The following is a 144179-nucleotide window of genomic DNA, read 5'->3' as shown; positions in this document are numbered from 1 at the left end:
TGATGAGGGTGTTTGCAGACTACCTATATTTTGGTACAGTTATGTCAGAACAGAGTTTTATTTTTGCAGGAGAGTTTGGAACTCCTAGTTAGGGGTTTAAAACTCTTATGCTAGAATATCAAAGGTCACAATTGGGTGGCAACTAGAGTAAGTGACTCAGTTACCCTAGCATGAGCTAGAATTATATTAAGAGTTGCCATAAGATTCAAGGTTTCAAGTATAGTTGCAAAGTAAAGGTAGCATTCATAGAGTGTGTCTATTTGGTCTTAGGTATGGAATCTTAGTTTTATCATTACAGTGTACTTTTTGCCTAGAGTTTGATAAAGATATTACTCTTTGTGTGACAGTGAAATGTAGAGTGCAGTTCTGCTTCCTAAAGTAGATCGAAGGTTACGAATAATATTATAGCCTATGAAAAGATGTTTTAAAAAAGTTGGTAGTATGATAAGAGAGCTGATAGCCTAACGTAATTGTGGCAATATAGTAGATATGGTACCTCTTTTAATGTCAGTTGTGTTGTAGAGTATGGTAATGTTCTTCAAGAGAGACAGTAGATTGCTACCAGTGTTAGTGACCTACCAAATGGCAGCCTAGGTGGGACTATAATATGTGATAGAGAGTTGTTGGCTCAAGTGTCCTAGAGGGGCATGAGTTTCACTATAGGAAACACAAATGATCAAATCATGATGGACGTAAAGTGTTTGAATTTAATGATGGGTTTAGGTACCTAGTATCTCAAGGATGGATAGATGATTAGGGTAGTTAGATCAAGTTAGTTACAAGGGCTTGTAGCCCTTTTGAACTATAAGCTAGAAGGAGTGCCATCTGTGGATGAGATTCGATGGATGAAACTTTTGCTAATGGGTAGATTTGAGGCTGAGGTCTAGAAAGCTGCAGGCAATAGATGTGGCTACATCAAGAAAAATGAATACATAAAGTATCTTGTCTAGGATTATGGTACAACACACATTTCTCACTGCTATGACAGTTTAGGTGAAACTTATAGGTTCAAGGATACCAATCCAACCATGAACGGCAATTCCTTACAAAGGATAATAGGGGCGACAATGTTTTGATGATCATGTTAGGAAGGGGGAACAGGAAGAATCATCTATGGTGAATGGCCTTTGTTTCATAAAATGACTAGTAGGTTAGTACTATAGCATGATATTATATGATGGATGTGCTGGTAAAAACTAATTGCAGAGTTAAGATTAAAAAATAATAAAAAGGTGTATTTTCATATTCCTGGAGTGGCAGAGTTTAGCTTTGATGGTGACAAGAGAGTAGCTCTATACAACTTAGTGTCAGCCATTAAAGCCAAAAAGATATTGAGGTGTAGATGTCAAGGATATTTAGCACTAGTGAGGGACACATCTTCTAGAGATACTTATGCAAAAAATGTACCCATTGTCAAAGAATTTGTAAATGTGTTTCCTGAGGAGCTTCCGGGATTGCTATCGGATAGGGAGATAGAGTTCTACATAAATATTGTGCTAGGTACAAATCCCATTTCTATGCCACCTTACAGGATGGTACCAGCAAAGCTAAAGGAACTGAAGGAGCAACTACAAGAGCTGCTAGATAAGGGTTTCATCCGGCTAAGCACTTCACCTTGGGGTACTCCTATTCTGTTTGTGAGGAAGAAGGATGGAACTCTGAGGTTGTGTATTAATTATAGATAGTTGAACAAAGTGAGTGTATTAAATATAGATAGTTAAACAAAGTGACTGTTAAAAACAAATATCTACTTTCTCGGATTGATGACCTGTTTGATCAGCTACAAAGAGCAAAGTACTTTTCAAAAATAGACTTGTGATAAGGTTATCACCAGCTAAGGATCAAAAGTGAGGATGTGCTAAAGATAACATTTAGGATTAAGTATGGTCATTACGAGTTCCTAGTGATATCTTTTGGACTCAGTAATGCACTAGCAGCCTTTATGGACTTAATGAATAAGGTGTTTAGACCGTTCCTGGATCACTTTGTCATTGTATTCGTAGATGACATTTTGGTGTATTCTCGAACAGAAGAAGAGCATGTGTGGCATCTAAGGATGGTGTTACAGACATTGAGGGAGCATCAGCTACATACAAAATTTTCGAAGTGTAAGTTTTAGCTAGAGAGCATTTTATTTTTGGGACATGTGGTCTCTAGTGAAGGTATTCGAGTAGACCTTAAGAAAATTAAAATAGTAATTGGTTGGCTTAGGCCTACTGCAGTCACTGAGGTGCGAAGTTTTATAGGCCTAGCAAGTTACTACAAGCGTTTTGTGCATAATTTCTCCAGAATAGCAGCTCCTCTAACACAGTTGACTCAAAAGAATGTCATGTTCTTCTAGTAAGATGAATGTGAGAAAGCTTCCAAAAGCTTAAGGACTATTTAACTACATCTTCTGTGTTAACTTTAGTGGTGGGTAGAGAAGGATATAAGTGTATTGTGATGCTTCTAGAGTTGGGTTGGGGTGTGTTTTGATGCAGCATGGTAAAGCAGTGGCTTATGCTTCAAGGCAATTAAAGAAGCACGAGCAAAACTACTCTGCTCATGATATGGAAATGGCGGCTATAGCCTTTGCACTAAAAATTTAGTGGCATTACCTATATGGTGAAATGTGAGAAATATACACTAACCATAAAAAGCTTAAAGTATATTTTTCAACAGAAGAAATTAAATTTGAGGCAGAAGAGATGGATGGAGTTTTACGTAGGTAGTTACAAAAGACAGGCAGGAGTTGGTACAATGATGTCATGACAAAAAGTAGACTAGAAGCTCATAATATCACGAAAATAAGAGGTATAAGTACTCTTATCACAGAGAAAAGTCTTGCTAACGCTTCAATGGCCAAATAGGATCAGAAATGATTTTTGATAAGGTGCATGCAAAGGTAGTTATTTCAGAAGGATGCTTCATGAGACATTATATGGCAAGAAGTGTAGATTCCATCTATGTTGGATAGAAGTTAGAGAGGCGAGAGTACATGATTTAGATCTGGTGTAGTATACTTCGGAGATGGTTTCTTTGATTTGAGAATGTTTAAAGGCAGCTTTCAGCAAGCAAAAGAATTATGCAGATCCAAGGCAGAAAGATGTAAAATTTGCAATAGGTGACTATGTGTTCTTGAATATTTCTCCTATGAAAGAGGTTATAAAATTTGAAAAGAAAGGCAAGTTGACACCCCGTTACATAGGACCTTTTGAGATCAGGGACATAGTAGGAGCAATTGCCTATCAGTTGGAATTGCCACCAAACCTTTCTCATGTCCACCCAGTATTTCACATTTCTATATTCAGAAAGTATGTTCCCGATCATTCTCATGTGCTGCAACCAGACACAGTGGAGTTAAATCAGAATTTGACCTTTAAGGAGCAACCAGTAGCCATAGTAGACTATCAGATGAGATAACTTTAGTCAAGGCAGATCCCTATAGTTAAAGTCCTGTAGAGGAGTCAATCTGTGGAGGAATGCACTTAGGAGTCAGAGCGGGATATGCACAACAAGTACTCATATTTATTTGATATGTAACTCTATATCATTGTTCTGCCTTATGTAAAAATTCGATGATAAATTTTTTATAAGGAGGAAAGAATGTAATACCCTGAATTTTTAAATAATTATTTTATATATAATTATATAATTTTTAACTGGTTTGGCAGGCCTAGGAGAGGTAATATGATATTGTTGTGATGTGGGCCTAAAGCCATTGGATGTAGAAGTATTGTTTGAGTTGCCTTACAAGTTGGTTAGTTCCTAGGTACAGGGGAAATTTTGCCAATTTTTCTATATAAATTTAGGATGTCTTTGACTCGTTAACTTTCATGTTTTGTTTTAATATTAATAAATTCATGTATATAATTAGTTAGGTAATCTAAGTTAACTCTTCTCCTCCTCCCAATTGTCTTAATGATTTCTAGTTAATATGTGAGTAGATATTGATTTTATTTATAATTTTAATATCATACATACAAGGTATGCTCATGCATTCACTTATAATTATATGTACATAACTATTACAGGCACGCTTTGTGTTGCATTATTATTTTATGAAATTGATGCGGGTGTCACCTTAGGGTAATTTGGAGCTGTGTGCGTGCGTCGGCGTGTGTGAGGTATGGTACTGGATATGGGTAGGACAAGTAAATCTCGCTTGGGGCCCGATCCTTTTTGTGATAAGTCAGGGTAATTACAACTTTAAGTTAATCTCGTTGACCCCTGTATTTAGATTATTAAGAGAAAGTCTGGCTCGAGTTAATCTCGTTGGCAAAGGTTGGAATTAAAAGAGTTCTGTAGAGATCAGCTCCTATATATATATATATTTGATTGATATGACACACGGGTGTGTGAGTGCTCCAAATTATTCTTTGTGTGAATATTGTTTGAATTTGGTTGAATATGTTGGTATTTGTCGTATTTCATCCTTAGGGATGTATTAGTCTTAGGTAGTTATAGAAATTATATTTAAAATCAATATATTCCTCTATAAGTCAAACACTTACTCCTGTTCACCATGTTTTTCCAGGTTGCAGGAGGATTTCCTTCTTATGATTAACCTGTTTCCTTCCTCGCAGGTCTCTTAGCAGCAATATCAGTATTTCATAGTACTAATTAAAAATCTAGAGCTCCACATGCTCTAGAAGTATTTTATTTAGCTTGAGACTGTAATAGTTTATTTATTTTAAAATTATAAACTTATTATTTATGTATGTGTGGATATACGAGATAAATATGTATCTTGGATGAGGGAGCTGAGTTCCCATTTGATTAAATTGCTATGTTAAGGATTGTGAGGGCAAATTGAGCTCCCCAAATTGATATATTTTGTGATTACAAATTGGGTGAGCTAAAAACTTCCCATTGGATAATCCAATTTATGATTGGACTCTGTTTGTTTGTCTTCTTGAAATTGGACTACAGTGATGGGTCTTAGGTTTGGACTTGGAATAGTTGGGCTTACTATGGGCTTTAGGGGCTTTATACTAACCCAAGTCCTAATGTCGGTCTGACCCATAATTTGAGTCATGACAAACAGTTAACTACTAATAAGGGCTAACAATTAGTTAAACAATTAACAACTACTAAAACAACTAATAGCTATTAGAACAACTAATATTATCAAATGAAACTTTAAGTGTATGAGTAATTTGACTTCTATAGAAATTTAAGCAATCTTTTCTCTTAAACTAATTTTTGAAGGTGAATTAGATCCGATCTAAACTTTGCAAGGTAAGATATGAGTTTCTACATAATTAACCATTACGTTAATATTAGTGAAATATATTTTTAATCCTTTGAGAATATATATATATATATATATATATATATATATATATATATATATATATATATATATATATATATATATATATATATATATATATATATATATATATATATATATATATATCGTTAATAAACTTTTAGAGTATCATTTTAAGACTTAATTATAAATTTTGATTTTTTTTATTTTTAAAAAAAACCTACCCAAAACTGGGAAAGCACAATAAAAATTCAAAATTAGCTAACAAAAGTAATTTACTTATTTTTTTTTTCATCTTTAAGAAAAGAGAAAGTTAAGTTTAAATTTTAAAAGTTCAATTTAATTAATTTGGTTTTTTTTAAATAGTAGAATTGAATCAAACTGAATAGTTTATTTATTTTAATTAATTATTATTAAGTCTCAAATTATAGTTAAAAATAGAAAATATGTATAAAATTAAATTTGAAATGACTCCAAAAAAATTCAAGATGAGGCTTAAATTAAATAAAATCAAACAAAACTGATTTATTTTTTTTATAATTCAATTTGGTTCGTTTCAATTTGTTAAAAATTTAATTTTTTTATTTTTTTTATTTTTTAAATTAAACCGAATCAACCGGTACCTCACTGTTACAAGTAGTGAGAAGTTTTTAAATTTAAGTGTTTCCAATTATGAGATTTATCACTTTTAAAATAAAATTAATTGAAAAAATTACCTCATATTATATTCATTCATTATTATTTATTACACTAAACTTCCATTGAAAAAAAAAATGTCTACCAAAGTAAAAGAGAAAGAGGCATGTTTGTATTCAACACCAAAACCTCATGAGTAAGCCAAACTAAAGCCCAATAAAAATAAGGCCACATTGAAGATGAGAGGGTGTTGATCATAAAAAGCAATTTCAGGGTTTCTATTCGGATATCGGCACTCCTTCGATAGATTGACCTGGAAAGTTGTGGGCAATAATGGCCCATCAAAAGCAGAAGCAGGATCAATCAGGTTTAGCTTATGGTTGCCCTGAGGAGGAAAAATTACAATAGGAATAACCAAAAAAATAATAATAATAATTTTATAATAACATCAATTTTACTGTTATAAAATTAAGATACAACAACAGTAATAATTTATACATTCTTGTTGGTAGCATTTACCACTGCTTTATACATACTCGTAAGTTTCTCTATTTCACTGTACTCGTAAGAATTTTCTTCTAGATTTTAATTAAATTGGTAGATTTTTGTGAAACCAAAATTCTAGTTAGCTGTAATAAAGCAAAAAAAAAAATATTTTTGTAAAATCATTAGTAAAAAATTCTTATCTAAACTTAATTTATAATGAATTGAGACTTGTATTTATATCTTAAATTTATAATCAGTAAGTTTTAAATATAAATTTTTCACATATACAGTTTTCACTTAAATTTCATACTTCGGTAGTTTATGTATATAGTCGAAGGTTGACAATATTTAGTCTTGTTTGTGTTATGTCTCCAGTGGTTTACGGATTGATGCTGTTGATTTTAGTTCATAAGACTGGATTCTTGGCGATATTGCTAATAAAAGTGGGCATAGCAGGTCGAGGCCCTACACTAAAAGCATTTCTCAATTAATCAAGCCTAAAAAGGCAAACGTTGTCAATGCTGCTGATGAGGACCAAGTTGAGGCCCGCAGAATTTTGTGGTGGCGTGTTGCATGGTTCCTAGGCGCTGCCACATCTGTGATAAGTTTATCACTTTCAGATGTAAAAGATAAAGTAATTTTAATAGTCTAAGCAACGATTTTGGGAGTTGCTCATATATTTTTTTGGTCTGGCATTTGCTTTTACCACCCATATGTACAGGATTTTTTTTGGAAAAAGAGTGTGAATAAAAAAATTTACGGTAATAGGATGACATGAACAAAAGGCGTTAGTTAAAATAGCGTATTGAAACGAAACGCTAATTAAAGTGACGTATAGAAAAAAAAATATATTTTTATATAAAAATAAAATAAAATAATATTTTTACACTAAAACGCTATTGATAATAGCGTTTTAGTTGTGGGTGCGCTGTACAGCACCGAAATGCCATTTTGAATGGCGTGCTCAAATTGAGATTTTTTTTAAAATTAAATTTCTTTAACATTAATGCTTTATGGGGCATATGGGAATTTTTTTTATTTTATTTTTTAAAAGATGTTAATTTTGTATTTTTATAGGTATATTAGTTTTATAGATTAAAAACATTAATAATAAACTCATTTATTAATGAAAATATATAATGTAATTTTTTTAAAAAATGTGTTAGTTTTATAAATTTAAAAGAATTAAAATTTAAAAATTTAGCCGTATTTATTAATGAAAATTAATATTGTAATTATTTTAAAAAAAGATATTAATTTTATATTTTCAAAAGTATTTAATTTTACATTAATTTATTTTTTAAAAGATGTTAATTTTTGTATTTTTAAAGGTATATTAGTTTTATAGATTAAAAAATTAAAGTATAAAATTTTAACCGTATCTATTAACAAAAATATATAATGTAATTTTTCTAAAAATATGTTAGTTTTATAAATTAAAAAAAAATTAAAATTTAAAAATTTAGCTGTATTTATTAATGAAAATTAATATTGTAATTATTTTAAACAAAGATATTAATTTATATTTTTAAAAGTATTTAATTTTATATTAATTTATTTTTTAAAAGATGTTAATTTTGTATTTTTAAAGGTATATTAGTTTTATAGATTAAAAAAATTAAAATATAAAATTTTAACCGTATCTATTAACGAAAATATATAATGTATTTTTTAAAAAAATATGTTAGTTTTATAAATTTAAAAAAAATTAAAGTTTGAAAATTTAACCGTATTTATTAATAAAAATTAATATTGTAATTATTTTAGTCACGACCCAACCTATGGGCCGGACCGGCACTAGGACCTGGGCCAGCCTAAAGCCCCCGAGGCCTGTAGTAAGCCTAACTGTTCATTAACCCAACTCTAAGGCCCATTTGGGCCCAATTTCAAGAAAACAAACGGACAGAGTCCGGCCATAAAATAGACTTACCAACGGAGAGTTTTCGACTCACCCGACCTGTAAACACAATATATAGTCAATTGGGGAGCTCAGCTCACCCTCCACATACTCATCAACATAATAATAAATGGGAGCTCAGCTCCCTCATCCAATTCATCAAACATGCATAGCATATTAAGTTTACAGGTCCCAAAATAATAATTTAGTTTACAGACCCAAATCAAATAAACATTTCTAACACAGGCGGAAATTCTAAGATTTAACAAGTTTATACAAACAATAATAATTGACCTGCGAGGGAGAAAGCAGGTTAACCTCAAAAAATATCCTCCTGTGGCCTGTAAAAATTTTTGAACAGGAGTGAGCGTTCGACTCAGAGAGTAAAATATCAATTTTAACCATAATCCTTATAACTATCTAAAACTAATGCACCCTGTAGAGTGAAATGCAACATCAACAACATTTTCACATCATAACATCAAAAAGGTAATTTGGAGCACTCACACACCCTGTAGTATCAATCATAACATATGGGAGCTGATCCCTATCTGACTCTCTTAAATCCAACCCGTGCCGAATTACTCAAGCTCGGACTTCCACTTAATAACCAAATCGAGGGTCCCAGCGAATTACTCAAGCCGTGACTACCCCTCGAAGGATAGGGTCCCAGCGAATTACTCAAGCCGTGACTACCCCGTCCTATCCATAGTCCACACCACATCACACGCACGCACGCTGCTCCAAATTACCACAACAACATCCATGGCACATCAACAGTTATGAATGCAACATAAATCGTGCCTAGAGTTTAACTACATAAATATATGCATATAAGTGATGCATGGGCATGCTTGAACATATAATAATATCGAAATTACAATTAAAATTAATATTCTACTCACAGACTTGACGACAATCACTGTGGTGGCTGGGCGGAGGAAGAAGGCTGTCCCGGCTCACCTTATAATTTTATTACAATCATTTAATAAATTTGACTCAATACAAACAAAGAAAAAGACTAATACATCCTAAGTCGTGCCGAAAATCCGGCAGAGTCTCCCCTATACCTAGGACCTACCCAACCTGCAAAAGGGCTCAAAATACACTTCTATACTCACAATCCATATATCCACAACTCAATCACATCACACAGCCCCTCCTGGGCCCATCAAATCAATCATCCATCACAATATGTAAAATTTTAATTTAGTCCCTATAATTGACCATTTTTGCAAAAACTGCCCAAATCAGCTCTAAGAATTCTAAAACTTTGCCCCGCGGTCCTTAGCAATATTACTAAGCTATTGCAAAAAGAATCATAATTTTCTAAGCTACCACGAATATTTTACGGATTTTTAATCCTATTTAAGCACTAGAAAATTACGTAAAAATAAGGTTCGGGTTTACCTTTGCCGATTCCGACTTCGGGAACGCGCTCGGGACGTCTGACAATGGGGGGCTAGCCAAAATCTCGGTCCAATTCGGAGACTTTTCCGATGCAGTGCATGCATTTGAAATTCGCAGACCCGGTCAACTGTCGAATTTCCGCGAATCGAGGATACCTACACGAAGCCCATAACACGGGGGTTAGTACATAAATTTTTCAGAATTTTCTAAGCTCATTTAATGCTTGGAAAAACACTGCGAAGTTCTGTGGGACCCACCGAAAAACGGTGTCGGAAAAATTCGAAATTTATGTCGTTGCGAAGCTCTCGACGAGTGGAGCGTGCTTGTAGTCTCGGTTTTCTCGTGGGATTCACGATTTTCGAGAAATCTAGCTCAAAAATCGAAATGGGCTAAAAACTTCCCGAGCAAAAATTGGACAAACCGCTCGATGGATTTCGGCGTTCTTGGTGTCTATGGAAAGCTCTCGCCGAGTAGATGATTTTAGACACAAGACCCGGTCCAATCGGTGGCCGGATCGGCCGGATTTGGCTGGGGAAGCCGAAACGCCGCGCACGCGAGAGAGGGAGATCGTGGGCGTTTTCCGGCCGTTACGCGGCCGTGGGAGATAGGCGGAGGCGGCGCCGGCGAGGGGACGCAAGGAGGCGGTGGCAGGGGAGGAGGAGAGAAAAGAGAGAGAAAAGGGAGAGGGAACGACGCGCGCGGGGAAGAAAAAGGGAAGAAGGAAAAGGCCGGTCCGATTCGACCGGTCCGATCCGGTCCGGTTCGATTCGGCCGGTTCGATTCAGAATACAAAATTTTGAATTTTTACTCTGCCTCGGGACCGAAAACGAGGTCCAAAAATTCCGAAAAAATTTCAGAAAACTCAGAAAAATACATAGACTCCAAATATATTTTTAGTTTTGTCACGTGGTCTTTAAATTAATTTTTAAAAATCATTAAAGTTTATATTTTCGGAAAATCGAACCCGATTTTTAAAATCCGAAAAATCTCAAAAAAATTCCTAAAATTTAAATAAAATTAAAATACCAAAAATGCTCATAAAATTTAAAATTTTGGGGTGTTACAATTTTAAAAAAAATATTAATTTTATATTATTAAAAGTATTAAATATTTTTAATATACTTTTAAAAATATAAAATTAATATAGTCATTTGCTGAGCGATTGCTTTGGGATTCCTATCTAGTTTTCTTTGTTCTTTACCAAGCAATCATTTGCTGTTCTTTTGTGTTTCATGGCCATGGTTGATGCTATATCTTTTTGTTTTTCTGTTATTTGTATATTTAAAGAAGAGGGAATATCTTTAATATTTGCAAAATGTCTTTAATTGGCATTGGGCTTCATAATTGTAACGAGCCCAACCTGCCTGATTAATAGTTAAACATTTCCATTTTTGTATGTTTTATTTTATTAGGCCCAACTTATTAAAAATAAAATTAGTTTTTACTTTGGAACATTATCATATTGGTCCACCCTTTTGGCTTTTTGACAGTGTCAGAGTCCACATTGAACGAGAAAATAAATTAAAGGGTTTATAAGGGTGAGGTCAATTAATTAATTGTTTAGTTTTAACTTTTCAGTAATAGCAATAGTTAGTCCTAATTTGAGTAAATCAATCTCACTTTTCATTACAAATGCATGCTGATAAGATAAATTTATATTTAATTATTACAAAATAAATGGATTAATTTAAGGTGCAATGAATTAATTCTAAATAGTTGAGGAAGGAGTTTATATAAGCATTTAATTAAGGTCTATATATAAAATAAAATTCAATCCAATGCATTCATATCTATAAATCCTAATCTTCTCTTTGAAGCAATTGACTTCTGAAATTACAATATTAGTCTATAGATCATAAAATGAAAAGTAGTAAAAGGGATGGATGAAAGTAGATGGCAAAGTATCTTTTTAGAAAGAAAGTGAGTGGCAAAGTATACTTTTACAAAGAGAGTGGAACAAAACCAAGAGTGTCACTTCTCTTTCCACAATAAATCAAATTAATAAGAAATAAAATACATTTATATATAAATTAACTTTTTAAGGAATAATTTGTTTTTAAATTATAAAAGAAAATAATAATTATAATATATAAAGTCTAATAAATAAAAGGATAAAATGATAAATTATATTACACTTAGTGCAACTTATCACATAGGTAAATTACTTCCGAGGAAAGTACCTTGTATGGGGAAAGTAGAATAGCGCACTTCTTGAGAACTTAATAATAATTTATCATAATCAAGCTATAAATGCCTTGTGGGTTCTGATATGTAGTGAACTAAAATGGCATATTTGACGAACTTGGTATACATTGTGAAGCACAATGGTTTGGTTTGGTGATTAATGACCTAGAAACCTTAAAGTTTGTGCTCATCCATTCCCAAATGATTTCTCCATAGGTACATTGTCTTTCTTATATAAAAAGATAAAAGCCCATGCAACGAACTGTCTGGCCAAAGAACAGATATGGAGGATAGAACTCTGCATCCTGATCCTTCTAGCCATAGTGTACGAGTACTTGGTAATGCTTCTCATTCTCATTCACTCTTCTGACTATATATTTTCTAAGACGAGTTAGTAATATCATATTTCTTTTTGTTCAGAAATTTCAAGATCAAAGAGAGATGCTCCTCCTGCTCACTATACGTTGAAGATTGAGTCATTCTCCCAGTTGTGCAGGATACTTAGAGATAATGACCTTGAGAAATATGAATCTGATGATTTTGAAGCTGGGGGCTACAAATGGTTTGTAATTTATCATTTCACTTTGTATTTCTACTGGCATGAGACTGGCTGTAATTCTTGGCATTGGAATATAGGAAAATGGTGCTTTATCCTCATGGAAATTGGAATAGAGGTGCGAATGGTCACATTTCTCTCTATTTAGCCATTGCAGAGGCAAAAGCTATTCCTCCTGGATCACAAGTTGATGTGACCCTCAAATTCTTTGTTTATGATCACATTCGAGACACGTACTTAACGATCCAAGGTGTCTTTCCATTTGACCTTTATTCTGTCTCGAAGTTTTCAAATTCTCACTATGGAAATATTTCTTGCAAGTAATTATTACACCATTTTCTGAATTATCCCATTTTGACAGGTCCAAAGAATTATTATTACCTTTGACTGTTAATGCAGATGATGAAATGAGGCGTTACCATTATTTGAAGACTGAAAATGGTTTTGACCAGCTAATCTCACTCAAGATGAAGATTGAGAGATTCTCAAAATTACAAAAAGGTCGCAATTTTTCAAAGGAATTTTCTGTTGCAAAACATAATTGGTACGCTGCTAGCCCAGGATTCTGGTTTTTCTTGTTTTAGTGCTTTAATAAATGACCTTTTTATTGATTTTCTAATGATTGACAGTAATGATGATTTCAGGCGGTTGATGTTATATCCCAAAGGAGATCCAATGGCAGGAGGCAATAGTCTGTCACTCTTTTTACAATTACTTAACAACAGTGCTCATATCCTCAACTAAGAGTGTATGCAGAATATAAGCTGACGGTAAAAGATCAGGTCCAGGAAAGCCATCATGAGATTACAGGTAAACTAATTTAGATTATGTATTAGCACAAGTATGTAATTTCTCTGTGTCTGCAGTTGTCACGACCCAACCTATGGGCCGGACTGACACTAGGACCTGGGCCAGACTAAAGCCCCCGAAGCCCGTAGTAAGCCTAACTATTCCTCAACCCAACTCTAAGGCCCATTTGGGCCAAATTTCAAGAATTCAACCGGATATAGTCCGGCTATAAAATGGACCATTTAACGGGGAGTTTTTAACTCGCCCGACCTGTAAACACAATATATAATCATCTGGGGAGCTCAGCTCACCTTCCATATAATCATGATGCCATAAAAATAAATGGGAGCTCGGCTCTCTCATCCAATCCAATATACATGCTTTTAATAAGTTTACAGGTCCAACATGACAATAATATTACAGATCTAAATCAAATAAATATTTCTAACACATGCGGAATTCTAAGAATTAACATAATTATACCAACATTACAGACATTAATAGACGACCTGCGAGGGAGAAAGGCAGGTTAGAACTCAACAAGAAATCTCCTGTAGCCTGGAAAAATAAATAAACAGGAGTGAGCGTTTGACTCAGAGAGTAAAATATCAATTTTAACCATAATCTTTATAACTATCTAAAGCTAATGCACCCTGTGAAGTGAAATGCAACATCGTCATAAATTTCATACAAATCACATCAAAAATGCAATTTGGAGCATGCACACACCCGATAATGTCAAACAATACATATATGGGAGCTGATCCCCTATACTACCCTCTTAATCCAACCTCTGCCAATGAAGATCTCAAGCCGAACTTTCGCTTAATAAACCAAATACGAGGTCCCAGCGAAGAACTCAAGCGGTGTCTACCCCGAAGAATCTGGTCCCAGCGAAGATCTCAAGCCGTGTCTACCCGTCCTGTCCATATCCAACACCATACCACACGCACGCCAACGCACGCACACTGTTCCAAATTACCACAAACAACATTCATGGCACTTTAACAGTTGTGAATGCAACATAAAACGTAACTATATAGATATATACATATAAGTGATGCATGGGCATGTTTGAACATATAATAATATCGAAATTACAATTAAAATTAATATTTTACTCACTGACTTTATCGCAGTCACTGTGGCGGCTGGGCGGAGGAGGAAGGCTGTCCTGGCTCATCTGACAATTTTATTACAATTATTTAATACATTTTACTCAATTCAAACTGAGAGAAAGACCAAAAATATCATAAGTCGTGCCAAAAATCAGACAGAGTCTTCCCTATACCTAGGACTTACCCAACCTGTAAAAAGGCTTAAAAACGCACTTCTATATCCACAAGCCATACACCCACAACTCAATCACATCACACAGCCCCTCTTGGGCCCATCCAAACAGTCATCAATTATAATATGTAAAATTACAGTTTAGTCCTTATAATTGACCCTTTTTGCAAAAACTAGCCAAATAAGCTCTAAAAATTCTAAAACTTTGCGCCGCGGTCCTTAGCAATATTACTAAGCTAATGCAAAAAGAATCATAATTTTCTGAGCTACCACAAATATTTTATAGATTTTTAATCCAATTCAAGCACTAGACAATTAAGAAAAAGCAAGGTTCAGGTTTACCTATGCCGATTCCGACCCCGGGGATGCACTCGGGACGTCTGACAATAGTGGGATAGCTAAAATCTTGATCCAATTCCAAGACGTTTTTGGTAGCCTGTCTGTTTGGCCGGAAATCTACAGACTCGGACAACTATTGAATTTCCGCGAATTGAATGTACCTACACGAAGCCCACAACACGGGGGTTAGTAAAAAATTTTTACGGAATTTTCTAAGCTCATTTAGTACTTGGAAAAATACTATGAAGTTTCGTGGGACCCACCGAAAAACGTTGTCAAAAAATTTTGAAATTTATATTGCCGCGAAGCTCTTGACGAGTAGAGCGCTCTGATACTCTTAGTTTTCTCATGGGCTTCACGGTTTGCTAGAAATCTAGTTCAAAAGTTGAAATTGACTAAAAATTCCCGGACAAAAATTGGGCAAATCGCTAGATGGATTTTGGTGTTCTTGGTGTCTATAGAAAGCTCTCGAGGTGTAGATGAGTTTAGACACAAGACCCGGCCCAAACGGTGGTCGAATCGGCCGGATTTTGGCCAGGAATTCGAAACAGCGCATGCACGCAGGTGGGTCTTCGCTCTGGTTTTCCGGCCCCTGGAGAGTCGGCCGACCGTGGGGATGCACTGAGGCGGCGCGCCAGCGAGGTAGGGAGGCTGCGGTGGCGATGACCCGGCGTGGGGAGGAGGGAGGAGAGAGAAAATGGGAGAGAGAGGAAGAGGGACGAGAATGCGTAGGGAAGAAAGAAAAGAAGAAGAAGGCCGGTCCGATTCGATCGGTTCGATCCGGTCCAGTTCGATTCTGCTGGTCCGATTCATGATACAAAATTTTAAATTTTTACTCTGCCTTGGGACCGGAAACGAGGCTCAAAAATTTCCAAAAAATTCTAGAAAACTCAGAAAAATTCATAGTGTCCAAATATATTTTTAGTTTTGCTTCGTGGTCTTTAAATTAATTTTTAAAAATCATCAAAGTTTTATATTTTTGAAAAATCGAACGCGATTTCTAAAATCCGAAAAATTTCAAATAATTTCCTAAAATTTAAATAAAATAAAGTATTAATATTTACTTACAAAATAATAAATTTAAAAATTAGGGGTATTATAGCAGTGTAGTTTCAAAACAAAATTCTGATGCAAGTTTCTCAATACCCATGACAGGAAGTGATTGGTTTATCAGCAAATCAAGCGTTGATTGCTGCTGGGGATGTTCTGACTTCATGCCGCTTGATGATATCTATGATGCATCAAAGGGATTTCTAGTGGATGATACATTGATTGTTGAAGCACAAATTTCCCTCCTCGCAGATGTTGAAGCTCTCTCCTAAAAAGTCAATGCTTTAAATATGGATAGTAATGTAGAATTGTGCGCATGGAGAGTGGTGTTTTCGTGCTATTCTTTGCTATAAGCTAGTGGCCCTAACTAAGATGATAATGGTGATGTTCAGCTTGAGGAATTTAGCAAACCAATTATGTTACAGGCATAAAGTTTATTAATGTTATATATGAATATGAATTTATAAAATATCCTCAGTTGGAAACTTGGAAAAAAAAAAATTGTTTGTTTTATTTATTTATTTAGGCTTATGTGAAAATCATTCTTGGATTTATGTGGACCAAAGTGTAGGTAATATTGATATTTAAATTTTCTTATTACTAGAATGCATGTTATTATTCCTGCCAATTTTTTATTTATCAATTCTTCAAATCCCAGAATTCTACGTTTGCATGCAAGATAATCAACTTCATTGCAAAGACTCTTTTTATTTGGGTTTGATCCATGAGGATCATGAAATGGTGGCAACTTTGCTTCAATTGATTGAATCTGTTTTGATTTTGTTGTTATAACAATTCAAAATTGTAAACATTTGCAAGAAATTTGTTCATAAATTGAAATTTTTGTTCTGATATATCCATGGGTTCAATTCTTATTGTTAGTTTTGGATAACTTGAGGGAGAGATGGACAAAAATGGAGTAAGCTGCATTTGAAATAAATCATTTACAAGAAAAAAATAAATAAATTCTCATAAAATTATATTTAATTATTATTTTTTATAAAATAAAAATTTTTTTAAATTAAAAAAATTAAATTCTTTAATTACAAACATAAAAATTAATAAAAACAATAAATTGAATTGAATTTTATAAAATTCATATTTCAAACATGAAAAAGAGAAAGAGGGAAAGAGATAAGGGAGTGTTAATAGAGACCGAGAAGGACATAATTAAAAATTTAAAAACGAGTTAAGAGATAAATTTTTTTGTAGTTTATTATACATTAAATTAAAATCAATAAAATTTTGTATTAAAAATTGAAATTTAAATATCACACAGTTATATATTATGGACCACAAGTGTAATTTATCCAGAATAAGTTGTGATAAAAATTCAGAATTAATAAATAATTCTAAATAATTTATGAGTGCTTTTATACATTTAGTGTAAGTAAATAGAATAAAAGGGAAAAGTAAATTTAATCCAATACATTTATGCCCTTATTGAAATCCGAACCTTCTCTCTGAAGAAATTGAGTTTCAGACATACAGATCAAAAGAATAACAAGTACTGAGAGATGACTGAAAGTAGGTTACCAAGCTTTCCGAAAAAAAAAAGAAAGTAGGCTACCAAGCCCAAGTGAACGGTGAAGTATCTTTTTGAAAGTGAGAGAAAAATAAAAGGAGAACTAAAATTGATGTCAAAAGGGCATATCTGAAATTTAAAAAAAAATCATATTTATTAAATTAGGATCAAATTGGCCAATGAGCTGCCGATTGAGCTAATGAGCTGATGAATTAGTTCGGATTTATAATTGAACCAGATAAGAAAGTAATTTGGCATGACTTAATCGACTCAGCGATTGAACAAGTAAATCAGTGTAACTCGATTGACCCAGCTAGTTCAATTATTCAATAGAATCTCTCTTTTTTATTTTTTTTTAATTTTTAATATATAGAATTGAACTCAAAATATCATTAAAAGTCTTTAAAATCAAAACCACTTAAGCTAACTTGATAATATACACTTAATATTTTATAAATATTAAAAAGAGAATTACACATTTATAAAATTTTTTATATATTATATTACTTAAATACTTTATATAAAATTTAAAAATATAATTAAAATTTATTAAAAATAACTTAATAAATATTAAAATTTTATTTTAAATAATTAAAATTTAATTAATTATATTTATTTATATTAATATATATTATATTTAATTAATTTTTAATAATTCACTGGTTAAACTATTAATCCACTAATTAAACCATTGACTTATTCGGTTGATTCCTTTGCCGGATCAACTTCCGAACGAAGTTTAATATAACTGAAACAAACTTGAGAAAAATAGGAAGTCAAGAAAATTGATTAGTCTTATCAATGGAGAGTTGTAATAATGGTTTTATTATCTATAAAACAAAAGATGCAAGCTATAATGGATCCAAAGAGGATTGGGAGGGTCAGCCTCTTCCAAAAATTTTAATTTGTAATTAGAAGTATGTTCAATATGGATACAATCTCATATTTTATAATAAAAGATTTCGATTAAAAATTTAAAATGTTAATATTTTTTATTGAATCAATTAAATAAAAAATTTATAAATGAACTCATATTTTAAAACTTAAAAGGATTTTTTTATTAATTTCTTAAATTAAAAACTTAATAGCTTATATTTTTTAAAATAATTTTTAAAATATTCAAATTATAAATGAAGTATACCGAATGACACTTAAATTTATATGTTATGCTTGTCATTAGTTCCTAAATTTAAATATAAAACAATTAAATTTAAATGTTGCGTCTATCTTTATTCTTATCATCTTCCTCTTCTCTGGCATTCTCATGGCTTCGACTCCAACCACTAGGATACTTTGTCACACCTTATCCTTTTATAAGGCATAATATGATCCTGTAGAATACCTAATGAACTATCGAACTTCACCTACCGATAACTCATTAAGTACCCTACAAGGGATTTTAAAATAATTTTCTTATTTTTGATAAGTGGTGGGCATTTCTAATAAGTATTTAAAACATGTAATTAAGTGGAAGGCTAGTTGGAAATTTTGGCCCATTTTATTTTTCCGCAAATTTTATAAAAATTTTGACAGAGTTCTGTCTATATTTTGAGAAATCAGTTCTTCAAATACCGGTAAAAAGCACTTCTAAAAATTTTTCTCAACAACTGCTTCAATTTCATACTCAATCTCAATCAATTTCTCAACACATTTATCAACTTTCAAATTTCAAATCCACTATCCAATGATCATCAAAATACTAACAATCCATTTCATTCAATTTAAATAAAATAGTTTCATTCATATTTCATTAGAGACAAAACAATTTAGACACATTATTACAAAATTTACATTAAGAGAATTTTAAACTACTATATATATTACAACTTTATACAAATTTTATACAAACTGCTTAAGACCCATTTTTACATGTCCATACATTTATGTGCAATATATACATCAAAAGAATTATTTACAGTTAGGGTATAAATTATACCCGAAGACTTTAAGCTGATAGCTCCTCACACCTCAGCAGCTCAATCTGCTGCTCCTCTAGTCTCTGTATCTGCGACAACAATAGAAGCTTTCACTGAGTACTAGGACTCAGTGGTGCACAACATACTAAAATAATCTTTATGCAAATTATAAATCATATTTATTCAAAAATTTAACTAAACATGAGCATTAAACACAAAACATGAATTATGAGGTTTTAATGCAAACCAAGTTCATTTCGAATTATCAAAACACATTTCATAAAACCCACAGTTAGATCATGCCATTCGAAACAATAGAATCTCAATAGCCAGAGGCTAAAGAGAAATCACATCACAAGGCTAGCTAGCTCAAATATATGAATATCCATTCACATCCTCTTCTACTGGCACACCTCAACACTTCTCCAGAGAAGCAATCAAAATTCGAAACTAATTACCCCCACTAGTCGTGCTAGTGAGGTGTTCAAATATATGGTCATGACACTGTGGTTTCAAAACTTATCTTAACAATTTGCTAAACATTGTCATTTCAATATACATAATAACTTTCAACAATTTAAATCAAAACATCATAAGAATGCCATAATTCAATATTTCACATTATTCAAAATAGTATGCAAAAGATGATTATAAAAAGTATACGTTGTGCACAAATCTCAAACGAGTCACCTGTTGGCCTTGACTCGACTCCTCGGGTTCTGTCCCTATATTCTTTTCCACTGAAACACACAATTTCACAGTGTTTCAGTACCATAACTTAGCATAAATCCAATAATAAATTTAACTTCACTTTTACCTAGCTCTAACGTGCTAAATTCGACGTTCTTGAAATTTTGTGTTTCGGGTTACTATTCATTGTACTATTCAAGTCAAATTATTGACTTTCTAAGGCTTAATAGGTATGGGAATTCCAACTTTACCCACATACCACATTTTGGTCACTAAACTTGTTAGTTTTGGTCATTTTCTCAAAACTTAGGTCTTTTAGGCAAAATTGCTAAATTTTCAATTTTGGTGTCCCTAATTGTACTGTTTCATTGGTCAATTTACTGTTGGAATTTGGCAAAACTTTCTTCATAGAAAATGTTCCTTATTGTCTTAAGTTTATTCTCCTTTTTGAATCACCCCAATTGGAGTTTTGTAGCTCAAGTTATAAGCAAATTATTTTTACTGTTCATGTTGCAGAATTTTATTCTGGCAGATTATTGATTCCAACTTCATTCAGTAATTTGATCAAGTTAAGTCCATAATTTGGTCTAATTTTCTTCATATGAAATGTTCTACTATGTATTAGGTTTCTATCGGTTCAAGAATCGCCTAAATCAGAGTTTTCTCGAGAGAGTTATAGCCATTAGAACTTTACTGTTCAAATAGAAATCTGCAGTTCTGCAGATTCAGGTCACCAACTTTGCTCAGTAATTTGAGTGGGTTAATGGCATAATTTGGATTTGTGTTCTTCATGAAAGTTTTATGTCTATATCTCATCTAACCACTGGTAAAATTTCATGTCATTTTGACCTGCCTAGCTCGAGTTATGACCAAATGAATAAATACTGTTCATTTAGTCAGTTTGTGCAGAGGCAGCCTGCGATTTTCCGACTTCGGCCACTTTGTTCACTAGGTTTTAGTCACTTTTTGGGCAGGCTTCCTAAATGAAAATTGTGTCATTTAGTGCCTATTTTTATCCCCAATTGGTCCCATATCCATTGAACTTGTGAAATTTCATTTTTGGTCCCTCAAAGGAAATTTTAGTCATGCTGCCAGCACATGACCTTATCCAATCCGAATTGGCTTTTAATTCCAACACTTCTAACACACCTCATTTGGTCACAAATGACCATTTTTCACTTCATATTAGGTTAAAGACACCATTTACAAATTTCTCCAAAATTTTGCCTCAAAACCCTAGGTTTTAAATCCTAACCACACTAATTCATTGTAATTAACTAATTCAAAGCATATAAACACAATCTTTCAACTCATTCAAGCATTTTAACATGTTTAACTCACTCAAACTCATGCAAATCACTCTCCCCTCCCTGCTGGACGAATTTCAGTTTAGTCCCTCATACATATTTTTTTTCATTTTAAGCATATTACAAGCTAATTCAAGCTGAAAACACAACAAGTAAACTAATTTTGCACCTTAAATCACTAACCTTTGTGTAGCAACTTCTAACTCCCCTTTTCTCTAATTTTCTTTCTTCTTTTCTTCTTTCTTTGATGACCAATCTTCTTCTCAAGTTGCCTAGACAAGCTTTAACTATGGTGGCTTACTTTTCTATGGTGAAATCTTATAATATGCAAGCTCAAAATTGAGCTTTAATGGAGGTTTTGGTGTGGGAGAGAGAGAGTGACGTTTTTGAAGAAGACTTGTGTTTTATTTTATTTTTTTCTTTTCTTTTCTTTTGTCTTTTATCTCTTTAGGAAGACCAAAAATTTATTTAATTAATTTATTAATTATATGACTTATGGCATCATGCATGATATCATGCATGATGTCATCTTCCTACACCTTTTTAACTTTTTCATTTTCTCTTCCCTTTTTTTTTTCAATTAGTTCTTTAATTTAATTCTCGATCCCGAAGTTTTCTTTTCTTCGATTTTATTTGACAGTTAGGCCAGGAGTTAGCTCTCGGAGTCAATTGACCAAATTGCCCTTCGCCGGTTCAATCCGGTTTGAAAATAATTCTATATTTCTTCCGGTTCCCTGACCTAATTATTTGACTGGCTTAACAATTCTTTTTCGTGATTTTCTCTTTTCCACTGTGTTCGTAATGGTCCTAAGGACCGCGGCGTCACATTTTACGGTTCGAATTTGAGTTTAAAATGACTTCGCAGTCCTTCCCGAGAAGATCACCCATTGCTGTGACTCTCGGCTCGTTTAACTTCTTATGTTCTATTTTTCTTGTTTATACTTAACTAATTGGACATTACTAATTATTTGTGTTTATAGCTTCTCTAGTTGCCTTGAGTGTGGTTTTAATCCCCTAATTGTCCGGACCGACACCGATCACCGGAATAATAAAATATACCAGGCTATACAAATGGAGTGTTACATACTTCACGGTTCTCCTATATTTTTCTTATCAAGGCCAATCAATTCATAAGCCTTAAAAAGGCTGACAATTCAACACAAGCGGTGGTTGTGCTTTTTTTCTATCTTATTCAAGAGAGCATTGTTGGGTACAAAAAGAAGAGCATGTCCTTATTGTCACTGGTTGAAAGAGATATCTCATGTACTTTATGGTCCCAAAAAAAATTGAAGATTGCCCCAAATGTAACACCCTACTTCTCTATTTTGATAGATATGAAAATGGCTCTTCATGAATTGGATTTTTTTTGTCTCTTTTGCCCTCAATTAATTTCTATGGTTCTAGTGTCATTAGAGCATTAATTTCTTCTCTCTGGTTTCTTAAGGGTGCCATTGAAGTCACTGAGCTAGGACTATGTAATTAATTTCAAATTTTGATTTTTTTTTAGTTTGAAATTCAAAAATTAGCTAGATTTCGTCATGGTGGTTCATGTAAATGTAAATTTAATTTTGAATTGTTTTGTTATATTGATTTATGATGAAGTTTGTTTTATTGTGTTGAAGTAGTTCTGTTGGTTTAGTTTAAGGGCTTTTGGGTTTGCAATAGAGATTAGGAGAGGGAGAAGCAATTTGGATTTGGTTTTGTGAATGAGGTAAGCATCGGTTGTTTAATGGAGAAGGACATTGGATGTGTTTGAATGGAGAAAAAGACAGGGATGGGAGGAAGGAGAGAGAGATAAGAGATCGTAGTGAGAGAGAGAGAGAGAGAGAGAGAGAGAGAGAGAAAAAAGAAAAAAAATATATCTTTTATTTTTTGCACAATACTGCCAAGTTAATCGGAAGACCGGTGATAATAAGTGAGAAGGAGTTTATTGTTAACTAATCAAAGTTCATTGAATTTTATGCTACAAAATAAAATTTAAGGACAATGTTATTACAATACTTTAAGTTCAGGACGACCTGTAAAATTTATCCCGGTAGTCGATTGTGGCAAGGAGGATAGTTGGATTGGCAATCGTTCTCCTCTAACAGTGGTATGAATAGAAATTTGTGGATGCCACGGGATTAATTCTTTTTTACCAGCTTTTGTTGTACAGGTAGTATACCGGCTTCATTGATTCTTCCAAGTCTTGGCATTTTTCAAGATTCATACTCCTGAGCTATCTCCATGATGCATCAAAGGGATTTTGAGTGAATGATACCTTGATCCTTCAAGCATAAATTACTCTCACTTCTATTACTGAAGGTCTCCTATGATTATAACTGAAATCTTTTGCTGTGAGTGCTTGGAAACCAATTCTCAAGTAATACCGGTAACTTATCATTGGAAAAGTTATGGATAACTTAAACCAACCATTACTAAATTAAAAATTAAATTCTATTAAAATCATAAAAAATCAATTTATTATAATTAAATAACTATATTTTAATTTTATTTTAATTAGATCTCATTTAATGAATTTTAATCAGCTATTTAACAAAAAATTGACAAACATTTATTATTATTCTTTTATTAATTAACCTGATCTCAAATCATTTGGTGCCTATAAGACTAATGCATTATTAGCTTGTTAATGGAGACTAAAACACTATATAGAATCTTAAATTTAATTAATATCAAGCTAAGAAAATTATACATAATGCCTATTATAAATTATTTTCCATCTAGCAAGTTTCATTGGTTCATCCAAAGAGCACATATAGATGTGATAAGTAGCACAGATGCAACTCATTCAACTAGAACAACTCATAGAGTAAATAATGAGTACATTTAAAGATGTCCGGTTGATTGAAATTTTGTTTAAGGATTCAATTGACTATTTAAGAATACTTCGGAAGTTAAAATAAACCTTTGATCATTAAATTATGGAAGCAGCGAATATTGCTTGCCTCTGTATGGGATAAAAGGGAACAACTATTGCTCCCAAAGCAAAGGCAAGTATAAAGTTAATAAAAATTATCAAGGCAAAGGCAAACATAAAGTCAATAAAATTATAAATTTCCTCTCAAACACGAAAATGCCAATTAGATTGACAATTATTTTCTTTAACATTTTTTTATGATGATAAACCCTTGCATGTGACCCGACTGCTAGTAGGGTACTTGACCCTACCGAAGAACAAGATTTATATATATATATGCGACCAAATAAGTAGCGAGATGGGTGTTGATATCTAGAGCAGGGTATATCAGCAAATAGGGAAGAACGATTTCTTAACACAGTTGCTGCTGCCTCTAACAATGAAGAATCACACGGTAAAGAATCACCTTTTGTGTGTGTACATATATATATATATATATATATATATATATATATATATATTGAATTTATGATTATTCAAATCTGATTAATTAATTTCTGCGGCGAGAATAATTAGACCATAATTTTTTTTTTTTTTATTTCTTACCTGTTTTGAGCAAGGCATTAGAATATCAAAAAGGAATGCGCCACCTTCTCACTACACGTTAAAGATTGAGTCATTCTCACAATTGTGTAAAATACTCAAGAAGACTGGACTTGAGAAGTACGAATCTGATGTTTTTGAATCCGGCGGCTACAAATGGTATTGGTTTGCAATTAATTCCACCAGTATTCACATGAGCATGGTGTCGTAACTGGTTAACGTTTGTGTTGCAATATTTAGGAAATTGGTGTTGTATCCTTCTGGAAATGTGAAAAGAGGTGGGAATGATCACATCTCTCTCTACGTAGCAATTGCTGAGGAAAATGCAATTCCTCCTGGATCCCAGGTTGATGTGATCCTCAGATTTTCTATTTATGATCATATTCGAGACAAGTACTTGACAATCCAAGGTGGCTTTCCATTTAACCTCTTTTCTGTCTTAAAGTTATCAAATGCTCACAAAGGAAATAGATTAGACCATTTGACAGGACTGGATTTATTATTATCTTTTTCTGTTGATGCAGATGATAAAATGAGGCGTTACCATTCGCTGAAGACTGAAAATGGTTTTGACCAACTAATCTCACTCAAGATGTTCAATGATTCTTCTAATGGATATGTTGATGATGATTGCTGCGTTTTCGGAACAGAGATTCATGTTATTAAGTGTGAAGGCAAAGGGGAGAGATTTTCCATTGTAGAAGAACCTGATGATGGTGCCTTTACATGGATGATTGAGAAATTCTCCACATTGCAAAAAACTCGCAATCGTTCAGAGGAATTTTCTCTTGCAAATCATAAGTGGTATGCTGCCAGCCCAGGATAGATGATTTGTTTTTATTGATTTTGTAATGATTGTGGGTAATGATTTCAGGCGCTTGCTGTTATATCCCAAAGGAGATTCAATGGCAAGAGGCAAAAGTGTGTCACTCTTTTTAGAATTACTTAACAACAGTGCTCATCCTCATCAAAGAGTGTATACAGAATATAAGCTGACAGTAAAAGATCAGGTCCGGGAAAGCCATCATGAGATTACAGGCAAACTAATTTAGATTCTGTATTAACACAAGTATGTGATTTCTCTGTGCCTGCAGTGTAAATAGTTTCAAAACAAACTTCTGATACAAGTTTCTCAATCCTCATGACAGGAAGTGATTGGTTTAACAGCAAATCAGGCGAAGATAGCTGGGGATGTTCTGAATTCATGCCGCTTAATGATATTTATAATGCATCAAAGGGATTTCTAGTGGATGATACATTGATTGTTGAAGCACAAATTTCCCTCCTCGCAGATGTTGAACCTCTCTCCTAAAAAATCAATGCTTTAAATATGAATAGTAATGTATTACTGTGTGCCAGTGCTTTTCGTGCTATTGTTTTCTTATGAGCTAGTGGCCCCAACTAAGATGATAATGGTGATGTTTAGCTTGAGGAATTTGGCAAACCAATTACTCTGTTACAGGCATAAAGTTTATTAATATTATATATGAATATTAATATTATCAGGTATCAGTTCGAATCTTCACGCCAATTCCTCTGTAAAATAATAATAATAAAATAAAATAAATCTTGGATTTACTTAGACCAAAGTCTAGGTCATATTGATATTTAAATTTTTCTTGTCAAGCACGCTACAGGAAGAATCATAGGGCTCCAAGCATCGGTGAGTGAAGATCGAGAAGTGCTATGAATGGGTTAAGTGGGAATATAATGGCTGCACAATTAGAAAATTCATCCCTTGCTTATTAATTCTTCAAGGTCCCAGAATTCGACGATAGCATGCAAGAAAAATCAACTGCACTGCAAAGACTCTTTTTATTTGGGTTTGAACATGAATGGTGGCAATTTTTGATATTGAATCACAGTTCATTTTGTTGATATTTCAATTCAAAATTTTTGTTGTAGAAATTTTTAAGAAATTTATTCACAAATTGAGAATTTTGTTCTGATTTATCCATAGGTTGAATTCTCATTATCAGTTTTGGATAATTTGAGAGGGAGACTGTCAAAAGATAAGAGTGAGAGAAACAGAGACATCATACTAATTGAGAAAGAGGAAGGAGACAAGGGAGTGTTTATAGAGACAGAAAGAGACTTAAAAATGAATTGAGTTGAGTTGAGTTTTGGAATTACAGTATTAGCATATAGATCGCCAAATGAATAGTAATGAAAGGGATGAATGAAAGTGGGTTACCAAGCCCAACTGAAAGGCACGTCTTTTTAAAAGCGAGAGAAGAACAGAAAATGACTATTATATATATCTTAATAAAATTAATTATTTAATTTTTATATTTTAAAGTGTATATTATTTAATTTTTATATATATTTTTAAATTATTTAAACTCTTTATTAATTTTTTATTATTTAATAAATTTTAATATCAATTAAATTATTATTTAATCTATCTATTTTAATAAAATTAATTAATTGATCATTATACTTTTAAAAATATTATTATTTAATTTTCTATTTTTATTAAACTAATTATTTAATCTTTTTATTTTAAAAAATATAATATTTTAAAAAATACATTCTTAAATAGATATAAAAAATTTTATTATATAAAAATTAAATCTGAATTTATATTTTTTAAAATTATTCACATCTTTCTATTAATTCGTTGAGCATAATTTTTCTGCTTTCTTTATAGGGAAATAATTTTTTTGGATTATTATCTTGATTAAGTGGAAATTTAAGAGAATTGATTAAGCATTTTGAACAGACAATTTGTACCATTTTTCTATAAATGATGAAAATGGATAGGGAATAAGATATATGAGAAGAAAGAAAAAAGAAAGGGTAAGAAAGAAATAAGAATGAGACAGTTAGCACATTTTAGGTATTAAAAAAAATAACTAGATCAACTAAAGAGTTAATCAAAATAAATTATAGAAACTAACTAATATGTTTTTAAGATACGAGAATTAATTAATTAGTTTCGTTAAAATAAAAAGATTAAATAATAATTTGATTGACATTTAAATATATTGACTAATTAAAAATTAACAAAGGGAATAAACAATTTAATAGAAATAAAATATAGAGATTAAATAATATATTTTTTAAAATATAGAGATTAAATAATAATTTTTTAAAATATAGAGATTAAATAATAATTTTTTAAAATATAAAAATTAAATAATCCTTCTAGAGATACATGTAAATCTTTCTAACTTTTACGGTTGAACTTGGCTTACTGTGTTTGGGAATGAGTTTTTTAAAGTAACCGAAGGTTTTTCAAGGTTTAAAAACCTTAAACTTTTGTTTGGGAGGGTAGAAGGTTTTTTAAAGTATGATTTTTAGAGGTTTTTAAAAATATCAAAAACCTTCATTTTCTAATCAATCAAACTAGTGAGTCAGGTTTTCTCTTAAAAACCTTTAAATACTTTCAAAAAAAACCTTCATTTCCTTGTAAACACTAAAAAAGTATGAATTTTCTAAAAATCATAAAAAATTTTATTTTGAAAAACTTTATTTTATTAAACTTTACTTTATAAAACTTTATTATACAAACGGAGGGTTAAGTGGAGGCATGTTTGCTATTTTTTTTTGGAGCAATGAATATTTCTGGATAACTTTAGCTCTCAGTCTTAAACTGTAGTGATCTGATTTTATATATGTTTACAAATTTCTGAACTGACATTCTGTTTGCTGATGTCAAAAAATCCTACAATTCAATAGAGGATGGGAATTATCGGCTCTTAATTTTCTTGCATATCAATATTTTGTTATAGATATCAACTTGTTACAGTTTGTTTGATAAGAACCAAACCGTGGTAACAGTTAAAATCGCTACTTCTAATTTAATTGAAGGGTAATCTTACCAGTTGTTAATCTAAAAATCCGCAGAAAGTAACTGCACCAAATTAGGATCAGAGCCAACAAAACAAAACACTGTAAAGAAGCAACTCTCTTGTTAGTTTTTCAAGCAGTTAAAAACTTCAGTTGAACAGAACTTTGGGATCAGCCATGGTCACTTGATAACAATTGCCTCTCAATCAGAAACTTGCTAACAAATATATAAAAGCACTTATTACATATATTTTTTACATATATTCAACATATGATTAAACTTCTCCTAATTTTGAAGCCTGATTCTAAGTTTCTTGATTTGCCGGAGCTCACCATAGAAGTAAGAAATGAAGCCCCAGATAGACAAAACAAGAGAAATCACTTTCTCAACTCGTACTTTTTCGTGGTAGAACAACACAGCTAAAGCCTCTGTCACAGGCAGCAGACCAGAAATTATAATACCAGAGAGCAACGAGGAATGACAGAAAATGACACCGACTGCTCCCATGAAGAAGAATTGCCAAAACACTGCAGTACACACCATTACCACATAATATTTTTCTCTCCCAAGCTCAAAGTCTCTTGCCTCTCTTGGAATTGCCTGCATCAAGCCATGCCAGTTAAATTATCTATTTTAGATTTCAATCTTAATTGATATTCAAAATTATCATAATGCTAAGGTAACCATTTCATATGTATGGAAGCCCCAAGTTAAGATAAATGAAATTTTAGCCAATTATGATTTAACATCCTTTTCTATGTTCTGATATCGAAATTGAACTAGAGGATGAGTATTGTTTTATCAAAAGAAACTTCAATTGAAAACATGTTTTTGAATATATATGTAAGCTGGCGTGCGTGCGAGAGAGAGAGAGAGAGGAAACCTCAAAATCCTTGTGCAGAAGCATCCCAATGGTGCAGACTGCAGTAGCGAAGAAAGACAAAACCATCTGCATCTCCATAACTAGAGTGTAAGTGATGGTCTGCTTTGCTTTCTTATATGTCAACTCGATCAAGGGTAGCACAAACCCATAAAGCACTGAAGCTCCAAGCGTCATTAAAAACCCCATAATGTACTGTTTGTCGGTTTCATGAGCAGGGCGATCAGAACTAGCATGGAGGACTAGGACAACAGCTCCAACAGACAATAAGAAAATTGCATTAATGGTAAAAGGTGTGAACTTTTGCTTGACCAAAATATAAGCAAATCCAGCAGTAAAGCCCAGTTGGGTAGCAATTATAAGAGAATAAGTAGTGACGGGTAGAAGAGAAACACCACTGGCAGCAAGAAAATCATCAAAGCCAGTAAGAACACCTATAACAGCACAAGCTAAGAAGAGGTGCGGGCTAATATAGAAAAGCTTGGTCCTGGAACCCTTTTTCCTTCGACGATACAAGTATGAAACAGAGAGAGGAAATATGATAAATGGCCAACCAGCTGTCTGCAGAAAGCATGATATCCAGACACCCTTACCACCTTTCAAGAAGTAGAGCCGCTGGATGAGTGGACCTCCGCAATTGCCTATCCCCAACATTGCACCGTTCAATACGAGCAGGAATTTCTTCAGGGATCTGCTCATCTTCTCTTCTTCACTTGATACTTGGTTATTACTAATGTCGGTCTCCATCTTTGCAAGCCAGTATCCGCTCTCTCATGAAGCACAATTCACAGAATGGATCCTGACGGCGATATTGCAAAAGTTCTCTATAACAGGCTTATTTGTACCTATTTAAACACACAAATTAAGTATGAAACATGGAGACATCAAAATGCTTGCAGGATATAAAAATGAGGCTTGCTAGATTTACATTGATTCATATCATGTTTACTTGTGGAAGCTGGAGTTGCAGGGTTACTGCCGCAGATAATCTATGAGTAATTTCCAGGTTTTGGGGGTTTACATGTCCAATCAGTAAGCTTCATTTGGACTAGAAAGAGAAATAGATTATTTCCAATGGATAATTGATTTTGAACACTCTATTGGAATTTTTTTTTTCTTTTTTATTCATTTACCATTGGATTGTTCAAATAGGAATTTTCCCAGTGGTCGTATGATTGCCTTAAAAAGCGGAGATGAATATTGTCTTCCTTGGAAAAGGCAAGGCGATTATACAAATTCTTGAATACCAGATAAGACAATAAAATTCAAATATTAATGTAACCATAATAAAGATTATTAGGAATCTTTGGAGATTTGACCCTTCCAAAATCACCTTCTAACAGATCATCACATAAGAACTTACATAAATACCATCCCTCTTCAGAATTCAGATGAATGAAATTTCATTTATCCCCATTTCAGCCATATGATTAACATTTGATTGATCCAAATTTACTAATACTCGGAAACATCACTACTAGTGGTGGCTGAGTTTAATGGAGAGCAAGGCGGCAGGAAAAAAAAAAAGGCTAATATTCAACAGTTAGGAAACTAAACATTAATGGTATGCAGTTATACAAGAAAAAGAATCATAAAGTTACCTCTTTGAACAAGATTGCCACCACCTCAAAATCAAAGAACCCCAGAAGAATAAGAACCGAAAAGCCCATTTTTGAAAGAAGACAGTCCTAGCAAATTATGTGGTAGCCAAAGAAAGCAGCAGTATATGAAAATCCATGCAAATCCTCACCTAAAGAAGATAGCAGAAAGCAATTTCATACAAAGCAAGAAATGACGTAACAATCAAGACCCAAAAGCCGGTACCTTGAATTATTTTATGGAACTTGCAGTTTTTAATATTAGCCTTGAGAGGAGGAGCTGGTTGCAGAAGACCCTGCCGTTTGAGGGACACGTATTGCTAGGAGCTCTGTGACTCTTTGTGGTACTGTAACGCGGGCAACAACCAAAGTGGCCGCGGGCCTTATAATTTTTCTTGTTGGGTTGTAGTTTTAATTGACATTTCGAAATGGGCCGTGGACACTTATTATTAAGAGCTCAGTAACAATTTTCTTTTCTAATAAATTATCTATTTTAATATTTATTATTAAATTAAAACTAATTAATAATATAAAAATGATAATGAGAAGGGTTGGGAAAGAATCGCTGCTCCATCTCTATCCCGAGAGGTAAGAGTTAGAGGCGCAAACTTTCCTATGAGGGAGCGAGGCGGGCGAGTTTTCCCACAGAAACTCTTTTTATTTTTTATTTTAATTTATTATTATATAATATAAAATATAAATTAGAAACATAAGTTTTAAATATAATTTTAATAATGTATTTATATTTTTTTAAATTATGATATTTAAGACTCCATTTATTTTATGAAAATACTTTTAAAAAAAATTTCATATTTTTCAATGTTTAGGATATAAAAAAAATAAGTTAGTGAAAAATATTTTCTCAATCAAAATAAAAATTAAGTAATTTTTAAGAAAAATAACTTTTTTTACATTATCTAAATTTTATTGATCTTATTAAAATATAAAAATATTTATATATACATTATATAAATACATATTATTAGTTTAATATTATAATAAAAAAATAAATGTCACGACCCAATCTTACGGGTTGGACCGGCACTAGGACCTGAACCGGCATAAAGCCCCCCAAAACTAGTAGTAAGCCTTATTGTTCCTAACTCCATAACCAAGACTCAAAACTGAGCCCAACATGTATATAAAGTAAAATAAAATAAAAATATTTTATTTTAAATCGGATCAACTCAACCCAATGATTATCAGCTACCAAAGCGAGGAGAGCCCAACTCAACCCTATTACCACAATTTAAAAATTATTTATATATCATAAAAATTTTGTCATTCAGTGAAAAATAAAAAACTCAATTTAACACTGTCTCTAATAAGATCTATAATACTGCTAACACATGCAAAGTTCTAGATTTCAAATTTTAAAAAATATATATATTACAAATAAATAACTCGTAATAAACCTGTGAGGAAAAGGCATGTTATTCTGAAAAAGAACTCCTCCTATATCCTAAAAAAATAAGGTGAACAGGAGTGAGCGTTCGATTCAGAGAGTAAATATTTATTTTACATATAATTTCTATAACTATCTAATTCTAATACACCCTTAGAAATGAAATGCATCATCTTTACACTAGTTATACAAATAATATTAAGTCACATCAAATATAATCTGAAGTATTCACACACCCGAGTCAAATCTATACTCACACATATATATATATGGGGAGCTGATCCCCCTACCCAGCTCTCTTAATCCAAGGCCTGCTAGCGAGATCAACTCGAGCCAGACTTTCGCTTAATAATCTATATGCGGGGGTCAGCAAAATCAACTCAAAGCTGTACTCACCCTGACTTCCTTAAAAAAGACCGGGCCCTAAGCGAGACTAGCTCAAGTCGATTTGCTCGTCCTATCCATATCTATCACACCACACTACAAGCACGCCGACACACACACACAGCTCCAGATTATCAAAACATAGTAACTAAAACAGTATTCATCAAGTACAAATGCAATACGGGGTATGCCTAATACTTAACTATATATATATATATATATATATATATATATATATATATATATATATAAGTGATGCATGAGCATGCCAGAAGTATAATAATATTGAAATTATAAATAAAATAAATATATACTTACTGATTGACCAAAAACTACTGCGGTAGCTAAAGGGAGAAGGATGGATGACCTTGATCACCTAGATAATTATGTTATAAATTTATTAATGCTAACCCAAATCAAAATTTTAAAGAATTAAGGACACTCTAATTTATGCTGAAAATCCGGCAGAGCCTCCCCTATACCTAAGACCTATACAACCTGCAAAGTAGTTCAAGTCACACTTCTAAAGCCACACATTATCTCAACAACAACACATGGCCCCTCCTGGGCCCTCCAACTCAGGCAAATGTCACATAATCTAACAATTCAATTTTAAGGTTTAAAACGGATATTTTGCAAAAGTCATTCTAGCTAGCTGTAAAAATTCTAAAATTTTATCCCGCGGTCTTTAACAATATTATAGAGCTAATGCAAAAGGAATTATAATTTTTTAGCTACCCATAAATATTTTATGGAATTTTATTCTAAATTCAACACTATAAAATTGAAGAAACTCAGAGTTCGGGTTTACCTATGTCAATTCTAACGCTTGGAACGCGTCCGGGGCATCTGAAAATGGTGGGATAGCCTATAACTTTGACCCGGTTCCAAAGTACTTCCAGCAGCTTATCTGCTTGGCCTGAAATTGCAAATCCGGGTATCGGTCGAATTGCCATGAAACGAAAGTACCTATGCAAAGCCCACAACACGAGGGGTTAGACTAAAATATTTATATTTACACATAAAATAATTATTTTAAAATTAGGAGTGTTACGTTCTCCCCCCTCCCTCTACAAAAAATTTATCCTTGAATTTTACACAAGGCAGAATAAAGAATTACAAGATTAAATAGTGAACAAGTACGGGTACTTTTTGCGCATGTCCTGCTCTAACTCTCAGGTACACTCTTCTACTGATTGGCTCTTCCACAAAACCTTAACCATAGGGATCTGTTTTTACCTTAGTTGCCTCATCTGAAAGTCCACTATAGCTACTGGCTGCTCCTCGAAGGTTAAGTTTTCTTTCAACTCCACTGTATCGGGTTGTAACACATGGGAAGGATCATGTATGTACTTCCTAAGCATGGAAATGTAGAACACTGGGTGGACATGAGAAAAGCTTGGTGGTAACTCCAACCGATAGGCCTTTGCTTCAACTCTATCAGTAATCTCAAAAGGCCCTATGTATCGGGATGTGAACTTGCTCTTCTTCTCAAATCTCATAATTCCCTTCATCGGAGAGATTTTCAGGAATACATAATCGCTCACTGCAAACTCTAAATCCTTTCACTTAGGATCTGCATAGCTCTTTTATCTGCTGTAGTGTCCTAGCTATCATCGTCATTTCATAGTGAAACTCGTACCTCAAACCACTTCTTAATCTTTTTCTGACATCTTCAGTACTCACTATACCTCCACTACGCTTGACTTGATATCTCATAACTTCAATAAGCTTTGGTGCTTACCTCTCCTTCATTGTGTCCTAACATATCTCTTAGCGACTTCAATTCCCATTCCTCTGTTTGAACAATCTCTACTTCCCAAAGACATAACTTATGTTTCTTATCCTATAGTATCCTATGAGATGTTTTCCTGTAGCACCTGTCATAAGCATCTCAGTCGAAATTTCTACTTGTTCTATGACCTCAATGGTCAATACCTATGCATCTTCTCACTCCCATGATGCTTCGAATTTCTAATATGTTTTGTGTCATTACTAAGGTCTTTAGACTAACTCCTGTCCATCTTATGCAACTATTCATGAAAAGTTCCATCGAAATGCCAAATGTACCTACACCATCTATGCTTATTCTGCACTCTAATATGGTATCCTGCAGCACTAGCCTTTGCTCCCCTTTATTACCAATCTCTGTGGTGTAAGGATGTGATTCATATTGTCTGTTTTACAACGTCTCATGAAACACCCTTCTAATAACTACTTTTGCATGCACCTTACCTAAGATCATTGCTAATTCTGTTGGCCATTGAAGCTTTAGCTAGATCCTCCCATACTAAAAACATTTTTACCTTCCTAATTCCATGATACTGCAAGCTTCTAACTTACTTTGCGTCACCAAAGAGTTCCTTGTAACAATTCCTACCTATCTTAGATAATTAGTTGTGTAGAGTTCCACCCAGTCAATACTACTTATCATAGCCTACTCATTTTCTAAAAAGAGAGTTTCTTGACGTCTGCTTGAAACTTCTTACTATCTGACGTCCTTTCGGACACATTGGTACTTAAATCGAGGCTCCATTATTCGTTTAGTTTATCATCTCACCATAACTTGTTTTAAACATCTCTTAATGTGTCCCTAGCATACTTGTTTCTTCTTATTCTAATCATTGTAATCAACTCTACCGAGCTTATCCTTTAGATCTTATCCACTTCATTTTCCTGTTTCTGCTATTGGTGATATCTTTCCAACCTACTATACTTATTCTTTAACCTTTGTCCTCTCACACCCTTATACCTCTAAGGATGTCCATTCGATCATCAACTTTAATCTACTTTTTATTTCTTAGTCCTATCTTGATTACTAGTTCCATCACTTCTAAAATTCTAACCTTACGATTGGCTCCTACCAGCATATATTTCACATTATGTAACACCTGTGATTGAGCATAGAAAATTCTTCTTGTATCTTCTTTTCCAACTTGACCATCAAAAGTTATCATTCCCTACCACTCTTTGTAGGAAATTGCTCATCATGGTTAGATAGGAGTCCTTGAAACTATAAGTTCCACCCGAACTAACATGGCTATGGGAAATGTGTGCTATGCCATAATTTCAAAGAAGATACTTCACATGTCCATTCTTTTTAATATAATCACATATACTGCCCACAGCTCTCCAAACTTCAGCCTTAAACTTACCCATCAATAATAAGTTCATCCACTGTAACTCATCCACAAACAGTACTTCCTCCAGCTTATAGTTCAGAAGGGTTGCAAGCCCTGATAACTAACTCGATTTAATTCCTATCACTACTCTGATCGTCCTTTCATATTTAACATTAAGTACACACTTAACATCATTTCCTTTTAAGGAGAATGTGTACATATTGATGCCTACCAAATTCTTAAATACTAGGTCGCCTCCACGCAATTTTCCTTACTTATTTAGTCTTTTTGTTAAAATTTCATCATCTCCTTTTTATAAGATATCAACTGCAACCATCCTTCTGTTGTACCACCAATTGGCTGACATATCATCTTAAGATTTACTATCTCTACTTATACTCTATTTTTTTACCCTTTTTGCCTACCCTCGCTCCTTGGCATTCCTATATTTTATTGTATTCTAGAAGATACCTCTCACTAACAGACTCTTCCATAATTGATTCTAATCATACTCACTGCTCTAACTCTTATCCTGGTATTTCTTAGTGACTTGTGACTACCACTCATACATATCTCTTCCTATTCTATCTCCTACTGTCGTTCTGTCACTTATTTTCATTCATGTTTCTTTACAAAGTGACTTTATTGGTCATACTGAAAATGCTTACCTAACCCTTGATCGCAGACCCCATAACTGCTATCTCACCATCTCTACTCAGGTCCTAAGGCTATGTGCCATTTTCCACCATCCTTTTTGTTTGTTATGCCTGTTTGAATCATTAGGTTTACTTTTATTTAACTTACTACTTATTAATTCATTCCCTTGCTTGATAAGATAGTTCATGACACCACTGTACATCCTATAACTTTTGCTTGCTCTAATTGCATTTCCTCAACTAACTTTGCTCATACTGTCAACAAGGTGAAGGAATTTCATCACATTGGCCATTATTCCACCTAGGGAATAGAAAATAAATAGTCTAATCTATATCCTGCGACTTTGAGCTTCATGTTTTAGCTCCTAACACTACACCAATTATGATCAACTCTAAGTCCTACACTTTTGGGTTCTATATCTGGATAACTGTCCCTACTCAGGTAATCTTGTTTGGGGCTTTTTAATATTGCTTTTCAGTTCAACCTATTTACCTTGCCCAGGATAGCACTTTATGTACTTTATATCTCACTTTGATCTTTCTAACCTTGTCCTATTCGTGGCTATTCCATTTTCTCTTTAATTCATCTCTTTTATCTTACCCAAAATAGAACCTTGATTACTTTATTCCTTAATTCCAACATTTGAGACCAACCATTCAAATTTTCATTTCTATAATTCCTTTTATCTACTAACTTATTCTTGCTGACTTGCAGTCATTGTCCTTTCCTCTACTTAGCTACAAACTACCCTCTAATATCTTAAGGAGGGAATCTATAGGATCCCCTTTTTCCTTGCTACTCAAAAGTTCTGCATCTATCATGATCTGATCCCTTATGATCCTTATAACGAAAATTGTACTCTCTCTAAGGGGGATACCTGAGCCAACTATTCTTTATCACACTACAGTCTCATTTAGGATATTATTCCACAAATCATTATTTAAGTGGTACTCTTTTATCTCTCCTGGGAAGACATTACCATTCTTTGTAGCATAACTGAATATAAGAGAGGTACTACATCTATCACATTTCCACAACTATATAAAGCTATCTGCTCTCTTCCTATACTGTAAACTTTCCTAGGATGCCATTTCATAGACTACGAATATTATTCGTAACCTCCAGTCTCCTTTACGGAGCAGAGCTGTTGATGTGAACCTTCAAGTAATTGGTAACTTGAAAACCCACATTCAAGAATTAAATGAACAATATGGGAAGCACCAAATCAAGATGTATGAATTTGATTCTTTGAACCAGCACAATCAGATTGTTGTGTAATTCAAAGAAAATATCAGAAATGGGATTCTTGACCTAATTCATATGGAGAATGAATAAACCAAGAATATTATGCACATTAAACCTTGCAAGATAGAAATCTCAGCAAGTTAATGAGCTTCACAAGAACAAAGGCAACAGCCAATTTACTCACTAAAGGAGCAGAAACAATCTTTCATTAATATTCAAAGTGTGTCCTCCACTCTCTCATTACACTTGTATTTATAGCCTCTTGGCTTCAAAGCTAAAGACAAAAATATCCCTACTTTAGTAACAATTTGTAAGGAGCTTTAAGTCCAAACAAAAATTAATCTATCAAAAGACTAAAAACTCCTTACAAAAAGTAAATTTAATACAGCAGCAAATAAGGGCATTTAAGTCCAAAAGAGAGGTGGTTATAACAGCAAGGAATGTTCCTTGAAAAAGGTGCCAGCAGATGCATGTACATGGGTTGGATCTGGTGCATGCATGTCCACAGGTTATTCCATGTAACCTAATGCTCCACATGACACCTGGTCACTTTTAAGCTTAATTTTCACCAAATTTAATCCTTTATAATTTTCTTCATGCCATTCCAGCTTATAATCATTGCTCCTTATGATTTCACAAATTAAATTCTGAAGTGATTTAGCTCTAGCTCTAGTAATTGGACCTTAGATGAAATCCTTTGGCGTGGATGTAGCTTGATTCTCATCATTCCCCTCCGCTTCAAAAGGATTCGTCCTCGAATCTGTTCCTGCATCAACACAAGGAGATAAATCAGCAACATTGAAGGTGGCACTGACATTATACTCACCGGGCAGGTTTATTTTGTAGGCGTTATCATTAATTTTGGCTAGCACTTGGAAAGGTCCATCACATCTTGGTTGTAATTTTGATTTCCTTCGAGAGGGAAACCTTTCTTTGCGCAAGTGAACCCATACCCAATCTCCAGGTTGAAATGTGACTTTCTTCCTTCCTTTGTTGGCTTGACTAGCATATTTTTCATTTTTCTTTTCAATTTGAAGCTTGGCTTGTTCATGGATTTTCTTCACCAATTCTGCTTTTCTTTTTCCATCTAAACTAGCAAGCTCGTTCACGGGTAAAGGTAAAAGATCCAAAGGAGTTGAAGGATTGAAACCATACATAATTTCAAATGGAGAATAGCCAGTAGAAGAATGCACATTTCTATTGTATGCAAATTCAATAAGTGGAATGCAATCTTCCCATGACTTCAAATTTTGCTTAACCACAGCACGCAAAAGAGTAGTTAGTGTCCTATTTACTACTTAAGTTTGACCATCGGTTTGTGGGTGACAAGTGGTGGAAAATAACAACTTGGTGCCCAATTTTCCTCACAAAACCTTCCAAAAGTGACTAAGGAATTTAACATCCCTATCACTAACTAAACTCTTAGGTATGCCATGCAACCTAACAATATCTCTAAAGAATAAATTTGCAACATTTGTAGCATCATCAGTTTTATGGCATGGAATAAAATGTGTCATTTTTGAAAACCTATCAACAACAACAAAAATTGAATCATGGCCTTGTTTAGACCTAGGTAATCCCAACACAAAATCCATAGACAAATGAACCCAAGGATCACTAGGGGTAGGTAAAGGTGTATACAAACCTTGTGGCAAAACTCTAGATTTAGCCTTAGTACACACAATGCACCTAACACATACTCTTTCAACATCTCTTTTCATATTCGGCCAGTAAAAATGTTCCTTTAACACATCTAAAGTTTTGGCAACACCAAAATGACCCATTAATCCACCAGCAGGAGACTCACTCACAAGTAATTCACGCATGGAACTCTTAGGCACACACAATCTATTTTCTCTAAACAAATATCCATCATGCCTATAAAACTTCTCAAAAGCATTCTTTTCACAAGCTGCATACACTCTAGCAAAGTCATCATCTTCAGCATATAATTCTTTCACATATTCGAATCCTAATAGCTTTGCATCAAGAAGGGCAAGAAGGTTATACCTTCGAGATAAAGCATCAGCCACCACATTTTCTTTCCCATGTTTGTATTGAATCACATATGGGAAAGTCTCAAGGAACTCAACCCATTTTGCATGACGCCTACTCAACTTATTTTGCCCCTTGATATGCTTCAATGACTCATGATCTGTGTGGATGACAAATTGCTTTGGCCAAAGGTAATGTTGCCATGTTTCCAAGGCATGTACCAATGCATACAACTCCTTGTCATATGTAGAATAGTTTAAAGCTGCTCCATTAAGCTTCTCACTAAAGTATGCTATTGGTCTCTTATCCTGCATTAAAACGGCTCCAATACCTATACCTGATGCGTCACACTCAATCTCAAAAGTCTAAGAAAAATCAGGTAAAGCCAACACAGGAGCGGAACATAACATGTCTTTAATTTTGTAAAAAGCATCATCTTGTTTCTGTTCCCAAACAAAATTAACATTCTTTTTGACAAGATCATTCAATGGTGCTGCAATGGTACTGAAATTCTTAATAAATCTTCTATAGAAACTAGCTAGTCCATGGAAACTACGCACTTTAGATGCAGACTTTGGAGTGGGCCAGTCTCTAATAGCTCTAATTTTTTCATCATCGACTTCAACATCATTAGCACTAATGACAAATCCTAAAAAGACAACCTTTTCCATGCAAAATGAACATTTCTTCAAGTTAGCATATAATTTTTCCTTTCTTAACACATCGAATACAGCTCTTAAATGATGCATATGTTCATTCATGCCTCTACTGTAAACCAATATATCATCAAAATAAACAACAACAAATTTTCCAATAAAAGCATGCAACACATGATTCATCAATCTCATAAAAGTGCTAGGAGCATTAGTTAGCCCAAAAGGCATCACTAACCACTCATATAGTCCATGCTTTGTTTTAAATGCAGTCTTCCATTCATCACCTACTTTCATGCGAATTTGATGATATCCGCTTTTCAAGTCAATTTTGGTAAACACACAAGCACCACAAAGTTCATCCAACATATCATCCAATCTAGGTATAGGGTGGCGATACTTTACAGTGATTTTGTTGACCGCCCTACAATCCACACACGTGCGCCATGTGCCATCTTTCTTTGGTACCAAAAGGACGGGTACAGCACAAGGGCTCATACTTTCTCTCACGTAACCCTTAGCTAGCAATTCCTCAACTTGCCTTTGTAATTCTTTGATTTCTTTAGGATTAGTTCTATAGGCTGGACGGTTGGGAATAACTGCTCCAGGTACAAAATCAATCTGGTGCTCAATCCCTCGAATTGGTGGTAGTCCAGCTGGCATCTCCTCAGGTAGCACATCCTCATATTCCTGCAAAAGGGAGACAACAACACTAGGCAAATTGGGGTCAAGGTCAAATGTGGATAAACAAGAGTCCTTAAACACAATTAATAACATTTGCTTGTTGGCAAACATGGCATTCCTCACATCTCTTCCTTTAGCATACAAGCTTAATTTTCTCTCCCCTCTTTCTGCACAGCTCTCCTTTTCACTACAAGAAAAAAGAAAATTAGAAACCGAAAATTCGGTTTCAAAACATTGAAAATCGGTTTTTAATTTTAATTAGAAACCGATTTGAAACCGAAATAGTCGGTTTACAATCTATAGGTTTCTAAATAAATTAAAAACGGAATATGACATCCGTTTCTAAATCTAAAACCAATTTGAAACAGATATTTTCGGTTTAAAATTAGAAACCGAATAACTTCGGTTTCTAAATCTGTTTCGAGTTAAAAACTAAAATATATCAGTTTCTAGTAATCTGAAACGGATTTCCGTTTTCAATCAGTTTCTAATCGGAACAAACATGAAAACACTTTTTAAAACCGAATATATTCGATTTTTAAATAAAAACAAAATTTCTATTGCCAATCTGTTTGTAAGTATAATAAAATAAAATAAAATCATTTTATTTTGAAACCAAATGCTTTTCTATTTCAAATTAGAAATGAAAATTTAGTTTCTAATCCATTTTAAATTACTGTAAAAATTTTTATTTTTATTTATTTAATGCATTATTTCTTATATTTAAGCATATAATATATTATCAAATCTCAATAATACAAGAAAATTAAAGATTCTATCATAGATAAAATAAATAAAACATTGGAGAAAAGGATATCCTTGTTAAATTATAAAGTTCATAAATTTAATACATGCAAAGAAAAGTATACTCTTGCATTGTAATTGAAACAATAAGAAATTCAATATAGACTCCAACCCACAAACTCAGTATTGGGCAATAATGATATCACAATAAATATAAACTAAAATATCACAAAAGTAAACCAAATCATGTCTAGCCATATTTTCTTGGTAAATACCCATGCTAGCAAGAAGATCTAGACCATTCCACTCCATATTTGTTCATGAATATTCTGGTCCCATAACAATATCCCTTCAAACATTAATTATGCCCCCTAGTCAAATCAAGGAGAAAGCCATAATCTGCATCAAGGAAAAGCACCTCAATGAGTAAAAGTGAATGCAACATTACTCTTAAGCAAATAGAAAGCAGAACAATTCCCTTTCCATTAGTTCAATATAAAGGACTTAAATCTGAAAATTTACAAGTGTCAGTAGTAGCAAATATTAGTTCAATATAAAGGACTTCAAGCATTAATGTGTTGATTGGAAACTAAGCTCACAGATAAGCATACATCTGAATATTACGGTGCTAGTGTTGAAGACATTTCCAATAATGACCATAAACCAGTTAGTTTCCACAACTTAGATTTTACATACATATTCAACTAACAACTCAGATTATACATGTATATTCAACTAATGAACCAATGTAAATCAAACAAACACTATCAACTCGTCCAATTGCAGCTTTGGCATCCCAAAATGAACAATGCCCCCAATTCAAGGACGAAAATCAATATATATATATATCAAAAAATATAAAGAAACTAACTGCAAAAAAGCAAATGGCTTTTCTCAAAGACAATTATAGGTTAGATATAGCAATTTAAGAAATGAATCCTATGTTCCATTATAGCTTAGATCACAACAATAAATCATTTTGATTCAATAAGCTATGAATCAATTCACATTTACCATATGATGCTATTCTAAACAAAAAAACATTTAATATGAGAAATCAAAGAATCAAAACACGACGATAACTAAATGATCAAGCATCAAATCTGAACATTTTATAGCTATATAATTTCTCCCTCTATTCATAAAATAATTGACAATAGCAGTTCAAGAAATTAGATTTGAATTCAATTTGTTTTAAATTTTATTAATTTTTGAAAGAATTTAAATTATAAATTGATTTAAATTAGTTATTGGGTCATCATATAAAAAGAATTACAAATTAACTTTTAGTTAATTTATAAGTTATAAATTCTTTCAAATCAAAATATTAATTAAAAAATTTAATTAATTTAGTTTCCATGCCAAATTTTAAATCAATTAGAATAAAAAAGAACTATCCATTAACATAAGCTAACAAAGAATTAAATGATTCCCAGGATTAGACTTACTAGATTGGTGTCCTTAATCCAATATTGTTGTTTCATACATCAGTGAGTGATTTATTGTATTAGGGAAATCACCAAAAAAAAAAAAAAGGCTATGACCAGCTGTAACATAAACAGATACTACCAGATCATTAAACTTGTCAATTGCTTTCAAGAACCTGTGACAAAGATGCAATCAAGAAATTTATTAGGGGCCTATCACAGTAATCAGGAAATTGAAAGAAGGAAAAAAAATATATAGAGCAGAAAGAGAGTACAAATGATAGTAAAAATTAGAGGCCATAGTGTTCTTACGGAAAGAACGAATAGGTGGCCATCCTACCACTTGTGCCCTGTTGCAGAAACTTTTGGATCAGAACTCACCAAATTTACTATAATATTGAAATGGAATTGACTGGTCTAAGGAAGGAAAACAGCTAAGGATGAAAGGTACTAAAGAGAAGAAAAATAACAAACTAGAAGAAGTAAGTCATAAATTGCACACGAAAACCTTCATAAATCTAGAAAAGCATGTATTATTAATTTTCAAGTGACTATATAGGAATTCTGTAGATTCTTCAAAGCAAATCACTTGACATAGTCTGGAGATTAAAGAAGTGAAAAACATAAAAATTTAGATGCTACCATGGCAAGAATCACAAAAAGAAGTGACAACTAAACAGAAAGTTAAATGTGCAGCAGAAAACAATCATAAGGACCAGAGCGAAGAGACCGACTAGAGATTAATTAAACCAAATACAATAAAGAGAAAGCAGAAACTTATGACCAAATTAAATGAAATGAGAACATGATAAGAAGAGGAAGAGGATGTTTTTCCAATTTCTAGTTTATAGGTCCCAAACCACCTTTAATAACACTCTCATCACAATGAGTAGAATACTTGTGCCTAAACACGAGATTAGTCATTCCATTTATCTTCCCACAAACCAGAGAAACACAATGTAAATGGTTTGATTTGCTCACGATTTCATTTTTCTTGGGACATATAATTTTGTTTTCTACCCTTTCCCACAATTCTCATTCTGATTAAAGATTGATGAAGGGAACAAACAGAGTTACAAAGCAAAGCATTGAGACAAAGAAACCAACTCCTAACTGTTGGTTAGTTGAACTTACTTTGCGGCAGGAGCATTATTGTTCTCATTTGCACCAGATACTTGACTTCCCTTCTCTTGAACTGGCTTTGAAGATTGAGTAATAACACCAACAACCTCCTTCTTAGATACAGAATATTTCTGGGTATTACCATTATCACCTCTGGGAGAAAATAACACAGCCATAGTCTCAACTGCCCTCAACACCCTCCTTGGGACATAGCAAAGTAGGAACAAGAAAATGCTTCTATAATGGAACAATTTCTCATCCTCTTCCCTCTCTTCGCCTCAAAACCCCCCTTCGGCTTCACAGCTATGCCCCCACCGCCACCACCATTACTAACAAATACTCCATCTCTGACGAGGACCTCAAGTCCCGAGGCTTCCTCCTCCGTCGCACCATCTCCAACCTTAATCTCGACCACCTCAACTTTGTCTTCATGGCAGTCGGGTTCCCCAAGCGTGACCCAGAGAAGATTAAACTGGTGTTGGAGAACACGAACTCACGTTTTTTTCTCTGGTTAGGAAAGGGGAGAGCACATGGGAGATATGAGGCGGCACAACACTGCAGGAGAAAGTATTAGGGTTTGCTAAAATAAAAAACGAACAATTTATACTAGAGATTAGAGGGTCAAGATATGGTTTGGATAGCTTGGACGGTTAAGATCAGGGGAGGGGCTTCTTTGATGGGTTTAGTAAGTTCTTTGGTTCAATTCAATTTAAAACCATGCAGGATTGAACCAAATTAGATAGTAGATTTTGGATTTAAGAGGAAGAGAGCAAAAGTGGCTGTGAAATTAAAAAGAGGGGGTATTTTTATTTTATTTAAAAAAATTGTAATTACAAATCGATCAAAATTAGTTTTTAATTTGAAGTAGAATAATTTTGAAATAAAAAAAAATTGATTTCTAAATATAATTATAAATACATTAATTTTTGAAATCGAAATAAATTGGTTTTTAAATATAAAAAGAAAATAATTTTATTTTGAAACTGAAAGAAATCGGTTTCTAAATTAAAAAAGAAATTAGAAACTGACAAGAATCGGTTTCTAAATTGACTTTAAATTTATGAAATAGAATATAAAATAAATAAATTTTGAAACCGAAAATATCGGTTTCTAAGTGTAAATAGAAATTAGAAACCGACACGTATCGGTTTCTATTTTATACTTTAAAAATTAATAAATAAAATAGAAATTATAATCATTTTGAAACCGATATAAATCGGTTTCAAAATATAAATAGAAAACAACATCATTTTGAAACCGAAAGCAATCGGTTTCAAAATTAAACAAAAAAAATTTGAAACCGACTAGAATCGGTTTCTAAATTGACTTTAAAATTTTTAAAATAAAATATACAATAAATAAATTTTGAAACCGAAAGCTATCGGTTTCTAAGTGTAATAGCAATTAGAAACCGACAGGTATCGGTTTCTATTTTTTAATTTTAAATTTAATAAATAAAATATAAATTATATTAATTTTGAAACCGATATAAATCGGTTTCTAAATAAATAGAAAACAACTTCATTTTGAAACTGAAAGCAATCGGTTTCTAAATTTAACAAATAAATTAGAAACCGATGAGAATCGGTTTTTAAATTGACTTTAGAAATCAGTTTGTAATTGCTTTTTAAATCGATGCTAAATTTGTTGTGCAAAATTTAGAAACCGATTAGGTTCCGTTTCAAATTTCGGTTTCAAAACCGTTACTAATCGGTCTCTGATATATTTAACATGTTCTACTCAATTTCCGTTTCAAAAGCCGTTTTAAATTACAAACCGACATGATCCGTTTCTAAATTCGGTTTCTGTTTCGATATTTTCTTGTAGTGTTTGCGCTGAAGTTTCACCTTTTTCAAGCACTCTTGGAATGTTTTCTTTACTCTCGTTTCTTTCCTCACAACCACCCTTGTCTTGCTCACTCACAACATTTTCAGTCAATTTCTTTTCACTCCTTCTTTTCTTCTCTGCTCTCTTTTCGGCCACTCTTGATTTTACCTCACCCATTGCTTGCTTAAGCCTTGTTTGGTCTTCATAAATCTGTTTTGGTGTCATAGGTGCCAAAATGATTTTCCTTCCATTCATTTCAAAAGAATACCTATTTTTATACCCATCGTGGATCACCTTTCTATCAAATTGCCATGGTCGGCCAAGTAATAAATGTCCAGCTTGCATTGGAACCACGTCACACATAACCTCATCTTGATACTTTCCTATTGCAAAGGAAATCAGCACTCGTTTTGTTACTTTCACCTCACCGCATTCATTCAACCACTGCAATTTATAGGGTCTAGGGTGTTTGAAAGTCCTCAACCCTAATCTCTGCACCAGAATAGTACTAGCAACATTGGCACAACTTCCCCCATCAATGATGACACTACAAGCTTTGTCTTGGATAAGACACATTGTATGGAAAATTGTTTCTCTTTGCAATTCATCACCAACATCCTCCTTTACTTGAGTATTTAATGCTCTCATAATCACTAGAGCACTTCCTTCAGCAGCATATTCTACCTCTGCATCCTCCTCCCCTGAAGATGTGGAATCACTCACAATTTCCTCCTCCGTTTCTATCTCACCATTTTCTCTCATGACCATGAATCTCTTGTTAGGGCATTGAGAAGCTATGTGTCCACTCCCCAAACACCTAAAACACTTCACATCTCTATTTCGGGTAGTAGTTGTAACCTCCTTTCCTTTACTTTTTACAAATTTCTTCTCTACCTTCTTTTCCTTTTCCTCATTTTTCTTATATTTGCTAACAACCTTTTCCCTATCCTTCTTTTCACTCCTTCTTTTCTTCTCTGCTCTCTTTTCGGCCACTCTTGATTTTACCTCACCCATTGCTTGCTTAAGCCTTGTTTGGTCTTCATAAATCTGTTTTGGTGTCATAGGTGCCAAAATGATTTTCCTTCCATTCATTTCAAAAGAATACCTATTTTTATACCCATCGTGGATCACCTTTCTATCAAATTGCCATGGTCGGCCAAGTAATAAATGGCCAGCTTGCATTGGAACCACGTCACACATAACCTCATCTTGATACTTTCCTATTGCAAAGGAAATCAGCACTCGTTTTGTTACTTTCACCTCACCGCATTCATTCAACCACTGCAATTTATAGGGTCTAGGGTGTTTGAAAGTCCTCAACCCTAATCTCTGCACCAAAATAGTACTAGCAACATTGGCACAACTTCCCCCATCAATGATGACACTACAAGCTTTGTCTTGGATAAGACACATTGTATGGAAAATTGTTTCTCTTTGCAATTCATCACCAACATCCTCCTTTACTTGAGTATTTAATGCTCTCATAATCACTAGAGCACTTCCTTCAGCAGCATATTCTACCTCTGCATCCTCCTTCCCTGAAGATGTGGAATCACTCACAATTTCCTCCTCCGTTTCTATCTCACCATTTTCTCTCATGACCATGACTCTCTTGTTAGGGCATTGAGAAGCTATGTGTCCACTCCCCAAACACCTAAAACACTTCACATCTCTATTTCGGGTAGTAGTTGTAACCTCCTTTCCTTTACTTTTTACAAATTTCTTCTCTACCTTCTTTTCCTTTTCCTCATTTTTCTTATATTTGCTAACAACCTTTTCCCTATCCTCCTTCTTCCAGTTAGACTTCCAAGATGAAGAAGTACCTGCATTTTCTCCAAATTTTGACTTGCTTTTAAGTTGCCTTTCTACCTTCATAGCCATGTGGACCATATCCTCCAACTCAACATAGTGATGTAACTCAACAATATGAGCAATCTCCTTGTTTAGCCCATTCAAGAATCTGGCCATGGTGGCTTCTCTATCCTCCTTTACATTTGCTCTAATCATAGCAATTTCCATTTCTTTATGATAATCTTTAACACTTTTAGAACCTTGAGTCAATCTTTGTAACCTCTAATGTAGCTCTCTATAGTAATGACTAGGAACAAATCTCCTTCTCATTATAGTTTTCATCTCACTCCAGGTTGCAATTGATTGCTCATAATTTCTCCTTCTACTAATCAACACTTGATCCCACCATACCAAAGCATAATCAGTAAATTCTACTGCTGCTAACTTTACTTTCTTCTCCTCTGAATAGTGATGACAATCAAAGACAGCTTCTACCTTCCTTTCCCATTCTAGATACACATCCGGATCATTTTTCCCTTGGAAAAAAGGGATGCTCATTTTAATACTTTTGATATTGTCATCTACCCTATTCCTCTCTCTTTCCTCTCTTCTTATCCTCCTATCCCCATTCCTCCTATCTTCAGCTCTTCTCTCATATCTACCCCTCCTAGGTCTTTCAACCTCAAAATCATAGTTATCAACCTCATCTTCATCAGATTCAACTACTGGAGGTACAAGATCCCTCCTATTTGGCCTTCTCTCATTTTGCCTATCTCTTTGCTCCAATCTTTCCAACCTATCTATGATTCCATTGCACACAACATTCATTCTTTCAAATTGTTGTCTGACAGCCTGCATGTAGAATGGATTTTCACCTTCCCCCTCACTACCATCACCCCTTCTAGACATGTTTTCAGACCTGCAAGAAAATGGTTAGTGTAAAGAAAACACCTCACTCACTCCCTTACGTGTTTACACTCAACAGGGGACACTCCACTCATGTTTAACTCAACAAGGCTTTTCCCCTCTTATGAACTCACCACTCTGTGCCTTTTACCTCTCTTGGCTATGTCCACAAGTTCTTATCAAACTCAAGTAACTCAAACTAAGACTGTACTCACAAAAATTTAACACACAATAAAATTCTTGAACGTGACGGATCAAAACGAGTAATAAAAAAAAATAATAATGTGACTCAAGAAGTCAAGAAAAGAAAAGCTCAAGTATAGAAATGTAATGCAATAAGGAATCAAGAAAGAAGACACCAAAATAAAAGAGTAGTAAGCTGGAAAAGAGACAACCTAAAGAAGAGATATCAAGCTTAAATATCCAAGTTTGTCACCAACTTATCACAATTACCAGCAGTTCACACAATACACCAAGAATTGCATAAATTTAGGATCACCAAGCCAACGAGTGTATTTTGATCTGAAATTGAGTAGGCAAATGCAACCCAATACTGACTAATTGCTGCTAGAATTTCAGGCTTTTCTTGGCAGGTTTACTATGTAAACCAAATTTAATTGTGTCTGTCGCAAAATTTTGTTCCCCACACAAACAGTTAAATTTTGAGCTGAGATTTAATTTGAGAATAGCTCAAATGTGGCAAAAACAACCTATAAATTTTTAGGAATTTTCGGGCTGATTTGCTATGTGAACTTAATTTGATCGTGTCTGCCGCAAAATTTTGGTTCCCCACACAAACGGATGAATTTTAAGCTGAAATTTAATTTGGGAACTACTGATATGGGGTATAAACACCCGGTAAATTTTCAAAAATTTCTAGGTATATTTTCTATGTGAACTTATTTTGATCGATTCTGCCGCAAAATTTTGGTTTCCCACACAAATGGTTGAATTTTAAGCTGAAATTTAATTTGGGAACTACCGAAGTGGGGTATAAACAGCCTGTAAATTTTTAGGAATTTCTGGGTCTATTTGCTATGTGAACATAATTTGATCGGGTCTGCCGCAAAATTTTGGTTCAGCTGGCAAACGATATCAAACAACCCCCAGAATTTACACCCAACGTCTTAAACACACCTAAATAATGCTGGTACAGTTTCAGGCCAAATTGGTAAGTCGAACTCAATGACCCAAATAATTTCTCATGCTTGATATCAAAATGAAGGATGCAAGATGGATAGCTAGAATAATAGCTTTGGCTTGATTAACCCAAAACCCTAAGACAAACCCAACAAAACAAATTTTTAAACAAACAGGTCCAACTAAACCCCAAGAGCCAAACATCAAATATGAAGAAGGTAAGAAACACAAAGAATAAGAAGCAAATAGAGAATCTACCTTGTTTGGACGTCCCTTTGCTCTGATACCAAAACTGATGTGAACCTTCAAGTAATTGGTAACTTGAAAACCCACATTCAAGAATTAAATGAACAATATGGGAAGCACCAAATCAAGATGTATGAATTTGATTCTTTGAACCAGCACAATCGGATTGTTGTGTAATTCAAAGAAAATATCAGAAATGGGATTCTTGACCTAATTCATATGGAGAATGAATAAACCAAGAATATTATGCACATTGAACCTTGCAAGATAGAAATCTCAGCAAGTTAATGAGCTTTACAAGAACAAAGGCAACAGCCAATTTACTCACTAAAGGAGAAGAAACAATCTTTCATTAATATTCAAAGTTTGTCCTCCACTCTCTCATTACACTTGTATTTATAGCCTCTTGGCTTCAAAGCTAAAGACAAAAATATCCCTACTTTAGTAACAACTGTAAGGAGCTTTAAGTCCAAACAAAAATTAATCTATCAAAAGACTAAAAACTCCTTACAAAAAGTAAATTTAATACAGCAGCAAATAAGGGCATTTAAGTCCAAAAGAGAGGTGGTTATAACAGCAAGGAATATTCCTTGAAAAAGGTGCCAGCAGATGCATGTACATGGGTTGGATCTGGTGCATGCATGTCCACAGGTTATTCCATGTAACCTAATGCTCCACATGACACCTGGTCACTTTTAAGCTTAATTTTCACCAAATTTAATCCTTTATAATTTTCTTCATGCCATTCTAGCTTATAATCATTGCTCCTTATGATTTCACAAATTAAATTCTGAAGTGATTTAGCTCTAGCTCTAGTAATTGGACCTTGGATGAAATCCTTTGGCGTGGATGTAGCTTGATTCTCATCAGCTGTACTTACACTCCACTATCACACAAAGAAGGTGTTACCTTCATCAAACTTTAGGCAATACATCCACCTTAATGCCAACACTGCCAACGATCTCATACCGAAAACCAGATGATCCCACTAAGTAGGTGTCATCACTACATTGCAATCGTGCTAAAAGCCTCTAGTTTCATGCCACTTATGCTATAACTCTGCACTCAAGTTAGGATAACTGAGTCACTGACTCTAGTTATCACCCAACTGTGACCTTTGATATTCTATCTCTAAGTTCTTAAACTGCTAACTAGAAGTCCCAAAGTCTTTTGTAGAAATAAAATTTTGTTCTAGAGTAACTATACCAAAACAGAGGCTCTCTACAAATACCCTCATCATGGGCACCACTGGGAAGCATGCAGCTTTACCCAATAATCCCATTTCGGCACTATAATCTATAGCTTACAGCATAAATATCGAGAACATTGTATAGTTACTATGGTATGTCCCATTTACTAGATTTCTCAATCCTCTTATCTCTTTTGAACTCACTAATACTATACACTTACTCTGACTAGGCTATCCACTAATGACTGTTAGCAGTGGTACCCTCACTCCCATCTAGGGCAGCTATACTATCATAACTCACCTTTAAATACTAATACCTTGCACTAGATAGGCACATCATTAGCTCCATCCTAACAAAAACACAACATCTCTTAGAGTACGTATTCCCATGGTAAACCTCAATACATCTCCTAACTCTACTTCACATCTCTATGTACTCCACGAAAATCAAGACACTAACTGAAGCACTCTTATATTACCCAAGGTATAAAACAGAAGCTAGAAACAAGGAGTTATAGAAGAAGACGAAATAGGATCTTATACTCCGCATGTGACCTCCTAACAAGACCCCTTTTAAATCCCTAGACATGCACTTCCCATGAATCTGGAGCCTAAGCTCTGATACCAACTTTGTCACGACCCGATCCCATGGGCTGGACTGGCACTAGGACCTAAGCCTGCATAAAGCCCTCGAAGCCCATAGTAAACCTTACTATTCCCAAATCCATAACCAAGGCTCAAAACTAAGACCCAACATATAAATAAAATAAAATAAAATAAAAATATTTCATTTGATTTTGGGTCAACCCAACCCAATGATTATCAGCTACTAAAGCGAGGAGAGCCCAGCACAACCGTATTACCACAATTTACAAATTATTTATCTATCATAAAATTTTTTGTCATTCAGTGAAAAATAAAAAACTCAATTTAACACTGTCTCTAACAAGATCCACAATACTGCTTACATGTGCGAAGTTCTAGATTTCAAATTAAAAAAAAAATATATCACAAATAAATAACTGGTAATAAACCTGTGAGGAAGAAGGCAGGTTATTCTGAAAAAGAACTCCTCTTGTATCCTGAAAAAATAGGGTGAACAGGAGTGAACGTTCGACTCGGAGAGTAAATATTTATTTTACATACAATTTCTATAAGTATCTAATTCTAATGCACCCTTAGAAATGAAATGCATTGTAACATCCTCACTATAGCAATTCCTTACATTCTACTATTCTAGTGATCGATGTCGGTCCGGACAGCTAGAACGTCTGGAAAAATATTTAGACTAGAGTGAGGAGTCATAAATAACTCAAATAATGGTAAGACAAATTTTGAAAAAATTTTAGAAATAAAATACAACCAAGTTAAATGAGCCGGTGCCCTAGCAATGGGTAACCTAGTGGGAAGTTGCGGTTTTCGAAACTAGAAGCCCTAAACTCGGGAGAAAATTCATGAAATAATTTTTAAGACTCCAGAGAAGAGTCATTGAGGTTTCTATGGCATTAAAATTCCAAGAAAAGGCTTAGAAAATTTTTTCGATTGGTATAGACGATTTTGGCTCAATAAGCCAAACGGAGGACATTTTGGTCATTTCGTCTTCGGAGATGATTTTTGACCGACTTTTCCAGTCAAGTAAATAATTATTATAACATAAAATATGAATAAATATTGTTAAAAATTTAATTGAAAATGAGTAGAAAAGAAAAGAAAAGAAAAATGAAGAAAATTGGAATCATAACATCATGATGATGTCATTTAAAGTCTACCCACCAATCACCATTCAACAAATATATTTAAAACACATAAAAGAGGATAAAACACCACCCAAAAATCTGCTTCTTCATTTCTTTCCTTCCATGGCTGGAATTTGTTTTTCTCTCCTCCATTTTCTTTATTTTTCAAGCTTAATTACCTTGATAAATGTCCATAAAAACCCTAATTCCCAAAACAAAAACTTAATTCTAGACCTTGCCTAAGAGATTTGAAGCAAAAGGGAGAGGAGAAAGTGGAGTTGGCAAGCTTGAGAATTTCTTCAATGGAGGTTAGTGCATATTAACTTTTAAATCTTGTTTATTCCTTGAAAGTTAGTTTAAATATGAGCAAATGATTAAGAGATTGAAAGAAATCATGTATAAAAGTGAGAGGTAAAATTTGGGCAACAACCATAAGAGGAGGAATTGATGTGTTTTGTTGAATTAAAACTTGAATACAAGCTTAGATAAGGATATATATATATATATATATATATATATATATGATTGATAACCTTGGTTGGTATGAATTTACATGAGAGTTGATTTTGAAAATTGGAGTTAGGGTTTGAGGCACAAATTTGAGATTTGCTCATGTATTGGTTAAAGGAAGTTCTAATGGTCAATTAGTGACCATTTGGCTGAGTATAATGAGGAATTGAAGTGAATTGTAGCTTTGGATTTGAGGTTGGGTGTGCTGCCTTGAGTGCTCTGCAGGTTTAGATGTGAGTCCAGCATGTTTGGACAGCTATAACTTGAGTTGTGTAGGTTCAATTGGTGCAAGGCTAATTGGACATGAAATTAGATACATAATGGCACAACTTTGATGAAGGAACCCTATCTAGAAACCAAACTTAGGATGCCCTAAAAATTGACCAAATCCGGGTAATACACATTTTGCTTGGCAAAATGACCAAATGAACAATGTTCATTCATTTGGTCATAACTCACTGTAGAAATGTCCAATTAACTTGAAATTTATATCAATAGAAAGCTTAGACAATTTAGGACGATACAACTCCAAATTTTGACCAGAACTTAATGAAATTGACCACTAAACTCAGGACATAAAAACTGCCAGAATGGATTCTGCTCAAAAATTCTGGGTACTGCCTTATCCGGCCAGTTATCGTATTTAGGCCATAACTTGAGCTACAAAACTCCAATTGGAGTGATTCTAAAAGGAAATTAAAGAAGACACATAAAGGAATAACTTTGATGAAGAAAATTTTGCCAAATTTCAACTGTAATAATGACCAATGGAACAGAAAACTTAAGGTATGAAATCTGAAAATTTTGAATAACATAAAATAAGCTTTGAATTGGTATTGGAAATCAATGCCAACAAAAATAAAATGCAAAATGTGGTATCTTGGTGAACTTAGGCTCCATAAATTTATTATAAATCAAAAAGTCAACTTTTGAATGGAGATGGTCAAATGGATAGTAACCACTAAAATATGTGAAGTAGAAGGACAAACTATAAGAACTATTGTAGTTAATAATATAAGAAAGGGTATAATAAATTAGAAAGCTATTGTAATGGTTAATATATAGATAATATACATAGTTGATTTAAATTTTTGGAATTGAGTGACACAAGGATTTAAGGAAACTTAGCTAAATTTGAAATCCATAAAACATTCATGGACTACTTGAAATATGAATGATAATACACCTAAATCATGAAAAAAAATAGATAGTTAGGGCTTATGCCTCTTTTTGCAGCTAAAAATTTATACTTTGCATAATTAATGGCATATGAAAAACAAAAAGAATGTTTTGAGTACAATGGTACATGAACACCATTGTTGTGAACTGAGATCCAAAATGAATGATGTAAGGAATGTATGAATTATGATGAATGCATAAACTATACAGAATTGTGATTTAGAAATTTGTACTTCTGCTAAGAACAAAATTAAAACGTTATAAATTATAATTGGCACTTATAATGAAATAATGAAATAAGAAGACATATTAATATTTAATGGTACTTATGTGCCCATGTATTGCCTAGACACGTGCGTCAGATTGGATAGATTGGCATGCCAATAAGGTATTATTTTAGCAGTACTGCGAAAGGCTTTATGCCTGTATTCATTGCTTTATGCCCGTATTCATGGCTTTATACCCGCACTCATGGCTTTTATGCCCTATTATGTGTTATCATGACTTTTTAGTCATTCTGATTGCATACGTGGTTGACGTTTCACGTCCCATGGTATGACGGCCCGAGGCACTACGGTGTCCAGTGCCAACGACCCGTTATTCAGTTTAGTCAGCCTGTCATAGGTTACTTGAGCAGTAAAATTTATTGAAATAAGTTAAGAATATTAGCAACTGAAAACATTAGCAACTAAATAAATGAGTAAGAATATTTAAAATAAATTAGATTAGTTATTTAGCAGAAAGATTTGAAATGAATTGGAACGATATTAAAATTTAATTATTATGAAAGAATTGAGCGCTTCTGGAGAGGAATAAATTAGAACAAAGGATAGTTAATACTAGAAGTATTATATGAAATTAGATTAAATTTCAGAGTATCCAAATTTTGATCCATTTTTTTTATTGTATATTATTTTCTTGTTATATTATTGCACCACTAAGCAACAATGCTTAGCGTGATGGATTTGTTTCCTCGCGCAGGTACTGAAGGTAAAGCCCAGCGAATATTAAACAGAGATTTTGGAGTTTTGATCTATAGAAGTGTCAGAAGTGTATAAGTTTGTCACCTCCTCAGCATTGCGTGTAGATAGGGCTCACATTGTTAGTAATATGCCCTAGAGCATATCATTTAGTATATGTCTTGTACATATTTTTATTAATAAAAGGCATTTCCACTTTTCCGTTTACATAATATATTTATGTGTAATAGAAAAGGTCCATTGATATTTTGTTAGAAATATTATTCTTAAGTTATTAAGAATATGAGTGACAATATTTCTAACACAAAGTATCATAAATAGGTTCACAATCGAGGATACTTCATAATAAGGACATGACTTATCCAGAAAGATTATATTCATATTTTTTCCCAAGTTATTTATATGAGATATAAATAAGATGGAATGGTGAGTCTCATGCCATATAACAAACATGATAGGCACTTATAAATGATAAGTAGACCGAACTAGTGACACTTATGACAAGCACATGGAGTTTACTCTTGTCAATGTTTTGTCATAAATCATATCAGTGCATATAATCTTTAGACCTGAGATAGCACAGTTATCTTGTATATAGGTAGTTTGAGTTTGATACTGTTTTCATACTTATACTGTGTATGGGTATATAGGCATCTGTTGGCTCCTACTAGTTATATATGGAGGTAGGTGTTGATCAAGATGGAATATGTTCCTCTAAGTAAATAGAGATAAAATCCTATGTTCATTTTATTATTCTTGATGTTTCAAGTTCCTGGCCAGGACAGATAGATTTATTCAGAAAAGAGTTTCTGATGAGAAAATCTTTTTAATCAAGAACTAGAATTAAAAGAGAATATAATATTCATAGCAAATGGAGTTTGACATAAACCATGACTCCAGCTTGAGTTGGGATAGTGCATGGTAACATATGATTATAAGTTCATTTAAGGTATACCTTATTACTAATTGGGTGGCCATGGCATGCTATGCTAGGTGTTAACCATGGTCTATGATGTTCATAAAATGATTTAGAGAAATCATTTATGGTAAGAAAGAGTTCTGATGATATTAAGAGTTGATATCATGTCTCATTGCCAATTAGTGATGAGCCTAGTAAGTCACACACATACACAAGTTATCACCTATTTAAATATGATTTAATTAATTAATTAAAGAGTTTAATTGATTAATTAAATAGGTTTGGTTTGCAATTAAATTGCAAAGTCCCTAGCATGACTTGAAACCAAATCTAGATTATTGGATGTATAGTATAAGTTAAATTTATATTTAAAGTGTTTAAATATGAATTTAATTAATGAGAAATTAATTAATAGAGATTAATTAATTAATTTATATTTGATATAAATTAGAAGAAGAAAAAATAATTATTTTGGGTTAAGAACTCAAAATTAAGACACAGGGGCATTTTGGTCATTTCACAGTGTGACACGTGGCACCATGAGATGGTGACACATGGGATTACACATAAGCTTGCCAAATATTTTTTTAATCATGTAAGATGATTAAAATCAAGATTAAATATAGGTTTGACACTTGGCACAATGTGATTGGGTCACTTAAACCTAGAGCTAATCAAAGGGTGACATGTGGCAAGGGTTTAATGTGTTAACCTAGCTATATAAGTGTTGTTATGAAAAAGAAAAACAACCAGCAGCCACTCCTCTCCTTTGTCACGCCATTTTGAGGCTCTTCATCTATTCTTCTTCATCTCTCATCAATTCAAAGAGATTAGCCATCAATCTCTTGAATTAAGAACACTAGAAATTGTATCTATTATCCTGTTTACATTTCTAATCTCTTAAAAGGCAGAACTTGGATTTCTAATTAATAGAAAAAGCTTTAGAAGCTGTTCAAGGGCTGCCATAGATGTTCTTGGTGTGGACAAGCTAGAGGGATAACATTTGGTGTCCTGAAGACAAATCTCAAAGGCGCAGACACGCTGCAGTGCATCAAGAGGTTAGTGTAATCATTCTTGATTTAATCTAGGGTTCTAAAATTAATCTGATTAATTTTAAAATCTTAAATGGCAAATACAAATCCAAAAACATATTAAAAGAGTTTTAATATGTTGTTTATCATTGAAATCAAATAGATAAAAATAAATCTTGCATGATCCATGTGACCCTTGGTGAAAATTTTTGAATTCAATGGTATAAACTTGTGTTTTTCACGCTTCTGTTCCTTCACACATTAGTTTAACTATTTCATATGTAATCAATTTATACATCATGTAAATTATGAGATTATATAATTATTTTGTAAATTATGTAAATTAATGAAAATATGAGAATATTTGAACTGATCAAATGATTATGATTAGTATGGATGAGATTTTTATTTTAAAATATTATTGAAATTTTCAAACAGGTAAATAGTGAAACACGTCAAACGTTAATAAAATAGGGAAAACTCCGTTAGTTTCTCCGTTGAAAAATAATTGATATTAAATATAATGAGAACGAACTTTTTAAAGAAATAAAGTAAGATAAGTTAGGATGCTCCGGCACCGAATATAGCCTGCCTTGCTCGGCTACACTATTGTCGGGTGAGGGGTGTTACATGCATCATCTTCACACAAGTCATACAAATCATATTAAGTCACATCAAAGATAATCTGGAGCACTCACGCACCTGGGTCAAATCCATACTCACGCATACATATATGAGGAGCTGATCCCCCTACTCAATTCTCTTAATCTAAGGCCTGCCAGCTAGATCAACTCGAGTCGGACTTTTACTTAATAATCCATATGCGGGGGTCAGCGAGATCAACTCAAAGCCGTACTCACCCCTACTTTCTCAAAAAGGACCGAGCCGTAAGCGAGACTAGCTCAAGCTGATTTGCTCGTCCTACCCATATCCATCACACCACACCACACGTACGTCAAAACACACATAAGTCCAGATTATCAAAACACAGCAATTAAAATAGTATTCATCAAGTACAAATACAATACGGGGCATGCCTAATATTTAACTACATATATATATAAGTGATGCATGAGCATGCCAGAAGTATAATAATATTGAAATTATAAATAAAATAAATATTTACTCACTGATTGATCAGAAACCGCTGCGGTGGCTGAAGGGAGAAGGGTAGATGACCTTGATCACCTAGATAATTATGTTATAAATTTATTAATGCTAACCCAAATCTAAATTTTAAAGAAATAAGGATATCCTAATTTATGCCAGAAATCCGGCAGAGCCTTCCCTATACCTAAAACCTACCCAACCTGCAAAGTAGTTCAAATCACACTTCTAAAGCCACATATTATCTCAACAACAACACATGGCCTCTTCTGGGCCATCCAACTTAGGCAAATCTCACATAATCTAACAATTCAATTATAAGGTTTAAAACAGATATTTTACAAAAGTCATTCTAGCTAGCTCTAAAAATTCTAAAATTTTATCTCGCGGTCCTTAGCAATATGATAGAGTATAGAGCTAACGCATAAGGAATTATAATTTTATAGTTACCCACGAATATTTTATGAAATTTTATTTTAAATCCAGCACTATAAAATTGAAGAAACTCAGAGTTTGGATTTACCTATGCCAATTCTAACGCTTGGAACGTGTCTAGGGCATTTGAAAATGGTGGGATAGCCGATAACTTTGACCCGGTTCTGAAGTGATTCCTACAGCTTATCTGTTTGACCCGAAATTGCAGATCTGGGCGACAGTTGAATTGCTACGAAACGAAAGTACCTAAGCAAAGCATATAATACCAGGTTTTCGATTAAAATATTTATATTTACATATAAAATAATTATTTAAAAATTGAGGATGTTACAATAAAATTTTTAGGAAACATTTTAAAAAATATATTTTTTAAAAAAATTATTAATAAAAATATTTTTTATACATAAATTAATTTTTTATATATACATTATTTTTATAAAATAAATAAAAATTTAAATATATAAATACTTAAAAATAATTTATTTTTTAATAAAAAATAATAATATATTATTATTGAAAGCGAGTTAAGAAAAAAGTCTCCCTTTTTATGTCCCACACAATATCGAGTTCGAAATATATTGAATCGAGTTCAAAAACTTTTTATATCTCTATAATAATAATATTAATTATTTAATATTAAATATATTAACATATATAAATAGTTAAATTAATACTCACACAATAAATAATTATAAAAAATTAAAATTATTATATTTTTAAAAATTTTATTTTAAATATAGTATTTTTCTAACAATAAAATAATGGAATGTTTTAAAATATATTGCACCAATTAAATTATATATTAATTATTGTAAAAAGTTTTTAATATTTTAATTAAATAATTAAAATAATTTTCAATTATTATGCGTATAAATAAATGTACACGTGCACTGCATGTGATTTATAAATAGTTATAACTTATAGGAAGTCGAATTTGATCCAGCTCGGTTGGTTCGATAATTAAGTTTTGTTCGGGAGCTGTCACATACAGAGAAATTATCATGTACAGGGAAAACGACTACACGTCTTATATACTACGAAAATCCCAATTCCATCGCTCTACTCAGAGTCTTTTCTCCTACTGTCGCAGCAAGCTACTGAGGTCAACCTTCGAAGAACCAGTGAACCCGCATTTCGCAACGTCTCTGACGAAAGCAGGTTCTGCCCCGAAGCACTTAATAACTTTTTCTGTTTGCATTTTGTAATTTGTGCTTTCTCTTTTTTGTCTTTTTTTGGGGCTTTTTATGCTATAATGCCGAATGTTAGGGATTTTTTTAATACCAATATTAGCTTTTTTATGTGTTCTGTGTCGTTGTATTATGGTGGTTTTGATGTAAGTTTGTTGGGCGATAATTTATTTTATTTTATTTTATTTTTTCTAGAATTTAATGAAGACATGGTTTGTGGTTATGCTTATTTGGGTTCAACCAAAGTCATTCTACCAAAAATGAGAGAGGGAAAAGCAGGCCTCTAGTTAATCTGTGCTTTTTAGCTATGTAAAGTTGTGTTTTTTTGTTATCAGACAGTTCATTAAGCTGTGTGGTAAAATTTCTTATGTGTCTTTTTAAATTTTTTGAATTGGAATTTCATATGGTATTATAAGCTTCCTGGGATGGATTAGTGAGTTTGTTTTGCTCATAAGTGTGATGGTTTCTGGTAGCAATTGGATTAGTTAGTTGTGTTTTTAGATTGCTTTTGAACATGCATGCTGCTGGTGTTGATATCATATGGAAAAGCTATAAAACTTCAAAACTGAAAATTGATGATTGGTCTAGTAAATTAGTGAATTGCTTGAGCATAATTGATGATGGTTCTAGTAAATTAGTGAACAGGTGGGTGTGTCTACATTCCACAACACTTAATATGTGGAACATAATTGTGTGTTCACTTGAATCATTGAAAAACTGCAATGATGTAGAGATGTAGCATGCATGGCAATGAAACACAATTCTTCTAAGGTAGTGTGGCTAGTCAAGATTGATGTAGGAATCTACTATAACTGAGCCTAAAAGTTCTGTGCGAGAAGTTTTGGCATGATTTCTTGTGGAAAATACTGGAGTGTATTGTCTTTCTTTGGCACTGTGATTTATTTTTATTATTGTCTCTAACTTGTTAAAAAATTCAACATAGGATTAGGGTTATACGGTGATATTTCTCTATTTTTGTGAATTTATCTCTTCTGCTTTCATTTCTTTTTTTTTTTGGTCCAAAGTATAAATTTCTACTGAACGCACATGATTGTATATACCTAGTTAATTCAAGTGGTAGATAGCCCATCTACCATCAGTCAGTTATTGAAGTGATGCACTTAGTTTTTTCATTATGCTTTGTTGGCTAATTTCATGTATTTATTGAGATTCCTTTAGTCATCTTTTCCCATATGAGATTGCTTTCATTTCTTTTTTTTTTTTGGTCCAAAGTATAAATTTCTACTGAACGCACATGATTGTATATACCTAGTTAATTCAAGTGGTAGATAGTCCATCTACCATCAGTCAGTTATTGAAGTGATGCACTTAGTTTTTTCATTATGCTTTGTTGGCTAATTTCATGTATTTATTGAGATTCCTTTAGTCATCTTTTCCCATATGAGATTGCTGAAGTGTCAATATCAAAAGTTGCTAAAACATTGAATATTAATATTTATGTTGAAGAAGAATAGTTGTTTTTATCTTATATGGTCTTTATCATCTCTGTTGGGTTACATGAAGGTTTTATAATGAATAAAACTTGTGCTAAACCAGGTTTTTGTATTCCGTTCTCATATGTGTGTAATGGTTTAAGTTGTAATACCTTCATTAAACTAGCTTTCACAATGTCAGCTGTGGCCAAAACAATGTCCAGAGCAGTCAAGTTATCGTCATTAGTAGCATTCTTGTCACAAAGGGGATGCTTTATTAGAGTTTAACAGTTAAGCCCAAGAGCAGCAAGCAGGAGGAGAGGTGTGTTTCCTTCATTATCTTTCTGATTTATGAGATTGGACATGAATGGATTTTGAAGAAGAGCAAGCAATGCTTTAAAACTATAGCATGAAGGGGTTGTTCACAAGGTGCTCAAGCATGGTGTTTTCTTGAGATGTGAGCCAACTGAGCATATGTATCTCTCTTATATGAAAATGCTAGATTACCATTATGTTCCTGGAGAGAATCCAGTCTTTCTGAATGACAAGATGTCAAAGATTGATAAAGATGCGGTGGTAAGATTCATTGTTATTGGAACAAAGTGGCTTGATTCAGAAAGGGAGTTTCAGGCATTGGTTAGTTTGGAGGGCGATTATCTTGGACCAGTGTCCTAGAGGCCTGCGTTGTACTTTCCTGGAGATACATGTAAATCTTTGTAACTTCTACAGTTGAACTTAGCTTAAGTGGAGGCATGTTTGCTATTCTTTTTGGAGCAATGAATTTTCCTGGATACCTTAGCTCCCAGTCGTAAACTGTAGTGATCTGATTTTATGTATGTTTAGAAATTTCTGTACTGACTTCTGTTTGCTGATGTTGAAAAATCATACAATTCAATAGCGGATGGGAATTCTTCAGCTCTTAATGTTCTTGTATACCAATATTTTGTTACAGATATCAACTTGTTACAGTTTGTTTGGCAAGAACAAAACCCTGGAAACATTTAAAACGCTACATGTAGTTAATCCCAACAACAACAAAAACGAAAGCAATATTGAGCATACAAAAAATAGCAAAACACGGTAAAGAAGCAACTCTCTTATTTCAAGTGAGCTTATCATGCAGTTAAAAACTTCAGTTGGACAGAACTTTTAAATCAGGCATGGTCACATGATAACAATTGTCTCTCAATCTGAAACTTGGTAACAAACATATACAAGCACTTATTACATATATCCAACATATGATCGAACTTCTCCTAATTTTGAAGCCTGATTCTAAGTTTCTTGTTTTGCTGGAGTTCACCATGGAAGTAAGAAATGAAGCCCCAGAGAGACAAAACAAGAGAAATCCCCTTCTCCACTCGGAATTTTTCATGGTAGAACAACACAGCTAATGTCTCTGTCACAGGCAGCAGAGTAGCAATTATAATACCAGAGAGCAACGAGGAATGACAGAAAACGACACCAACTGCTCCCATGAAGAAGAATTGCCAAAATACTGCAGTAAACACCATCACCACATAATATTTTGCTCTCCCAAGCTCGAAGTCTCTTGCCTCTCCTGGAATTGTCTGCATCAAGCCATGCCAGTTATAATATCCATTTTAGATTTCATTCTTAATTGTCATTCAACATTATCATAATGCTAAGGTAAGCAACCATTTGATATGTATTAGAAGTCCCAAGTTCAGATAAATAGGAAGTGGTAACACTCCCTCAATTTTAGCCGCTTAAGAGTTCATATCCCTTTCTATGATGTAGCATTGAAATTTAATTAGAGGATAAGTACTGTTTATCGAAATAAGTACTGTTTATCAAAGGAAATTACCATTGAGGACATGTTCTTGAATATATATGTAAGCTTGTGTGTGTGTGTGTGTGTGTGTGAGAGAGAGAGAGAGAGAGAGAGAGAGAGAGAGAGAGAGGAAACCGCAAAATCCTTGTGCAGAAGCATCCCAATGGTGCAGAATGCAGTAGCGAAGAAAGACAAAACCATCTGCATCTCCATAACTAGAGTGTAAGTGATGGTCTGCTTTGCTTTCTTATATGTCAACTCGATCAAGGGTAGCACAAACCCATAAAGCGCTGAAGCTCCAAGTGTCATAAAAAAACCCATAAAGTACTGTTTGTCGGTTTCATGAGCAGGGCGATCAGAACTAGCATGGAGGACTAGGACAACAGCTCCAATCGACAATAAGAAAATTGCATTAATGGTAAAAGGTGTGAACTTTTGCTTTACCAAAATATAAGCAAATCCAGCAGTAAAGCCCAGTTGGGTAGCTATTATAAGAGCAGAAGTAGTGACGGGTAGAAGAGAAACACCATAGGCAGCAAGAAAATCATCCAAGCCAGTAAGAACACCTATGACAGCACAAGCTAAAAAGAGATGAGGGCTTATATAGAAAAGCTTGGCCCTGGAACCCTTCTTCCTTCGACGATACAAGTATGAAACAAAGAGAGGAAATATGATAAATGGCCAACCAGCTGTCTGAAGAAAGCTTGATATCCAGACACCCTTACCACCTTTCAAGAAGTAGAGACGCTGGATAAGGGGACCTCCACAATTGCCTATCGCTAACATTGCACCGTTCACTATGAGCAGGAATTTCTTTAGGGATTTGCTCATCTTCTCTTCTTCACCTGATACTTGGTTATTACTAATTTCGGTCTCCATCTTTGCAAGCACAGTATCTGCTCACTCTCAAGAAGCACAATTCACAGAATGGATCCTGACAATGATATTGAAAAAGTTCTCTATAACAGGCTTATTTGTACCTATTTAAACATAAATTAAGGAACATGAAGACATCAAAATGCTTGCAGGATATAAAAGTAAGGCTTGCTAAACTTACAATGATTCATATTACATACACTTCTGGAAGCAGGATCTGCAGGGCTTCTGCCGCAGTTAGTCTATGAGTAATTTCCAGGTTTTGGGGGTTTACATGTCCAATCAGTAAACTTCATTTGCACTAGAAAGAGAAATGGATTATTTCAGTCTAATACACAGGGAAGAAGACAGAATTCACAATGGATTATTGCTTTTTAGCACCATATTGATTTTTCCTTTTTTATTCATTTACCATTGATTTGTTCAAATAAGAATTTTCCCACAGTGGTAGTATAATCGTCTTAAAATGCGGAGATGAATATGGTCTTCCTTGGAAAACCCAAGGCGATTTTACAAATTCTTGAATACCAGATAATACAATAAATTTCAAATCTCAAATAATACAAATTATTAGGAATCTTTGGAGATTTGACCCTTGGAAAATCACCTTCTAACAGATCATCACATAAGAACATAAATAAATACATCCCTCTTCAGAATTCAAATGTATGAAGGAAAATTCATTTATCCGCACTTTCAGCCATATGATTAACATTTGATTGATCCAAATTTACTCGACTCAGAACATCACTAGTATTGGTGGCTGAGATTAATAATCAGCAAGGGAGTAGAAAAAAAAAGGACTCACATTCAACAGTTAGGAAACTAAACATTAATGGCATGCAGTTACACAAGAAAAAGAATCATAAAGTTACCTCCTCGAGAATGGAAATTGAATGTTGAACAGAACAAGATTTCCTAGGCTGCCACCACCTCAAAATCAAAGAACCCCAGAAGAATAAGAACAACCCAAAAGGCCATTTTTGAGAGAAGACAGTCCTAGCAAATTATGTGGTAGCTAAAGAGAGTAGCAGCATATGAAAAGCCATGCAAACCACTCGACCCAACTCCTCATCTTGTAGAAAGATAAATACTTTGAAGTGAAAGGCGTGGACATACCACTCGACCCAACTCCTCACCCAAAGAAGAAAGCAGAAAGCAATTTTATCCAAAACAAGAAACAACGTAATACACGACTCAAAAGGCGATACCTTGCAAGGATATATGGAACTTGCAGTTTTTAATACTAGCTTTGGCAGGTGCAAATAGCTGCAGAAGACCCTTCAGCTGGAGGGACACGTATTGCAATGAGCTCAGTGACTGTTTTGTGGCAGTGTAACGTGGACGTCAACCAAAGTGGCCGTGGGCCGTATAATTTTTCTTCTTTTCATGGATCACCACAATTGCCAAGCCCAACAATGTACAATTCAGCACGAGCAGGAGTTTCTTCAGGATTTGTTCATCTTTTCCTCTTACCCAAGCAGGATTATACTGTGCCAAGGGCTCATATTATTAGTCACATCTAATCCTACATTAGCAAGTTAAATTTTCGAATTTGTTTTTCTTTACCAACATGCAGCAAATCATATATTGTTCGAGCCTCTTACCCAGAAGTAGATAACAAAATTAATTAAGCCCTTTTTTTTTTGAGATTATATGAATACTATACCAATAATTGAGATTATTGTGACAATCTGATTTCATTCCCACCTAAATATTTGCACTATTTCAATCAACATACTGTTTTACTGGGCAAAAAAAATTGCATAATCTGTTGCTTAAAAAAAAAAGTGAAAATTCAGCGTTTGGTTAGTAAGAAAATGCAAGATTAAAAAAGAAAGAAAGAAAGTGAAATCCAGTGTTTGGTTATTAAGAAAAGACAAGATTTTCAATCACGCAGAGAAATATATGATGATATGGGTGAAATTTGTCTCGTTAGCAACCGTATTTGATTAATGTAGTATTTAAGCACATCATTTAAACATGCGAGAAAAAAATACACAATATATCAAAAAAAAATTTCATTCCTTTCCATTCCTTAAATTTTCTGAGAAAATAAACAGCAAAACAGAGAAACCAATCTAAAATTGGAACAATATTTAATTGGAAATAAGGTACAACACTTAATAAAGAACAATCTTTTTTCAAAACTCTAGTGTTTTCAAGAGAATCAAAATGTGTACACAAAAGGCGAAAAAAGAACAAGAGGGAAAAAGAGCAATAGAGAAAAGGCGCATTCAAAAATGGGTTTTCCAATTCCAATATCACAGCAGCAGCAAGAAAGTGCAGAAGTTGAAGACATGCATAATCTCCTTGCCATTGTCGATATTGAGAACTGGTTCTTTGACACTTCTTATCTTCTATCAGTGAAGTGTTCCCTAGTTTAATTTGGCGATTGCAAATGAGAAGCAATAATTTTAATTTTGGTTTCATTGTTGATCGGGGTTAGTGTGCTTTTAACTATGGTCAAGCTTATCTGGCTCGTAGCATGTCAGCTTCTCTAGATTCAATTTAAAATTTGGGTAAAATTTTTATATATTTTAAAATTTTAATTGGTTGTGTCAAAAATAAAAAAATTGAATAAAGGCAAAATAAAATATACTACTTATCTAAATAAAAAAAAAGAATGTAAAATTTAAAGAGTATTTAGCTTAATTCATAAAAATTAATTTATAAATATTAATAATTTATAAGTTAATTTAAGTTCATAAATATTTAAAATTTTAAATAATTATGTATTTAATTAAATTACTTATAAGTTACTGATAAATAACAGTAACGTTTAGTAAAAAATAACTTATAAATATATTTATCATTAAAATAAATAAAAAGTCTACTAAATTATTTTCTCAAATGATAAATTACATTAACTCAATATTTTATCATAATATTATTAAAATATATTTAAATCATATTATAATATAATTTAATTTTAAATTAAATAAATAAATTTTTATGGAAAAATATTTTATTAAAATCAATAAAAAGTGATTTTAAATTTATTAAAATTAATGTAAATAATTTATTTAAATTATTTTAGGAAATTTTTTTTTTAAAATGAATATGAGAATAAATACAATAAGAGAATATATGGTGAAATTATAAAATTAAATAAAAATAATATAATAAAATATTGAGTCAAATTACCTTATAATCATCTAGCTTATAAGCGTCAAGATGAAAAGCTCCTATTCCTTATCTTAATTTTTTTTCCTTTTTTTATAAGCACAACTTAAAAGCTCTAAAAATATGTTAAACAAACAAATTAACTTAAGACCAACTTATAAGTTAAACCAAACATCCTTTTAACTCAGTCAATTTGAATAAAAAAAATCTCATGATTTAAGAGCCTATTTGATTTAATTATTGATGCAACTGATAGTGATTAATATTAAGTGATAATGATAACTAATAGTTGATTGTGGCCGATTTATATTAAGTGCTTGCTAAAATTATAGCTTAAACCTCAATTATACCCGTTGTACTTATTAGAAAGTTTAATTTATCATATTTTCAACTTTTATCTAATTTAGCCCAGAAGTTACAATTTAAACTTAATTTAATCCAAAAATACAGAAAATAAAAAAAAAATTGAACTTATTAATTTTTTAGATTAAATCAAGAAATTTAGTTCCAAAATCAAGAAATTGAACTCATTGATTTTGATATCTTTAATTCTTTCTTGTTGTTTCTTAATCAAGGTAACACTAATAGCTTCCTCCTTCCATGATTTAATAAGTTGTCGATATTCATCTAGGGTAACAATGAAACTAAAGAATGATATGGACAATAGGTAGCCAAACGTCAATTTCTCCATACTAGGATTTTCAAGTTGAGTTTTCTCTATTTTAGATTGTTAGGCTACATCATGAGCGTCCATAGTTGCTTAATATTATTGAATAACTATAGTAAAGTTCGTTTTATTGAAGAATTGAGTAAAGAAATTTCATATGTCCTAGGATTTGTTAAGCATGCTTAACATTAATTTTAATTCCAATTTAAGTATGTTATTTTAAGAATGAGCTAAGGAATTGGAGTTATCATTATTATGTTGCTAAGTTTTATTTTAAAGAATAGAATTGGTAGGAATTATAAGGGAAGTGAATGGAAATATTATGAATGGATCAATGTGTAGGAAATGAAAAAAAATAGTGGAGAAAAGTATAGGTATCTTTGTACAAGTTTCAAATGGACATTTTAATTATCTTGTGATTTGTTGTAGCTTATAGAGTGCTTGTTAGAGTCATTGGAAAATTTGGGAACATTTGAATTATACTAAAATATAGGTGGATTCTCTTAGAATTTTTTTTAGAATAAGATTATGCATTTCATATTTCGTATTTCCATCTTAGGATTTAAATTCTTGTCTTGATTCATTTTTATTTTCTTTAACTTTAGAAGAGGATCCAGCTACTGTAGTAGATACTAAGGGTGCTCCAGCAGTTTAGGTGGATTCTCTTAGAATTTTTTTTAGAATGAGATTATGCATTTCATATTTCATATTTCATATTTCCATCCTAGGATTTAAATTCCTATCTTGATTCATTTTTATTTTCTTTAACTTTAGAAGAGGATCCAGCTACTGTAGTAGATACTAAAGGTGCTCCAGCGGTCTAAGCTTCAATATGTCTTCAGTACAGGTGAGTGGATAAATATATAACACTGATATTTTATTAAATACAAATTATTTATATTATTTTTTTATATGAAAGTGGGAACAGAGAATGGTAATTTTATATTTTATTATTGAATAAAATGAGATTTATAATTATAGCTGAATAAATGGCCGAATACACTCAACATATGCACTGAATAGATAACACTTTGATGACGGGTGAATTACTTTCAGCTCAGCTTATATTTATATTGCCTTTGGGACAGCGCTTGATATATACATAGCTTTTGGGGTGTATATCAAGTGGTCGTCCTTTAGGGGTAGCTTTGCATATGTGTATGATCAGTATTTTTATTGCTCTTGAGTTATTGTGGTGTCATTATAGAGCCCAAGATGCCAGCATTACTCTCAGGCTGTCAAAGTTTATTATTGCGCTTGAAATGTCAGCATTATCTACAAGAAGCATATTGCGAGTGTAAGAGGATATTGCAGGCTTTATGATTTTAATATATTTATTTCAAACGATATTATTACAGCATGAATTTTATTTCAGTTTAGCTATATGATTTAGGTTAAATGATATTTATTCAGCTGGTATGTTCTAACATAGCAAAATTGGTACTATTAAGTATCAAAACCCTATATGTTCCTCTTTGTTATTTATTTATCTGCTCACTGAGTAGTTATACTCACCCTCTTAATTTTCAATATTTCATATTCTTTTTGTTGACTCGACCACTAGCAGCCTCTCTTCAGTATTGTCCTCTCTTCCGCTTCACCAACTACAAAGTCTAGTGGAGATTGGGTCAATATATTTCTTTTGCATATTTATTTTGTTTTAGTATACTGTACATCTGTAAAAATAGCTAAAAGCTCTGAATTGTAAATATTTTATTTTAATCCTCACAGAGAGGGTGTATGAATATTAATGTATCTAAATATGTTGATGGGCAAAAATGTCATATTTTACACATCAGATGTATTTTCACAGGTTTCTGAATTTCTTTTAACTATAGATTTAAGGGAAACTCTACTAGTTTTCCCGGTTACATCCGTCTCTATAGGTTAGAGACGGGTGTGACATATATAATTATAAATTTATGTATTATTAAAATAAATATGTAATTACAAACTTATTACATCATATCATTTATTTTATTATTGAAATATTTTAATAAATAATAAATAATCTAAAAATTTTAATTTAATAACTTAAGAAGAACTAAAAAAAATTAAAAAAACAACTTAAAAGATTATGATTCTATAGTATTGAAACTTAAAATTAAAAATATTTAGGTTATTACATTGTACTTAGCACTATTTTATAGTGCAAAAATGGCACAATTGTATTTGAACAGTTCTATTTAGGGATAATACAAAAGACAACTATCAATTATCTTTTAAAAAAGTTTTCTAAATACACTAAATGTCTTAAATGCAAGAGTCACAATATTATAATTGAAATACTCACCCCTTGAATTACACACACACACATATAATTACACTCACATACATACGTATCTATGCAAGTTATTTACAGTATATTTTAATGAAACAGCTTAAATTCGAAGTCTATCCAAGTTGCATTTCCCATCAAGCTTGTTGCTTTGGTGAATTTCCAAGTATTCCTTGTATTTTATGCCAATATATGCTGCTGCCTTCTTTTCAATTTCTAGTAACTCTGGTGCTGGGCTAACTACTGTATCCAGTGATGGTCCATGTGCTATGGCTATGGATATTCTTGTAGCTTTGTTGTTCACCATTGCTCTGTGTAGAACACTTCTGTACTTCCCATTACTCAAAATCTATCAAGAAAAATGAAATTGTTTGAATATAAACAGAGATCCTGATAAAAAGAATTTCAACATTTGATGTTCTAGGATAGGAGGATAAATAAAAGACATCACTAATTGGGCTAGTAGTGATCACTTCCTGTTTCTTAGTGTATGAGGTTCAGAGTTCAGACTCTAACAGCACATTAAGAAAATAAATCACAGTGAATGAGACTTTCTTCCACATTACAGATGTTGGGAAAGGGTGAGTGTTAGTAATAGTAAAATCGCTCTTATGATCAAGAAGTCACGAGTTGAAACCACAGAAGCAGTTTCCTCTACGAAGAAGGTTGTGTGTATTTGACACTTCCCAAATTCAAATAAAAATTGAAGTAATAAAAATAAGTTAGCTCATAAAAGAAAAGAGTGTTATAAGAAAGCATGATGGGAAATGCACCTCAAGATGATCTCCAATGTTAACTAGAATGGAGTTAGGGATGCCATTTATGTTGACCCACTTCCCTTTATGTTGCACTTGAAGGCCACTAATTCCATTATGTATTAGAAAGGTTAAGAGTCCATGATCTGAATGAGGAGGCATGCCCATTGCAAGTTCTGGCTGTGGACAAGGTGGATAGAAGTTTGCTGCAATCACTTGTAGACCTTGTTCCAAGTTCAATGCCTTCTCTATATAATTGGGATCCAATCCCAGGCTCTCTGATATTCCTTTTAGCAGCTCTCTTGTTACTTCTCTAGCTCTTTTGGAGTACTCTAATGAAGTCTCACTGCATTAATAAAGTCAAATAAAAAAAAAATAATTTAGGCCTTTCACTTACTGGTATTGTAATTTAACTTCTCAATTCCCATCTTAACTAGAATATTTTAACCAGAAGAAAACAGAAAGAAGCTATCTAGAATAGAATCCATAAAGAGCATAAATCCAATAAGAAAAAGACAATAGTATTCCTGTTTGTTTGGTATAATGTAACATTCACAAACCAGTCCTGTTATTATCAACAGTTATTATTCCTGATATGCTAATATTTCCTAACAAATGTTAATTCATTTAATGACCTTAATTTTAGCTATAGTCATTAAACTTCAACTATATTAACAGAATCACCTGACTTATTAAAATTAATATTTTTACTGTGAAGTCTCAAGTTGAAGTCCCGCCCGAGTTAAATAATGACAAAAGAATTTGGTTAAATTTTACAAAATTTAATATGCAATATGTAATTCAATTCCTGAAACAGCAATCAATTTGACCAGGAATGTTACTCTACTTGTCTAAATATGCATTTTCTCACAACCAAGATTCATTCTTATCTTCTTCCCTATTACAGCAGACTATATATGGCCCTGAGTTAAAGGCTTCTAATTACCTGAAGCCTGCAGGTTTACTGGGAGAGTGAAACACAGGATGTGAAAGAATCTTGAGAAAATCCTTCCAAAAGAAAACCTTCTCCACTGAAGCATTAAAGCTGGTTCCACACCTTATTGGGTCCGACACATGATTCCCTCTGTACTCTTCCTTCTCCTCTTCAGGGAGATCAAAGAATCCTCCACAACCATCAATCATCGATCTAACCAGGCTTTCTGGGACTCCATGGTTGATCATCTGATGATATTAATTCATCAAAGTTTCAACATAATTAATATGGAAGATTAATCTGAAAAGACACATGTATGTGTTGGTAAAATTGTGAGAAGTTTTTACCAAGAAGAAGCCCCAGTCCTGGCAGGCCTTGCCAAGGTCATGAACGATTTTGGACCTTTGATGAGGAGTACCTGAAGTGAGAAGAGAGTAATCAATGACAGGAAGTGAGACTTGTGTCTCTGAAACTACTTGGTCACGGGGAGCAGGAGTGAAGGCGTACGTGGAGGGGATGGAGGTGAGCCCAGGTGATTCAGCTATTGTTCTAATGGTTGTGATATTTTGTGTTAGAGTAGGAGATGAGTTGGAGGAAACTAGGAAAGAAGCTGTTTCTGCCATAGAGAGAAAGGAAGAGAGGAGACAGTGGATGTGGATTGTCCGGATAAGGAAGGTGTGTTACTAGGAGTGGCTAAGGTTCAAGAATGGTGGGTTACGGTTTCTGAACCATCAGCTTAGGTTTAATGAATCATGAACCTGAATTTAATTGCCATGGGATAATTTGGAAGACAGTTCCTGAACCGTCAGATTTCAGTTCGAGTCTTAGTTTAAAATAGTTTGAAAGGGTAGTTTGAAAAAAGACTGTTCAAGATGGTTTTGAGGATAATTTAGGAGCAGTTTAGGAGTGATTTAAGGGTAATTTAAGGGTAACTTAGATGAAAAGATTAGAAGAAAATTTTATTTATTTAGAATTTAAATTATATTCGTAAAAATATTTTAACTTTTTTTGGAAATCTTTCAATTAAAATAAAATAAGAAAAAAGATAATGAAAATAATTTATTTTTAAGAAAAATTTAATAAGCAAGGACTTGAACTTGATTAAAAACTAGAGATGAAATTAATTTTTTTAAAGAAATTAGAAAAATGTGCATGAACTTAATTTTGTCTATGTATCCCTTTAGGATTAAGAGGAATTAAAATTTTCAGTTCTAGTACTTACCCTTTTTCTAAAAATTATGTGATATAATTGATAATTAAAAAGTGTAAAAGAGAAAAAAAAATTAAAATAGAGGGTATTGGAAATTTTTTTTAGGATATAAAATAATAACAGAGTAATTGAGATGGTATTGAAAATTTCAGTAAGCATATAAAATAGTAAAGTAGGGAAATTGAGAGAATATTAGAAATTAAAAGGAAAGTAGAAAATAATTATGTAGAAATTTGAGAGAAATTAAAAGAGTATAAAGAATTAAAGATAGCGTAGAAAATAATTGTATAGAAAATTAATGATTTATATAAATGAATTAGGAGTTGGATGAGATATTTATTGAATTTTTTTATATTTAAATCATCGATTTGATCCGATTTAGAATCACCAGTTTAATCCGGCTTGAAACAGCCGGTTCACGGTACCTAAAAATATGAACCTGAATCAAACTACAGAAAGACGGTTTCAGTCCAGTTTAAAGTTTGGTTCCGATTTTGATTGGTTTTTGATCCAATTATGATCGAAGCAGCTCCGATTCGATTTCAGATCGAAATCGCACCGTGTCCACCCCTATATGTTAATCATTCACATCGGTTAGTAGCATGGAAAATATACTATTTGCAAAGATTTGGACGGTATATATATATATATCTTAAGAAATTAAGTATTTAGCTTATTAATAGTCACGATCCAAAATTTTGTGTCATGACCAACGCATAATTTAAGTATTCTTAAATCATGCAAGTCTTATTAAAATATCTTAAATAAATATATTGTCACTAACTAATTCCAAAAAAATAGATAAAATCTAAATAAATAAAATACTGAATAAACATCATGAATATCCCATAAGTAAACTACGGAGTCTCCACAGAATTCAAATAAAACTTAAACTGTTCAATAAACTAAACTAATTATTAGCCCGAGGAAACATGAATTCAGGCATACCATGAGAACAAATCAAAGATTGTCCTTCTCCAGAAAATGGACTGAATATTTGGATCAGTTGTAGAATTCTACTGATCTGAAACAGATAACAGACAGAGAAAACATGATTTGAGTTAATGCTCAGTGAATGATAATTATAGCACACAACGGAATAAGAATAGGCAGACACTTGATTAATTTCACAGTAAATTTTCTATTCAATAAAATCATGCTCATGCTATCAAAATCATTAATAAAATAATTTCATAAAACATATATATAAAAGAAATTCATTCAATAAAATTTTATTGTACAGTACACCAGGGTGATGATACCCCACATCACCAAATGCTAGATGATAAGCGTGTTACCAGATATTAGATACCTTTCTCCTACTTCACAGATATCAATGCATATGATACTAATACAAACCATAAATTGCAATGATACATGACTCAACAATGTAACCTAATATCGTGATAGTCCACATAGTGGGGTCAGATAACGGACACAGATGCTAGGCACAGGTATCAATTCAAAATAGAAAATTAATTTGTACAAATCAATTAAAATCAACAAAAAAATTTCAGATAACAAATAATAACTGATAGTATAATTCCAATAGTTTATTTCAATAATTTCAGAGAGTCAATAAGATCAAATCAATCTCAAATAAATTCAGTGTAACACATCGATAAATTTTATAGTCAGATATCAATCAATATATTTGTTCCCGGAATCATAATGGCTCTAATGCAGAGATAATTGACAAAATTAATTATTTAATTAAAATCGAAATAAAATTCAATAATAAAATAAAACTATAGAAAGTCACATGTAAAATAATTGTTAAAATATTAATTTAAAATTTCATTTAATAACAAATTTAATGCTAAGAAATTTTAAAAGGGACTAAAATGGTGTCATGTACTATAATTAACACTCACCTGAAACCTCCAAGAATATAACAAAAATTTGATCACTAAACTAATATGACAGACCCATTGAACAATTTTTGCTATATTCTGGGTATATATATGTCTCATGGTAATTATGATCAATCCAATTAAATATCAATGGTCAAAGAAAAAAAATGAATTTCTGGAGTAGTTGTAACAATTTAAGGAAAGAAAATAAAAATCAAATTCACCCATTATTAAACAAAAAAATTGAATTTTTACCTTGAAAATAGAATTTAAGGTGGTGAATAAAGAAGTAAGAATTTAGGAATTCTCTGCGCACATCAGATTATAAATCGTAAACTTATATATATATAACAATAAATGAATGATGATGAAAATACTTGTTGAGAGTATTTGGTAGAAAAATAAAGTGATAAACAGGCTTTGAGAGTAAAGTTTTGCAGAAAGAGATGATTATGGTATATATATTTCAAGAGTTCTATTAGGTATAAATTGGAATAAAAGTTATTATTGAACTGAGTTATTCAGATTACAGATATATATTTAATTTCAAAAATAATATACATATATATATAAATAAGTAGGCTATCCAATAAAATATTCTTTTTTTATAAATATATTAAAATATTGTTAGCTAATTAAAATAAATAAATAAATAAAATATTAGGTTTCCACATACTTCCCCCCTTAAAAGAAATTTGGTCCCTAAATTTAAACAGACAAAATTCTAATATGAAGAATCAAATAAGTGAAGATATTTGGCTCGCATTTCAGATTTTACCTCCCATGTGGCCTCACTACTTGAGTGATTATGCCACAAGACTTTGATCAAACCACTTCCTTAGATCGGAGTTTCCTAATTTGTCGATCTAAAATCTTTACTGGTTGCTCCTCATATAACATATCATCCCTAAATTATATGGTCTGAGGTTGGAAAATATGAGATGGATCTGGTACATACTTTCTAAGCATAGAAATATGAAAAACTGAATGTACATGTGCAAATCCAGGTGGAAGGGCTAAACGGTAAGCAACTGCTCTAATTCTCTTTAAAATTTCAAATGGACCAACAAAACGAGGACTAAGCTTCCCTTTCTTTCCAAACATCATGATTCCTTTCATATGTGAAACTCTCAGAAATATGTGATCACTAACCATAAACTCTACATCTTTACGCTTAGGGTCAGAATCACTACTCTGTCGACTTTGAGCAGTCAAAAGTCTATCACGAATTAGCCAAACCTTCTCTGAAGTTAACTGTATCAACTCTGGTCTAGTAAGCCTTCTTTCTCCAACTTTATCCCAATAAATCGGTGATCTACATCTTCGACCATATAATGCCTCGTATGGAGCCATCTTTATACTTGCCTGATAACTATTATTATAAGCAAACTCCACTAAAGGCAAATGTTGATCCCAACAGCCACCAAAATCCATAACACATGCACGAAGTATGTCCTCCAACGTCTGTATGGTCCTTTCTAACTGTTCATTTGTCTGAGGGTAAAAAGCAGTACTAAAGTCTACTTGTGTTCCCAAAGCTTCTAAGAATTTCTTCTAAAATCGAGAAGTAAACTGAGTACCACGATCAAAGACAATAGAAACTGGAATACCATGAAGACTAACAATCTTGTCTATATACAATTGTGCAAGTTTAGCAAAGTCATATGTAGTCTTCACAGAAAAGGAAATGAGCAGATTTTGTCAATCTGTCCACTATCACCCAGATTACATTATAACCACCTCGTGTACTAGATAAACCCACAACAAGGTCCATGGCAATGTGCTCCCACTTTCACTCGGGAATAGGCAACGATTGAAGTAACCCAAATGGTCTTTGATGTTCTGCCTTAACCTGTTGACAAGTCAAATATTTAGCAACAGAGTCTGCAATATCCCTCTTCATGCTACCCCACCAATAATGCTCCCTTAAATCACGGTACATCTTAGTTGAACCTGGGTGTACTGTGTAAGCAGAATGGTGTACCTCCTCCATGATTTCTCTTCTCAACTCATCAACACTGGGGGCACAAAGTCTAGTGCCATAACAAAGAACTCCATCATCATCTAACATGAACCCTTGAGCTTGGCCTTGATGAATAATATCTATAATCTTATACAACTGAGAATCCCTCTTCTAAGCAGCCTTAATTCGCTTAATCAAGATAGGCCTAACTCGAAAATGTGCTAAGAATGATCTAGATATGATTTTAAACTCTACTCTCTAATCTAGCAACTCATGTAATTCACCAATCAGAGGCCTCCTCTTAGTAAATATATAGGCTAAACTACCAGAAGACTTTCTGCTTAGAGCATCAACCACCACATTAGCTTTTTCAGGTTGATATTGTATGGTGCAATTATAATTCTTTAACAATTCTACCCATCTCCTTTGCCTAAGATTAAGATCACGTTAGTCAAAGATGTATTTGAGACTTTTGCGGTCAGTGAAGATCTCACAAGTCTCACCATACAGATAGTGCCTCCATATTTTCAAAGTAAAATTACTGCAGTCATTTCCAAATCATGAGTTGGATAGTTCTACTCATGTCTTTTCAACTGACGAGAAGCATATACAATAACCTATCCATGTTGCATCAAAACACATCCTAAACCAATCCTAAAAGCATCATAATACACTACATAACCCCTTGATCTAGACGGAAAAGCTAACACCGGAGCTGTAGTCAAACGAGTCTTAAGCTCCTGAAAACTTTTTTCACAAGCCTCAGACTACTGAAATTTCACATTCTTCTGTGCTAACTTAGTTAAAGGTGTTGTAATACGAGAGAAGTCTTGAACAAACCATTTATAATACCCTACTAAACCCAAGAAACTACAAATCTCTGACACAGTTATTGGTCTAACTAGGCCAATGAAGCACTGCCTCAACTTTCTTCTTATCAATACACACCCCATTCTTAGACACTGAATGGCCTAAGAAAGCCACACTATCTAACCAAAACTCACATTTTGGGAACTTGGCGTATAGCTTGTGTTCTTGTAAGGTCTGAAGGACAATTCTCAAATGCTACTCATGCTCCTCCTTACTCCTTGAGTACACTAGAATGTCATCAATGAACACTATAACAAACTTATCTAAGAAAGGTTTGAAAACTTTATTCATGAGATCCATAAAAGTGGTTGGGGTATTGGTAAGACCAAAAGGCATTACGAGAAATTCATAGTATCCATTCCTAGTCCTAAACGTAGTCTTGAATATGTCTTCTTTCTTGATCCTCAATTGATGATACCCAGATTGAAGATCAATCTTGGAAAAATACTTTGCACCTTTAAGTTGGTCAAACAGGCCATCTATGTGTGGAAGAGGATACTTATTACGCACAGTCACCTTATTCAATTGCCTATAATCAATGCACATTCTTAAAGACCCATTCTTCTTCTGCACAAATAACACAGGAGCACCCCATGGAGAAACATTAGTGCAAATAAACCCCTTATCTAGTAGGTCTTGTAACTGCTCCTTCAACTTCTTAAGTTCTGCAGGTGCCATACGATAAGGTGGCATGGATATGGGCTCAGTTTCAGGAACTAAGTCTATACTAAACTCTACCTCTCGCTCCGGGGGTAAACCTGATAAAACTTCTAGAAATACATCAGAGAACTCCTTAACCACTGTAACATTCTCCAAACCTGCGCCTTCTGCCTGAACATCTCTAACATAAGCTAGATACCCCTTACACCTCTTTCGCAATAATCGGCTAGCACTCACTGCTGAGATAAGATTACTAGAAGCTATACTGCAATCTCCCTGTTGGATCAAGGTTTGCACCATTAAGACCCTTGGCCCTAGTTCTCCTCTTACGTTTAACAGACCCAGGCACCTATTCATTTTATTAAATAAGCATTAAATCTGAAAATGTGAGCCAAATTAAGATGGGTGGAAAAGTACAAAGAATGCAGATATCTAAAGTAATGATAAACTGAAGAGACGTTAAGGATCCTTTGCTCTGCAAGTTTACTAGACCTCAACCGGGCTCTGATACCAACTTAGTCACGAGCCAAAATTTTGTGTCGTGACAGGCACATAATTTAAGTATTCTTAAATCATGCAAGCCTTATCAAAGTATCTTAAATAAATATATTGTCACTTACTAATCCCAAAAAAATAGATAAAATCTAAATAAACAAAATACTGAATAAACATCATGAATATTCCATAAGTAAACTGCGGAGTCTCTACAGACTTCAAATAAAAACTTAAACTGTTCAATAAACTAAACTAATTATTAGTCCAAGGAAACATGAATTCGGGCATACCATGAGAACAAATAAAAAATTGTCCTTATCCAGAAAATGGACTGAATATTTGAATCAGCTGCAGAATTCTACTGATATGAAATAGATAATAGTCAGAGAAAATATGGTTTGAGCTAATGCCCAGTGAATGATAATTATAGTACACAACGGAACAAGAACAGGCAGACGCTTGATTAATTTCACAATAAATTTTCTATTCTATAAAATCATGCTCATGCTATCAAAATCATTAATAAAATAATTTCATAAAATATATATATATAAGAAATTCATTGAATAAAATTTTATTGTACAGTACATTAGGGTGATGATACCCCACATCACTAAAGGCCAAATGGTAAGCGTGTTACCAGATATTAAATACCTTCCTCCTCCTTTACAGATATCAATGCATATGATACTAATGCAAACCATAAATTGCAATGATGCATGACTCAACAATATTGTAACCTAATACTGTGATAGTCCACAGAATGGGGCCAGATAACGGATACAGATATTGGGCACAAGTACTAATTCAAAATAGAAAATCAATTTGTACAAATCAATTAAAATCAACAAAAAATTTTCAGATAGCAAATAATAACTGATAGTGCAATTCCAACAGTTTATTTCAATAATTTCAGAGAATTAATAAGATCAAATCAATCTCAAATAAATTCAGTGTAACACATCAGAAAATTTTATAGTCAAATATTAATCAATGTAAAGACATTAAAGGCCTATTCCCGGAATTCTAATGGCTCTAATGCAGAAATAATTGACAAAATCAATTATTTAATCAAAATCGAAATAAAATTCAATAATAAAATAAAACTCTAGAAAGTCACATGTAAAATAATTGTTAAAATATTGATTTAAAAATTCATTTAATAACAAATTTAATGCTAAAAAATTTTAAAAGGGACTAAAATGGTGCCATGTACTATAATTACCACTCACTTGAAATCTCAAAGACAATAGTTATATTCAATGAAAGAGAAACAATTTCAGCTGACAGATTGAATAGTCAAATCTCCTACATACCCATAATATAGCAAAAATTTGATTACTAAACTAATATGACATACCCATTGAATATACTGAAAAAGTTTTAATATAACAACAAAATATATATATATTCCACAGTAATCATGATCAATCCAATTAAATATCAATAGTCAAAGAAAAAAATGAATTTCTAGAGTAGTTATAACAATTCAAGAAAAGAAAATAAAAATCAAATTCACCCATTATTGAACAAAGAAAGGGAAATTTTACATTGAAAACAGAATTCAAAGTGGTGAATAGAGAAGTAATAATTTACGAATTCTTTGAGCACATAAGATTATAAATCGTAAATTTATATATATACATATAACAAGAAATGAAAAATGATGAAAATACCGGTTGAGATTATTTAGTAGAAAAAGGAGGTAATAAACAGGCTTTGAGAGCAAAGTTTAGCAGAAAGAGATGATTAGAGTATATATATTTCAAGAATTCTATTAAGTATAAAATGAGATAAGAGTTATTATTGAACTGGGTTGTTCAGATTATAGATATATATTTAATTTCAAAAATAATATATATATATATATATATATAGGTCATCTAATAAAATATTCTTTTTTTTTGTAAATATATTAAAATATTATTAACTAATTAACATAAATAAATAAATAAATAAAATATTGAGTTTCTACATTAATACACTTAAAAACTTATCATGTGTCATTTTTTGTAATCCACGTAACTTAATGATTTGTCAAATAATATTTAATTACCATAAATATTAATAACTTTAAAATTCAATTTATGCTCTTTAATTTTAAAATTTAAATCTTTATTTTCTTTTTTTTTTATCTATTTTTCTTCTTTTAAAGTTATAACATTTTTAGTTTTTGCTTTTTTTAACCTTTGATAAGTATACATAAACTAATTTAAAATATAATACAAATTATTTATCAAAATTTAAAATTCAAAATTAAATTATATTCATATCAATTACTATTAAATAATTTATCTATTTATTAATACTAAAAAATAAATTCGTTTCTCATTTTTCTTGAATATTGGATATATGATTTATTAAAATCTCTCACATTTTTACCTATTTATAGTAATAATTTAATTTTTTTATATTTTTAAATTTACATAATTATTTTTTAATTATTTATTATGTTTTATTTTTCAAATTCATTATGTTTATAATAATATATTTTTTTAATTTTTTTATTGTGTACATAATTATAGAGTATATTTTCATAAAATAAATATTCTTATAAAAGATATATAATTTGAAAATCAAAGGACTAAAATAAAGAGATATACCATTAACTATATAACTTTTCAGTGATTTATATAAAAAAAATAAATATTATTTTAAAAAATAAAAAATATTTTATAAGAAAATTAAACCATGAAGATTTGTAATTGCAGAGAAGTATAAAAAAATTCAAAATTAGAAGAACAAAGTTAAGACTTAGAAAAAAAAAGAACAAAATGTAAATCATAAATTAAGAAATTATTTGATATTTTAATATTATTATTATTATTATTATTATTATTATTATTTGAATATTACCATGATATTTAAGATTTTATTTTTAGCATATTTATTATTATAATTATTATGGACAAACTATTTCTAATAATATATAGTCTTTTTTAAGCACAAATGTACCGTAAAGATATTATATTTATGAAAGAATATTTACAGAAAAATAATTGATAATCATTTTAAAAATGAAAATTAAATTTAATTTAAATAGGAATATAATTATTTAAAATTTTAATAAAAATTTTAATTGTATTTAATATAATTAACTAAGAATAAAATTTTATAGTATAATTTTCAAATATAAAATTTTATAAAAATAAATACTAAATTATACATTAAGATAAAAAATAAATAAGTCACGTGATGTGTGGCAAAATGACTAGTTTACAGTAGTATTTAAAGGTTGAGAGAATAGGTAATGAAAAGTTAAATAGTGATTAGAGGTCAAGAGAGTAATTAATGAAAAGTATCTCTTATAACTTTTAAAAACTGAGAGAGTGTTTTGATCAGAATTAATAAAATTATATCATTATTTTTATATTTAATAATTAATTCAATAACTATTTTTATTCAATACTTCTACTTTAGATCATTATATAAACAGTTAACCACTAACAGTTATTATTAATCGGCTAATAATTAGTAAAATTGTTGATAACTACTAAAATAGTTAATAACTACTAGAACAATTAATATTACCAAATAAAACTTTAAATGTATAAGTAATTTGATTTTTATAAAAAATTAAGCAATCTTTTCTCTTAAACTAATTTTTGAAGGTGAATTAGATCCGATCTGAACTTTGCAAGGTAAGATATGAGTTTTCACATAATTAACCTTTATGTTAATAGTAGTGAAATCTATTTTTAATCCTTTGAGAATATATATATATATATATCATTAATAAACTTTTAGAGTATCATTTTAAGACTTAATTATAAATTTTGACTTTTTTTTTAAATTTTTATAAAAAAAAACTACCAAAAACTAGGGAAGCATAATAAAAATTCAAAATTAGTTAACAAAAGTAATTTACTTATTTTTTTTCCATCTTTAAGAAAAGAGAAAGTAAAGTTCAAATTTAAAAATTTAATTTAATTAATTTGGTTTTTTTTTTAATAGTAGAATTGAATCAAAATTTTTTTTATTGAAATGGTTTTTATAATTACAATATTTTTTTTTTATTGAAATGGTTTTTATAAAATGAGTGTATTTAGAACTGAGGAGCGAAAAAGAAACGAGGACTCACAAGGAACTCTCCAGAACTTGGTTAAAAAAAAATTTTAACATAGTGGGATCAATATGGATATTTCTAGAGGATTAAAAGAGGAGATTTTTGTGGGGGAACAGTGCAGGGGCCAGGGAGAGTCTTTTATACCGAAACAAACAGAGAGAAGGGAAGGAAAGAAATAGAGAGCAGGAAGGGAGGAAATCTAGACAGCTTAACCTTTCCCTAGCCAAAAATTTCAGCTGTTCTCTCTCCAGAATCCCTTATTTAGCCCACCTTTTTCCATGCTATAGTTGAATTGCTGATTTTCTTACCCAAAAAAAAAAAAAAAGTAAAAAAAAAAAAAAAGCGAATTAAGCAACGAAATGAGTGTAACCCACTGCCGTCCTTCATTGCCAGAGGTGATCACGACATCAATTGGAGCTCCTAAGTGATCCCTCGCCTTGTTCAGCTTCTATTCAACTCTTCCTAACTTTCATTTTGGCTGTTGAGTTTAGAGGTGAAGATTAATCAAAGAATTGGGAGAAACAAAACCTGCAACTTCAACTTTGATAAATTTTCAGCGTATGGAGGCTGCCATTGAGTTCACTTGAGCCTCTTTTTTTTCGTCATCATCACTATCTAATCGTTTTATTGTTAAGCCAAGGTCACATACTAGCAGTAATCAGTTTACTTTTCTTTCTTGTTAGTTTCCCCATTTTGATTTAATCATATCTTTGGTTGTTTATCATTTCTGCTTATCTATTTAAATTTATTTGGCTGTACAAGGGCTGAATTTTTCTTTAAGTGTTATGGTTGAAGGGGTGTTAGTTTCTTAGGTTTGGTTTGGGTGTTTTGGGGTTCTTCCTGTTGGAAATTGGCTAGCTTAGGAAGCTTTCTTTCCTTCCCCTGTCTTTTATTCATCTCATTAATAAATTGCTGCTTAGTAAAACAAAATCATCCAAATGTGTTCATCATGGAAGAATGAAACAAATAATTAGTAATTAGGAAATTGAAAGGTCTAGTTACATGCTCTCTATCCAAAGGATATTAAACTAAGGGCATAACTAAAATAGCCCAGGGTGTAGGCTCCATCAAGTAGAGCTTCTGATTTTATAGGGTTCAAGTAATTTACGGTTGAAGAATGTGATTTGTTTTCCCATTCCTATCCTTCAACACAGCAACTAGATGGGTCATAGGGGCAGAACTTGAACCATAGTGGTGGATTTTTGAAATTAACAATTTAAGCCTACCTTTGAGACTGTTGAAAAAAAAAAAATATTATTATTATTATTATTATGTCAATTTTTTTAGTAGCTGCATACTTGGTTAATTTCTTTTTCCAATTCATTCAGTTTTGTGTCTTTAGCGAAGCTTCATAATTAAATATTTCATCAACTTTGATGTTTATCGATTTGCTAAGCTTAATTAGGGAACTACTGTCTTCTGCTAATCCAGTTCTTGTTTATGAATTTATCTGAACTATGTCTGCCAAAAATAGGTAGAGCTGATGTATGAAAATATAACAGTAATTCAAATCTTATTATTATTATTATGATTATTATTATTATTATTATTATTATTATTATTATTATTATTTATGGGTAAGCAAAATATAATTAAAATTTTATTCCTTAAGAATGCTTTGCGATTTTGGCTTTATCTATAAAATTTTAACTAAATTGTTTGTGCATAAAATCATGTTGAAATTTTGTATTAGAGCAAGGGAAAATTTTGAGCTTTCAAGGGAGATGCTGCCAAATTTTCTATATGAATTTGGAAATAGCTAAAATTTTTGTAGTAGAATTTATAGTTAGAAACTACAATTTAAAAGTGTTAATTATAAATTATTTAAGAGCTATGTGGACCTAATCCTTTATAGTACGTAGGTAGCCTTTGAGTACGGTTCAAAGAAAGTGAACTTTGTTTTCTTTATTTATAAGGTTTTTTTTTAGTTTCTTTTGTCACTCGTCTTTTATAAGTTATGTTTGAATTCACAATTGACTTTTGAATTTTTGTTCTCTAGTAATATTGTGGATTAATAATATAATGCTACTATTGAATAAGTACCCTTTATTATTTTTGATGGTATGGGCTTAGTGCTTGATTTTGATTGTTGATATTTTACTATAGCTGCGTTATATTCACTTGAAAACTTTTAGATTTTACATAGATTATATATATATATATATATATTAGGAAGAGGAAATTTGTGTCTTTAATAGCTATTAGAGGATAGGGTGTGACATAGATAAATTATTTCTCTTGTACGAGGAAAGTAGAATAGCCTACTTCTTGAGAACTTAATAATGATTTATCATAATCAAGCTATAAATGCCTTGTGGGTTCTGATATTTAGGGAACTAAAATGCATATTTGACGAACTTGGTATGCATCGTGAAGCTCAATGGTTTGGTTTGGTTTGGTAATGACCTGGAAACCTTAAAGTTTGTGCTCATCCATTCCCAAATGATTTCTTCACAGGTACCTTGTCTTTGTTATATAAAAGATAAAAGCTCATGCAACAAACTTCCTGGCCAAAGAAAAGATATGGAGGATAGAACTCTGCATCCTGATCCTTCTAGCCATAATGTACGAGTGCTTGGTAATGCTTCTCATTCTCATTCACTCTTCTGACTATATATTTTCTAAGACGAGTTAGTAATATCACATTTCTTTTTGTTACAGAAATTTCAAGATCAAAGAGAGATGCTCCTCCTGCTCACTATACGTTGAAGGTTGAGTCATTCTCCCAGTTGTGCAGGATACTTAGAGACAATGACCTTGAGAAATATGAATCTGATGATTTTGAAGCTGGGGGCTACAAATGGTTTGTAATTTATCATTTCACTTTATATTGCTACTGGCATGAGACTGGCTGTAATTCTTGGCACTGGAATATAGGAAAATGGTGCTTTATCCTCATGGAAATTGGAATAGAGGTGTGAATGGTTACATTTCTCTCTATTTAGCCATTGCAGAGGCAAAAGCTATTCCTCCTGGATCACAAGTTGATGTGACCCTCAAATTCTTTGTTTATGATCACATTCGAGACAAGTACTTAACGATCCAAGGTGTCTTTCCATTTGACCTTTATTCTGTCTCGAAGTTTTCAAATTCTTACTATGGAAATATTTCTTGCAAGTAATTATTACACCATTTTCTGAATTATCCCATTTTGACAGGTCCAAAGAATTATTATTATCTTTGACTGTTAATGCAGATGATGAAATGAGGCGTTACCATTATTTGAAGACTGAAAATGGTTTTGACCAGCTAATCTCACTCAAGATGTTCAGTGATCCTTCTAACGGATATCTTGTTGATGACCACTGCGTGTTCGGGACCGAGGTTCATGTTAATAAGTATGAAGGTAAAGGAGAGAGATTTTCCATTATAGAAGAACCTGATAATGGTACTTTTACATGGAAGATTGAGAGATTCTCAAAATTACAAAAAAGGTCGCAATTTTTCAAAGGAATTTTCTGTTGCAAAACATAAGTGGTACGCTGCTAGCCCAGGATTCTGGTTTTTCTTGTTTTAGTGCTTTAATAAATGACCTTTTTATTGATTTTCTAGTGATTGAGAGTAATGATGATTTCAGGCGGTTGATGTTATATCCCAAAGGAGATCCAATGGCAGGAGGCAATAGTCTGTCACTCTTTTTACAATTACTTAACAACAGTGCTCATCCTCAACTAAGAGTGTATGCAGAATATAAGCTGACGGTAAAAGATCAGGTCCAGGAAAGCCATCATGAGATTACAGGTAAACTAATTTAGATTCTGTATTAGCACAAGTATGTAATTTCTCTGTGTCTTCAGTGTAGTTTCAAAACAAAATTCTGATGCAAGTTTCTCAATACCCATGACAGGAAGTGATTGGTTTATCAGCAAATCAAGCGTTGATTGCTGCTGGGGACGTTCTGATTTCATGCCGCTTAATGATATCTATGATGCATCAAAGGGATTTCTAGTGGATGATACATTGATTGTTGAAGCACAAATTTCCCTCCTGGCAGATGTTGAACCTCTCTCCTGAAAAATCAGTGCTTTAAATATGAATAGTAATGTTTATCGATTTGCTAAGCTTAATTAGGGAACTAGTGTCTTCTACTAATCCAGTTCTTGTTTATGAATTTATTTGAACTATGTCTGCCAAAAATAGGTAGAGCTGATGTATAAAAATATAACAGTAATTCAAATCTTATTATTATTATTATTTTTTATGGGTAAGTAAGTATAATTAAAATTTTATTCCTTAAGAATGCTTAGCGATTTTGGCTGTATCTATAAAATTTTAGTCGATTGGATGATATATATATATAAAATTCTTGATAGCTGGAGTTATTATAGCTAGTGTGTGTGTAATGATTAAGGTGTTGGAGTGAAATGTTTACTTTATTTATTGCTAAATGGAATTGAGGTTGATTAAGTGAATTACTACCATATTCTTGTTTTAGAAATTAATGAGGGAAAGGTGGAAGAATACGATAATATATAATATACTCTTTGGGATGCTAAAAAAAAAGGAAAAGAAAATACAATGAGTTAGAGGATGGATTTTATTTATTTATTTATTGTACGAGAGACTTCATGGATGGGCATATATCTTAACTGAATTGTTTGTGGATAAAATCATGTTGAAATTTTGTATTCGAACAAGGGAAAATTTTGAGCTTTCAAGGGAGATACTGCCAAATTTTCTATATGAATTTGGAAATAGCTAAAATTTTTGTAGTAGAATTTATAGTTAGAAACTACAATTTAAAAGTGTTAATTATAAATAATTTAAGAGCTATGTGGACCTAATCCTTTATAGGAGGTACGTAGGTAGCCTTTAAGTACGGTTCAAAGAAAGTGAACTTTGTTTTCTTTATTTATAAGGTTTTTTTTTTTTTTTTAGTTTCTTTTGTCATTCGTCTTTTATAATTTATGTTTGAACACACAATTGACTTTTGAATTTTTGTTCTCTAGTAATATTGTGGATTAATAATATAATGCTACTATTGAATAAGTACCCTTTATTATTTTTGATAGTATGGGCTTAGTGCTTGATTTTGATTGTTGATATTTCACTATAGCTGCATTATATTCACTTGAAAACTTTCAGATTTTACATAGATTACATATATATATATATATATATATATATATAAAATAGCAATTAGAGGATAGGATGTGACATAGATAAATTATTTCTCTTGTACGAGGAAAGTAGAATAGCCTACTTCTTGAGAACTTAATAATGATTTATCATAATCAAGCTATAAATGCCTTGTGGGTTCTGATATGTAGGGAACTAAAATGCATATTTGACGAACTTGGTATGCATCGTGAAGCTCAATGGTTTGGTTTGGTGATTAATGACATGGAAACCTTAAAGTTTGTGCTCATCCATTCCCAAATGATTTCTTCACAGGTACCTTGTCTTTGTTATATAAAAGATAAAAGCTCATGCAACAAACTTCCTGGCCAAAGAAAAGATATGGAGGATAGAACACTGCATCCTGATCCTTCTAGCCATAATGTACGAGTGCTTGGTAATGCTTCTCATTCTCATTCACTCGTCTGACTATATATTTTCTAAGACGAGTTAGTAATATCGCATTTCTTTTTGTTACAGAAATTTCAAGATCAAAGAGAGATGCTCCTCCTGCTCACTATACGTTGAAGGTTGAGTCATTCTCCCAGTTGTGCAGGATACTTAGAGACAATGACCTTGAGAAATATGAATCTGATGATTTTGAAGCTGGGGGCTACAAATGGTTTGTAATTTATCATTTCACTTTATATTGCTACTGGCATGAGACTGGCTGTAATTCTTGGCATTGGAATATAGGAAAATGGTGCTTTATCCTCATGGAAATTGGAATAGAGGTGCGAATGGTCACATTTCTCTCTATTTAGCCATTGCAGAGGCAAAAGCTATTCCTCCTGGATCACAAGTTGATGTGACCCTCAAATTCTTTGTTTATGATCACATTCGAGACAAGTACTTAACGATCCAAGGTGTCTTTCCCTTTGACCTTTATTCTGTCTCGAAGTTTTCAAATTCTCACTATGGAAATATTTCTTGCAAGTAATTATTACACCATTTTCTGAATTATCCCATTTTGACAGGTCCAAAGAATTATTATTATCTTTGACTGTTAATGCAGATGATGAAATGAGGCGTTACCATTATTTGAAGACTGAAAATGGTTTTGACCAGCTAATCTCACTCAAGATGTTCAGTGATCCTTCTAACGGATATCTTGTTGATGACCACTGCGTGTTTGGGACAGAGGTTCATGTTAATAAGTATGAAGGTAAAGGAGAGAGATTTTCCATTATAGAAGAACCCGATAATGGTACTTTTACATGGAAGATTGAGAGATTCTCAAAATTACAAAAAGGTCGCAATTTTTCAAAGGAATTTTCTGTCGCAAAACATAAGTGGTATGCTGCTAGCCCAGGATTCTGGTTTTTCTTGTTTTAGTGCTTTAATAAATGACTTTTTTTATTGATTTTCTAGTGATTGAGAGTAATGATGATTTCAGGCGGTTGATGTTATATACCAAAGGAGATCCAATGGCAGGAGGCAATAGTCTGTCACTCCTTTTACAAATGCTTAACAACAGTGCTCATCCTCAACTAAGAGTGTATGCAGAATATAAGCTGACAGTAAAAGATCAGGTCCAGGAAAGCCATCACGAGATTACAGGTAAACTAATTTAGATTCTGTATTAGCACAAGTATGTAATTTCCGTGTCTGCAGTGTAGTTTCAAAACAAACTCCTGATACAAGGTTCTCAATACCCATGACAGGAAGCGATTGGTTTATCAGCAAATCAAGCGTTGATTGCTGCTGGGGATGTTCTGACTTCATGCCGCTTGATGATATCTTTAATGCATCAAAGGGATTTCTAGTGGATGATACATTGATTGTTGAAGCACAAATTTCCCTCCTCGCAGATGTTGAAGCTCTTTCCTAAAAAGTCAATGCTTTAAATATGAATAGTAATGTAGAATTGTGCGCATGGAGAGTGGTGTTTTCGTGCTATTATTTGCTATAAGCTAGTGGCCCTAACTAAGATGATAATGGTGATGTTCAGCTTGAGGAATTTAGCAAATCAATTATGTTACAGGTATAAAGTTTATTAATGTTATATATGAATATGAATTTATAAAATATCCTCAGTTGGAAACTTGGAAAAAAAAATTGTTTGTTTTATTTATTTATTTATTTAGGCTTATGTAAAAATCATTCTTGGATTTATGTGGACCAAAGTGTAGGTAATATTGATATTTAAATTTTCTTATTACTAGAATGCATGTTATTATTCCTGCCAATTTTTTATTTATCAATTCTTCAAATCCCAGAATTCTACGTTTGCATGCAAGATGATCAACTTCATTGCAAAGACTCTTTTTATTTGGGTTTGATCCATGAGGATCATGAAATGGTGGCAACTTTGCTTCAATTGATTGAATCTGTTTTGATTTTGTTGTTATAACAATTCAAAATTGTAAAAATTTGCAAGAAATTTGTTCATAAATTGAAATTTTTGTTCTGATATATCCATGGGTTCAATTCTTATTGTTAGTTTTGGATAACTTGAGGGAGAGATGGACAAAAATGGAGTAAGCTGCATTTGAAATAAATCATTTACAAGAAAAAGAAATTATTAAATTCTCATAAAATTATATTTAATTATTATTTTTTATAAAATTTATATTTCAAACATGGAAAAGAGAAAGAGGGAAAGAGATAAGGGAGTGTTGAAAGAGATATAGTTAAAAATTTAAAAACGAGTTAAGAGATAATTTTTTTTTGTAGTTTATTATACATTAAATTAAAATCAATAAAATTTTGTATCAGAAATTGAAATTTAAATATCACACGGTTATATATTATGGACCACAAGTGTAATTTATCCAGAATAAGTTGTGATAAAAATTCAGAATTAATGAATAATTCTAAATAATTTATGAGTGCTTTTATACATTTAGAGTAAGTACATAGAATAAAAGGGAAAAGTAAATTTAATCCAATACATTTATGCCCTTATTGAAATCCGAACCTTCTCTCTGAAGAAATTGAGTTTCAGACATACAGATCAAAAGAATAACAAGTACTGAGAGATGACTGAAAGTAGGTTACCAAGCTTTCCGAAAAAAAAAAGAAAGTAGGCTACCAAGCCCAAGTGAACGGTGAAGTATCTTTTTGAAAGTGAGAGAAAAATAAAAGGAGAACTAAAATTGATGTCAAAAGGGCATATCTGAAATTTAAAAAAAAATCATATTTATTAAATTAGGATCAAATTGGCCAATGAGCTGCCGATTGAGCTAATGAGCTGATGAATTAGTTCGGATTTATAATTGAACCAGATAAGAAAGTAATTTGGCATGATTTAATCGACTCAGCGATTGAACAAGTAAATCAGTGTAACTCGATTGACCCAGCTAGTTCAATTATTCAATAGAATCTCTCTTTTTTATTTTTTTTTTATTTTTAATATATAGAATTGAACTCAAAATATCATTAAAAGTCTTTAAAATCAAAACCACTTAAGCTAACTTGATAATATACACTTAATATTTTATAAATATTAAAAAGATAATTACACATTTATAAAATTTTTTATATATTATATTACTTAAATACTTTATATAAAATTTAAAAATATAATTAAAATTTATTAAAAATAACTTAATAAATATTAAAGTTTTATTTTAAATAATTAAAATTTAATTAATTATATTTATTTATATTAATATATACTATATTTAATTAATTTTTAATAATTCACTGGTTAAACTATTAATCCACTAATTAAACCGTTGACTTATTCGGTTGATTCCTTTGCCGGATCAACTTCCGAACGAAGTTTAATACAACTGAAACAAACTTGAGAAAAATAGGAAGTCAAGAAAATTGATTAGTCTTATCAATGGAGAGTTGTAATAATGGTTTTATTATCTATAAAACAAAAGATGCAAGCTATAATGGATCCAAAGAGGATTGGGAGGGTCAGCCTCTTCCAAAAATTTTAATTTGTAATTAGAAGTATGTTCAATATGGATACAATCTCATATTTTATAATAAAAGATTTCGATTAAAAATTTAAAATGTTAATATTTTTTATTGAATCAATTAAATAAAAAATTTATAAATGAACTCATATTTTAAAACTTAAAAGGATTTTTTTATTAATTTCTTAAATTAAAAACTTAATAGCTTATATTTTTTAAAATAATTTTTAAAATATTCAAATTATAAATGAAGTATACCGAATGACACTTAAATTTATATGTTATGCTTGTCATTAGTTCCTAAATTTAAATATAAAACAATTAAATTTAAATGTTGCGTCTATCTTTATTCTTATCATCTTCCTCTTCTCTGGCATTCTCATGGCTTCGACTCCAACCACTAGGATACTTTGTCACACCTTATCCTTCTATAAGGCATAATATGATCCTGTAGAATACCTAATGAACTACCGAACTTCACCTACCGATAACTCATTAAGTACCCTACAAGGGATTTTAAAATAATTTTCTTATTTTTGATAAGTGGTGAGCATTTCTAATAAGTATTTAAAACATGTAATTAAGTGGAAGGCTAGTTGGAAATTTTGGCCCATTTTATTTTTCCGCAAATTTTATAAAAATTTTGACAGAGTTCTGTCTGTATTTTGAGAAATCAATTCTTCAAATACCGATAAAAAGCACTTCTAAAAATTTTTCTCAACAACTGCTTCAATTTCATACTCAATCTCAATCAATTTCTCAACACATTTATCAACTTTCAAATTTCAAATCCACTATCCAATGATCATCAAAATACTAACAATCCATTTCATTCAATTTAAATAAAATAGTTCCATTCATATTTCATTAGAGACAAAACAATTTAGACACATTATTACAAAATTTACATTAAGAGAATTTTAAACTACTATATATATTACAACTTTATACAAATTTTATACAAACTGCTTAAGACCCATTTTTACATGTCCATACATTTATGTGCAATATATACATCAAAAGAATTATTTACAGTTAGGGTATAAATTATACCCGAAGACTTTAAGCTGATAGCTCCTCACGCCTCAGCAGCTCAATCTGCTGCTCCTCTAGTCTCTGTATCTGCGACAACAATAGAAGCTTTCACTGAGTACTAGGACTCAGTGGTGCACAACATACTAAAATAATCTTTATGCAAATTATAAATCATATTTATTCAAAAATTTAACTAAACATGAGCATTAAACACAAAACATGAATTATGAGGTTTTAATGCAAACCAAGTTCATTTCGAATTATCAAAACACGTTTCATAAAACCCACAGTTAGATCATGCCATTCGAAACAATAGAGTCTCAATAGCCAGAGGCTAAAGAGAAATCACATCACAAGGCTAGCTAGCTCAAATATATGAATATCCATTCACATCCTCTTCTACTGGCACACCTCAACACTTCTCCAGAGAAGCAATCAAAATTCGAAACTAATTACCCCCACTAGTCGTGCTAGTGAGGTGTTCAAATATATGGTCATGACACTGTGGTTTCAAAACTTATCTTAACAATTTGCTAAACATTGTCATTTCAATATACATAATAACTTTCAACAATTTAAATCAAAACATCATAAGAATGCCATAATTCAATATTTCACATTATTCAAAATAGTATGCAAAAGATGATTATAAAAAGTATACGTTGTGCACAAATCTCAAACGAGTCACCTGTTAGCCTTGACTCGACTCCTCGGGTTCTGTCCCTATATTCTTTTCCACTGAAACACACAATTTCACAGTGTTTCAGTACCATAACTTAGCATAAATCCAATAATAAATTTAACTTCACTTTTACCTAGCTCTAACGTGCTAAATTCGACGTTCTTGAAATTTTGTGTTTCGGGTTACTATTCATTGTACTATTCAAGTCAAATTATTGACTTTCTAAGGCTTAATAGGTATGGGAATTCCAACTTTACCCACATACCACATTTTGGTCACTAAACTTGTTAGTTTTGGTCATTTTCTCAAAACTTAGGTCTTTTAGGCAAAATTGCTAAATTTTCAATTTTGGTGTCCCTAATTGTACTGTTTCATTGGTCAATTTACTGTTGGAATTTGGCAAAACTTTCTTCATAGAAAATGTTCCTTATTGTCTTAAGTTTATTCTCCTTTTTGAATCACCCCAATTGGAGTTTTGTAGCTCAAGTTATAAGCAAATTATGTTTACTGTTCATGTTGCAGAATTTTATTCTGGCAGATTATTGATTCCAACTTCATTCAGTAATTTGATCAAGTTAAGTCCATAATTTGGTCTAATTTTCTTCATATGAAATGTTCTACTATGTATTAGGTTTCTATCGGTTCAAGAATCGCCTAAATCAGAGTTTTCTCGAGAGAGTTATAGCCATTAGAACTTTACTGTTCAAATAGAAATCTGCAGTTCTGCAGATTCAGGTCACCAACTTTGCTCAGTAATTTGAGTGGGTTAATGGCATAATTTGGATTTGTGTTCTTCATGAAAGTTTTATGTCTATATCTCATTTAACCACTGGTAAAATTTCATGTCATTTTGACCTGCCTAGCTCGAGTTATGACCAAATGAATAAATACTGTTCATTTAGTCAGTTTGTGCAGAGGCAGCCTGCGATTTTCCGACTTCGGCCACTTTGTTCACTAGGTTTTAGTCACTTTTTGAGCAGGCTTCCTAAATGAAAATTGTGTCATTTAGTGCCTATTTTTATCCCCAATTGGTCCCATATCCATTGAACTTGTAAAATTTCATTTTTGGTCCCTCAAAGGAAATTTTAGTCATGCTGCCAGCACATGACCTTATCCAATCCGAATTGGCTTTTAATTCCAACACTTCTAACACACCTCATTTGGTCACAAATGACCATTTTTCACTTCATATTAGGTTAAAGACACCATTTACAAATTTCTCCAAAATTTTGCCTCAAAACCCTAGGTTTCAAATCCTAACCACACTAATTCATTGTAATTAACTAATTCAAAGCATATAAACACAATCTTTCAACTCATTCAAGCATTTTAACATGTTTAACTCACTCAAACTCATGCAAATCACTCTCCCCTCCCTGCTGGACGAATTTCAGTTTAGTCCCTCATACATATTTTTTTTCATTTTAAGCATATTACAAGCTAATTCAAGCTGAAAACACAACAAGTAAACTAATTTTGCACCTTAAATCACTAACCTTTGTGTAGCAACTTCTAACTCCCCTTTTCTCTAATTTTCTTTCTTCTTTTCTTCTTTCTTTGATGACCAATCTTCTTCTCAAGTTGCCTAGACAAGCTTTAACTATGGTGGCTTACTTTTCTATGGTGAAATCTTATAATATGCAAGCTCAAAATTGAGCTTTAATGGAGGTTTTGGTGTGGGAGAGAGAGAGTGACGTTTTTGAAGAAGACTTGTGTTTTTTTTTTCTTTTCTTTTCTTTTCTTTTGTCTTTTATCTCTTTAGGAAGACCAAAAATTTATTTAATTAATTTATTAATTATATGACTTATGGCATCATGCATGATATCATGCATGATGTCATCTTCCTACACCTTTTTAACTTTTTCATTTTCTCTTCCCTTTTTTTTTTCAATTAGTTCTTTAATTTAATTCTCGATCCCGAAGTTTTCTTTTCTTCGATTTTATTTGACAGTTAGGCCAGGAGTTAGCTCTCGGAGTCAATTGACCAAATTGCCCTTCGCCGGTTCAATCCGGTTTGAAAATAATTCTATATTTCTTCCGGTTCCCTGACCTAATTATTTGACTGGCTTAACAATTCTTTTTCGTGATTTTCTCTTTTCCACTGTGTTCGTAATGGTCCTAAGGACCGCGGCGTCACATTTTACGGTTCGAATTTGAGTTTAAAATGACTTCGCAGTCCTTCCCGAGAAGATCACCCATTGCTGTGACTCTCGGCTCGTTTAACTTCTTATGTTCTATTTTTCTTGTTTATACTTAACTAATTGGACATTACTAATTATTTGTGTTTATAGCTTCTCTAGTTGCCTTGAGTGTGGTTCTAATCCCCTAATTGTCCGGACCGACACCGATCACCGGAATAATAAAATATACCAGGCTATACAAATGGAGTGTTACATACTTCATGGTTCTCCTATATTTTTCTTGTCAAGGCCAATCAATTCATAAGCCTTAAAAAGGCTGACAATTCAACACAAGCGGTGGTTGTGCTTTTTTTCTATCTTATTCAAGAGAGCATTGTTGGGTACAAAAAGAAGAGCATGTCCTTATTGTCACTGGTTGAAAGAGATATCTCATGTACTTTATGGTCCCAAAAAAAATTGAAGATTGCCCCAAATGTAACACCCTACTTCTCTATTTTGATAGATATGAAAATGGCTCTTCATGAATTGGATTTTTTTTGTCTCTTTTGCCCTCAATTAATTTCTATGGTTCTAGTGTCATTAGAGCATTAATTTCTTCTCTCTGGTTTCTTAAGGGTGCCATTGAAGTCACTGAGCTAGGACTATGTAATTAATTTCAAATTTTGATTTTTTTTTAGTTTGAAATTCAAAAATTAGCTAGATTTCGTCATGGTGGTTCATGTAAATGTAAATTTAATTTTGAATTGTTTTGTTATATTGATTTATGATGAAGTTTGTTTTATTGTGTTGAAGTAGTTCTGTTGGTTTAGTTTAAGGGCTTTTGGGTTTGCAATAGAGATTAGGAGAGGGAGAAGCAATTTGGATTTGGTTTTGTGAATGAGGTAAGCATCGGTTGTTTAATGGAGAAGGACATTGGATGTGTTTGAATGGAGAAAAAGACAGAGATGGGAGGAAGGAGATAGAGATAAGAGATCGTATTGAGAGAGGACCGAGAGAGAGAGAGAGAAAAAAGGAAAAAAAATATTTTTTATTTTTTGCACAATACTGCCAAGTTAATCCGAAGACCGGTGATAATAAGTGAGAAGGAGTTTATTGTTAACTAATCAAAGTTCATTGAATTTTATGCTACAAAATAAAATTTAAGGACAATGTTATTACAATACTTTAAGTTCAGGACGACCTGTAAAATTTATCCCGGTAGTCGATTGTGGCAAGGAGGATAGTTGGATTGGCAATCGTTCTCCTCTAACAGTGGTATGAATAGAAATTTGTGGATGCCACGGGATTAATTCTTTTTTACCAGCTTTTGTTGTACAGGTAGTATACCGGCTTCATTGATTCTTCCAAGTCTTGGCATTTTTCAAGATTCATACTCCTGAGCTATCTCCATGATGCATCAAAGGGATTTTGAGTGAATGATACCTTGATCCTTCAAGCATAAATTACTCTCACTTCTATTACTGAAGGTCTCCTATGATTATAACTGAAATCTTTTGCTGTGAGTGCTTGGAAACCAATTCTCAAGTAATACCGGTAACTTATCATTGGAAAAGTTATGGATAACTTACACCAACCACTACTAAATTAAAATTTAAATTCTATTAAAATCATAAAAAATCAATTTATTATAATTAAATAACTAAATTTTAATTTTATTTTAATTAGATCTAATTTAATAAATTTTAATCAGCTATTTAACAAAAAATTGACAAACATTTATTATTATTCTTTTATTAATTAACCTGATCTCAAATCATTTGGTGCCTATGAGACTAATGCATTATTAGCTTGTTAATGGAGACTAAAACACTATATAGAATCTTAAATTTAATTAATATCAAGCTAAGAAAATTATACATAATGCCTATTATAAATCATTTTCCATCTAGCAAGTTTCATTGGTTCATCCAAAGAGCACATATAGATGTGATAAGTAGCACAGATGCAACTCATTCAACTAGAACAACTCATAGAGTAAATAATGAGTACATTTAAAGATGTCCGGTTGATTGAAATTTTGTTTAAGGATTCAATTGACTATTTAAGAATACTTCGGAAGTTAAAATAAGCCTTTGATCATTAAATTATGGAAGCAGCGAATATTGCTTTCCTCTCTATGGGATAAAAGGGAACAACTATTGCTCCCAAGGCAAAGGCAAGTATAAAGTTAATAAAAATTATCAAGGCAAAGGCAAGCGTAAAGTCAATAAAATTATAAATTTACTCTCAAACACGAAAATGCCAATTAGATTGACAATTATTTTCTTTAACAATTAAACCGTTGCATGTGACCCGACTGCTAGTAGGGTACTTGACCCTAACGAAGAACAAGATTTATATATATATATGCGACCAAATAAGTAGCGAGATGGGTGTTGATATCTGGAGCAGGGTATATCAGCAAATATGGAAGAACGATTTCTTAACACAGTTGCTGCTGCCTCTAACAATGAAGAATCACACGGTAAAGAATCACCTTTTGTGTGTGTACATACATACACACACACACACACACACACACACACACACACACACATATATATATATATATATATATATATATATATTGAATTTATGATTATTCAAATCTGATTAATTAATTTCTGCGGCGAGAATAATTAGACCATAATTTTTTTTTTTTTATTTCTTACCTGTTTTGAGCAAGGCATTAGAATATCAAAAAGGAATGCGCCACCTTCTCACTACACGTTAAAGATTGAGTCATTCTCACAATTGTGTAAAATACTCAAGAAGACTGGACTTGAGAAGTACGAATCTGATGTTTTTGAATCCGGCGGCTACAAATGGTATTGGTTTGCAATTAATTCCACCAGTATTCACATGAGCATGGTGTCGTAACTTGTTAACGTTTGTGTTGCAATATTTAGGAAATTGGTGTTGTATCCTTCTGGAAATGTGAAAAGAGGTGGGAATGATCACATCTCTCTCTACGTAGCAATTGCTGAGGAAAATGCAATTCCTCCTGGATCCCAGTTGATGTGATCCTCAGATTTTCTATTTATGATCATATTCGAGACAAGTACTTGACAATCCAAGGTGGCTTTCCATTTAACCTCTTTTCTGTCTTAAAGTTATCAAATGCTCACAAAGGAAATAGATTAGACCATTTGACAGGACTGGATTTATTATTATCTTTTTCTGTTGATGCAGATAATAAAATGAGGCGTTACCATTCGCTGAAGACTGAAAATGGTTTTGACCAACTAATCTCACTCAAGATGTTCAATGATTCTTCTAATGGATATGTTGATGATGATTGCTGCGTTTTCGGAACAGAGATTCATGTTATTAAGTGTGAAGGCAAAGGGGAGAGATTTTCCATTGTAGAAGAACCTGATGATGGTACCTTTACATGGATGATTGAGAAATTCTCCACATTGCAAAAAACTCGCAATCGTTCAGAGGAATTTTCTCTTGCAAATCATAAGTGGTATGCTGCTGTTGGGTAGAAAACAAGAAACTTGAACACAGTGCTAGCTGTATCAAGTAAATTACTAGAAAATAGAAAGTAAAGGACACAAACAAATTGGAGAAAGAGCACTGTTAAATATATGTTCAAATAAACAAAACAATGACTCTTAAATAGCCACAAGATAACAATAAAATCAGAGAAATATGGCACTAACTGTAAGTGCTTTGACTCAACAAACTAAGAGAAATAATAGGAGACTAAACAGCAACAAATTGACTAAGTGGTGCTAACAGAAAACCACTAATGTTGAATCAGTCTTCAACACTCCCTCTTGATTCAAACTCACACAAAGCAAAACAGGAACAGAAGTGTGAATGTTTTTTGAGTGGGAGTGCTTTGGTTAGAACATCTGCAAGTTGTTCTTCAGTACTGCAATAATTTAGGACAATTTGCTCAGTTGCGACTAGCTCTCGAATGAAGTGATGACGGGTGTCTATGTGCTTTGTCCTCCCATGAAAAGCTGGATTCTTTGCCATCGAAATTGTGGACTTGTTATCTGAAAAAATCTCAGTTGCTCCCTCTTGTTCTTGACCAAGATCTTTCAGTAACCTCCGAAGCCAAATAGCTTGACAAGCTGAAGCAGTGGCAGCCATGTATTCTGCTTCTGACGACGACAAGGCTGCTGTTGGTTGTTTCTTTGAGCTCCAAGACACTGCACATGAGCCAAGAAAAAAAATCTGTCCAGAAATACTTCTTCTATCTTCAAGAGAATTGGCCCAATCGCTGTCTGTGAAACCTTTTAACTTGAAATCTGAATTAGCAGAATTAGCAGTATACCATAGACCAAAATTTTGAGTTCCTGCAACATACCGCAAAATTCTTTTTGCTGCTCCAAGATGAACCTTTGAAGGATTATGCATAAATCTAGAAACAACACCAACAGGGAAGGCTATATCTGGTCTTGTGTGACATAAATAAATCAAACCACCCACCAAACTTCTATAAAACTTCCCTTCCGCAGGTTCCGAACCGTCATTAATTTGCAATTTTTCACTCACATTCATTGGAGTGGCTGTGGAATTGCAATTTAACATCTTAAATCTTCTAAGAAGATCAATTGCATATTTTTTTTGAGATATAAAAATCCCATCTGCCGCTTGAATAATCTCCACCCCAAGAAAGTAATGAAGCTTTCCCAAATCTGTCATCTCAAAAGACTTCATCATATTCTCTTTAAAATCAAAAACAAGTGAAGAAGATGACCCCATGTAAATCATATCATCAACATAGAGACAAACCAATAACAGATCATTCACTTGTTTTTTAAGATAAAGAGTTGGTTCATTTTCACTTCTAACAAAACCAGAATTTCGAAAATAAGCATCAATCTTACTGTACCAGGCGCGCGGCGCTTGTTTCAAGCCGTAAAGAGCCTTGCGCAGCTTATAAACTTTGCTCTCCTTGCCTTTGATTACAAACCCATCTGGTTGTGACACATAAACTTCTTCCTGCAAGTCCCCGTTTAAAAGCTGACTTCACATCAAATTGGAAAACAGGCCATTTCATTTGAGCTGCTAATGCTAGAGCAACTCGAACCGTTTCAAAACGCACTACAGGTGCGAAGGTTTCTTCGTAGTCAACACCGTACTGTTGGCGGTACCCTTTGGCCACAAGACGCGCCTTATATTTTTGGATTTTTCCATCTGCTTGGTACTTTGTTTTGAATACCCACTTTAAACCGATTGCTTCTTTTCCAGCAGGTAAGTCAACCAAATCCCAGGTACCATTTCTTTCAATTGACACCATTTCTTCCTTCATTGCATTACACCACACCTCTTTTTCTGCTGCTTCTCCATATGATGATGGATCAACATTTGCGAACATTGCAAACTGAATTATGTCTCCTTCGTCATCAATAGCATCATCTTGAATTACTTCAAAATCTCGCAAACGAGATGATGGCTGAGTTTGACGTCTTGGCCTGGCCTCCAATTGCAAAGAACTTTGAGCATTTGTTATGACATGAGAATCAATGGGCACTTCTTTCTGAACAGAAATATCATCTTCAATCTGAATTCCAGCAGTTGGTAATTTTTGATTCTCACACCAATTCCAGTTAACAAATTCATCAAACACTACATTCCTGCTAACAATTATTTTGCCACTAGTTGGATTGTACAGCCTATAAGCCTTTGATTGAGATGAATAACCAACAAAAATGCATTTCTCAGATTTACAATCAAGTTTTTGACGATTTTGTTGGCTAATTAAGGTATAGGCTATACAACCAAAAATCTTCAAATGACTTACAGAAGGCTTCTTACCAGACCACACTTCAAAAGGAGTCTTATTCCAAACTGCTCTTGTAGGAGAAATATTTAACAAATAAATTGAAGTTGCAACTGCTTCTCCCCACAAGCTATTTGGAAGATTTTTTGCCTGTAACAACCTTCTGGCCATTTCAACAGTGGTGCGATTTTTGCGCTCCGCTATGCCATTCTGTTCCGGTGTGTAGGGAGTGGTCAACTCCCTGTGAATGCCATTACTTTCACAGAAATCTTTAAATTCTCCAGATAGAAATTATCCTCCACGATGCATGCGAAGAATTTTTAGGAATTGGCCACTTTGTTTCTCAACCATAGCTTTGAATTTTAGAAAATTCTGAAATGTTTCTGCCTTGCTATCCTGAAAATATACCCAACTGAAACGACTAAAATCATCAGTAAATAACAAAAAATATTGAGATCCACCAATAGATTTTGTTGGCATCGGTCCACACAGATCGGCATGTACGAGCTCAAGACATTTAGATGCTCTCCAAGACTTCCCAATCGGAAATGATTTTTTGCTCTGCTTCCCGAAAATACAGCCTTCACATAGCCCAAATGATTCAATTTTGGGTAAACCAAAAACCATTTCTTTTCTGCTCAACAATTTTAACCCCTTTTCATTGAGATGTCCATACCTTAGGTGCCACAAGGTAGAGTCATGCAGTTTCTCGCCTGACCAATCCACACCTCTCAACGGAAACATCAAGTGGAAATAAATTATTTCGAGCCATGGGAATCGTAAAAATAATTTGGCCTGTTTTCTTTTCTTTAATTTCACAACAATCATTATCAAACAAGACCGAATATCCTCCAGTCATTAACTGACCAACACACAATAAATTATTCGCCAAGCTCGGAGCAAAATAAACATCATCAAGAAACTTTACATTACCATTTTGATTCCGAATGGCAATAGTACCTCTTCCTTCCACTTTGATTTCATGATCATTCCCAAGCTTTACTTCTGTCTTAAAGCTTTCATCAAGTTGTTTGAATGCAGATTTTTCACCAGACATGTGGTGTGAACTGCCGCTATCGACGTACCAAACTTCCGTTGCCACATTCACCATATGTTCTTTAGCCATGAATAGCTTTTCTTCAACCTCCGCTTCTGCGTAGTTCGCTTTCTCCTTCCTTTTTAGCTTCCAACAATCTGCTTTCACATGGCCATAACCTTTACAATAGTAGCACTGAACATTACTTTTGTACTGTTTTTGTTCATCACTGGACTGCCGATAATCAGCTTGTTCATTGGACCTTCCTCTGCCTCTGCCTTTACCACTTGCTCTACCACTGCGACCTCCTCTATTGGACTCCTTGCCTCTACCAGATGAAGAAGAAGCTTTGGCTTGAAAAGCTTTTTCATCCACTTTACCAGATGATCTGCTGTTCATTCTTGCTTCATGAGACTGCAAAGACCCTTTCAAGTCATCAAAAGAAAGAGTAGTCAAATCTTTTGATTCCTCAATTGCAACTGCAACATGATCAAATCTAGGAGTTAAACTCCTTAGAATTTTTTCAACCACAACTTGGTCAGTAATCTTTTCAGAATACGACCTCAACTGGTTCACAATTGTGGAAACTCTAGACATAAAAACTTGTATCGTCTCATCTTCTTTCATCAACAAATTCTCGAAGTCACGGCGTAGTGTTTGGAGCTTAACAGTAACTGCTTTGCTCGTGCCTTGGTACTCTTTCTGTAGAATTTCCCACGCCTCTTTAGCAGTACTCGCCGCTGAAATTCGACCAAAAATTTCTTCACTAACGACTTCTTTGTATCTTTGTAAAGGGCCTTATTATCCCTTTTCTTATTCTCTTTCAATTTTGTCGCATCGATGTCGGGATCTGCAAAACTGTTTCCACCAAATCCCATAATTCTTGGGATCGAAAAAGTGTTTTCATTTTAATGCTCCAGTAATATTTTACACCATTAAAAATGGGTATGAGTGGTTGCAGAGAAGCTGAGACACCATTCATAGCCATAAGCTAAATTCCTGTTGTGTTTCACTCCCTCACGTGTTTCTCTCGTACTCTCTATTTGAACTCACACTAACCCAAACAAGAACCGTCTGTGCTCACGATACCACAATGTTGGGTAGAAAACAAGAAACTTGAACACAGTGCTAGCTGTATCAAGTAAATTACTAGAAAATAGAAAGTAAAGGACACAAACAAATTGGAGAAAGAGCACTGTTAAATATATGTTCAAATAAACAAAACAATGACTCTTATATAGCCACAAGATAACAATAAAATCAGAGAAATATGGCACTAACTGTAAGTGCTTTGACTCAACAAACTAAGAGAAATAATAGGAGACTAAACAACAACAAATTGACTAAGTGGTGCTAACAGAAAACCACTAATGTTGAATCAGTCTTCAACAACTGCCAGCCCAGGATAGATGATTTGTTTTTATTGATTTTGTAATGATTGTGGGTAATGATTTCAGGCGCTTGCTGTTATATCCCAAAGGAGATTCAATGGCAAGAGGCAAAAGTGTGTCACTCTTTTTAGAATTACTTAACAACAGTGCTCATCCTCATCAAAGAGTGTATACAGAATATAAGCTGACAGTAAAAGATCAGGTCCGGGAAAGCCATCATGAGATTAAGGGTAAACTAATTTAGATTCTGTATTAACACAAGTATGTGATTTCTCTGTGCCTGCAGTGTAAATAGTTTCAAAACAAACTTCTGATACAAGTTTCTCAATCCTCATGACAGGAAGTGATTGGTTTAACAGCAAATCAGGCGATGATTGCTGGGGATGTTCTGAGTTCATGCCGCTTAATGATATTTATAATGCATCAAAGGGATTTCTAGTGGATGATACATTGATTGTTGAAGCACAAATTTCCCTCCTCGCAGATGTTGGGGGAATTTACCGTACAAGGGTGAGTTAGAAATAAAAATTACTAAAAAAGGGTGCGGCATGAAAAATTTACGAGATCAGGGTGAGGAAAGTCAAGAGCCCTAAAAATGCTAGTATCAGTAGCGTTTTAATGTTCAAAACGCTATTAATAATAGCGTTTTGTGCGGATGGCATCCAAATTAAAAAAAAAAAGCTAGACGCTAGCGTCCAATTTTTGTTTTAATTTTTTTAATATTTTAAATAAAATATAAATATTATTTTAGTAAATAATATTATAATAATTAATAATATATATTATAATATTTTTATTATAAAAAATTATTTTTTAATTTAAAATTAAATTAAATTTTAATTAAATAAAAAATTAAAAATATAAAATATTATTATAATAAAAAAAATTAAAAAATTTAAATGAAAACCTGGACGCTACTGTAAGTAGCGTCCAGCTTCTTATTTAATTTTTAATTATTTTATTTTTATATTTTAAATAAAAATATAAATATTATTTTAATAAATAATAGTATAATAATTAAAATCATATATTATAATTTTTTATTATAAAAATTAATTTTCAATTTAAAATTAAATTAAAAAAATATAAAAAATTTGTATTGTAATTTAATTTTAATTTTTAATTTAATTTAATTTTTAATTGAAAAATAATTTTAATTTTTTATTTAATTAAAAATATTATTTTATTAAATAAAATCATAATATTTAATATTATGCATTATAATATTTTTATTATTATAAAATATTATTTTTTAATTTAAAATTAAATTAAAATTTAATAAAATAAAAAATAAAAAAAATAAATAAAAAGTTTAAGAAAAATTGGACGCTACTATAGGTAGCGTCCAATTTTTCTTTTAATTTTTAATTATTTTATTTTATATTTTAAATAAAATATAAATATTATTTTAATAAATAAAATTATAATATTTAATAATATATATTATAATATTTTTATTATAAATATTATTTTTTAATTTAAAATTAAATTAAAATTTAATAACATAAAAAATAAAAATAAATAAATAAAAAGTTTAAGAAAAATTGGTTTTTTTTTTATTTTTAATTATTTTATTTTATATTTTAAATAAAAAATAAATATTATTTTAATAAATAAAATTATAATATTTAATAATATATATTATAATATTTTTATTATAAATATTATTTTTTAATTTAAAATTAAATTAAAATTTAATAACATAAAAAATAAAAAAAATAAATAAAAAGTTTAAGAAAAATTGGACGCTACTATAAGTAGCGTTCAATTTTTTTTTTAATTTTTAATTATTTTATTTTATATTTTAAATAAAATATAAATATTATTTTAATAAATAAAATTATAATATTTAATAATATATATTATAATATTTTTGTTATAAATATTATTTTTTAATTTAAAATTAAATTAAAATGTAATAAAATAAAAAATAAAAAAAATAATTAAAAAGTTTAAGAAAAATTGGACGCTATTGTAAGTAGTGTGCAATTTTTTTTTTAATTTTTAATTATTTTATTTTATATTTTAAATAAAATATAAATATTATTTTAATAAATAAAATTATAATATTTAATAATATATATTATAATATTAATTATTATAATATTATTTATTAAAATAATATTTATATTTTATTTAAAATATTAAAAAAATTAAAACAAAAGCTGGACGCTACTTATAGTAGCGTCCAGCTTTTTTTTTTTTTTTTTAATTTGGATGTCATCGCATAAAACGCTATTATTAATAGCGTTTTGAACATTAAAACGCTACTGATATTAGCGTTTTTAAGATTCTTGACTTTTCTCACCCTGATCTCATAAATTTTTAATATTACACTCATTTTTAATCATTTTTATTTTTAACTCATCCTTATACGGTAAATTCCCCTAGATGTTGAACCCCTCTCCCAAAAAATCAATGCTTTAAATATGAATAGTAATGTATTACTGTGTGCCAGTGCTTTTCGTGCTATTGTTTTCTTATGAGCCAGTGGCCCCAACTAAGATGATAATGGTGATGTTTAGCTTGAGGAATTTGGCAAACCAATTACTCTGTTACAGGCATAAAGTTTATTAATATTATATATGAATATTAATATTATCAGGTGTCAGTTCGAACCTTCACCCCAATTCCTCTGTAAAATAATAATAATAAAATAAAATAAACCTTGGATTTACTTAGACCAAAGTCTAGGTCATATTGACATTTAAATTTTTCTTGTCAAGCACGCTACAGGAAGAATCATAGGGCTCCAAGCATCGGTGAGTGAAGATCGAGAAGTGCTATGAATGGGTTAAGTGGGAATATAATGGCTGCACAATTAGAAAATTCATCCCTTACTTATTAATTCTTCAAGGTCCCAGAATTCGACGATAGCATGCAAGAAAAATCAACTTCACTGCAAAGACTCTTTTTATTTGGGTTTGAACATGAATGGTGGCAATTTTTGATATTGAATCACAGTTCATTTTGTTGATATTTCAATTCAAAATTTTTGTTGTAGAAATTTTTAAGAAATTTATTCATAAATTGAAAATTTTGTTCTGATTTATCCATGGGTTGAATTCTCATTATTAGTTTTGGATAATTTGAGAGGGAGACTGACAAAAGATAGAGTGAGAGAAACAGAGACACCATACTAATTGAGAAAGAGGAAGGAGACAAGGGAGTGTTGATAGAGACAGAAAGAGACTTAAAAATGAGTTGAGTTGAGTTTTGGAATTACAGTATTAGCATATAGATCACCAACTGAATAGTAATGAAAGGGATGAATGAAAGTGGGTTACTAAGCTTTCGAAAAAATAAATAAATAAAAATAAAAGAAAGAAGGTTACCAAACCCAAGTGAATGGCACGTCTTTTTAAAAGTGAGAGAAGAACAGAAAATGACTATTATATATATCTTAATAAAATTAATTATTTAATTTTTATATTTTAAAGTATATATTATTTAATTTTTATATATTTTTTAAAATTATTTAAACTCTATTAATTTTTTATTATTCAATAATTTTAATATCAATTAAATTATTATTTAGTCAATCTATTTTAATAAAATTAATTAATTGATCATTATATTTTTAAAAATATTATTATTTAGTCCTCTATTTTTATTAAACTAATTAGTTGATCTTTTTATTTTAAAAAATATAATATTTTAAAAAATATATTCTTAAGTGGAAATAAAAAAATTTTATTATATAAAAATTAAATCTGAATTTATGTTTTTTAAAATTATTCACATCTTTTTATTAATTCTTTGAGCATAATTTTTATGCTTTTTTTATAGGAAAATAATTTTCTCGGATTATTATCTTGATTAAGTGGAAATTTAGGAGAATTGATTAAGCATTTTGAACAGACAATTTGTACCATTTTTCTATAAATGATGAAAATGGGTAGGGAATAAGATATATGGGAAGAAAGAAAAAAATGGGTACAATGAAATAAGAATGAGAGAGTTAGCACATTTTAGGTATTAAAAAAATAACTAGATCAACTAAAGAGTTAATCAAAATAAATTATAAAAATTAACTAATATATTTTTAAAACACGAGGATCAATTGATTAGTTTCATTAAAGTAAAGAGATTAAATAATAATTTAATCGATATTTAAACATAATGACTAATTAAAAATTAACAAAGGGAATAAACAGTTTAATACAAATAAAATATAAGGATTAAATAATATTGTAACACCCCTGATTTTTTATATATTATTATTGGGCTTCGTGTAGGTATCCTCAATTCGCGGAAATTCGACAGTTGTGGGATGCGTGAATTTACGGCGAACAGACCACTAGGAAAAGTCTCCGGTGGATCGAGGTTTTGGCTACCCCACCATTGTCAGGCATCCCGAGCGCGTTCCCGAAGTCGGAATCGGCAAAGGTAAACCCGAACCTTTCTTTTTCGTAATTTTCTAGTGCTTAAATAGGATTGAAAATCCATAAAATATTCGTGGTAGCTTAGAAAATTACGATTCTTTTTGCAATAGCTTAGTAATATTTCGAAGGACCGCGGGGCAGAGTTTTATAATTTTTAGAGCTTATTTGAGCAGTTTTTGCAAAAATGATTAATAATAAGGACTAAATTGAAATTTTGCGTATTGTGATGGGTGATTGATTTGATGGGCCCAGGAGGGGCTGTGTGATATGATTGAACTGTTGATATATGGATTGTGAATATAGAAGTGCGTTTTTTAGCCCTTTTGCAGGTTGGGTAGGTCCTAGGTGCGGGGAGACTCTGCGGATTTTTAACACGACTTAGGGCGTACTTGATCTTTTCTTTGTTTGTATTGAGTCAAATTTATTAAATAGATGTAATGTAATTGTCGGTGAGCCGGATGACCTTCTTCCTCCGCCCGCCACAGTAATTTGTCGTCAAGTTTGTGAGTAGAATATTAATTTTAATTGTAATTTCGATATTATTATATGTTCAAGCATGCCCATGCATCACTTATATGCATATATTTATGTAGTTAAACTCTAGGCACGAATTATGTTGCATTCATAACTGTTAATGTGCCATGAATGTTGTTGTGGTAATTTGGAGCAGTGTGCGTGCGTTGGCGTGCGTGTGATGTGGTGTGGACTATGGATAGGGCCAGGCGATCCACGGCTTGAGTAATCATTTGGGACCCGATCCTTGAGGGGTAGTCACGGCTTGAGTAATTATTTGGGACCCTCGATTTGGTTATTAAGTGGAAGTCAGAGCTTGAGTAATTCGGCACGGGTTGGATTTAAGAGAGCTGTATAGGGGATCAGCTCCCATATGTTATGATTGATACTACAGGGTGTGTCAGTGCTCCAAATTTCCTTTCTGATGTTATGATGTGAATTTATTGCTGATGTTGCACTTCATTCCACAGGTTGCATTAGTTTTAGATAGTTATAGAGATTATGGTTAAAATTGATATTTTACTCTCTGAGTCGAACGCTCACTCTGTTCAAAAATTTTCTGAGCAGGAGGATATTTTATTCTGGGTTAACCTGCTTTTATACTTCGCAGGTTGTTTATCGATATTTGTGTAATTTTATTTACTCCTAGAATTTCCGCATGTGTTAGCAGTAATTATTTGAATTTGGTCTGTAATATTATTATCATGTTGGACCTGTAAACTTAATATTTTAAGTCTGTTTTGATGGATTGGATGAGTGAGCTGAGCTCCCATTTATTATTATGTTGATGAGTATGTGGAGGGTGGTGAGCTCCCAATGGATTGTTTATTGTGTTTACAGTCGGGTGAGTCAAAAACTCCCCGTTGGTAAGTCCATTTTATGGCCGGACTCTGTCCGTTTGTTTTCTTGAAATTGGGCCCAAATGGGCCTCAGCATTGGGTAAATGAACAGTTAGGCTTACTACGGGCCTCGGGGGCTTTAGGCTGGCCCAGGTCCTAGTGCCGGTCCGGCCCATAGGTTGGGTCGTGACAAATGTGGTATCAGAGCTTAGGCTCCAGATTCATAGGGAAAAATTATCTAAGTGTTGGGAAGAGTCTACTAGGAGTCACATGCGGAGTATAGGATTACATTTCGTCTTTTCTGTAATTCTTTGTTTCTAGATTCTACGTTATACCTCGGAAATATAAGATTACCTCGATTAGTGTCTTGATTTTCGTGGAGTACAGAAATGTGAAATAGAGTTAGTAGACATGTGAGATCTATCATGAGGATACGTACTCCAAGAAATGTTATATTTTTGTCGGTATGGGTTTAAATGGTGTGCCCATTTCTGTAAGACACGAGTACATAAAAGTGAGTCTTAAAAATGCAGTTGCCTAGATAAGGATGAGGATACCACTCTTGGCGGTCATCGGTAGATGACCCGATCGAGAATAAGTTTGTGATAATAGAAGATTCGGGAGAGATAAGAAATTAGGAGACCTAGTGCATCGGGGCGTATCGTAGTAACTATACAATATTCTCGATGTCCGCTCTGTAGCTGCGATTCTGATGCAAACATGAGATTATTGTGTAGAGCTGCGTGCATCCCCGTGGTGCTCCATAATGAGGGTGTTTGAGATGGCTTGTGTTTTGGTACAGTTATGCGAGCGAGTTCTATATTTGCAGAGGAGTTGGGAACTCTGGCTAAGAGTTTAGAGTTAGAATATTGAAAGGTCACGGTTGGGTGATAACTAGAGTCGGTGACTCGATTACTGACATGAGCTAGAGTTTCATCAAGAGTTGCCATCAGACCAGAGGTTTCGGACTAGTTGCAAAGTAAAGGTGACACTTATAGAGTGAGAATAGTATACCTTGTGTGTATCAGTATGGAATAAAGTACAACTCTACTACCTAGAGAAGGTCGAAACTATGAATTGATGATTTATAGAGCTATGATATGATAAAAGAGTCATTAACTTGACATGGTTCTGGCAAGGTGGTAGATGTAGTACCTTTGTTGCAGCAAGTTAGGATATAGTCCTATCTTTTCAGAATGGATCGAAGGTTATTACTGATAATGATGACTTATGGAATAGTGTCCCAGATGGGACTGTAGAGTGTGGTAGAGAGTAGTTGGCTCGGGTATCCTGGAGAGGATACAAGTTCCATTATAGGAATCATATATAATCAGATCACGATGGATGTAAATCCTTTGAATTGGATGACGGGTTTGGGTGCCCGAAATCTTAAGTTTTGGAATTGAGTAAACATGGAAAATAATAATAATAATTATAATAAAAATAATAATAAATAAAATTACTGCAGAATCAGTTCTCGAGGTATTAAGGGTATTATGTAAGTTAAAGGATAAGAATAGAGATCATACAATAAAAGTATGACTGTAATTTGCTGAGTTCCTTTCTAATTTCAAATTATTCAAAACAATAGTATAATCTAATTATAATAGTGTTAAGAGTAATAAATTAGCGAAGATAAATCACAGAAGGCCAATGGATAAAGAAAGTGCAGAATGAAAGTTTGGGCAATTGATTGTAGATGCAATATAATCTAAATGCTAGTGGAAGTACTAGCTAGAGTGGTCAAAGGACCAAATCTGAGTATACGGACATATGATAACGCGATAGAGACTCTGAAGATATAGTTAGCAAATGCTATTATGTTAGGAAGAAGAATGGAACCAGGGATAGAATAGTCAAGTTCTATTTTGGGTAAGACAAAGGAAATAAATGAAAGGACAACCTAAAGAGCGCATAATAAAAGAAACAAAGTTAAGATATAGGATAGGCTAAGTGTTATTCTTGGCAAGGAGAATGACAAGGATGGAAAACCCAAAATGGGATCACATTAGTGAGAAAAGTGATGGAGGTATGGAATACAATAATAATGAGTAAATGTTAGAAGGTGTGCGATGGTATTGCGGACTACCTAAATAGGTAGAGAAAGAGAAGTTAGTAAGCAGTAAGTTGAATAAAAGTCAGTCTAAGGGATCAAATTAATGACCCTAGATAAGGGTGGAATTAGTGTTGGAAGAATTTATTAGTGAGAGAAATCTTTCAGGAATCAACAAAAGTTAAGGGCACAATAAAAACGATGATAGATATGAATCATAGGTCGAGTATAAGTAAAGTTAATAAATTATAAAATATTATGTCAAGAAGCAAAATTATGCAGTAAAGAGTTTATGCAGATGATAACTTATAGGTAGAGCATAATTGTGCTAGGAGATGATGAAATTTGGAGATAAAGACCAAGAAACTTAGGTGAAACGTTATAATATGACAATCGGGTGTAGTTGAATATAAGAGGATATTTTCTTTCTTTTCAAGTTTAGCTTGTGCTTTTGGTTCTAGAAGGTTATATAAGGAACAAAAACTGAGTCAAGGAGACCTAGTTATTGAGAGTTTAGTAGGCACAAATTCATACATAATTTCCTGATATGAGAATGACAGTAAGTGCATACCTAGTATTAAGTATGAAAGGACGAGCAGTAATGACAGAGTTAAATTGAGTTAGCTACTAAGGCTTGCAAATTGTTTTAAACTATGAAATGGAGGAAGTACTATTTATGGTTGAGATTCAATAGATGAAATTGTTCTTTGATGGGTAATTTGAGGTTGAAGTTTAGAAAGCTATGGGCGTATATATGATTATATTAAGGAGAATGAACACGTGAAGTATCTTGTTTGGAATTAAGGCATGACACATATTTCCTACAGTAGTGTTAGTTCGGATGGAACTTATAGTTTATGGGGCTCATATTCATCCGGGATAAGCAATTTCCTACTAAGGCTGATAGGGAATGATAATGTTACGATAGTTAAGTTGGAAAAAGGGGATACAAGAAAAAAAATTTTCTATGGGTAATTATAAGTGTTACATAAGGTGAAGAATGTCTTTGGTAGGAGTAAATCATAGGGTTAGAATTCTTGATGTAATGAATCTAGTATTCAAGATAAGACTAAGAAATAAAAAGAAAGTTAAAGTTGATGATGGGATAGACATCTTTGAAGGAAAAGGTGTAAGGATGAGATAGGACTAAAATTAAGGAATAAGTACAATGAGTTGAAATGATACCAACAATACCAAAAATAGGAAAATTGAAGTGGATAAGATGCAAAGGACAGGAAGAGAGCTCGATAGAGTCAGTTATAATGATGAGGATAAGGAGTGTCTAACCACTGCCCCTGTGTTAACACAACCTAAGATCGGTGAAGGATACACCGTGTACTGTGATGCCTCTAGAGTTGGCCTAGGGTGTGTTTTGATGCGGAATGGAAAAGTAGTGGCTTATGCTTCAAGGCGGTGAAGAGGCATGAGCGAACTATCCCACCCATGATTTGGAAATGGCATGTAGTCTTTGCTCTTATAATCTGGAGACACTTCCTGTATGGTGATGTGTGCGAGATTTACACCGACCACAAGATTTTAAAGTACATCTTCCAACAGATGGATTTATACTTGAGACAGAGGAGATGGATGGAGCTTACGAAGACTATGATTGCATCATCGGTACCACCACAGGAAGGCCAATGTAGTAGCAGATGCTTTAAGCGAGAAAATTTTACGCGGTTTGGCGCACATTTCATTGAGAGAAGAGCGTTGATTCGGGAGGTACATGAGTTGATAGATCAAGGTTTAATCCTAGATCTTTCGGATGAGGATACGTTGGCTCACTTTTGGTGAGGCTAGACTTGAGGGACGAGTTAGAGTTTCCCGGCCACGAGACCAACAATTGATGAAGATTATAGAAAGAGTACAGCAGGGTGAAGGTGGTGAGTTTGGATTTGCCAATGATGGCGCCCTAGTGCAAGGTTCTAGGATATGTGTGCCCAATGTGGACAACCTCAGGAATGAAATCATGCGAGAGGCACACTATACAGCATGCAGTGTCACCTGAGTTCCACCAAGATGTACCATGATGTGAGAGATAGCTATTGGTGGAATGGCATGAAGAGAGGCATAGCAGACTTTGTGTCCAAGTGCTTGACTTGTCAGAAGGTGAAGTTTGAACACCAGAGACCGTCAGGGAAGTTGCAAGAGCTCCCTATCCCAGAATGGAAGTGGGAAATGATTTCTATGGATTTTGTGACTGGGTTGCCTCGTACCACGCGAGGATATGATTCGATATGGGTAATTGTAGACCGCTTGACCAAATCAGCTCACTTCTTACCTGTAAAGACTACATACTCTGTGGCACAGTATGTCCGGCTCTACATTCGAGAAATAGTCAGATTGCATGGAGTTCCAACTTCCATAATATCTGACAGAGGGCCCCAGTTCACTTCTCGGTTTTGGAGAAAGTTGCAGGAGGCACTTGGCACACAGTTGAACTTCAGTACGGCTTTCCACCCTCAGACAGACGGACAGTCCGAAAGGACAATCCAAACACTGGAAGACATGCTTCGCATGAGTGTTTTGGATTTTGGAGGTCAATGGGATGATCAGCTAGCTTTGGTGGAGTTTGCCTACAACAACAGTTATCACTCCAGCATAGGAATGGCGCCCTATGAGGCACTATATGGAAGAAAGTGTAGGTCTCCTCTGCGTTGGACAGAAATGGGGGAAGCGAAGGTGCATGATGTAAACCTAGTGCAGTACACTTCAGAGATAGTTCCTTTAATCAGGGAACGATTGAAGCTTGATTTTGATGGCGAGAAGAGTTATGCGGACCCAGACGGAGGATGTGGAGTTTGCGATGGCGACTATGTATTCTGAAGATTTCTCCAATGAAGGAGTCATGAGATTTGGAAAGAAGGGCAAGTTGGCACCTCGGTATATTGGACCTTTTGAGGTTCTTGATAGAGTTGGAGCGATTGCCTACGGTTGGAGCTACCACCCAACCTTTCTCACGTTCATCCGTGTTTCACATCTCTATGCTCGGAAATACATTCCCGATCCTTCTCATGTACTGATCGGATGTAATAGAACTAAAGGAGAACTTGACATTTGAGGAGCGACTGTAGCCATAGTGGACTACCAAGTGAGGCAGTGAGATCAAAGCAGATCCCTATGGTTAAGGTTTTGTGGAGGAGTCAATCGGTGGAAGAGTGCACTGGAGTTAGAGCGGGACATGTGTAGCAAGTACCTTATCATTCAATGTATAATCATGTGCTTTATTACGCCTTGTGTAAAATTCGAGGGCGAATTTTTACGTAAAGGGAAGAATGTAACACCCACGATTTTTATATATTATTATTGGGCTTCGTGTAGGTATCCTCAATTCGCGGAAATTCGGCGGTTGTCGGATGCGTGAATTTACGGCGAACAGACCAGCTACCGGAAAAGTCTCCGAATTGGATCGAGGTTTTGGCTACCCCACCATTGTCAGGCATCCCGAGCGCGTTCCCGAAGTCGGAATCGGCAAAGGTAAACCCGAACCTTTCTTTTTCGTAATTTTCTAGTGCTTAAATAGGATTGAAAATCCATAAAATATTCGTGGTAGCTTAGAAAATTACGATTCTTTTTGCAATAGCTTAGTAATATTTCGAAGGACCGCGGGGCAGAGTTTTATAATTTTTAGAGCTTATTTGAGCAGTTTTTGCAAAAATGATCAATAATAAGGACTAAATTGAAATTTTGCGTATTGTGATGGGTGATTGATTTGATGGGCCCAGGAGGGGCTGTGTGATATGATTGAACTGTTGATATATGGATTGTGAATATAGAAGTGCGTTTTTAGCCCTTTTGCAGGTTGGGTAGGTCCTAGGTATAGGGGAGACTCTGCCGGATTTTCGGCACGACTTAGGACGTACTTGATCTTTTTCTTTGTTTGTATTGAGTCAAATTTATTAAATAGATGTAATGTAATTGTCAGGTGAGCCGGGACAGCCTTCTTCCTCCGCCCAGCCGCCACAGTAATTTGTCGTCAAGTTTGTGAGTAGAATATTAATTTTAATTGTAATTTCGATATTATTATATGTTCAAGCATGCCCATGCATCACTTATATGCATATATTTATGTAGTTAAACTCTAGGCACGAATTATATTGCATTCATAACTGTTAATGTGCCATGAATGTTGTTGTGGTAATTTGGAGCAGTGTGCGTGCGTTGGCGTGCGTGTGATGTGGTGTGGACTATGGATAGGGCCAGGCGATCCACGGCTTGAGTAATTGGGACCCGATCCTTGAGGGTAGTCACGGCTTGAGTAATTATTTGGGACCCTCGATTTGGTTATTAAGTGGAAGTCCGAGCTTGAGTAATTCGGCACGGGTTGGATTTAAGAGAGGCGTATAGGGATCGGCTCCCATATGTTATGATTGATACTACAGGGTGTGTCAGTGCTCCAAATTTCCTTTCTGATGTTATGATGTGAATTTATTGCTGATGTTGCACTTCATTCCACAGGTTGCATTAGTTTTAGATAGTTATAGAGATTATGGTTAAAATTGATATTTTACTCTCTGAGTCGAACGCTCACTCCTGTTCAAAAATTTTTACAGGCCGCAGGAGGATATTTTATTCTGGGTTAACCTGCTTTTATACTTCGCAGGTTGTTTATCGATATTTGTGTAATTTTATTTACTCCTAGAATTTCCGCATGTGTTACTTGATAATTATTTGAATTTGGTCTGTAATATTATTATCATGTTGGACCTGTAAACTTAATATTTTAAGTCTGTTTTGATGGATTGGATGAGGGAGCTGAGCTCCCATTTATTATTATGTTGATGAGTATGTGGAGGGTGAGCTGAGCTCCCCAATGGATTGTTTATTGTGTTTACAGGTCGGGTGAGTCAAAAACTCCCCGTTGGTAAGTCCATTTTATGGCCGGACTCTGTCCGTTTGTTTTCTTGAAATTGGGCCCAAATGGGCCTCAGCATTGGGTAAATGAACAGTTAGGCTTACTACGGGCCTCGGGGGCTTTAGGCTGGCCCAGGTCCTAGTGCCGGTCCGGCCCATAGGTTGGGTCGTGACAAATATATTCTTCAAAATATAGAGATTAAATAATAATTTTTTAAAATATAAAAATTAAATAATCCTTATAGAGATACATGTAAATCTTTAACTTTTACGGTTGAACTTGGCTTATTGTGTTTGGGAATGAGTTTTTTAAAGTAACCGAAGGTTTTTGAAGGTTTAAAAACCTTGAACTTTTGTTTGGGAGGGTAAAAGGTTTTTTAAAGTATGATTTTTAAAGGTTTTTAAAAATTCCAAAAATCTTCATTTTCTAACTAATCAAATTAGTGAGTCAGGTTTTCTTTTAAAAACCTTCAAATACTTTCAAAAAAAACCTTTATTTCCTTATAAACACTAAAAAAGTATGAATTTTCTAAAAATCATAAAAGATCTTATTTTGAAAAACTTTACTTTATTAAACTTTACTTTATAAAACTTTATTAAACGGAGGGTTAAGTGGAGACATGTTTGCTTTTTCTTTTTTTTTTGAGCAATGAATATTCCTGGATAACTTTAGCGCTCAGTCTTAAACTGTAGTGATCTGAATTTATATATGTTTACAAATTTCTGAACTGACATTCTGTTCGCTGATGTCAAAAAATCCTACAATTCAATAGCGGATGGGAATTCTCGGCTCTTAATTTTCTTTCATATCAATATTTTGTTATAGATATCAACTTGTCACAGTTCGTTTGGTAAGAACCAAACCGTGGTAACAGTTAAAATCGCTACTTCTAATTTAATTGAAGGGTAATCTTACCAGTTGTTAATCTAAAAATCCACAGAAAGTAACAGCACCAAATTAGGATCAGAGCCAACAAAACAAAACACTGTAAAGAAGCAACTCTCTTGTTAGTTTTTCAAGCAGTTAAAAACTTCAGTTGAACAGAACTTTGGGATCAGCCATGGTCACTTGACAACAATTGCCTCTCAATCAGAAACTTGCTAACAAATATATACAAAAACTTATCACATATATTTTTTACATATATTCAACATATGATTAAACTTCTCCTAATTTTGAAGCCTGATTCTAAGTTTCTTGATTTGCCGGAGCTCACCATAGAAGTAAGAAATGAAGCCCCAGAGAGACAAAACAAGAGAAATCACTTTCTCAACTCGTAATTTTTCGTGGTAGAACAACACAGCTAAAGCCTCTGTCACAGGCAGCAGACCAGAAATTATAATACCAGAGAGCAAAGAGGAATGACAGAAAATGACACCGACTGCTCCCATGAAGAAGAATTGCCAAAACACTGCAGTACACACCATTACCACATAATATTTTGCTCTCCCAAGCTCAAAGTCTCTTGCCTCTCTTGGAATTGCCTGCATCAAGCCATGCCAGTTAAATTATCTATTTTAGATTTCAATCTTAATTGATATTCAAAATTATCATAATGCTAAGGTAACCATTTCATATGTATGGAAGCCCAAAGTTCAGATAAATGAAATTTTAGCCAATTATGATTTCACATCCTTTTCTATGTTCTGATATCGAAATTGAACTAGAGGATGAGTATTGTTTTATCAAAAGAAACTTCCATTGAAAACATGTTTTTGAGTATATATGTAAGCTGGTGTGTGTGTGTGTGCGCGCGCGGGCGAGAGAGAGTGAGAGAGAGAGGAAACCTCAAAATCCTTGTGCAGAAGCATCCCAATGGTGCAGACTGCAGTAGCGAAGAAAGACAAAACCATCTGCATCTCCATAACTAGAGTGTAAGTGATGGTCTGCTTTGCTTTCTTATATGTCAACTCGATCAAGGGTAGCACAAACCCATAAAGCACTGAAGCTCCAAGCGTCATTAAAAACCCCATAATGTACTGTTTGTCGGTTTCATGAGCAGGGCGATCAGAACTAGCATGGAGGACTAGGACAACAGCTCCAACGGACAATAAGAAAATTGCATTAATGGTAAAAGGTGTGAACTTTTGCTTGACCAAAATATAAGCAAATCCAGCAGTAAAGCCCAGTTGGGTAGCAATTATAAGAGAATAAGTAGTGACGGGTAGAAGAGAAACACCGCTGGCAGCAAGAAAATCATCAAAGCCAGTAAGAACACCTATAACAGCACAAGCTAAGAAGAGGTGCGGGCTAATATAGAAAAGCTTGGTCCTGGAACCCTTTTTCCTTCGACGATACAAGTATGAAACAGAGAGAGGAAATATGATAAATGGCCAACCAGCTGTCTGCAGAAAGCATGATATCCAGACACCCTTACCACCTTTCAAGAAGTAGAGCCGCTGGATGAGTGGACCTCCGCAATTGCCTATCCCCAACATTGCACCGTTCAATACGAGCAGGAATTTCTTCAGGGATCTGCTCATCTTCTCTTCTTCACTTGATACTTGGTTATTACTAATGTCGGTCTCCATCTTTGCAAGCCAGTATCCGCTCTCTCATGAAGCACAATTCACAGAATGGATCCTGACGGCGATATTGCAAAAGTTCTCTATAACAGGCTTATTTGTACCTATTTAAACACACAAATTAAGTATGAAACATGGAGACATCAAAATGCTTGCAGGATATAAAAATAAGGCTTGCTAAATTTACATTGATTCATATCATGTTTACTTCTGGAAGCTGGAGTTGTAGGGTTACTGCCGCAGATAATCTATGAGTGATTTCCAGGTTTTGGGGGTTTACATGTCCAATCAGTAAGCTTCATTTGGACTAGAAAGAGAAATAGATTATTTCCAATGGATAATTGATTTTGAACACTCTATTGGAATTTTTTTTTTCTTTTTTATTCATTTACCATTGGATTGTTCAAATAGGAATTTTCCCACAGTGGTCGTATGATTGCCTTAAAAAGCGGAGATGAATATTGTCTTCCTTGGAAAACGCAAGGCGATTATACAAATTCTTGAATACCAGATACGACAATAAAATTCAAATCTTAATGTAACCATAATAAAGATTATTAGGAATCTTTGGAGATTTTACCCTTCCAAAATCACCTTCTAACAGATCATCACATAAGAACTTACATAAATACCATCCCTCTTCAGAATTCAGATGAATGAAATTTCATTTATCCCCATTTTCAGCCATATGATTAACATTTGATTGATCCAAATTTATTATACTCAGAAACATCACTAATAGTGGTGGCTGAGATTAATGGAGATCAAGGCAGTAGGAAAAAAAAAAGGCTAATATTTAACAGTTAGGAAAATAAACATTAATGGTTATGCAGTTATACAAGAAAAAGAATCATAAAGTTACCTCTTTGAACAAGATTTTCTAGGCTGCCACCACCGCAAAATCAAAGAACCCCAGAAGAATAAGAACCCAAAGCCCATTTTTGAAAGAAGACAGTCCTAGCAAATTATATGGTAGCCAAAGAAAGTAGCAGTATATGAAAATCCATGCAACTCCTCACCTAAAGAAGATAGCAGAAAGCAATTTCATACAAAGCAAGAAACGACGTAACAACCAAGACCCAAAAGCCGGTACCTTGAATTATTTTATGGAACTTGCAGTTTTTAATATTAGCCTTGAGAGGAGGAACTGGCCGCAGAAGACCCTGCCGTTTGAGGGACACGTATTGCTAGGAGCTCAGTGACTCTTTGTGGTACTGTAACGCGGGCAACAGCCAAAGTGGCCGCGGGCCGTATAATTTTTCTTGTTGGGTTGTAGGTTTAATTGACATTTGGAAATGGGCCGTGGACACTTATTATTAAGAGCTCAGTAACAATTTTCTTTTCTAATAAATTATCTATTTTAATATTTATTATTAAATTAAAACTAATTAATAATATAAAAATGATAATGAGAAGGGTTGGGAAAGAATCGCTGCTCCATCTCTATCCCGAGTGGTAAGAGGCAGAGGCGAGAACTTTCCTATGAGGGAGCGAGGCGGGCGAGTTTTCCCACAGAAACTCTTTTTATTTTTTATTTTAATTTATTATTATATAATATAAAATATAAATTAGAAACATAAGTTTTAAATATAATTTTAATAATATATTTATATTTTTTTAAATTATGATATTTAAGACTATTTATTTTATAAAAAACATTTTAAAAAATCATATTTTTCAATGTTTAGGATATAAAAAAAAATGAGTTAATGAAAAATATTTTCTCAATCAAAATAAAAATTAAGTAATTTTTAAAAAAAATAACTTTTTTTTAAAGGAAGTCATTTTTCATTATTTAAATTTTATTAATCTTATTAAAATATGAAAATACTTATATATATATATATATATATATATATATATATATATATATATATATTACATAAAAACATATCATTAGTTTAATATTATAATAAAAAAAATAAATGTCACGACCAGATCTCACAAATCGGATCAGCACTAGAACCTGCGCTGGCATAAAACCCCTGAAATCTATAGTAAGCTTTATTGTTCCCAATTCCATAACCAAGACTCAAAACTGAGGCCCAACATATATATAAAGTAAAATAAAATAAAAATATTTCATTTCAATTCGGGTCAACTCAACCCAATGATTATCAACTACTAAAGCGAGGAAAGTTCAGCTCAACCCTATTACCACAATTTATAAATTATTTATATATCATAAAAATTTTTGTCATTAAGTGAAAAATCAAAAACTCAATTTAACACTGTCTCTAATAAGATCTACAATAATGCTAACCAGTGTTATCAAGGCAAAAGGTGACACTAAGGCGATAGAGTATTCTATTGCCTTAGGCGAGAGGCGAGGCGAGGGCCTTTTTGAAGCGAGGCGCCATAACCTTAATTATTTAAATTATATATATATATATATATATATATATATATATATATATATATATATATATATATATACTTTTAAATAGTTGATAAGTAAAAAAACATATTAAAAAGAAAAAAAAAATATGATTTACACTATGTTTATATCTAAAATAAGAGAAATTGAAAATAGTGCATACCTGTATTTCCAGCTTAAGTATAAGATACAAGTGAAAGTATGAGACTGTAAAATTAAAATATATAGCATAAGTAAAAACACACATAATAATAAGAGATGTTAAAAAAAGAAATAGTTCATACTTGAATTTTCAGCAGATGTATATGATAAAAGTGACGCTATAAAATTATACATAATAAATAAAAAATTAGAAATAAGTTATAAGTCACATAATAGAAAATATAAATTATAAAAGTTCAGACATTAATACATAAAAATAAGTTGTAAGTCATAATAAATAAAATGCAATAAGTACATAAAAAACTTATAACTAAAACTACTCATCATCAAGATTTCTAAAATCATCTTCATTTTCAACAACGGCCATCACAAATTCTTCCTCCTCTTCATCATCTTCAACTTGCGAAGAGGATGCACCTGTCATTGCACGAGGCCTTCGAAATGATGGAGTTTCAACTGGTGGTGTTGATCTTGCAGTCGATCTTGATTCATAACGAGATTCAGAAACTCCAGCTGCTCTACCAACATCACCCCAGGTCAATACGTCATTCATGAAAAGAAGAGAATCATTATCATCATCATCCCCATCACCTTTTTCTAATTCACCAAGCAACCATTCATTACTCTCATCAATATTTGCCAAATCAATAGGTGTTGTGATATCCCCAAAAGTGTGTTGGCGTAGCAACGCTCTATTGTACTTCACATATACCAAATTGTCCAAGTGTTCTTGAAATAGCCGATTTCTTTTCTTACTATGAAGCTGTCATTTATTTTACAGTAACAAATAAGTTAAACTTCAAACTCAAAAGGCTCAAGATAAAATAACAAATTAAGAAATCTATATATATATATATTACTTACATGCTCAAATACACTCCAATTTCTTTCGCAACCACTTGCACTACATGTGAGACTCAGAACCTTTACAGCAAACTTTTGTAGGTTTGGAGTTGAAGAACCATATGTTTTCCACCAAGCAGCTATTAAAATATAGAACCAATGATTGTTAAATTCATGATATAAATTAATAAATGAGCAAAATGAAAAATTAATAAGAATTAAATTAATAACCTGGAGATTTGGTTGTTCTTCCTCTAATAGCTGAAGGAAAACCAAAGGTCCCTACAGCTGCCTTGTATTTCTCAATTTCATCAAGAATTATATCAACTTTTGCTGAATTTTTTTTCCATTTTATGAATGCATGAAAGCAATCCTGTATTGACCTCTTCATCAGATTCAATTCTCATCTTATTTGGATAAAAAAATTCAGGATTCAAAAAGTATCCAGCAGTATGCAAAGGACGATGCAATTGAAGTGACCATCTCGCATCAATAATCTCAAAAATGCTATTGTATTTCTCTTCATTGCCATTGAGTGAGTTGGCAATGGCTTCTTTAGCCCTATCCATGGCTTCATAAATATATCCCATAGTTGGTTTTTTTTCATTATCAACAAGTCGAAGCACACGAACAAGAGGACCGGAAACCTTAAGAGCATAAACAACATGATTCCAGAAGGCAGGACTCAAAACCGTCCTTTCACACTTTTTGCCTTTCACCTCTTTAGCCCATTTACTAGTTGTCCAACTTTCCAAAGTAAACATTTTTCTAATGTTGGCTTTCTGAAGATGAATCCTTCCCAGTGTAATAAAAGCAGTAGCAAATCTAGTTTGCCCTGGCCTTAGCAATTCTATTCCATTAGTAAACTTCCGCAACATATTTAGAACTCCTGAAGAGCCATATGTGAAACCAGTAAGCTCAACAGCTATGCGGAATGTTTCTTTGAAAACACGGATCTTAAAGATATCCTCCAACATCAAATCTATACAATGAGCTGCACATGGAGTCCAGTATAGATGAGAAAAATTTGCTTCCAATATTCTCCCTGTCATAAACAAGTAGAAAAATTCATTCCATTAATAATAAAAATAAAATGATATTTTTTTTAGTAATATAAAAAATTAAATAAAAATTTTACCTGCTGCAACATTATTTGATGCATTATCTGTAACAACTTGAACTACTTTTTCAGGACCAATTTCCATCAATTCTTTCTCAATCAAACTAGCCAACAATGCCGATGTCTTTGATTCATCACTTGCATCAACTGATTTAATAAATACACTTCCCTTTGGACTATTAGCCAAGAAATTAATCAAGGTTCTCCCTTTTCTATCTGTCCATCCATCACACATCAATGTACATCCATAATTTTCCCATTCTTCTTTATGAGACTCGAGAAGATCATTTATGATTTGCACTTCTTTATTAAGTAACCGAACTCTAACCTCATGAAAACTTGGAGGTTTCATTTCTTTCCCATAATTTCCAATTGCTCGAATCATTTCCCCAAAGCTATCATAATTCACAGCATTAAAAGCTATTCCCACATCATACATCCATCGTGCTATGGCAACACAAGCACACTCCCTTAACTCCTTTTTAGCTGGACTATTTTCATCAATGGTAATTTGCCTCATATTTTTTCCCAAAACAGCAGGTCTAGAGGAAAAATAACAGTCAATAGGCCCTCTACTACTTTGTGGTGGTAAAACTTTTAATTTTTTAAAAGCACTAGTACCTGTAACTTCCAGTACTTGCCTTCTTCTTTCACTGCCAATTTCTTGCATCAACTCTTCCTCTTCCTCATTTTCATCTAATCCCAGTACTTCAACATCATCAAATTCAGGTGGTCTTTCCATATTCATAATTGATTTTTGCTCTCTTTTTTTAGCAATGAATTCCTGCATTTGATTCCTTACATCTTCTGGACATTTTGGACACCGAATTACATTTTTGTAACCTCCAGCAAGATGTTGCTTGATTCTATTAATTCCTCCTTTATAAACTTTCATACAGTACATGCATTGAAGATCATTGGTATTGTTTTCACTAACTTGAATTACATGTGCCCATCCTGGGTCCGTTCTTCTACTACTAGCAGAAGATCCAGATGTATTATTCTTATCACCCATTTATAATCTAACAAAAAAATTAACAAGAATAAAAAATAAATTAATTAACAACAAATTAACAATATCCAATATAAATTAAATAAGTAATTAACAAGAATAATAAGTAAAAAGTAAAACAGTAAATTAATTAACAACAAATTAACAATGCCCATATAAATTAAACAATTAATTAATAAGAACAAAAAGTAAAATCATAAATTAACAATGCCTATATAAATTAAACAATTAATTAATAAGAACAAAAAATTAAATCATCAAATTAATAATAAATTAATAATACTATATAAAATAAACAATTAATGTCTAATTAACAAGACAAAAAGTAAAACTAATTAATCTAACAACTAATTAACAATGATAAGAAGTAAAAAGTAAACTAATTAACAACAAAGTAATAATGTCCATATAAATTACACAATTACTTACTAAGAACAAAAAGAAAAATAATCAAATTAACAATAAATTAATAATACCCATATAAAAAAAACATCTAATATCTAATTAACAAGGAAAAAGTAAAATTAATCAAATTAAAACTAATTAACAATAATAACAAGTAAAAGGTAAACTAATTAATAATAAATTAACAATACCCATATAAATTAAACAATTAATTAACAATAATAAAAAGATAAAAAATTAAATTAACAATAAATTAATAATATCTATATAAAATAAATAAATAATTAATAAATAATGTCTAATTAACAAGGTAAAAAGTAAAACTAATCAAATTAATAAGAATAACAAATAAAAATTAAACTAAATACCAACAAATCAACAATACTCATATTAATTAATCAACTAATTAAACAAGAATACAAAGTAAAATAATCAATTTATCAATACCCATAAAATTTAAATAATTAATTAACAAAAATAAAATAATTAAATTAATAAATAATTAATTAATTAATAATAACTAATTAATTAAAAGGAGGAGAAGGAAAAAAAAAAGAGAAAATAAAAAGGGACTGCTGAAAGAAGAAGGAGAGGAGAAAAAAAAAAAGAAAAAAAAAAACAGAGCAGCAGGAAAGGGACAGGAAAGGGACGTGCAGTAGAAGAAAAGTGAGATCGAAATAGAGGAGAGCAGCAGTAGAAGAAAAGTGGAGAGGGAGAGAAAAAAAAAAAAAAAGGGACGTCAGTGCGATCGAACAGAGCAGCGGCAAGCAGTGCAGCGGGAAAGAAAAAAAAAAGGACCTGAGAGAGAGATCGAACAGAGGTGGAGAGGGAGAAAAAAAAAAAAAGAAAGGGACGTAACAGAGAGAGAGATCGAAGCGGGAGAAGAAGAAGAAGAAGAAGAAGAAGAAGAAGAAGAAGAAGAGAGAGAGAGAGAGAGAGAGAGAGCGTACCTGTTGTCATCGTGAAGTCGAGGTTGAGCCGTTGAGGAGAAAAGCATCTTCGTGAGGTTGAGAAGAAAAGGGTCTCTGCTGGTGGAATGGCTGACGGTACGCAGATAAGTTTATTTTTTTAATTTAAAAAAAAAAATTACTTTACCGTTGCTGTGAAGAGGCGTCGCCTCTCGCCTGTGTCGCCTCTCGCCTCTCCGGCCGGAGGCGTCGCCTCCTCCAAGCCGAGCCAGGCGTTCCAGTCGAGGCGACAGAGGCGACAGAGGGGCGCCTCGCCTGGGCGCCTCGCTCGCCTTTGATAACACTGATGCTAACACATGCGAAGTTGTAGATTTCAAATTTAAAATATATATATATATATATATATATATATATATATATATATATATATATATATATATATATATCACAAATAAATAACTTGTAATAAACTTGTGAGGAAAAAGGCATGTTATTCTGAAAAAAAACTCCTCCTATATCCTAGAAAAATAAGGTGAATAGGAATGAGCATTCGATTTAGAGAGTAAATATTTATTTTACATATAATTTCTATAATTATCTAATTCTAATACACCCTTAAAAATGAAATGCATCATCTTCACACTAGTTATACAAATCATATTAAGTCACATCAAAGATAATCTGAAGTATTCACACACCCGAGTCAAATCAATACTCACACATACATATATGGGGAGCTGATCTCCCTACTCAGCTCTCTTAATTCAAGGCCTGCCAGCAAGATCAACTCGAGCCGGACTTTCGCTTAATAATCCATATGCGGGGGTCAGCAAGATCAACTCAAAGTTGTACTCCCGACTTCCTCAAAAAAGACCGGGCCCCAAGCGAGGCTAGCTCAAGCCGATTTGCTCGTCCTACCCATATCCATCACACCACACTACACGCACGCCGACACACATACACAGCTCCAGATTATCAAAATACAGTAACTAAAATAGTATTCATCAAGTACAAATGCAATACGGGGCATGCCTAATACTTAACTATATATATATATAAGTAATGCATGAGCATGCTAGAAGTATAATAATATTGAAATTATAAATAAAATAAATATCTACTCACTGATTTATCAGAAACTGCTGCGGTAGCTAAAGGGAGAAGGATGGATGACCTTGATCACCTAGATAATTATGTTATAAATTTATTAATGCTAACCCAAATCAAAATTTTAAGAATTAAAGACACTTTAATTTATGCTGAAAATCCAGCAGAACCTCCCCTATACCTAAGACCTACCCAACCTGCAAAGTAGTTCAAGTCACATTTCTAAAGCCACATATTATCTCAACAACAACACATGGCCCCTCCTGGGCCTTCCAACTCAGGCAAATGTCACATTATCTAACAATTCAATTATAAGGTTTAAAACAGATATTTTGCAAAAGTCATTCTAGCTAGCTCTAAAAATTCTAAAATTTTATCTCTTGGTCTTTAACAATATTATAGAGCTAACGCAAAAGGAATTATAATTTTCTAGCTACCCATTAATATTTTATGAAATTTTATTCTAAATCCAACACTATAAAATTAAAGAAACTCAGAGTTCGGGGTTACCTATGTCAATTCTAACGATTGAAATGCGTCCGGGGCATCTGAAAATTGTGGGGTAGCCTATAACTTTGACCCGATTTCGAAGTGCTTCCGGCAGCTTATCTGCTTGGCCCGAAATTGCAGATCCGGATAACGGTCGAATTGTCACGAAACGAAAGTACCTACACAAAGCCCACAACACGAGGGGTTAGACTAAAATATTTATATTTATATATAAAATAATTATTAAAAAATTAGGAGTGTTACATTCTCCCAACCCTCCCCCCCCCTCCCCCCCAACCCTCCCCCTCCCCCTCCCCCTCCCCCTTACAAAAAATTCATTATCGAATTTTACACAAGGCAGAATAAAGAATTACAAGATTAAATAGTGAACAAGCACGGGTACTTTTTGCACATGTCCTGCTCTAACTCCCAGGTACACTCTTTTACTAATTGGCTCCTTCACAAAACCTTAACCATAGGGATCTATTTTTACCTTAATTTGAAAGTCCACTATGGCTACTGGCTGCTCCTTGAAGGTTAAGTTTTCTTTAAACTCCAATGTATCGGGTTGTAACACGTGGGAAGGATCATGTATGTACTTCCTAAGCATGGAAATGTGGAATACTAGGTGGACATGAGAAAAGCTTGGTGGTAACTCCAACCGATAGGCCTGTGCACCAACTCTATCAGTAATCTCAAAAGGCCCTATGTATCGGGATGTGAACTTGCTCTTCTTCTCAAATCTCATAACTTCCTTCATTGGAGAGACCTTCAGGAATACATAATCACTCACTGCAAACCCTAAATCCTTTCACTTAGGATCTGCATAACTCTTTTGTCTGCTGTAGTGTCCTAGCTATCATCATCATTTCATAGTGAAACTCGTACCTCAAACCACTCCTTAATATTTTTCTGACATCTTCAGTACTCACTATACCTCCACTACGCTTGACTTGATATCTCATAACTTCAATAAGCTTTGGTGCTTACCTCTCCTTCATTGTGTTCTAACATATCTCTTAGTGACTTCAATTCCCATTCCTCTGTTTTGAGAATCTCTACTTCCCAAAAACATAACTTATGTTTCTTATCCTATAGTATCCTATGAGATGCTTTCCTGTAGCACCTGTCATAAGCATCTCATTCGAAATTTCTACTTGTTCTATGACCTCAATGGTCAATACCTATGCATTTTCTCACTCCCATGATAATTCGAATTTCTAATCTGTTTTGTGTCATTACTAAGGTCGTTAGACTAACTCCTGTCCATCTTATGCAACTAGTCATGAAGAGTTCCATCGAAATGCCAAATGTACCTACACCATCTATGCTTCTTCTGCACTCTAATATGGTATCCTGCGGCACTAGCCTTTGCTCCCCTTTATTACCAATCTCTGTGGTGTAAGGATGTGATTCATATTGTCTGTTTTACAACGTCTCATGAAACACCCTTCTAATAACTACTTTTGCATGCACCTTACCTAAGATCATTGCTAATTCTGTTGGCCATTGAAGCTTTAGCTAGATCCTCCCATACTAAAAACATTTTTACCTTCCTAATTCTATGATACTGCAAGCTTCTAACTTACTTTGTGTCACTAAAGAGTTCCTTGTAACAATTCCTACCTATCTTAAATAATTAGTTGTCTAGAGTTCCACCCAGTCAATACTACTTATCATAGCCTACTCATTTTCTAAAAAGAGAGTTTCTTGACTTCTGCTTGAAACTTCTTACTATCTGACGTGCTTTCGGACACATTGGTACTTAAATCGAGGCTCCATTATTCGTTTAGTCTATCATCTCACCATAACTTATTTTAAACATCTCTTAGCGTGTCCCTAGCATACTTGTTTCTTCTTATTCTAATCATTGTAATTAACTCTACCGAGCTTTTCTACTATCCTTTAGATCTTATCCATTTCCTTTTCCTGTTTCTGCTATTGTTGATATCTTTCCAACCTACTATACTTATTCTTTAACCTTTGTCCTCTCTCACCCTTATACCTCTAAAGATGTCCATTCCATCATCAACTTTAATCTACTTTTTATTTCTTAGTCCTATCTTGATTACTAGTTCCATCACTTCCGAAATTCTAACCTTACGATTGGCTCCTACCACCATATACTTCACATTATGTAACACCTGTTATTGATCATAGAAAATTCTTCTTGTATTTTCTTTTCCAACTTGACCATCAAAAGTTATCATTCCCTACCACTCTTTGTAGGAAATCGCTCATCATGGTTAGATAGGAGTCCTTAAAACTATAAGTTCCACTCGAACTAACATGGCTATGGGAAATGTGTACTATGCCATAATTTCATATAAGATACTTCACATGTCCATTATTTTTAATATAATCACATATACTGCCCACAGCTCTCCAAACTTTAGCCTTAAACTTACCCATCAATAATAAGTTCATCCACTGTAACTCATCCATAAATAGTACTTCCTCTAGCTTATAGTTCAGAAGGGTTGCAAGCCTTGATAACTAACTCGATTTAATTCCTGTCACTACTCTAATCATCCTTTCATATTTAACATTAGGTACACACTTAACGTCATTTTCTTTTAAGGAGAATGTGTACAGATTGATGCCTACCAAATTCTTAAATACTGGGTCGCCTCCACACAATTTTTCTTACTTATTTAGTCTTTTCCTTGAAATTTCATCATCTCCTTTTTATAAGATATCAACCGCAACCATCCTTCTGTTGTACCACTAATTGGCTGACATATCATCTTAAGATTTACTATCTCTACTTATACTCTATTTTTACCCTTTTTGCCTACCCTTGCTCCTTGGCATTCCTATATTTTACTATATTCTATAAGATACCTCTCAGTAACAGACTCTTCCATAATTGATTCCAATCATACTCACTACTATAACTCTTATCCTAGTATTTCTTAGTGACTTTTGACTACCACTCATACATATCTCTTCCTATTCTATCTCCTATTGTCGTTCTGTCACTTATTTTCATTCATGTTTCTTTAGAAAGTGACCTTATTGGTCACACTGAAAATGCTTACCTAACCCTTGATCGCAGACCCCATAACTGCTATCTCACCATCTCTGCTCAAGTCCTAAGGCTATGTGCCCTTTTCCACCATCCTTTTTGTTCGTTATGCCTGTTTTAACCATTAGGTTTACTTTTATTTAACTTACTACTTGTTAATTCATTCCCTTGCTTGATAAGACAGTTCATGACACCACTGTACGTCCTATAACTTTTGCTTGCTCTAATTGCATTTCCTCAACTAACTTTGCTCATATTGTCAACAAGGTGAAGGGATTTTGTCCCATTGGCCATTATTCCACCTTGGGAATAGAAAATAAATAGTCTAATATATATCTTACGACTTTGAGCTTCATGTTTTAGCTCCTAACACTACACCAATTATGATCAACTCTAAGTCCTACACTTTTGGGTTCTATATCTGGACAACTGTCCCCACTTAGGTAATCTCGTTCGGGCCTTTTTAATATTACTTTTCAGTTTAACCTATTTACCTTGCCCAGGATAGCACTTTATATCTCACTTTGATCTTTCTAACCTTGTCCTATTCGTGGCTATTCCATTTGCTCTTTAATTCATCTCTTTTATCTTACCCAAAATAGAACCTTGATTACTTTATTCCTTAATTCCATTTTTCTCCCGTTACATCTAAGACCAACCATTCAAATTTTCATTTCTATAATTCCTTTTATCTACTAACTTATTTTCGCTGACTTGCAGTCATTGTCCTTTCTTCTGCTTAGCTACAAACTACCCTCTAATATCTTAAGGAGGGAATCTACAGGATCCCCTTTTTCCTTACTGCTCAAAAGTTTTGCATCTATCATGATCTTATCCCTTATGATCATTATAACGAAAATTGTACTCTCCCTAAGGGGGATACCTGAGCCAACTATTCTCTATCACACTAAAATCTCATTTAGGATATTATTCCACAAATCATTATTTTAGCGATACTCTTTTGTCTCTCCTGGGAAGACATTACCATTCTTTGTAGCATAACTGAATATAAGAGAGGTACTACATCTACCGTATTCCCACAACTATATAAAGCTATTTGCTCTCTTCTTATACTGTAAACTTTCCTAGGATGCCATTTCATAGACTACGAATCTTATTCGTAACCTCCAGTCTCCTTTAGGGAGTAGAGCTGTACTTACACTCCACTATCACACAAAGAAGGAGTTACCTTCATCAAACTTTAGGCAATATGTCCACCTTAATGCCAACACTGCCAACGATCTCATACCGAAGACCAGATGATCCCACTAAGTAGGTGTCATCACTACATTGCAACCGTGCTAAAAACCTCTAGTTTCATGCCACTTATGCTATAACTCTGCACTCAAGTTAGGATAACTGAGTTACTGACTCTAGTTATCACCCAACTGTGACCTTTGATATTCTATCTCTAAGTTCTTAAACTGCTAACTAGAAGTCCCAAAGTCTTTTGCAGAAATAAAATTTTGTTCTAGAGTAACTATACCAAAATAGAGGCCCTCTGCAAATACCCTCATCATGGGCACCACTGGGAAGCACGCAGCTCTACCCAATAATCTCATTTCGGCACTGTAATCTACAACTTACAGCACAAACATCTAGAACATTGTATAGTTACTATGGTACGTCCCATATATTAGATTTCTCGATCCTCTTATCTCTCTTGAACTCACTAATACTATACACTTACTCTGACTAGGCTATTCACTAATGACTGTTAGCAGTGGTACCCTCACTCCTATCTAGGGCAGCTATGCTATCATAACTCACCTTTAAATACTAGTACCTTGCATTAGATAGGCATATCATTAGCTCCATACTAACAAAAACACTGCATCTCTTAGAGTACGTATTCCCATGATAGACCTCAACACATCTCCTAACTCTACTTCACATCTCTATGTACTCTATGAAAATCAAGACACTAACTGAAGTACTCTTATAATACCACAGAAGCTAGAAACAAGGAGTTATAGAAGAAGACGAAATAGGATCTTATACTCCTCATGTGACCTCCTAACAAGACCCCTTTTAAATCTCTAGACATACACTTCCCATGAATCTGGAGCCTAAGCTCCGATACCAACTTTGTCATGACCCGATCCCATGGACCGGACCGACACTAGGACCTAAGCCTACATAAAGCCCCCGAGGCCCATAGTAAACCTTATTATTCCCAAATCCATAACCAAGGCTCAAAACTAAGACCCAACATGTAAATAAAATAAAATAAAATAAAAATATTTCATTTGAATTTAGGTTAACCCAACTCAATGATTATCAGCTACTAAAGCGAGGAGAGCTCAACACAACCATATTACCACAATTTACAAATTATTTATATATCATAAAATTTTTTATCATTCAGTGAAAAATAAAAATTTCAATTTAACACTATCTCTAACAATATTTACAATACTGCTTACACATGCGAAGTTCTAGATTTCAAATTAAAAAAAATATATATCACAAATAAATAGCTGGTAATAAACCTGTGAGGAAGAAGACAGGTTATTCTGAAAAAGAACTCTTGTATCTTGAAAAAATAAGGTGAACAGGAGTGAACTTTCAACTTAGAGAGTAAATATTTATTTTACATACAATTTCTATAAGTATCTAATTCTAGTGCACCCTTAGAAATGAAATGCATCATCTTCACACAAGTCATACAAATCATATTAAGTCACATCAAAGATAATCTGAAGCACTTACGCACCTGGGTCAAATCCATACTCACGCATACATATATGGGGAGCTGATCCCCCTACTCAACTCCTTTAATCTAAGGCCTATCAGCGAGATCAACTCGAGCCGGACTTTCACTTAATAATCCATATGCGGGGGTCAACGAGATCAACTCAAAGTCGTATTCACCCCGACTCTCTCAAAAAGGACTGAGCTCTAAGCGAGACTAGCTCAAGCTGATTTGCCCGTCCTACCCATATCCATCACACCACACTACACGCACGCGAACACACACACAACTCCAGATTATCAAAACATAGTAACTAAAATAGTATTCATCAAGTACAAATGCAATACGGAGCATGCCTAATATTTAACTACATATATATATATATATATATATATATATATATATATATATATATATATATATATATATATATATATATATAAGTAATGCATGAGAATGTAAGAAGTATAATAATATTGAAATTATAAATAAAATAAATATTTACTCACTGATTGATCAGAAACCGCTGCGGTGGTTGAAGGGAGAAGGATGGATGACCTTGATCACCAAGATAATTATGTTATAAATTTATTAATGCTAACCCAAATCTAAATTTTAAAGAAATAAGGATATCCTAATTTATGTCGGAAATCTGGCAGGGCCTTCCCTATACCTAAAACCTACCCAACCTGCAAAGTAGTTCAAATTATACTTCTAAAGTCAGATATTATCTCAACAATAATACATGGCCCCTCCTGGGTCATCCAACTCAGACAAATTTCACATAATCTAACAATTCAATTATAAGATTTAAAATGGATATTTTACAAAAGTCATTCTAGCTAACTCTAAAAATTCTAAAATTTTATCTCGCAGTCCTTAGCAATATTATAGAGCTAACGCAAAAGGAATTATAATTTTATAGCTACCCACGAATATTTTATAAAATTTTATTCTAAATCCAGTACTATAAAATTGAAGAAACTCAGAGTTCGGGTTTACCTATGCCAATTCTAACGCTTAGAACGTGTCCGGGGCATCTGAAAATGGTGAGGTAGCCAATAATTTTGACCCGATTCCAAAGTGATTCCGGCAGCTTATCTGCTTGGCCCGAAATTGCAGATCTGAGTGACGGTCGAATTGTTACGAAACGAAAGTATCTACGCAAAGCCTATAATACCAGGTTTTAGACAAAAATATTTATATTTACATATAAAATAATTATTTAAAAATTAAGGATGTTATAATAAATTTTTTAGGAAACATTTTAAAAATATATTTTTTAAAAAAATTATTAATAAAAATATTTTTTATATATAAATAATTTTTTATAAAATAAATAAAAATTTAGATATATAAATACGTAAAAATAATTTATTTTTTTAATAAAAATAATAATATATTATTATTATTGAAAGTGAGTTAAGAAAAAGTCTCCCTTTTTATGTCCCACACAATATCGAGTTCGAAATATATTGAATCGAGTTCAAAAACTTTTGTCATTTCTACAATAATAATATTAATTATTTAATATTAAATATATTAACATATATAAATAGTTAAATTAAAACTCACACAATAAATAATTATAAAAAATTAAAATGATTATATTTTTAAAAATTTTATTTTAAATATAGTATTTTTCTAACAATAAAATAATGGAATGTTTTAAAATATATTGCACCAATTAAATTATATATTAATTATTGTAAAAAGTTTTTAATATTTTAATTAAATAATTAAAATAATTTTCAATTATTATGCATATAAATAAATGTACATGTGCACTGCATGTGATTTATAAATAGTTATAACCTATAGGAAGTCGAATTTGATCCAGCTCGGTTGGTTCGATAATTAAGTTTTGTTCGGGAGCTGTCACATACAGAGAAATTATCATGTACAGGGAAAACGACTACACGTCTTATATACTACGAAAATCCCAATTCCATCGCTCTACTCAGAGTCTTTTCTCCTACTGTCGCAGCAAGCTACTGAGGTCTGTCACGACCCAACCTATGAGCCGGACCGGCACTAGGACCTGGGCCAGCCTAAAGCCCCCAAGGCCCGTAGTAAGCCTAACTGTTCATTAACCCAACTCTAAGGGCCATTTGGGCCCAATATCAAGAAAACAAACGGACAGAGTCCGGCCATAAAATGGACTTTCCAACGGGGAGTTTTCGACTCACCCGACCTGTAAAACATAATAAATACTCAATTGGGGAGCTCAGCTCACCCTCCACATACTCATATCCTCATAAAAATAAATGGGAGCTCAGCTCCCTCATCCAATCCATCAAACATGCATATCATTATACGTTTACAGGTCCTACATGATAATAATATTACAGACCATAATCAAATAAATACTTCTAACACATGCGGAAATTCTAGGAGTAAATAAAATTACACAAATATTGATAAACAACCTGCGAAGGAGAAAAGCAGGTTAACCAAAATAAAATCCTCCTGTAGCCTGAAAAAAATATCGAACAGGAGTGAGCGTTCGACTCAGAGAGTAAAATATCAATTTTAACCATAATCTCTATAACTATCTAAAACTAATGCACCCTGTAGAGTGAAATGCAACATCCACATCATTTTCACATCATAACATCAAAAAGGTAATTTGGAGCACTCACGCACCCTGTAGCATCAATCATAACATATGGGAGCCGATCCTATCTGACTCTCTTAAATCCAACTTTGGTGCCGTGAAGAACTCAAGCCGGACTTTCACTTAATAAACCAAATCGAGGGTCCCAGCGAAGAACTCAAGCCGTGACTACCCCTCGAAGGATCGGGTCCCAGCGAAGAACTCAAGCCGTGACTACCCATCCTATCCATAGTCCACACCACATCACACGCACGCCAACGCACGCACACTGCTCCAAATTACCACAACAACATCATGGCACTTTATGATTATCAATGCATCATAAATCGTGCCTAGAGTTTAACTACATAAATATATGCATATAAGTGATGCATGGGCAGGCTGAACATATAATAATATCGAAATTACAATTAAAATTAATATTTTACTCACAGACTTGACAACGGTCACTGTGGCGGCTGGGCGGAGGAAGAAGGCTGTCCCGGCTCACCTGACAATTACATTACAATTTTTAATATAAAAGACTCAATACAAATAAAGAAAAAGACCAATACGTCCTAAGCCGTGCCGAAAATCCGGCAGAGTCTCCCCTATACCTAGGACCTACCCAACCTGCAAAAGGACTCAAAACACACTTCTATATTCACAATCCATATGTCCACAACTCAATCCATATGTCCACAACTCAATCACATCACACAGCCCCTCCTGGGCCCATCAAATCAATCATCCATCACAATATGTAAAATTTCAATTTAGTCTCTATAATTGACCATTTTTGCAAAAACTGCCCAAATCAGCTCTAAAAATTCTAAAACTTTGCCCTGCAGTCCTTAGCAATATTACTAAGCTATTGCAAAAAGAATCATAATTTTCTAAGCTACCACGAATATTTTATGGATTTTTAATCCTATTTAAGCACTAGAAAATTACGAAAAAGCAAGGTTCGGGTTTACCTTTGCCAATTCCGACTTCGGGAACGCGCTCGGGACGTCTGACAATGGGGGGCTAGCCAAAACCTCGGTCCAATTCGGAGACTTTTCCATGAAGTGCATGCGGCGAAATTTCGCAGACCCAGTCAACTGTCGAATTTCCGCGAATCGAGGATACCTACACGAAGCCCATAACACGGGGGTTAGTACATAAATTTTTTCAGAATTTTCTAAGCTCATTAAATGCTCGGAAAAACACTGCGAAGTTCCATGGGACCCACCGAAAAACGGTGTCGGAAAAATTTGAAATTTATGTCGCCGCGAAGCTCTCGACGAGTGGAGCGCGCTGGTAGCCTCGGTTTTCTCGTGGGATTCACGATTTTCGAGAAATCTAGCCCAAAAGTCGAAATGGGCTAAAATCTTCCCGAGCAAAAATCGGACAAACCACTCGATGGATTTCGGCGTTCTTGGTGTCTATGGAAAGGTCTCGCCGAGTAGATGATTTTAGACACAAGACCCGGTCCAATTGGTGGCCGGATCGGCCGGATTTTGGCCGGAGAAGCCGAAACGACGCGCGCGCGAGGGAGGGAGATCGCGCGTTTTTGCCGTTCGGCGGCCGTGGCCGGGAGGCTGGGCGCGGCCGGCCTACTGGGTGGCGGGGAGGTGGTGGCCGTGGGGAGGGAGGAGAGAGAAAAGAGAGAGAGAAGGGGAGAGGGAACGACGCGCGCGGGGAAGAAAAAAAGGAAAGGGAGCCGGTCCGATTCGACCGGTCCGATCCGGTCCGGTTCGATTCGACCGGTTCGACTCGAAATACAAAATTTTGAATTTTTACTCTGCCTCGGGACCAAAAACGAGGTCCAAAAATTCTGAAAAAATTTCAGAAAACTCAGAAAAATATGTAGACTCCAAATATATTTTTAGTTTTGCCACGTGGTCTTTAAATTAATTTTTTAAAAATCATCAAAGTTTATATTTTCGGAAAATCGAACCCGATTTTTAAAATCAGAAAAATCTCAAAAAAATTGCTAAAATTTAAATAAAATTAAAATACCAAAAATGCTCATAAATTTAAAATTTTTGGGGTGTTACATTCTTCCCCCCTTACAAAAAAATTCGTCCTTGAATTTTACACAAGGCAGAATAAAACACATGATTATACATTGAACAAATAAGGGTACTTGCTACGCATGTCCCGTTCTGACTCCCTTCATTGGAGAAACCTTCAGGAATACATAGCCGCCCACTGCAAACTCCACATCCCTCCGTCAAAGTGCATAATTCTTACGCCTCTTGAAAAGCTGTTTTCAGTCGTTCCCTGATTAAAGGAACTACCTCTGAAGTGTACTGCACTAGGTCTACATCATGCACCTTCGCTTCCCCCATTTCTGTCCAACACAGAGGAGACCTACACTTTCTTCCATATAGTGCCTCATAAGGTGCCATCCCTATGCTGGAATGGTAACTGTTGTTGTAGGCAAACTCCACCAAAGCTAGCTGCTCATCCCATTGACCTCCAAAATCCAAAACACTCATGCGAAGCATGTCTTCCAGTGTTTGGATTGTCCTTTCGATCGTCTGCATGCGAGGGTGGAAGGTCATCGAAGTTCAACTGTGTGCCAAGTGCCTCCTGCAACTTTCTCCAAAACTGAGAAGTGAACTGGGGCCCTCTGTCAGATATTATGGAAGCTGGAACTCCATGCAATCTGACTATTTCTCGAATGTAGAGTCGGGCGTACTGTGCCACAGAATATGTAGTCTTCACAGGCAAAAAGTGAGCTGATTTGGTTAGACGGTCCACAATTACCCATATCGAATCATATCCTCGCGTGGTACGAGGCAACCCAGTCACAAAATCCATAGTGATCATTTCCCACTTCCATTCTGGGATAGGGAGCTCTTGCAGCTTCCCTGACGGTCTCTGGTGTTCAAACTTCACCTTCTGAAAAGTCAAGCACTTGGACACAAAGTCTGCTATGTCTCTCTTCATGCCATTCCACCAATAGCTATCTTTCACATCATGGTACATCTTGGTGGAACCTGGGTGGACACTGTACAGTGTGTAGTGTGCCTCTCGCATGATTTCATTCCTGAGGTTGTCCACATCGGGCACACATATCCTAGAACCTTTCACTAAGGCGCCATCATTGGCAAATCCAAACTCACCACCTTCACCTTGCTGTACTCTTTCTATAATCTTCATCAATTGTTGGTCTCTGTGCTGGGAAACTCTAACTCTGTCCCTCAAGTCTGGCCTCACTGAAAAGTGAGCCAACAATACCCCCTCATCTGAAAGATCTAGGATTAAACCTTGATCCATCAACTCATGTACCTCCTGAATCAATGGTCTCTTCTCTACTGAAATGTGCGCCAAACTGCTAGAAGATTTTCTGCTCAAGGCATCTGCTACAACATTGGCCTTCCCAGGGTGGTACTGGATGGTGCAATCATAGTCTTTCAGAAGCTCCATCCATCTCCTCTGTCTCAAGTTTAAATTCCTCTGTTGGAAGATGTACTTCAAACTCTTGTGGTCGGTGTATATCTCGCACACTTCACCATACAGGTAGTGTCTCCAGACTTTTAGTGCAAAGACTACAGCTGCCATTTCCAAATCATGGGTGGGGTAGTTCTGCTCATGCCTCTTCAGCTGCCTTGAAGCATAAGCCACTACCTTTCCATTCTGCATCAAAACACACCCTAGGCCAACTCTGGAGGTGTCACAATACACGGTGTATCCTTCACCACTCACAGGTAGTGTCAACACAGGGGCAGTGGTTAGACACTCCTTAAGCTTCTGGAAACTCACCTCACAGTCATCTGTCCAAATGAATGGAACATTCTTCCTGGTCAACTTAGTTAGGGGAGCCGCTATCCTGGAGAAATCTTGCACAAAACGCCTATAGTAGCGGCTAAACCTAAAACTTCGCACTTCAAGGATTTGTAGGCCTAAGCCAATCGATTCTGACTTCAATTTTCTTGGGATCCACTTGAATACCGTCACTAGAAACCACGTGTCCCAAGAATGAGATGCTTTCTAGCCAAAATTCATATTTTGAAAATTTGGCATATAGCTGGTGCTCCCTCAACGTCTGCAACACCATTCTCAAGTGCCACACGTGTTCTTCCTCGGTCCGAGAGTACACCAAAATGTCATCTATGAATACGATGACAAAACGGTCCAAAAATGGCTTGAACACCCTGTTCATTAAGTCCATGAAGCCTGCTGGTGCATTAGTGAGTCCAAAAGACATCACCAAGAACTCATAATGACCATATCTTGTCCTGAAAGCCGTTTTGGACAAGTCCTCATTCCTGATTCTCAACTGATGGTAGCCTGATCGCAGGTCTATCTTGGAAAAGAATCTAGCTCCTGTGAGCGGATCAAACAAATCATCTAACCGAGGACGTGGATACATGTTCTTCACAAATACCTTGTTCAAATTGCGTAGTCGATACACAACCTCAATGACCCATCCTTCTTTCTCACAAATAAAACAGGAGCGCCCCAAGGTGAAGTGCTCGGACGTATAAAACCCTTGTCCAAAAGCTCCTGTAGTTGCTCCTTCAGCTCTTTCAATTCTGCTGGTGCCATCCTATAAGGTGGCATCGATATGGTGTTTGTACCCGGCACAACATCAATGCAAAACTCTATTTCCCTTCCTGGTGGCAACCCTGGAAGCTCCTCTGGGAAGATATTCATAAATTCTCTGACAACAGGAACATTTTCCATGCTGACACCTTCTACAGATGTATCTCTCACCAATGCCAAATACCCTTGGCATCCACGCCTCAACATTTTTCTAGCACTAATTGCTGACACCAAATTATATGGAGCCACGCTCCTGTCACCATCAAAGCTAAACTCTTCCACACCAGGTATGTGGAAATACACCTTTTTGTTCCTGCAGTCTAAAGTGGCATAGTGAGTTGACAACCAATCCATCCCCAGGATTACATCAAAATCCATTACTGGTAGAGGAACCAAGTCTGCTGGGAGGATCTTTCCATCCACTACTACTGGGCTACCCAGAAAAACCATATCTACATCTATGTTGTCACTAAGTGGGGTAGCTACCGACAAAGGACATCCTAAGGTTGTAGGATTTCTACCCAACCTCATGGCAAACACAGGGGAGACAAATGAGTGCGTAGTACCCGGATCTATCAAAACACGAGCCTCATAAGAACAGACCAGAAGAATACCTACCACAACTGCATTGGAAGCCTGAGCATCCTGGTGGGTCAGGGTGAAAACCTGAGCTTGACCCCTACCCTGAGTGGCGTAACTCGACATCGACTTCTACCTCGACCGCCTCCAAATCCACGCCCCTTGTCCTCGGCCTGGCCATCGAATCGATCGCCGCCATGTTGGAAGTACCGGATACAATCGGCGAGGAACATTTGCAAGTAACTCGTGACCCCATCCGTGGCTCATCAAAACGGGCATTCTCTAGCAAAGTGACCGGTTTGGCCACACCTGAAGCATACTCCTGATCCCATCAAACAAGGTCCTGATTGTCCTCTTCCACACTTTGCACACGGTGCCAAAGAGGATCTGAACTGCACCTAATCTGTACCCCAAATTGTGACCGCTGCTGGATCCGTACCCTGGTCTGAATCCTCGTGGTCTATGTCTAAAACCACTCTTCTTGTTCCTACTTCTTCCTCTGTAATTATTCTGGCCACCACTGTCTAGAGTACCCATGGAAGGGACACCTGAGGAACCCTCTGCTCTGTTTTTCTTGGCTCTCCCGTTGTCATTCGCAGCATAGCTGATCTCTATCTGTCTAGCTCGATCAACTACCACGTCAAAAGACTGATCAGACATCATGGCTGGGTTCGCATACCTCCTGTCAAGCCCTCTTAGGAATCTCTTCACCTTCATAGTTTCTGTAGCTACTGCTGCAGGGGCATATCTGCTCAATTCCAGAAATTGCAGAGCATATTCGCCTCTGCACCGCCATTCTCGCCTTAAGGCCTCAAAGGCCCACTGCTTCTGATCTCTGAAGCTTTCTGGCACAAACCGTTTGATAAAAAGTTCCACAAACTGAGCCCATGTCAAACCCTCCATCCGGTAACACGTAGTCATTCATCCATTGTCAGGCATAGCCCTATGACATGCCGCATACACTCTATCAATCTTCTATCACCAATCAGTAATTCTATTCCCGCTGTCATAGAATCCAAAAACCGATATGCATCGTCTGACACATCATAAGTACGAGGCACCAACTTTTTGAAATTTATGATCTGTTTGTAAGATTCTCTTGGTGCGGTGGACTGCTGCTGCTGTGGAGGGTGGACCATATACTGCGCCATCATGTCGATGGTTCTTCGCATCAGCCTAGAGTAGCGCCATGGGGTCCATGGGACCTGTGCCATAAAGGATCGATCTCAGATTGGGGGTAGCTGCTCCTCTACTTGAGCAGCTCTAGGCCTCCTACCCCGCCTCCTCGGGGCAGGCGCCTCATCCTGTGCCGACACCTCGTCAGGCACATCTGGTTCTGGTGCAGTGGCAGCTCTCCTACTTCTACGCATTTTCCTGAAATTCAGCAGCATTAGCCCACAAAATTCAAAACTGCACATTGCACAGCTCTATAGACTCATATTTATACACAATATATGGAGCAGAAACTAGAAGCAAAGACGACAATGCAAGACGAATGTGGACCCTATTTTTCCGCATGTGACTCCTAGTAGACTCTTCCCAACACTTTAGACAACATTCCCTAAGAATCTGGAGCCTAAGCTCTGATACCACATTTGTCACGACCCAACCTATGGGCCGGACCGGCACTAGGACCTGGGCCAGCCTAAAGCCCCCAAGGCCCGTAGTAAGCCTAACTGTTCATTAACCCAACTCTAAGGCCCATTTGGGCCCAATATCAAGAAAACAAACGGACAGAGTCCGGCCATAAAATAGACTTTCCAACGGGGAGTTTTCGACTCACCCGACCTGTAAAACATAATAAATACTCAATTGGGGAGCTCAGCTCACCCTCCACATACTCATATCCTCATAAAAATAAATGGGAGCTCAGCTCCCTCATCCAATCCATCAAACATGCATATCATTATACGTTTACAGGTCCAACATGATAATAATATTACAGACCATAATCAAATAAATACTTCTAACACATGCGAAAATTCTAGGAGTAAATAAAATTACACAAATATTGATAAACAACCTGCGAAGGAGAAAAGCAGGTTAACCAAAATAAAATTCTCCTGTAGCCTGAAAAAAATATTGAACAGGAGTGAGCGTTCGACTCAGAGAGTAAAATATCAATTTTAACCATAATCTCTATAACTATCTAAAACTAATGCACCCTGTAGAGTGAAATGCAACATCCACATCATTTTCACATCATAACATCAAAAAGGTAATTTGGAGCACTCACGCACCCTGTAGCATCAATCATAACATATGGGAGCTGATCCCCTATACAGCTCTCTTAAATCCAACCTGGTGCCAGCGAAGAACTCAAGCCGGACTTTCACTTAATAAACCAAATCGAGGGTCCCAGCGAAGAACTCAAGCCGTGACTACCCCTCGAAGGATCGGGTCCCAGCGAAGAACTCAAGCCGTGACTACCCATCCTATCCATAGTCCACACCACATCACACGCACGCCAACGCACGCACACTACTC

At 33.5% G+C, this 144179-nt stretch overlaps 10 protein-coding genes and 1 pseudogene across 16 annotated transcripts; 5 read left to right on the top strand and 6 right to left on the bottom strand.

The window, feature by feature from the left end:
* Window positions 1-11948: 11948 nt before the first annotated feature.
* LOC131172626 (MATH domain and coiled-coil domain-containing protein At3g58250-like) lies at window positions 11949-13192 on the top strand. The gene is made up of 5 exons (XM_058133942.1): window positions 11949-12205; window positions 12288-12429; window positions 12504-12673; window positions 12823-12967; window positions 13068-13192. The coding sequence occupies exons 1-5, from the start codon at window positions 12151-12153 to the stop codon at window positions 13165-13167; spliced, it is 612 nt and encodes a 203-aa protein (XP_057989925.1). The 5' UTR covers window positions 11949-12150; the 3' UTR covers window positions 13168-13192.
* Window positions 13193-24253: 11061 nt separating this feature from the next.
* On the top strand, window positions 24254-26312 carry LOC110672902 (uncharacterized). Its single transcript, XM_058134328.1, has 6 exons — window positions 24254-24281; window positions 24810-24951; window positions 25033-25202; window positions 25317-25596; window positions 25667-25830; window positions 25941-26312. Exons 1-6 carry the CDS (start codon window positions 24254-24256, stop codon window positions 26102-26104), a joined length of 948 nt encoding a protein of 315 aa, XP_057990311.1. The 3' UTR covers window positions 26105-26312.
* Window positions 26313-28689: 2377 nt separating this feature from the next.
* On the bottom strand, window positions 28690-120989 carry LOC110631969 (purine permease 3-like). 6 transcript variants are annotated; one of them, XM_058133938.1, is made up of 4 exons: window positions 120926-120989; window positions 31067-31153; window positions 29469-30310; window positions 28690-29185 (listed from the first exon to the last, which is right to left on the bottom strand). In XM_058133938.1, exons 3-4 carry the CDS (start codon window positions 30210-30212, stop codon window positions 28871-28873), a joined length of 1059 nt encoding a protein of 352 aa, XP_057989921.1. In that variant the 5' UTR covers window positions 30213-30310; window positions 31067-31153; window positions 120926-120989; the 3' UTR covers window positions 28690-28870. The 6 variants fall into 6 exon arrangements, with proteins under 6 accessions (XP_057989921.1, XP_057989920.1, XP_057989923.1 ...); XM_058133937.1 differs by lacking the exon at window positions 120926-120989 and adding an exon at window positions 31290-31354; XM_058133940.1 differs by lacking the exon at window positions 120926-120989 and adding an exon at window positions 31290-31338 and having other exon boundaries at window positions 29469-30264.
* On the bottom strand, window positions 63199-66543 carry LOC110672906 (purine permease 3). Its single transcript, XM_021835830.2, has 4 exons — window positions 65664-66543; window positions 64970-65089; window positions 64048-64846; window positions 63199-63688 (listed from the first exon to the last, which is right to left on the bottom strand). The coding sequence occupies exons 3-4, from the start codon at window positions 64789-64791 to the stop codon at window positions 63374-63376; spliced, it is 1059 nt and encodes a 352-aa protein (XP_021691522.1). The 5' UTR covers window positions 64792-64846; window positions 64970-65089; window positions 65664-66543; the 3' UTR covers window positions 63199-63373.
* LOC131172625 (2-oxoglutarate-dependent dioxygenase 19-like) lies at window positions 70767-73187 on the bottom strand. The gene is made up of 4 exons (XM_058133932.1): window positions 72896-73187; window positions 72561-72796; window positions 71633-71960; window positions 70767-71208 (listed from the first exon to the last, which is right to left on the bottom strand). Exons 1-4 carry the CDS (start codon window positions 73169-73171, stop codon window positions 70963-70965), a joined length of 1086 nt encoding a protein of 361 aa, XP_057989915.1. The 5' UTR covers window positions 73172-73187; the 3' UTR covers window positions 70767-70962.
* Window positions 86077-87705, top strand: LOC110632001 (ubiquitin C-terminal hydrolase 12-like; annotated as a pseudogene).
* Window positions 89126-90919, top strand: LOC110672886 (uncharacterized). The gene is made up of 6 exons (XM_058134327.1): window positions 89126-89180; window positions 89234-89405; window positions 89480-89649; window positions 89799-90111; window positions 90180-90343; window positions 90448-90919. Exons 1-6 carry the CDS (start codon window positions 89126-89128, stop codon window positions 90612-90614), a joined length of 1041 nt encoding a protein of 346 aa, XP_057990310.1. The 3' UTR covers window positions 90615-90919.
* On the top strand, window positions 98859-105181 carry LOC110632000 (uncharacterized). The gene is made up of 7 exons (XM_058134326.1): window positions 98859-98977; window positions 99179-99320; window positions 99402-99506; window positions 99550-99553; window positions 99606-99964; window positions 104729-104892; window positions 105003-105181. The coding sequence occupies exons 1-7, from the start codon at window positions 98920-98922 to the stop codon at window positions 105179-105181; spliced, it is 1011 nt and encodes a 336-aa protein (XP_057990309.1). The 5' UTR covers window positions 98859-98919.
* On the bottom strand, window positions 118433-120832 carry LOC110631979 (purine permease 3-like). 2 transcript variants are annotated; one of them, XM_058133933.1, is made up of 3 exons: window positions 120695-120832; window positions 119095-119936; window positions 118433-118791 (listed from the first exon to the last, which is right to left on the bottom strand). In XM_058133933.1, exons 2-3 carry the CDS (start codon window positions 119836-119838, stop codon window positions 118477-118479), a joined length of 1059 nt encoding a protein of 352 aa, XP_057989916.1. In that variant the 5' UTR covers window positions 119839-119936; window positions 120695-120832; the 3' UTR covers window positions 118433-118476. The 2 variants fall into 2 exon arrangements, with proteins under 2 accessions (XP_057989916.1, XP_057989917.1); XM_058133934.1 differs by having other exon boundaries at window positions 119095-119890; window positions 120695-120762.
* Window positions 120990-122687: 1698 nt separating the features above from the next.
* On the bottom strand, window positions 122688-123726 carry LOC131172803 (uncharacterized). The gene is made up of 3 exons (XM_058134325.1): window positions 123446-123726; window positions 123236-123354; window positions 122688-123134 (listed from the first exon to the last, which is right to left on the bottom strand). Exons 1-3 carry the CDS (start codon window positions 123603-123605, stop codon window positions 122688-122690), a joined length of 726 nt encoding a protein of 241 aa, XP_057990308.1. The 5' UTR covers window positions 123606-123726.
* LOC110641854 (uncharacterized) lies at window positions 123611-125349 on the bottom strand. The gene is made up of 3 exons (XM_058134324.1): window positions 124353-125349; window positions 123678-124259; window positions 123611-123621 (listed from the first exon to the last, which is right to left on the bottom strand). Exons 1-3 carry the CDS (start codon window positions 125347-125349, stop codon window positions 123611-123613), a joined length of 1590 nt encoding a protein of 529 aa, XP_057990307.1.
* Between the last annotated feature and the right edge of the window lie 18830 nt (window positions 125350-144179).

This window comes from Hevea brasiliensis, chromosome 14, assembly GCF_030052815.1.
Source record: "Hevea brasiliensis isolate MT/VB/25A 57/8 chromosome 14, ASM3005281v1, whole genome shotgun sequence".
Taxonomy (NCBI): Eukaryota; Viridiplantae; Streptophyta; class Magnoliopsida; order Malpighiales; family Euphorbiaceae; genus Hevea; species Hevea brasiliensis.
This window is presented reverse-complemented; position numbering and strand designations above follow the sequence as displayed.

Excerpts from the sequence above, each read along its gene's own strand:
- LOC110672906 (XM_021835830.2), bottom strand. The coding sequence starts at position 64,791 with ATGGAGACCGAAATTAGTAATAACCAAGTATCAGGTGAAGAAGAGAAG. Across the intron at positions 63,689-64,047 it reads TTCTGCACAAGGATTTTGCG|ACAATTCCAGGAGAGGCAAG; the intron begins GTTTCCTCTCTC and ends GGCTTGATGCAG.
- LOC110672886 (XM_058134327.1), top strand. The coding sequence starts at position 89,126 with ATGGAGGATAGAACACTGCATCCTGATCCTTCTAGCCATAATGTACGA. Across the intron at positions 89,406-89,479 it reads GAAGCTGGGGGCTACAAATG|GAAAATGGTGCTTTATCCTC; the intron begins GTTTGTAATTTA and ends ATTGGAATATAG. Across the intron at positions 90,112-90,179 it reads CCAGGATTCTGGTTTTTCTT|GCGGTTGATGTTATATACCA; the intron begins GTTTTAGTGCTT and ends TGATGATTTCAG.
- LOC131172626 (XM_058133942.1), top strand. The coding sequence starts at position 12,151 with ATGGAGGATAGAACTCTGCATCCTGATCCTTCTAGCCATAGTGTACGA. Across the intron at positions 12,674-12,822 it reads CACGTACTTAACGATCCAAG|ATGATGAAATGAGGCGTTAC; the intron begins GTGTCTTTCCAT and ends CTGTTAATGCAG. Across the intron at positions 12,968-13,067 it reads TCTGTTGCAAAACATAATTG|GCGGTTGATGTTATATCCCA; the intron begins GTACGCTGCTAG and ends TGATGATTTCAG.
- LOC110632000 (XM_058134326.1), top strand. The coding sequence starts at position 98,920 with ATGGAAGAACGATTTCTTAACACAGTTGCTGCTGCCTCTAACAATGAA. Across the intron at positions 98,978-99,178 it reads TAACAATGAAGAATCACACG|GCATTAGAATATCAAAAAGG; the intron begins GTAAAGAATCAC and ends GTTTTGAGCAAG. Across the intron at positions 99,965-104,728 it reads TCTCTTGCAAATCATAAGTG|GCGCTTGCTGTTATATCCCA; the intron begins GTATGCTGCTGT and ends TAATGATTTCAG.
- LOC110672902 (XM_058134328.1), top strand. The coding sequence starts at position 24,254 with ATGGAAGCAGCGAATATTGCTTGCCTCT. Across the intron at positions 24,282-24,809 it reads AGCGAATATTGCTTGCCTCT|GCATTAGAATATCAAAAAGG; the intron begins GTATGGGATAAA and ends GTTTTGAGCAAG. Across the intron at positions 24,952-25,032 it reads GAATCCGGCGGCTACAAATG|GAAATTGGTGTTGTATCCTT; the intron begins GTATTGGTTTGC and ends TGCAATATTTAG.
- LOC110631969 (XM_058133938.1), bottom strand. The coding sequence starts at position 30,212 with ATGGAGACCGACATTAGTAATAACCAAGTATCAAGTGAAGAAGAGAAG. Across the intron at positions 29,186-29,468 it reads TTCTGCACAAGGATTTTGAG|GCAATTCCAAGAGAGGCAAG; the intron begins GTTTCCTCTCTC and ends GGCTTGATGCAG.
- LOC110631979 (XM_058133933.1), bottom strand. The coding sequence starts at position 119,838 with ATGGAGACCGACATTAGTAATAACCAAGTATCAAGTGAAGAAGAGAAG. Across the intron at positions 118,792-119,094 it reads TTCTGCACAAGGATTTTGAG|GCAATTCCAAGAGAGGCAAG; the intron begins GTTTCCTCTCTC and ends GGCTTGATGCAG.
- LOC110641854 (XM_058134324.1), bottom strand. The coding sequence starts at position 125,349 with ATGGGTGATAAGAATAATACATCTGGATCTTCTGCTAGTAGTAGAAGA. Across the intron at positions 124,260-124,352 it reads ATCAAATAATGTTGCAGCAG|GGAGAATATTGGAAGCAAAT; the intron begins GTAAAATTTTTA and ends TGTTTATGACAG.
- LOC131172803 (XM_058134325.1), bottom strand. The coding sequence starts at position 123,605 with ATGAAGAGGTCAATACAGGATTGCTTTCATGCATTCATAAAATGGAAA. Across the intron at positions 123,355-123,445 it reads AAGAACAACCAAATCTCCAG|CTGCTTGGTGGAAAACATAT; the intron begins GTTATTAATTTA and ends ATATTTTAATAG. Across the intron at positions 123,135-123,235 it reads ATTGGAGTGTATTTGAGCAT|CTTCATAGTAAGAAAAGAAA; the intron begins GTAAGTAATATA and ends AATAAATGACAG.
- LOC131172625 (XM_058133932.1), bottom strand. The coding sequence starts at position 73,171 with ATGGCAGAAACAGCTTCTTTCCTAGTTTCCTCCAACTCATCTCCTACT. Across the intron at positions 71,961-72,560 it reads AGTAAACCTGCAGGCTTCAG|TGAGACTTCATTAGAGTACT; the intron begins GTAATTAGAAGC and ends TTATTAATGCAG. Across the intron at positions 71,209-71,632 it reads ACATTGGAGATCATCTTGAG|ATTTTGAGTAATGGGAAGTA; the intron begins GTGCATTTCCCA and ends TTTTCTTGATAG.